General features: G+C 45.2%; 2 long non-coding RNA genes across 3 annotated transcripts; both read left to right on the top strand.

Annotated features, from left to right (window-relative positions):
- Window positions 1-33,929: 33,929 nt before the first annotated feature.
- Window positions 33,930-117,488, top strand: LOC125946181 (uncharacterized). Of its 2 annotated transcripts, XR_007467444.1 has the most exons (4): window positions 33,930-34,079; window positions 35,699-35,740; window positions 36,550-36,719; window positions 117,413-117,488. It is a non-coding gene; the product is annotated as an uncharacterized LOC125946181 (long non-coding RNA). The 2 variants fall into 2 exon arrangements; XR_007467443.1 differs by lacking the exon at window positions 117,413-117,488 and having other exon boundaries at window positions 36,550-36,937.
- LOC125946185 (uncharacterized) lies at window positions 114,644-117,284 on the top strand. The gene is made up of 3 exons (XR_007467448.1): window positions 114,644-114,775; window positions 116,395-116,436; window positions 117,244-117,284. It is a non-coding gene; the product is annotated as an uncharacterized LOC125946185 (long non-coding RNA).
- Window positions 117,489-140,411: the final 22,923 nt, after the last annotated feature.

Genomic DNA, 140,411 nt, shown 5'->3' on the forward strand with positions numbered 1-140,411 from the left:
TAAAGTCCTTTGCTCTAGTGCCGTTTCTATGATGTAAACCATACGTGAACTGAACAAAATGCACTGTTTTTCAAATGGACAAGTAGATATGATCTGTGTGTATCCACTGTGCAGTGTGGATGTGTTCGTCATTTTTATGCAGCTCGTATCATGGGGCTTGTGCCTATTCATGATGGCCCTTGCTTAATGTTTCCACTTTTAGAAGCATGTGGCATGCAAGCAGTCACAAAGTCTTGTGCATTTGGTGTGGAAGAAGGGAATACTTTTATGCGTAACTTTGTCTACTATAGTTGAACCGTTGCAACAATTAGCATTTTTTCCATGTGAACGCTTCTGCCATTTGATATAATTTGTAGCAGATCATATCTGTGGAGAAGCATAATAAACATAATTTAACATGGTGTTCATTAGAAGATATTAATTACTGCATAACCACTATACAGCTCCATACCTCACTGTATGATAAAGATGAATGTTCAGTTGAAAATGAAGGTATCTTATAGTTGCATGAACGTATACATGCGAAATGCTACAGCAGCTTTGCATCACATTAATGTCAATATTGGTGACGTATACATGCGAAATGCTACAGCAGCTTTGCATCACATTAATGTCAATATTGGTGACATCCAGCAACGTTCTGGGAACGTGCGGTTTTGTAACGTTGCTACATTGATACCATTTACACGTTAAATTGATGTTTACATGCTACGTTGACACAACGTAAGTGTCGGGACGTTGCTGTGACATTTATTTGTGACATCACTTGAACGTACAGCTGGCAACGTACATTCAACGTTCAGGTTGGCTGTTTAACGTTGCCTGACATTTGTTACAATCAGGCAACGTTTACGCTACGTTCTGTGTTACTTGGGGCAGTTATGTATGGTGCAGCGTTTCAAATGGTACTGCTTTGTATGATCCCCCGCGAGAAACACGGCACTGGCGCTGATAGTAGTTTTGGAGCACCCGCACGAAGAATACACGTATGCAGGTCATCAACTGGCTCATGCACGGAATAAGACGACAGGTCACTGCACTAGCTGGCAGTCTTCTTGACAGGACGGCCGATCTGTCTCGGTGCCACAGTAGAATTACTCCGTTGCCGAAGCGCTCCAGCGGATTGCACCGGTCCGTAAATCGATGCCCTTGAGGATGCGCAGCATCGTTAACGAAAAAAAAAAGTGCGGAGGCAGCTGGCGTCCATCTGAAAAAGCCGACGAGGCAAGTGACAGATCACAACGCCGCCATGTTTGCGCACTAACTTCACTCAAGGAGCGATTCAAGGTAGCTGCGGGGCTACCTTGAGATTCTCGAGTAAAACACTCGAGCTTTCCTTCACTCAAGGCGCGTTTCGAGTGGAGGGCGATTTGTGAAATGAAAAGCCGCCCTCAAGGAGCATTTCGAGTGGAGGGTCGAGTCGAAGTGCGTTTGTGAATACGGGGGTAAATGCTGTACCCTTCAAGGAAATCCAAGTACATTCAAGAAAAGAATCGATAATGTTGGGTGCGGCAATGAATTCTTCCTTTATCGCGATGAGCACACCGCTGTTGTCTATCACATCGAAAAAACTTGAAAGTGGATTCACTCGTAAAGATCCTGTTATCGTGAATGGTGTCGTTAAGCCAGGTCTCGGTAAGTAACACTAAAGACGCCTGGAATGAATCGATGAGCGATGAGAGTGCAATACCATTAGCGACAACACTACTAAAGTTGGTGTATAAAAAGGAAAATTTTTTATCACTGCGACAATGCAATTTTACGGGTAAGCTGGTAGATGAACCTGAGCCTAAGGAAACGAAGGAGGAACATCATTTATCCCTGCGCCGGGAAACAGGAACAGCCTGGCCTCCATTGCTGTTCCACTCGTAAACGTCATTGTTCAAATGCAGTTTGTTGAAAAGAAGACGTACTCGATCCTCGTCTTTCTTCATAGTTCGCGAAAACTGGAGAAGCTTCCGTCGCTTTTCGCGAACTGTTTCCGAGTAATCTCGCGAGATGCTCAAATTGGTGTTTTTCAACTAAAGCCGCGGCTCAGAACCAGTTCGAGTTCCTTCTCTTTGAAGAATTTGGCTATGATAGGTCGCTTCTTCTCCGACGAAAAGCGGCCCACACGATGTGCTCTCGAAATTGAGGTCGCGGTAAGCCCAAGTTTTTCGGTACAGAAATTATTTAGGAGTCGTTCTGACTCTTCCCAAGTTTCAGACTTCGCCGAATCTGTTATGCCTTAAAAGAGAACGTCAGACCGCCTACAGCGATTTTCCAGGTCGTCAATTTTTTCTTGTACACCTACGAGACTGTTGTCACGGCACGCGATGGACTGAGCACTAGGGGCTGCAGCAAATTTCTGCTCTAGATCAAGGACACGCTTTGTCAGTTTTTCTAAATCATTCTTTATATCTAAGTGAATTTGAAGCACCTTGTTAACCAATTCTTGAAGTACTGAATTGCTAGCTTCAACACGCAAGATAGAGCCAGCCACAAGGTCTAGCTTTTCCTCTTGGGCTTTGGTCATGGGTCCCGGGTTAAGCTCGACATCGCCTCCCAGAACAAGCAGGCACATCAGATACAATACAGAAGCGCGAACACTTTTCAAAACATGAGGTGGCCACGACACCGCTAAGAGACAGACATCATCGTCACGATAGGAACAAGCATCATAGTAGCTATCCTGTACAAACATCAGCGGTGAGCGTAGGATCACAGTGACGGTGCCGTGGCCCAGGGTGGCATCGGAATGCGCGCACTTTTGTACTGCCCGCCCAGCTGACTCGGTCCCACGTTGCCAGACGGAAAAAACTACGGCATCCAGAAGTGGCGGAGCATCGACGAGAGGCGAACTGGCCAAAAACGGCATTGATAGGCCGCAGTCCGTTGACGAAAATGCGCCGAGCCAGGGGGAGCTTGTATCGTTGAGCCATTCACGCATGGGTATCGTCGGGACCGGCCGCATCGAAGAAATGGACCATGGCCAGCCCAGGAAAATCAGCAACAGGACCTGTAGAAACATCAGCGATGAGCGTAGGATCACAGTGACGATGCCGTGGCCATATATTATATGGGCACCCGCACACTCCTTCCTTCCCGGGAACGAAATAGCGCACAACCTGGCTCGAGTACTGATGGACCCAGCAGGTGACACGCAAATACTGGGAACAGAGAGAGACCGGATGATCAGTTTTACCGAGATAACCAAACACTATAAATTGGGCAGGACCCGTTTCCCCCCGGCACACTCCTCGCTAAGTAGACGGCAAGCGAGAGCATGGCGCTTGTTGCAAACAGAAACATATCTGAACCCGGTGGCCTACTACCGTTACTCTCCAGAACTTTACATCGATGGATGCAGATTTTGTCAAAAAAGGGAGGACTTACAACATTTGGTGTTGGGCTTGTCCTGGGTCACCTACACAGAATAAAACGCACAAGACCAGAGAGCAGTGGGAGACCGCGCTTCTCAGCTCTGCACCGGAAGATCAACTTAAGGCAATCCAGCAGGCCGAAGATGCCGCCAGAGCCCAAGGGCTTGAGGCCGTCATCTAGGTAGAGAGGCCTAGGTCTCACAAATCTGCTGCACAAATAAAGTTTATTCCTCCTCCTCTTCCGTGTACGTACAGGATTGAACACTGGGGGTTTTGGGCCCTAGAACGTTAATTATATTTTTACTATATATATTGTTGTTTCTTATGCAAATAGGAGTAGCCGTTGCATTATATGGTGACTAAATTTCTTCATTTTGTTTTCATCTCGCATAAAAAAGAGAGACGTACCTTTGATAAAGCAAAGGCAGCTCGAAACACAAGGGCAGAGTAGTCGAACGGACCCCAAAAGCGCTTTATCACTTTATCATGCAGGCGTACCAACTCCCCCAGATGTCAACCTTGCTACAGCACCAGGGGCGTAGCCATAAATTTTTTTCGGGGGGGGGGGGGGGTCACCAATCCGACAGGGGGGGGGGGGGGGCAGGCGTCATATTTCCTCTATGTGAGGTGATCGATAATAAATATTGGTAGTTTGAGCAGACTCTATACATGTATATCAAAGACATGGGACCTCCCCCGCCCCCTCACGTGCGTGTGTGCTTGTGAAGAAATTAAGTAAAAAGTAATGTAAGCGCGGTAAAACGCAGTAAGAACTACAGGTACAGTGGGCGTTTGGAGCAACGGCCTGTCATCGCACCACTGAATGGACCAGTCTTGGAAAGCGCATCATTGACACGACCCGCCCGATCGGAGAATACATCGTTAATCACTAACCTCCCTTAAGCGTAGATGGCGTCGTCCTCGTCGGGGCGAAGTGGTTTTCACAAGTCAAGAACGGCTATACACGCGAAAATGCACGTGTGACCAGGCTATACCTGCTCACATAGCAATAGCTTGTGCGCTGCGTCTTTGCGCTAGAAAACTTAAATACGCGCAAAAACGCGTAATGCTTTTTTTTCGAAGCTTTCGTCGCCCTGCTCCTTGAAAGGAGAGCGTTGCCTTTCCTGCGGCAAGGGCATAGGCCACTGTGTCTTCCGCTGTGTGCGAGCGTGCAGCAGTCATTTGCCTTTACATCAACAGATTCAGAATTGTACAGACTATTTCACCGTACAGTATTGATATGGCATGTGTAAGCAGTTTCAAGTAGTACGTGCAACTCATTTCTCCTTCACTTACGCCGGCGCGAACAGGAAGCGGCCTCGTACCTCACAGAATCTCGACCGATCGGTGCACTAGTTAGGCAGGAATGAACTCCGGTCTTGTTCAGTGCATAGTGCACATTATCAATTTCTCAGGACGCGTGAACTCCGACGAGAACTGTCAGCGCATGCAACAAGGGTTTACTTACGCTGTACTTTGCACAGCAGTAATCCATGCTTGTCGGCTGTCGGTTTCGTACATTCTATTTCGAGTCGGTTGAATTTCACTGCTGGCATCCACCCCTTCGTGTGTACATTGCTGGTTTGGGATTCAACAACACAACAGCGACTACCAGCCGTCCGTATAGGGCACAATAGCAAACAAGAGACGTTTCACGCGCAGACTATTGCGCAAGCGTGACCCCTGAAGGGAAGCGGCGGAAATGTATACCCGCGAACCTTTCCGCCAGGGGAGAAACGAACGCTTGTGTTTAAGGCGAAACTTTACCAGCGGACATGTATAGTCGGTAAAGTTCTCTTTTCAATTTTCGCATCCAGTGTCGCCGCCCAAACTGTGCCGAGTGCGTCGCTTCCTCGCAATGCGAAGTCGCCCCCTTGAAATACGCTGCCTACACGTACTGCTGGGTAGTTCGTGTTCTGTTTTCATCAGCCCCCTTTTATAAGAATATCAAGCAAGAAAGTTAAGTGAAATTATTCCCCGGATTGAGATTTTTCGAACAGTCTTAAATACGCAGTTCTTAATTGCGTATTGTTGGGGTTTAACGTCCCAAAACCACAATATGATTATCAGAGACGCCGTCGTGGAGGGCTCCTGAAATTTAGACCACCTGGCGCCATAACGTGCGCCTAAACGGGCCTCGAGCATCTTCGCCCCCATCTAAAATGCGGCAGCCGCATTTGTTGCTTCATTTGTCGCGCATTCTCGCCCAAAACCTCACAGAGTGCCAAAGACTTGACAAACACCGCGACACGTTTTTCCGTATGCAGACATGGGGCGCTATAACGTGAAATGATTCCAAACTGTTTTGATTCCAATTTCTGCAATCAGCCTCCACGATTGGTCAAAACATTTTCGGGCCACTCCCAACTTCGCCTGTCTGTCACGCGACGTCACGAAAACCACGATAGCTCCCTATCTGATATAACGTGCACACACTGATTAGGGATGAATAAATCGCAGGAAAAAAATAATCATTCCTGATTTGACGCCTTTTCACCATTAGCCCTCTACTATTGGTCGAATGTTTCCGGGCTACGCCCACTTCCCCTGTTTGTCATGCGACATCACAAAACCGCGAAAACTCACCACGTCAAAGTGACGTGTACGCGAAAAAAATGCATTACTATGCCGAACAAAACAGAAAATTTTTCTGAATAGCTACAGACTGCCCCGTTCCGAAAGGAATAGAAGATGGCTGCCTGCCGATTGCTCAGACCCTCGCTACTCGCACCTGCCGGTGAGCATGTAATAATTTGCGTACGATAAACCTTTTTGCGTGGCAGTAAAACGTTATCGAGCCGTTTCGGCATGCATAGGATATCGCTCTGGAAACTCTTCCTTGCTGTGCATCTGTTTTAGCGACATTCTTATCCTTCCGTGGCAGGCCGCCGCGATTTTCGACCAGCCACCGCAAGCTAAGTAAGGCGAAGCGGACCAATCGGAGAAGCCGGCACCACCCTCTTCATGCAGTTATCTATTTTCACTGTGCTGGCTCAGCCCTATCGAAACTCTTTCCATTAAGCGAGATCCTCGCCTCTTGTCAGCCAATTAGATAAGAAAAACCACTGAGTGTAAACAATGTTATTGGTTTTGAAAGCGAACAAAGGTGACCTCCTATAAAAGAGTAGAGTGTCTTATTGGGTTGGTCAGACAACGCTGCGGGTCACCGCCCGATGCTTGCGTCGGTAGTTACGTAAATTTGACGTGAGGAGTTTGGAATCAAAACAGTTTGGAATCATTTTACGTTATAGCGCCCATGATTCACTGTAAATTACGAACCCAAACGGAAGCGCCCAGGAGTGAAATTGTGATAGTAAGTAGCACCGGTTTCTTGAATTATGTCCGCGCGAAGCGACGAGAAATAACGGTGGGTAAGGGGGGGGGGGGGGGTTGAACCCTTCCTGGCTAAGCCCCTGTACAACACATACCCAGTGAGAAATACGCAGTGACGCAAGTTGGTCCGGCGGTTGGTTTCGAACCCTGTTCGTTCAGCACAGCAGCCCCGATGTTGTATCCATTCGACGAAGGGCTATCCCGTGACCCGTTTTGGCGCGCAAATGGTTATAAAGACACAGACAGATTGATGGATAGTCCTCTGAAAGTGAGTGACGTTCCCAAGGTATGCTAATCACATTGTTAACAAATAGCCGTCTATAAGAAGACTGTAGATTATGTAAATTTATTTATGCGGCACTGATGCGGCTTCAGCTGCATCAGGGCCATGGTTTCACATTTCAATGCTAACGAATTGAATGCCTGGGAATAGATTTAATTTATAGGATTGTGTTGATCTTAGCCGCATATTTGATAACCAGAATATCTCTATTGAACAAGCTCATCATCTTAATTAAAAATTTGAGCTCTCGTACTTTTAAAATTTTACTCCCAGTGGTTGCAGTAGTTTGCAATACCATGCGGTAGAAACAAATTAAACCGGTTCCAGCCCCGTTAACATTAAATGAGCGTTCTCCCGTGTTCAATCGCCTCATTCCATTGATAAGTGATGTAAAATTTACAAAGGCATCATATATTCTGACTTCGTTGGTTTCATAGAATGCATTTGTTTTCCCTGGTTGTCAACTTGGATTTTAAAAAATGCAGTCATGTGCAAGACACATTGTGTGCTCTGCTAACAATTGCTTGCCGCCACTGACAATAGGTGTCACACTGGTTCTTTATTCTCAGAACTTTTGAAACAATATTACGCTGTCTGTCATGATAGACTCAACTAAACCGAACTAACATTTGTTCAAATGTGCTCTCTTAGAAGACGTTCGCAGATTTGAGTACATGGTTGCAAAGAATGTATTATATATTTATTAAGTTATTTATTTATTTACATACATACAAAATCCTGTGCAGCCCTAAATCGGCGTATACTTCAGGAGTATGTCATCTGGTTCATCGCCAGTGCCATTGTAGTTCTACAGTGGTCCGGCCATTGGAATCTAGCTTGCGTAACAGCTGATTTTTCTCACAATTACGATGCAAGCACACGGTAAGGTCAGGACGTGATTTACCTCAATAATCAGGCTACACGAAAGCGGTCGGCTCAACGACAAAAGCATTGCGAGCGCGAGCCCCAACAAAAGTCTTCGTCTATGCATTTTGCTTGCGTTTGTGTTTGTCGCTACAATTACCCCTGATGGGAAGGGGTCAACTTGGCGACCTAAGTAAACGGCGATACTGGGGGTAATAGGGCGGTTTCATATCGTTCAACGTCAACCGTTTCGCGGCCGCGGCGCCATTGGTCCGTAGATGGCTGGAGGGGCTCAAAGACGTAGTCGACAGGGGACGTCTGACGTAGAAACCGGTAAAGACCGTCATTCTTAGGCAGCAGCTTTGCAGAAAGGCCGGGAGCAGAGAAGGGAAGACGCAGCCACGCCAATGTACCAGGTGAATATGTCGGCGAAGAGGAGCTACGGCTGTCACATTCTTTCTGGCTGGTCGGGTCTTGCGAGGTAAGTAGGCGATCTGGCGACATTCCTCGGCATAGATGGCGACTTCAGATAGTTTCGTGGATTCGGAGGCATCGGGTTGATCGGCGAGGATAGTAGGAGAGGAACAAGGAGGAATATTAGCACCATATGGCTGCGGCTAAGGCCAGGCCCCGGAAACTCTCGAGTTCACCAAATGGCCACAGAGGGCGAAAAATCAACCACGGCGCGTTCCAGCCTAAGCGCGCAAGTGGAGCTACTGTAATTTGGTCGAATACTTTAGTTTGTATTTTTTCTGCTAGGGGCGCTCAACACGACTCAATATTTGAGCTATTAATGTACATATAATAACCGACAAACACAATTACAGTGTCACTTTTTTACAAAATAAGGAGTCTATTGTTTTTATTGGACTTCTGTTATTAAAGTCCGTGCTTTGTTACTTGAATAAATGTTTTGAGGCCTCACTGACATGTGATTAGCGGCAGCCGACTGGTATCGATTGCAGTCTGTGCCGTTTATCGATTCAAATTGTACGGCGGTTATATTTGCGAACGGGGTGGTCGTTTCCTTTGCGCAGCATCACGCAGGTTCATTTGAATTAGATATCAATAATACCTCAGCCAGTTTATGCGTCCAACATTCGATAGCTGCCACCAAGTGAACGTGTTTAAAGACGGTGAACTTTCTCAGCTGCGGCATTTCACTGGCGGCTGCATGCACGGCTTCCGCTGTTTGTGATCTGCCGCGTCTGGCCGCGTTGCGTCTGGTTGCTCGAAAAAAAAAAGTGCGGGCCAGCACGAAAATTCATCGCTGGAACCGAGAACAGTCTGCTTGAAGACTACCCACGAAAGCGGATTAACCTTGCACCCGGTGAGTAAAAAAGCAGTGCTTCGCATTTTCAACTTTGAATTTCTTTGCATGCGAGGCAAATAAAGCAGATTCCTGTCGTCATCTCTTAAAAGTAGAAAATAGTAATAATTCTAAGGTTATTGCCCTTCCAAAGCAATTCAAACGAGGCTCTTGCTACTTTGCCAAGTTGCTAAAATTGCTAACATGAGTACAGCATATATAATAAAGTTTTGGCTGTTTCTGCATAAATGACACATCGCGTTAAATTCACTGCACATTAGTGACAAGTGTACTTCCGGTGATACAGTTAGATTAACTACATTTGAGACATAATAAAGTGACTGTGTTTATTACTAGTATCTGGCAGAAACAATTGTCATCTAATCGAGACTTGACTAAGCACAGCCCACACAAGGACACCACTGAAAGAAATGCACACTCAAAACAGTGTTGTGTGTGTGTGTTTGTGCATTTTTCTGTCATGAAGCGTCTCGTGCACTGTTCTCTGTCATACATGAATCACAAACTCACGCACACTTCCAGCATAGTAATTGAGGCTCTTTTTTCTTTCGACTCCAGCCTCCAAGACGCTGCTCATATTTGGACTCATCCCTTTGGACTCTATTGTCTCTGGACATAGAAGTCAACTGTTAACGTGTCTTCACTGGAAGTAACATCAAGGGCCAGAATCCTCGCAGGGTATGTTTCTGAACACTTCAACTAGAACCGTGACTTTTCTTCATTTATGGGACTAACTTTTGTTTCACCATTTTTTGCTTACATGTGTGTCATGGCTTTGTCATTTCTCTTTTCAGGAAGACGGACAAAAGAGAGATTATTGGTCTGCAAGCTGCCCACGCTAAGCCTCAAGATGCTCAACTGTCACCACAATGACAACAGGTCCTCTTGAACTACGTGCCTCACTATGAAATGTTTGGAAGTTTACCAGATAGAGAGGTGTGAGCCCTATTAGGAAAACAGCAGTCTACAGTTCTGTATCATACTGAGCGGGAATGAGAAATTTGACATACAAGCTTAGTTGCTTTTAAGGGCGCTTTATGACAATCGGAGAAGTAACATGTTCAGTCCGAACTTGTTTCTTTTGCAGTCATTATAGCCATGACGATCAGAACAGAAACAATGTAGCAAGCTCCTACTTGCTAATGCACAAACTCTGTCATCTGCTCTTTGCAAATCAATTTGACGGGCATTAGTACCACGAATAATCACATGTTCCCTCACAACGATAATTTGTTACATGAAAATGCAAAGAATTTTAAAATGATCAAAAGCGCTTAATGCAATTTTAAGGAAATGACACTTCATGTTGAGTGAAACTCATTTTATTTTTTGCTTAAAGTACCCTCAGGGCCACAGGTATTAAAGAGGGGAGTGGTTACAAAGTAGTAGAGTAAAACAAACACGTGCAGTGAGTTCTTGTAACAAAATGATTCTCCTGATTATACAGTGTTAGCTAATGTTTTGCAAAAAAGTTTGTTATCTGTGATGGCTACGATACTTGGTGGTTCCATTTCTGAGATGTACGGGGCATGAAAGAAAGACTTCGTGTTCCATAAATCATTTCCTACCTTACTGCGATGATCGACGCAGTTTCAAATGCACTGAGGGCGCAGTATGAAGTCGTCATGAAGTGTGGTGCGATCGAAAATTTTATGAAATAGCAAAAGATGGCCGACTTTGCGGCGATTAGCTAGTGGAATGAGTGCTAGGCCAGTTTACATTGAAGTTATACTCGTGGTACGGTTATAATTAGAAATAAAAGTATAGTTATTTTGTACTAGTTCCAGTGAAGTAATAAGATTAACACGACTGGGATCCCATATTGCAGATGCATATTCAAGTTTCCAGCGAATTAGTCTTGTAAAGCTGTAGTTCTAAAGTAGACGGTGCTTTGGAAAGGTTGCGCCATAAGTACCCGAGCATGTGATTAGCACTGCTAATGACGTACTCTATATTATTGGTCCAATTTAAGTTATTTATATGACATGACAAAATCTAAGGGAACGTTAGCATGGCAACTGCTAGGATTAGAAATGCGCATGATTTTACATTTGTTTACTACAAGAGGCTCATATACAGTTTGCATGAAATCAATAACTAGGCTAGTACTGCACCATAAGAGATAGCTAGAAAAGGCAAGCTCACACAACCGGCCAGCCTATTTCACACTTCACAAACTTGAGAAATCACTAAAAGCAAATTTTCTGTCTCTTCAAACAGCAGATGACAAAACCTGTGCACAGTGTGCTCCCAAAAATATTTTGAAATGTACTTGCAGAATAAGTTCAGCTTAACATTCAGACAATCAACAGTGAACGAGCAAGGGAAACCTCAGCGTGGGAACTTGTCTTCGTCTCGGCCCTCACAAATATGTTTGCTTGGTGAAACGTGGGCTTCAAGCTGAGGCCTCCCTTGGTCACCTCTGTTACTCAACTGAAGTGTTCATCTCCTTGCAACCTCTTTGCTGTGTTTGAATACCTATACCTAGATTCTTTTTCAACATGAAACCACAAATTCCATTTCCCATGATCTGTGAGCATTAATTGGGCTTGCTTATATGTTGATTTAGTGTCCTTGTTTATTCACACAATATTTCTAGAAGTCCTTGTAAGCACTGCTGTCTCCATAACGTTCCTTGGTTTCCCTACGAGTACTCCACTTGTGTCAAAGCCTTTGCTGCCGCACCTGAACACTAAATGTGCAGCAGAAAAATATCAAGAGCAGAAAATGTGATGTAAATTTGGCATAACGCCCCCCTCCTACACTTCGTGCCTCTCGCCAATGTGTTATGAGAGCAATGACACATTGCAGCTCGAGCTTATCTTGCTGACAGTACATTTTTGCCGAGTAACTTTTTGTGTTCCTTTCTTTAATCTATCGGAAATCGTCGAACGCAGAGAATATAAAACGTCAAGCAGCACTGTACGCAATACAAGTACGAGGGCAGCTCGGCATAAAGATCACTGTCTGAACCTTCGTTCTCCCTGCTATACGGCACGCCGAACACGATGAGAAAACTTCGCTCGATTTCAGCTTTGGGTCCCAATAAATAGATGGTTATCTGTGTTTCTGTACGTTGTAAACTCAGTGACGGACAACATTAAGTCCACCTGAGCTGTACGAAAATTGTGATCATGTACTGCCTCATTCACCATTGACAATAAACAATGTGAGCTTACTTGTTTAAAGTGTTTTATTGCCAGTTGAGGCCTCTCGGTCACCTGGCGACATAATGAAGATATCTGTAGTCATGTTAGAGTACAGTACACACGAATACCTCCCCGAAAGCGGTAACAAAACGCCCCAAACCAGCGAGCGAGCAGCGCGACCAGCCCTACGAACCGCTACCGTAGCGGCCATATTGCTCACTACCTAATGATGATGATATTAGTTTCGATTCTGCCAGCGCCATCTCTCGGTCGCATACTTTAGTTCACAACGCCACCGCTACGCTTATTTTCGTTGCACTGTGGAAGGTACAGTTTCCCTTCTCTAAGTTTGTATGGGTGTTCTGTGCTAAGGCCACAGTGTTACCACTCAAGCTCACGGTATCGTGTGACCTAGTGCGCAGTAATTTAAAGCACTCTGTATGCATGAGGGAGGAAGGCTCACGGCCGTAAAGAAGGAAGAACGGGGAGAATCCTTTGGTAGACTCAGTGGCACTGTTATAAGCGTAGGTAACGAAGGATAGTCATCATCATCATCATCATGATCAGCCTATATTTATGTCCACTGCAGGACGAAGGCCTCTCCCTGCGATCTCCAATTACCCCTGATTTGCGCTAGCGTATTCCAACTTGCGCCTGCGAATTTCCTAACTTCATCATCCCACCTGGTTTTCTGCCGTCCTCGACTGCGCTTCCCTTCTCTTGGTATCCATTCTGTAGCCCTAATGGGCCAGTGGTTATCCATCCTACGCATTACATGGCCTGCCCAGCTGCATTTCTTCCGCTTGATGTCAACTAGAATATCATCTATTCGCGCTTGTTCTCTGATCCACACCGCTCACTTCCTGTCTCTTAACGTTACTCCTAAGATTACTCGTTCCATCGCTCTTTGTGCGGTCCTTAACTTGTTCTCGAGCTTCTTTGTTAACCTCCAAGTTTCTGCCCCATATATGAGCACCGGTAGAATGCACTGATTGTACGCGTTTCTTTTCAACGACAGTGGTAAGCTCCCGGTCAGGATTTTCCAATGCCTGCCGTATGCACTCCAACCCAATTTTATTCTTCTGTAAATTTCTTTCTCATGATCAGGGTCCCCTGTGAGTAATTGACCTAGATAGACGTATTCCTTTACAGACTCTAGAGGCTGACTGGCGATTCTGAATTCTTGTTCCCTTGCCAGGCTATTGAACATTATCTTTGTCTTCTGCATATTCATCTTCACTTACACTTTTTACTTTCTCACTTTCTTCACTTTCTTACACTTTCTCAATTAAGGTCCTCGATCAGTTGTTGTAATTCGTCTCCATTGTTGCTGAATAGGACAATGTCATTTGCAAACCGAAGGTTGCCGAGATATTCGCCGTCGATCCTCACTCCTAAGCCTTCCCAGTCTGAGAGCTTGAATACTTCTTCTCAGCATGCAGTAAATAGCATTGGATAGATTGTGTCTCCTTGCCTGACCCCTTCCTTGATAGGTAACTTTCTACTTTTCTTGTGGCGAACCAAGGTAGCTGTGGAATCCTTGTAGATATTTGCTAAGATATTCACGTACGCCTCCTGTACTCCTTGATTGCGCAATGCCTCTATGACTGCTGGTATCTCTACTGAATCAAATGCCTTTTCATAATCTATGAAAGCCATATAGAGAGGTTGATTGTACTCCGCAGATTTCTCGATTACCAGATTGATGACATGCATATAATCCATCGTAGAATATCCCTTCCTGAAGCCAGCCTGTTCTCTTGGTTGGCTGAAGTCAAGTGGTGCCCTGATTCTATTGGAAATTATCTTGGTGAATATTTTATACAATACTGAAAGCAAGCTAATGGGTCTGTAATTCTTCAATTCTTTAACGTCTCCCTTCTTATGGATAAGTCTATAGTTGGCGTTCTTCCAGCTCTCTGGTACACTTGAAGTTGTGAGGCATTGCGTATAAAGGGTCGCAAGCTTTTCAATTATATCTCCTCCATCCTTGATTAAATCGACTGTTATTCCATCTTCTCCAGCAGCTTTTCCCCTGGACATGTCTTTCACGGCCCTTCTAACTTCATCGCTAGTTATAGAAGGAGCCTCTGTATCCGGTTCATCACTATTTCGAATGAAAGTAGCTTGGCTGTTTTGGGGAACTGTACAGGTCAGTATAGAATTCTTCCGTTGCTTTTACTATGTCATCGAAATTGCTGATGATATTACCATGCTTATCTTTCAGTGCATACATCTTGCCTCGTGCTATGCCAAGCTTTCTTACTGATTTCATGCTGCGTCCATATTTTACGGCTTCCGCAATCTTTCCCATGTTATAATTTCGAATATCCCTTACTTTCTTCTTGTTGATCAGTTTTGACAGTTCAGCGAATTCTATTTGATCTCTTGAGTTCGAAACTTTCGTGTTTTCTCGTTTATTTATTAGGTCCTTTGTTTCTTGGGAGAGCTTCCCTACTGGTTGCCTTGATGACTTACCTCCAACTTCAATTGCTGCTTCTGAGATCAGCCTAGTTACGGTTTCGTTCATCACCTCTGTGTTATCTTCATCTTCTTGTTCTAAAGCTGCATATTTGTTTGCGAGCACCAGCCGCACACCGGAAAACAAAATATTGCTGAGAGCTAGTGGGGCTATACTAGTTCAGGTGCTACCAAACTAGGCAGGCCCACTAAGCTTCATCAAAGTCACTCCCTCACCAGAACAGGAATTGGCCTCCCTGGTGCAGTATTCGGCCACTACCTCCCTCATGACTCCGAAGGATAGTATCTCGTCCCAATTGGTATGGTCAGTGGAAACGTACATGGCGAGCATGTCGCCTAGTGTGCAATTAAAGCGCTCAGTCATTCCGTTGGTTTGGAGATGATACGCGCGGGTACTGCGATGAACAATGTTTTATTCACGCAGAAGAGCTTAAACGGCTTCGGAGAGGAAGGAACGTACACGATCGCTTAGTAGGTCACGAGGTGCGCCATGCCGAAGAAAGAGTTTATGGAGTATAAACATGGAGACTTCACGTGATGTGGCAGGCGAATGTGTTGAAATTACTGCGTAGAACGTGAAGTGGTCCACAACAAGGGTTTCCCAGCGGTTATCCTTTGGAGTATTCGGGAGGGGTCTGTACAAATAGATTTCGACGCGATCGAAAGGCCGGGTGGGACAGGGCAGGGGTTGGGGTGGGCCAGTCGTCGCATAAGGTTGGCTCTTGAGGCATTGGCATTCGAAGCACGAGCGGACGTACTGTCGGACAAAGCGGTACATTCCACGCCAGCAGTACCGAAGTCGCAGGCGTGTGTGCGCCTTTAATATTGCGGCATGGGCGCATTGGGGGCCGCATGAAAAGATGCACAGACATCGGAAGGAAGACGGCAAGCAATCATCAGCAACTATTTACGGCCTTCATATAAGTAATTACGGTGGCACAGAGCCATCCCGGATGGTAAAGTGACGAGATGTGCATAGAAGCGTGTGGTTGGTGGTACGCGGCAACGGCTCAGACAGGAACTATAGGAGTGAGGTTGTCCAAGGATCCTGGCGCTGCTCGGATGTCATATCGGCCTTTGTAAGAATTATTGCTGGGGACAGACGCAGTTTGAGGCTCATGGGCCAGTGGAGAGCGGGAAACAGCATCGGAATCTGCATGTTTACGGCAGGAGCTGTAGGCGACACGAATGTCACAGTCTTGGAGACGTAGTGTCCAACCAGCCAGGCGACCAGATGGATGTTGAAGGGAAGATAGTCAGCATAGGTCATGGTGATGAGTCACGACGTCGAATGGTCGGCCGTAGACATAAGGTCGAAATTTAGTGATCGCGCAAAAAATGGTTAGACATTCTTTCTACGTAACAGAATAGTTTGATTCCGCTTTGTTGAGGGTGCGGCTGGCGTAAGAGACAACGTATTCATCGAAGCCAGACTTGCGTTAGGCAGGAATCGCGCCTAGGCCGTCACCACTCGCGTTCGTGTGGATTTCTGTAGGAGCGTCCGGATCAAAATGGCACAGAATATGAGGGCAAGTTAGGAGATGGCGCAAAGTGGCGAATGCGTGATCACAAGCGGGACACCAAGCTGATAAGTCTTGGTTGTCGGCGAGAAGCTCTGTCAAAGGGGGCGATAATGGACGTAAAGCTGCGGATAAATATCCGAAAATATCAACAAAGGTCGACAAAACTGCGGAGTTGTTTCATTTTATTCGACCTGGAAAACTCGGCGATGGCTCGAAGCTTCCCAGGGTCGGGAAGAACACCATCCTTGCAAACAACATGGCTTAAGATGGTGAGGCAGCATGCAGCAAAATGGCACTTCTTCAAATTGGGCTGCAGCCCAACATCTGCAAGGCAAGTGAGAACACTAGTGAAGCGGGTGACATCAGAGTCCTTATCTGGACGTCGTCCAGATAACAGACACATGTGCCATTTGAGGCCACGGAGTATGTTGTCCATGAGGCATTCGAAAGTGGCAGGCGCATTGCAAAGGCCAAATGGCATCACGTTGAACTTATATAACCCATCGGGTGTCTCAAAGAAGTCTTGGGGTGGTCAGCTTCATCCATTGGTACTTGCCAGTACCCTGATTGAAAATCCAAGGCTGAGAAAAACTCTGCGCAATGCAGGCAGTCGAGGGCGTCGTCGATTCGGAGCAGGGGATAAACACCTTTACGTGAGATTTTACTAAGTCGCCGATAGTCCACACAAAATCTGATGCTACCGTCGTTTTTTTTAGAGCGAAGCTGTTAAGGGCTCAGTCTCCGATGGTCGTGTCCGCGTGCAGAAAAAATTAGCAGTGGCTTAGCTCGGCTATGCCAGGATATACGTAGCATGAGATGTTCGGGCACGTCGCTCAGCCTCCTAGCTGCGTCGCTTTGCTAGACGTTCCTCCATTTGCTCCAGTGTCTCCGCAGCAAGTTTAGCCTTCGTCTGTTCCTTCTTCCTACGCTCAACCGCTAATTGCCAGGCAACTACTTCGGGATCCGATGAGTTAAGCTTCTCCGATATTCTGCGCCGCTGAGCAGCAATTTCGCTCTGCTTCTCCATGGCTGTACCAGACTGGCCAACGCCTCGCTATATCTATACCCCCACTGATACCTCTGCACATGCGCACAAAATGAGAGGCGCTATCAAGTGGCTCCGGCGCAGCGTCAGACTTGGCTACTCTGCAACGGAGGCGCACAGCTGGGCACGCGCCGGCGCCAGTGTATCTGCCGCGGCTATGACGCCACTCCTCTGGAATGCGCAGACCGGCGAGGCGCCCACGGCGGCGGCGGCTCCGGCGCGCCAGCTGTGCGCCGTGTGACATCATTGCTCCTCGCGCATGCGCAGCACGGCTCTCCAGGAGCCACGCGAAATTGCTCAACCTCGGCCAGTGTAGCGCACGCTACAAAAAACTCTCATTCGCGGTATGCTGTATGTGCGAGTAAAAGCACGCGAGGGACGCGCGCTTTCACGGGCAGCGAACGCACGGCGGAGAGCAAACGCGACTTCTTCTGTAGCGCGATAGGCCGTGGGGAGACGGGGGGGGGGGGGGGGGAGGGAGGGACGGAGGCGACGTTTACCTGCGGCACCAAATACGCATCTTGCGACCGGGCGTTTTCTTTTGCACTTTTAATATTTCAGTCTGAGGAGATTTACAATAAAAAGCATGCACTGCCGATGTTTTATGTCATGACATTTGTTAATAGGCTGTGATTCTCAATATTATGATGAGCTGGATAAACTTGGACATGTAGCAGCACCAGCAACGCGCAGGACTGTTGTCGACGGCGGCGGCGTTTTCCCCGCGTTCGCACCGAACGCGCGCGGCGTTGGTGACATGTTCATGAAGAAATTTAGTGCCAACCTTTGTCATACACCCTATGGCGGGCGGTGTATTGTAGCGACCATAGGGACATGGTCCATGTGGTCACTAAATAAATCAAAACCACCGGATCATATATATTTCTCATTCTTTCGTAGTTCAAATAACCAATTACACCATCACATCCTAATAGTCATAACTGGAAATACATAATTACCACCATAGAACAGCACATAGTACAGATTCGGTGGTCTTCCATCTCCACCCAAGTGGAAGGGTTGACAGTTTTTTTTTCTCACCTGTAGAAGTGGGGAGATCTGAGGGCTGTGTGAGGGATGTATCACGCCGCTGTGAAGCATATAATTAACATTGTCGTCAATGACACGGCGTTCTGTGTGCGAGACTCGATACATGCGCTGGCGCATAGGTACGTGGGAGCCGGTGTCGATTTGTTAAATGATGGCAGATATACGGCCCAAAGTAGGTTGTTCATGGTCAAAACATGTCCGCAAACGGTTGAGGAGTTCCAAGAGCTGGGTGCGCTGTTTGTAGGAGAGTTTGGAATAAATTTATTGGTTGAAAGCATATGAAGATGACGAAGCAACTGAGGGAGCAGTAGTAATGCTTGTCACAGGAACGTTGGTCATTTCATCGGTAAAAGGATGAGATAAACGTAGTCAATGTCCTCAAGTCGAGGTAGACATTCACCACGGATTAAGGTGGCCGATGACGATAACCGATGGGTAGCATAAAACGTTTTCAATCGTGAGAACGGCAAAAGGAATGAAAAAGTTTTTCCGAGAGGCGAAAGCTTCGGAGAGAGAAAACAGAGCGGTAGAGTAGGGAGCAGAGTATCAAGAGAAAGGCACGAGAGGAAAAGAGAAAGGAGGTATATCAGTGTCCGCGGGCGACAATCACTCGGGGAAAAGGAGCCAAACACGGCTCAGATGGTGCATCACGTATCGGCGATAACGCAAGCTCGGTAAGCGCAAACACAAAAATGGCGCGGTGTGTGGAAAGGAAATAACAGCCCACAATGACATCGTGTTAACATGGTGAAAAGACGACAAATTGAACGACATATGAAACATCCTGAATAATAAGCCGAGCCGTGTACAATACAGAAGTCTGGACGTGGTGCGCAGTTGCCGTACGCAGGGAGACGTCAGAAAGCGGAATAGCAATTTTTCTAAACTTGCGACAGAGTTCCCCACTGAGCACAGAGACAGCAGCTCCGGTATCAACAAGCGCTTGTACAGCGGCACCCTCAATAAACACGTTGATCTGGTTAGTCAGAAAACATCGAGGCCTTGCAGTTTTCGACACAAGCGCAGTTCTTGCCCGCGGAACTGCGACTGTCATATTTACGCTCGTACGGGCTGCGGGCGACGGAGCATAGGGGAAGGTGAACGGCAATGTGAGGATGGCGACTGGCGCGTTCCGAATGCGCGTTGGCTCGACGAGATTTATTCACGCGCTGGTCAGACGAAACCGGGTGTGATGGTGGCTCAGGACGAGCCACCATCACGGATGTCGCGGCGATAGCAAAAGAACGCTACATGGCCAGGAATGTGGCAGAAATAACGGATTGGCCTGTTGCCCGCAGTGCGCCAAGGGTTTGGAGGCGCTGGGGCGGGATGCAAAAAAGGGAGCGGTGCCCACTGTAAAATTAATTACACCCCTGAGGGGTTTTTTGAATGTCTATAACTAACCCCCTAGCACCCTTGAAAGAGCTGGTTTTTATAGGAAATTACACCCTTACGATGGTTCTTCTAACTTGCAATAACACTCTATCCCTCGAGGGTGTTTTGAACAATTTACAACCCTTTGCCCTACGGGGTGTAAGAGTGTGATCAGCAGTATATTACCCCTTCACCTATCGGGTGTAATAAGCATTATAACATCCCTTGCTATGAGGGCATTGAAGTATGGTGTGCTGTAGCAGGTACATATGCACTTCATTGATGTTTCGTAAGTCTACTGTCAGATTAACACACTGGAATGTTATGTGTTGGTGTGCATATTATAGGTGTCTTACAAAAAAAATTCGTTGACGAAACATTGAAATACCATTGGTCAATGTGGACTGTCGTATTAGAAACTCATTGTGATTTTGTTGGGAAACGATTGGGGGAAGTGTTGAGAGCTCTCGAATATTGGCCACTGAAATTTTATTGAAAGACCATTGGGCAAGTAAATATTGGGTAATTGTTGAGTTACCATTGAAAGAACGTTGTGCTTAGACATATCGTTGGGTAGATCTTGTTGAATTACTGTTGGGTTATCTTTGATGCAGCTTTGTTATGGTGTTGCGATAGTTCTGTTGACCAGTTGTTGAGTCATTGACACAGTATTGAAATATACATTGTGCTACAATTAAGATAGCATTGAGATTTCGTAACTCGCCATTTAAATATGATTTATAGGGCGTTGGGCTACTGAATTATTGATCATTTAATTTTGAAATTGCTTTACTATCCACAGTTGCATGCCCGGGTGCCTGTTGTTCGTAACTTTCCCTAACACGAACAAAAGCAAAGGAGAAACTGACCTATTTCAGGTACCTTTATTTACACCAAAGATACATGCACATGAAACATTATTACAGTATATAAGCCACAACTGCGTGGAATCTGGAAACACAGGCTTGTGCCTACAGAACTCTTAACAGTGTAAATACATCTGAAATACTATACATTTCCACTCAATTAGAACAATCACTGTGGTCTTGTCTTGTGACGTATGTTTATGACTAGAAGGCAAAGTGTCTCAAAGGCACAGCTTAAGCATACCCTTGTAACTAACTTTGAACACATGAACTCTTGGCTTGCATGTGTAAACGCAAAAATGAAGACCACTGGATACCTTAGAGCAAAATGCTTCACACAACCAGTAAACACTCACAGAAGGATTTACGGCTGCTTGTGAGTAGGCAAAATAACAAGTGGACTGGAAACAAATGACTTCATGTATTTATATACAAAACACCCGAATCGTGTATTTCAGAGGTAAACTTATAAAACATTTGTGCTCTAAAAGCAGCTTACCTACCCGGCATAAGTCAAGAAGTGCACAGTATTGAATTTCTGTGTGTACACACAGAAATTCAATTTGTGTGTGTACGGAAGAGTTGATTGGTGGCATTTCCTGAATTTAGTGAGCTCATCAGTGAATTATTTCTGGACTCGTACAAAGCTAATGAAAGCATTTCTCTGGGCCTTTTTCACCCTACGCCGCAACTAAGTAGTACCTTGGCCAATAAAAAGCTAATGCAAGGCTAATACTTTCAATTATATAATAAAGTGACATAAAATACTTATTTAGCACAGACAACTGGAGTGACACACAGATAACACAATTCCCAACAGTGAAATAAATGGTCACCTGCACCTGAATCATCAAAGAGCCCAGAACGACTCATTATAAAGCGTGAGAAAAGGTTCCAATAAATGTACAGCCAGATTGGAGAGCTAGTGAAAAACGTAAACAAATGCACATGCAAAACACCATTTACCACACTTGGGCAGATAAATATGTCAACTTCTACCAGCATTTCGCTGCATAAAATATATAAAAGTTGCGAGAAAGTAGTAACTGAAAGACGGAGGGAGCTGCAGTACCCATGGTGAAAACAAATTCCATCGAAAGTGAGATACATGAATATTTAATCTGACAGAAAATGTCTTTCCAAGCTATATATTACAAAAACTGTACAACGTCAAGAACAAACAAGATAAGACGCTATACCATTCTTGCAGAAATGAATAGTGCAAATGACTTCATGTATCTCAATTTTACGGATACTTTGGTAATTTGGTGTGCGTACATACTTTACAAACAGCTCAAACAAATTTGAGAACGGTGAAATAAGGTAGGTACACACACTAACGCTGACTCAACTAGCAGTTTGTTCCTGACGACAAAGATATTAAGCCCACTGGCCACCTTGACAAAGAAATAGCCATGCATGCGCGGCAGACACAGCTCGGTGCGACAAAAAAAAAAAGAACCAAAGACATTTTTTGTAGAATAAATATGCAGGTAAAAAAGAAACAAAAACAAAAAAGTGAAAGATTTGCCCTATAAGTGATACCATCTAACCCCCCCCCCCCAAGGAAAGCTCCTTTTAAAAATACCAATTCTTTCCCGCTAAGGGCAAAAGATAGCATATGCATTTGTCTTCGTTGTAATCAATAAATAAGGCTTCCATAATTTCTCTGTGTTCTGGTCTTTGTGATGAAACAATTGTTCGTTCTACCCCTCACAGCAGAAAACACAATTTTGTTTTATCAGAAAGGCCACGCATACATGGTTTCTCATCTTTGTGAAGTTCCAATGTGTTTAAAACGTGTCTTCAAGAATAAACTTCTAGTTGAATCAGCGCTTGTATTTGTTGCTGCTCTTCCAAGCATGCATGTACCACTTGGTTAGGCTGATAAGCATTCTCACAAGAAAAAGGAACTACCTCCACTCAAAAGGTAGCCAATTCCTTACAACTAAAAGGCAGAGCAAATCGAAAGTAAGCCTTCACAGCGTCACAGCGTACACCACAGGGCAGCATAAAAATAGTTAAAAATCCCACTTCACGCAGATTGGCAATAGAGATGCGAGCTTCCTGGTGAATCAGCCGCAGATCTTTGGATCTCTCTTGCGAGAAACGACGCCAAGCTGTTCTTTATGAACGACAGGTTTGCACCCGGGCATTTGCTGCATGTGTAACCTGTGGAGAAGGTAATGTAGACAAAATATGAGATTATGCAAATTAAGAATCTGCCACACACTATACATAACTACGACTAAATAGTAGCACACTATACTGACAATTAAAAATTTGCGTCTCTCTTAAGAGGGCCGTCGCAAAAACGAAGAAATGGGTTGCTGCAGTAAATGTTACCAAAGATACGCACAGCGATGTTTGTTTCACATCGGTGAAATAAACTGCCGGCTCTCCTATAAAACGAAAGACCATGCTATAGTACACAGCCGATACCAAGCAGCAGTCCGAATCTTTGGGAGAAGCAGGGCAGACCTAAAAATTCGCCGAGAGCGTGCTAGTGAGAACTGGCACCGCTTCTTTGAAGCTCAGAATCTGCTGCTGCGTGGCTAAGAAGATTCCGCGCTATTTGTTTGCAGCGCGTCGCGTACCCGTCATGTGCGCATTGCACGCTTGCGTCTGTGCAGTGAGCTGCCTTCATGAACGCGCCATTCCTCGCCGCGCAAACGGTTCTCGAGTGCGGCGCTTAGCTTGAGGCGCCGATGAGCCTTCTGGTGTTCCTTTCGTTTCTGCAAGCAACGCACATTCGAATCAGCCCAGCTCAAAGAGGTATCAGAGAACGGCGGCGGGTTTGGGTTATCGCCTATTAAAAGCGTGCAGTACGCCTTAAACGACATCACGCCACGTTTGATAAAGATGATTACTGCGGTTGGGGTGGCGATGGGTGTTAAAGCGAACCCGTCGGCGGCGATGAGCTTTGCCGACATCGCCACCACGCCTCTGTTCATTTACGATGCGTATCCGTGGAATCACCGCGCCGATGCAGGACTTATCGGTAGGCCGTTCTCCGCACATACCGAAAAGACGAAATATATTTTGCAGCGCACTGCGACATTAGCCACAATGCAAATCGAGGTGCAGTTAACGACGACCCGAGAAAAGGTGCACACTAGCCGTAAGGTATACGATGAGCGACTACGAATTTTTTTTTTAATGTCGCAGTTTCGCTCCAAAAGCGAAGCATCGATTGCGATAGCAAATTAGTAGACAATATTACGAAGATTTCAATCGAAGCAGCGGCGGCAGCAAGCGCTAGCTTCGCGCGCTTTCGCTCCAGGGCGTACGGTTTGCCTGCAGAAAGTGAACGGTGTGCTTAACATCTCACGCTCGTCAAAGTCAAAATAAAAAAAGCGGCTATGTGCTCAAGAAAACAAAATCACTTACCTGTGTGCGGAAGTTAGGCTGCGGCTTTGTTCGCCTTCCTTCCATCATGAATTCTGCCGCACAACTCATCGAAACAGCCAGGTTCGAACATCAGCCGAAGACCAGTAGCTGCGTCAGCAAACGTCTTCAACGGATAAACATCCCACTTATCATCATAGAGCAATTTCACTAAAACGTGCGTCATGATGTCCAAAAAGAAAAGAAAAATGCTTCCACCAAAGGGCGCGCGGCACGAACCACCGCACAAGTTCAGACAAGTGACTGAGTCGAAAACCGTTCACAGCCTCAGTATCGTATTACATTAATGAAACCGTTCCTACTAAATATAACCACTAAAAATCCGTAAGTAAATATTGATAATCTTTTATACTAAACTTCATAAACTTTGAAGGACAACCTAATTTGTAGCGTAAACAATGATTAATACTATTAACAAAATTGCGACTATTGCGAACGGCACAATATGGGTACTGTTGCAAGGCCGTGACTTCTGCGACCGGGTCGCAGCAGGCAAAAGGTGCCCAAAATGTCTGCGTTCACCCATGACGTCACGTCCGCTATAGGCTCCGTACAGTCGAGTTTGCGGCTGCTCTGGCGCCATCTGGCGCAGCGACGCAACAGTGTTGGGAAGTGGGCGCCGCAGCTCGGCCGGCTCGATGAGTATTCTTTCCCGCGCGCTACATTTCGTCTCGGCCACGGTTGAAGCAGTTTTGCTTTGTTAACCAGCCTCCTTATTTTTTATACGTCTTGCCACGGTGCAATGGCATGCGCTTCATCGACAAGCGTCGGAGGTGAAAAAAAAAAGGCAAAGTGGAACCGGCGATACTGCTGCGTAAAGGGCTGTCACAACCACGAAGGCCAGCCCGGGATAAAGTTGTACAGGTTTCCTGGCAAGTCTTATGAGATCGAACGGCGAAAGAAATGGATCGCAGCTGTGAGGAGAGTAAAGTAAGTCAGCTTCTTTGATATTTGTGAGAAGGTTTTGTTCTGTAAAGCGTGCTACACATGCGCGTTTCACAGCTCGTTGTGTGGCGCCAGCGGCCATGGCCAGCTGCTGAACATTTAAAAGAAATTTGTCACGACTTTGCTGATTTGACGACTGCTTGCCGTTGTCTTAGCACTCGGTATGATCGGCATAGCACTGGCATGTGCGATGAGCAACATTTTATTCCAAGGAAGCCTATTTTGTGCTGGCAAGCACTAATTCGACGATCCTCGTGTTGGCCGCTGGCGCTTGAGAGGCGCGGTTTCACATGGTGCGATTTTTCTTGTGATATACATTTGCGATGTATCATTGTAAAAGCAAAGCGCGTATGCAAGGAAAGGAATTCGCAAGCGAAATCGTATCTTGTGAAAGGGGCCTAATGAGCCTCGATCATTGTACATGATGAAAAACGAACATTCGTGTCATGTAAATTAAGATCGCCTAGTTAATAAATCTCGTTTATCAGCGCAGCAGGTGGCTCCGACTGAGTCCCAAACGAGTCAACGAGGATAGCATGGTCACTGCCACACGATCCAACAATCCGAATCGTTTAGCTCACTCGACATGACTGTGCTGACGACAGCCTACGAGTGAGCGTGTAGCTGCACGCGGTCCAGATCGAGCTGTATGACAATCTAAAGTAACAGTGTGACAGGGGCATCAAATGATAGGCCGCGGCGTACAACGCGCCGGAGCGAAATGAGGCATGCATTGCCAACAGAGGCGTCGATTAAAAATCGGTCAACTACAACGTTTTCAGGGTGCCAGTTTAGTGACTTCAATTTTAGTATAACAGTAAGCTTTACTCACGTGAAGGATGACGTCGTATACTTGCTTTCCCTGTTGCGAACAGCACTTCGCGTGAACGTCCACGCCGTCCACTTCTTTCACACAAGCAACATGAGAAGCAGCGTAGAGCTTGTCTCCGCTGGTTAACGCTGCACCGTGAAAGTAATCGTCTATTCCTTTAATAGGCCTGAACCCCGCAAAAACTATTTGTGCCATCACAGAGGGCCACGCTTGTACTTTCACGTACACACACGCACAAAAAAAAAGAAGGCAGATCGCGGATATACGTGCGGCTTTCGGAGGCGTGTATACGTAGTTCCGAAATCTCGCTGTCTTCCCGCCTTCCCAGTTTCGCGCCGCCCGCCACATGCGACGCTGAGCATCGCGCCACCGCTGCTGCGCAGCAGCGCCGCCTGTTCACTGTACGGAGCCTATAACCCATGATGTCACATCCGTTTATTTTCATGCGCGGCTGTTTTTCGGGGCCGGTCGCGTTGTGACGAGGTCCGTATTCTGTGCCTTCTTACAGCGTAAGTAATCCATTTTTCCACTCTATATGCATGTAATAAAAGGTTGGGGCTGTCAGCTGCTTGATGAGTTGCCGTTGTTATCTTGCGCGCATATTTTGCCTCGTGGCCGAGTCAAATTGCAGCCGCCCCGTGGAATGGGCCGTGGCATCTCAATAAAGCTGATCCTGTGAGTATCCGTCTCGGTCACGATCGTTTGTACGTGTACAGAACCATCCAGTAGTCTGGTTTAGAGCACTGCACGGGCCGATTTTTGCGCCCCGGGCCCGGCCCGGGCCCGTTTTTACATTGGGCGGCCCGCCCGAGCCCGATCAAAACTTTTATGGCGAGACCCGGGCCCGGCCCGGGCCCGGAAATAATCTACGTTACCCGCCCGGCCCGGCCTGCCACCCCTTTACCTTAAGTCCGAGCCCGGCCCGAGCCCGACTCGAACCCGGCCCGAACCCTGCCCGAGACCAAAAAATACATGTTTTTCAGAGTTGAGAAGCCCGAGAATAACTCGCAGAAAGCCCGAGCCCAGCCCGGGCCCGCGTCAAAAAACACGAGCCCGGCCCGGGCCCGGGTCAAAAAGCACACGCCGTGCCCGAGCCCGGCCCGAGCCCGTGAAAAAACTCCTCTATCCGGCCCGGCCCGGCCCTCGGGCCGGGCCGGGCCCGGGCTTTAGGGTAAGCCCGAGCCCGTGCAGTGCTCTAGTCTGGTTCAGTGAATGATGCGTGAAAAAACGAGGACGTAAGAAAACCCTGGCATGGTGAGCTGTACCGCCAGATCGTGTTAAATCGCGTTTTCGCGTGAGATGGTCGAACAGCTTTGCTACTGCATTTCATTTAATCATCACCTGCATGCTTTTTAATAAGACAAATGGCACTACTGCGCGAAAGAGCGTCTCGAAGTTTACCAACAACAGCCAGTGCCGCCGTGCCTGTTGCATGCACGCTTACCACTACACGCTGTCCTGATGCAGTTAGAACGATTATGACGCAGTATCAGTCTGCTACTGCGAGATTCAGGATCGCTATGACAATACAATTAAAAATAACACGAGAAATGAATGCAGTAAGTGTGGTGTTCAAACGTTGCCAAGCGTGATAAGTGGACCTGCCTCATAAGATCTGAAGTGAAGGCGCGAACACGACGCGGACGAAGAGAGAGCACACACACACCCAAGGCGCCACTTCCAACAATGTTTAATCAGAAAAGAACGCCACTAATTTATACAGGGAGCGCAATCACAGTTTCTCAGTGCGCATTCGCGTTCAGGTAAAGTAGTTCTTTGCGTGATAGAGATATTGAGGCAACACTTAAGCACTTATCACCTGCCTCAATGATCCTTTTGGCCTCAATTATTAAACGAACCCATTTGTCACGGCTTCTGGCAACCACAGCGCAGGCTCAACGCGAATGCGCACTGAGAAACTGTGATTGCGCTCCCTGTATAAAGTAGTGGCATTCTTTTATGATTAAACGTTGTTGGAAGTGGCGCCCTGAGTGTGTGTGTGCTCTCTCTTCGTCCGTCGTCGTTTTCGCGCCTTCACTTCAGATCATGCTTAACGATCACGCCCAACTATCCATCCTAATGCCTCGTAAGATGCGTTGAATGAATCGGCTTCCTAATGTCAGCTTCGCCGCAGTAGACTTGTGTTACGCGGTGAAGCTTATCCAAAATTATTGCAGTGAAGAACACTTCCGTGTCCGCTTTATTTCCAGTGTCCGTTTCATCGCTGTGGCGTCTTACTATACTTAGCGCAAGAAAAAATGAATGCACACCAACTAGCCCAATTCATAGCTCTTCTAAGCATACCAAAAGTGAAAAGGGGCCGCTATCACGGGACATGTAGTATGTGTTCCTTAACTATGTACGCGCGCACTCGCCGTCTCCCATCACATTACGCGCGCCGAGGAGCGTAATGAGTACTTGCAGGTGTATTCACATATATTAAAACTGCCCAGAAAAGCTGTGCCCTGACGGTTGCTCGAGTGGGGGGGGGGGGGGGGCAAACAAATCTGACCTCTCTCTCTCTCTCTCTCTCTCTATATATATATATATATATATATATATATATACCCTTATAAAAATGACTATTGAAATGTTGGTGGCATATTGTTGAGGAATTGTTGACACAATATCCTTTCAATAATGTGTCAATAGTTATTGAGCGTACACAACAATACCTCAACATTAAAGTTGTTGAGCGCTTCACAACAGTAAAGTCATTGACTAATTGTTGTTGACATATTGTTGAGTTATGTTGAGTATTATTGAGAATTGTTGAGCAATATTGACATTGCACATATATCGGAAACAGGCACACGTAGACGTGTACGTGTTTTACACATATATATTGTTTTATTGTTCACTTCATCACCACTAAATATATATAGTGTCACATAACTTGAACCAAAGGCCTATCTCTCGAGTTGTAACTGCGGGAGCTTGTGGCAAGACGACGCTGTCGCAGGCGTTCCGCTTCGTTTGCCCTAAATTCAGGGTCGGCGGCTCTTCGCTGACGTTTCGCCTGGGCTTCGGTATCCGTCACGCTAGAATCGGGATGCTAGAATCGGACGACAATTAAGCTTCGCTTACTAGAATCGGAAGACAAGCTTCGCTTACGTAAGCGAAGCTTATCATCCGATTCTAGCATGCTGATTCTAGCGTGACGGCTTCCGAAGCCCAGGCGAAACGTAAGCGAAGAGCCGCCAACCCTGATTTAGGGCGAACGAAGCGGAACGCCTGCGACAGCGTCGTCTTGCCACAAGTTCCCCCAGTTACGACTCGAGAGATAGGCCTTTGGTTCAAGTTATGTGACACTCTATATATTTAGTGGCGATTAAGTGAACAATAAAACAATATATGTGTAAAACACACACACGTCTACGTGTGTGTGTTTCAGATATATATTCAATGTCAATATTGCTCAACAATTCTCAATAATACTCAACATTATTCAACAATATTTTTTTTTATTTTTTTATTATTTTTATTCGGGCAAAACAGGTACAAGGTTTGCCCGCGAGGTAAGGCAAAAGGAGGGCCTAAATCTCCTGACTAGGCCTTACCTCGCTGGGGCAGCAGAGATAGCGGAATTTGCAAGTTACAAAAGCAGTTTGTAAAACAGACATTTCATAACTACATACAAAACAATCTTTGAAGCACACTGCGGAACACCATTTGCTAGTAAAATAACATACAAACGAGTTAATACATGACTAACATAAAAGTAACATTTAAAGAATTTAATTATTACATCACTAATGCAACAACCAAGCACCTTTAACACTGAAGAATTCACTGTTGCTTTAACATTTGTACAGCATATCTAGATCAGAAGAGAGAAACATGTTCACTATGAAGTGTTTAAATTGGCGAAGAGTTCTACAATCTCTAGCGACATCAACAATGTTAGGGTACGTATTACATAAACGCATGGTTTCATATTCGATATGTCAACAACAATTAGTCAACGACTTTACTGTTGTGAAGCGCTCAACAACTTCATTGTTGAGGTATTGTTGTGTACGGTCAATAACTATTGAGGCATTATTGAAAGGATATTGTGTCAACAATTCCTCAACAATATGCCAACAACATATCAATAGTCATGTTTATAAGCGACCCCCATTTTCTCGACAGAGGAAGGGCTGTTGATTTTGTCTCTTCGGGTCCCACGTATGACAAGGGCAGTTCAAGGAAGCGTTACAGGTCCCCGTGCCCACAGGGGATATGTGCCATTGCGCTTGGACCCTTTCTGCACTGCCTCCAGGATCGGCCCACATGAAAAGGGTGCCATTGATCTTGGACCATTTCTGCACTGCCTCCAGGATCGGCCCACTTTATCTGCCCCTGTATCTGCCTTTGAACGTTGCTATTGGAAATGGCAAATAAAACTTCAGCGTACTATAGAAGTTACAGCTTGAGTGATATTGTCAAGAAACATTGGGAAGAACTCAGAAGCAATATTTTTTTCGTAATTTGTTTGGAGAGTAACTAGCGTATGTAGTAAAGGGTTGGTGCCAGAGACCGCATTTTTTCACGGTTTGACTGGTTGCTCGGATGATCTCGTTTTGTTCTCGCAACTTGTCATAATGGTTTTTGAAGTGTGGCAAAGCCAGTGTCAAGCAGACAACATTTACTATTTTGTTTGCTCATATGTTTTGTTTATATCAAGTACAATGTATTGCATGTACGGTACGTTATATTGCACTCTACGTTCATACCACAGTTGTACTCATGCCTACGGGTGACTAAATTTCATTTTCAACTTGCCGGCATGTTCTCGTTTTGAGTGCCCGGATAACAGCTTTGGCTTTTGGCTCAAGGTCACTTGAAGATCGCCGACAACGGGAGCTAAAAGCATTTCATGCTTAAAAGAGTAGGCAACCTTAAACTTTGACTTAGGTGTTTCTTTTTGGAACTCGCATCCCGGCATTGGTGTTCTGTGCTTTGGTAAGCAGTAATAAGTGATTTCTGATCAATTATAATTATTCCAGACACTTCAGTAACTCAACTTGAACTAAGCTTATGCTTTGATATCATGTCTATAAAAAAACCGATGAATTTTGCACTGTACTACTTTTTTTATTTTTTTTCCTGATTTATTTTTAATCTCGTCTCAGCTAATTTGTTATAAGTATCCCAGACACTTCAGCAAGTCAGCTTGCAACAAAACTTATGCTTTGATATCATATCTATAATAAAAGTCGTGAATTCTGAACTGAACCATTTTTTTTTCTACTTTTCTGATTTACTTAGATTGCATGCCCGGTCGTCTCAGCTACTTAATTCTAATTATTCCAGACACTTCAGTAACTAAACTTATAACTATAAACTTATGCTCTGATATCATATCTATAATGAAATTCGTGAATTTTGTACTGTACTATTTTTTCGATTTATTTTCACCTCCTGATCATCTCTGGAGGTGAACCGGAAGTACTGTCCAAAGAACAAATGGAACTCGACGCTCCTGCCACTAAAAACTCCCGATACAGCTTTCTGTTGCTCACTACGTGCAAAATAAATGTGATTTTTTTTCTTTTTCTATTCCGAGTGTCAAAGAAGCCCGCGAATACACGCAAAATTGCCACACAACTAGCCGCTCGAGGCACTATGCGTGTATCTGCGGGCTTTCACGCTCGGAAAAACACTTTTATGTAGCACGTATTGGGCAACAGAAAGCTGTATCGGGAGTTTTTTCTGTTGCTCTATAATTTTGTGATTGACACTTTTCATCTAAATATAATATATGAGAAGCTAATTAATTAATTAATAATTTATAATAATTATAATTATGATGATTATCTATTTATTTATCTAATGCAAAAAATTGAGTATCTGTAAGCGACTGCAAACAACATTACCTTGGTTCTGTCCAGCTACGTGGCATTTGCATATAATTAAGTGTCGGTACTAGAAAGTTGGGACGCCCTGTATATACTGGGTGTTCGAAATTAGACTTTACGAAAATTTTAAAAAATCGCTTGTAGCAGGTAGCATAATTCTTATCGCTTAGCTTGGTTATTCGAAGACACGGACATTAGTAACACAAGAAATTGAAACAAATATTCTAATAAATAACAAAAATTAACTAATGAACTTCTTAGTTAATTATTTTACGACAGATATTGCAATATATGAATTGTAGCCGGTGAGTTTGCAAGACGCATCCACCTAAAATGAATTTCCAGGATAACACCAGTTTCGAGATATTATTGCCCTTAGTGTGGGACGAAATACATGGGCGTTTTAGTTACTTTGTGCTTCAATGTATAAAACAGCATTTTCGTAACAAAGTAAGTATAACAACAGTGCATTTTTACGGCGAGTTTGATGGTGCATATCTCCAAACTGGTGTCATTCTGGAAATTCATTCCAAGTGGATACGCCTGACAAGCTCACTGGCTCCAATTCGTAAATCGCAATATGTGTTGTGAAGTAATAAAATAAGAAGATAATTAGTGATTTCTTGTTAATTAGTTCAATCTATGTTTCGACTGCTCGTGCTACTAATGTCCGCCTCATCGATTAACCCAGCGCAATGATAACAATTATGCTACCTGCCACATGCGATTTCTAAAAATTATATATATAGACACAAAATTGGAGCACAATACAAACGTCCCAACAAGCAGTGACCAATGACCGATGATTGGGCACCTCCTGGATTCCCATCGGCTTCTATTGTAAGTGGCCAGTGCCCTGTCTCTGTCAGAAAGCGGCATTGCCTCCATGTTAAATATGGGCAAGATGGTGGGAAAAGTAGTATGTAAGCATAATAAATAAATATGTTTTTTATTGCGATAGCAATTATATGGACACTCAAAAGCAGATTTCTGCTGTCGGCGTCGCCGTCGCCGTCGCCGTCGCCGTGAGGTTCCGTATGACGTCAATGGAGATGAAATCGTCGCCGCGGGCCGAACGCTATATGTGCGAGTGAAAGGGCGCGAGGGACGCGCGCTTTCACGGGGAGTGAACGCACGGCGGAGAACAAACGCGCGTTCTGCTCTGTGCTCCCTTAAGGGGGCTGCAGAAGTAGGCGTCTCTTTCCTCCTCTACAATCTCCATATATGTAGAGCAAACGTGCCTTCTTTCGACGCACGAAAGGCCGAGGGGGGGGAGGGGGAGGGAAGGGAGGCGACGTTTAGCTGCGGCACCAAGTGCCTATTTATATCAGAGGCTCCGGCAACAGTCACCAACGCCGCACGCATTTTGAGCGAACGCGAGCTAAACGCCGACGGCGTCGACAACAGTTCTGCGTGTTGCCGGTGCTGCTGCATGTCCAAGTTTATACAGCTGATAAAGCTGCTATCATTACTCCGTGTAGCTCTCTTCAAATTTGCTATCACAATTGATGCTTCACCTTTCAGGTGAAACTGCGACATCTTTTTTTTAAATAGTGCGTTTCGTTTAGTTGTTAGCCTTTAGCGCACAATAGAATGAAACAAGTTTGGGTGATATCTGCAACGTGGTGTCCATATTTTACATGAAAACCTAGGTCTATTCTGTAACACGTACAGACGCGGAGCTGGCCAGAGTGCTGGGAAACTGCTTGGCCACCACGCACAATCTACGCTGTTATACTTTGCCGGTGGCAAATCGTAGCGCAGAAGCACGGGTACAAATGTTTAATCAATGGGACGGCATACTGTCTACCGTTTGTCATGATGTCAAACTAACAAGCACGAAAAGCGACAGTTGTGTACGTTGCTGGTCCGTAGTTCATTTCGCGCCGGTTGCTTCACGTATTAAAATAAATATTTCTTTTTAATCCAAACGATGAAAACTGTGCGCGCACACAGGGGGCCACATTTGCGATGTTTGAATTTTGCACTATTTCCCGCGCGCTGCGTACGTGACCGGCCGGCGCACTGCGTTACCGCGATAAAGAAAATAGTTCCTCAAGGAAGCTAAGCAGAAAACTTTCATACTCTTGCAAACCGCAGAAATTGTTATGTTAAGAAATACCATTATATTACAAGATTTGTTAAATATTGCAATTTATGTCTATGAAAGCGTGGATTTGAATGCGTGTTTTTGTGTGAATGCGCGCTTGCGCTGTTGACGTGCGGCGTATGACGGTATGTGTGCGGGTTGCGTGATGTGTTTACTGCGTTTTCTGTGCCCTTTGCCTCGCTGTGACATCTTTGGTATATTCCAACTTGTTGCTCGCTCTTTATAGGCTACACGTTGCCTCGAAGATCACCATGATCGCCTCCGACTCAGCCACATCGAAGGTGAGTGAGTGTTTCGAATTCCACTTGCTCGTTCATTGCGACGCTATCAGCAAAAGTGCGTACGGAGCCCGTGCGTGTCTTCCACGCGCCTCTGTGCTCGTTTTCATTACTAGTACTATCCTTCCGTTGCGAGAATTGGTTGTGCAGCACTAGATTTGTGATATTGAGCATGAAGTTTTGTCCTGATTTAACTTCACAGCGCGCTTGTGGCGACGTAAAGCAGCTATGTGGAGCCAGCTAAAACAGGGCATGTTGTGCGCGCCGCGATTTTTGGTACGGTGTTCCTGCACCGATTGAAATTGGCCTTATTAATGAGCGCTCGTGCTCTGCCGTTTTGGTGGGCAGCTATGTGGAGCCAGCTAAAACAGGGCATGTTGTGCGCGCCACGATTTTTTTTACGGTGTTCCAGCACCGATTGAAATTAGCATTAATGAGCGCTCGTGCTTTGCCGTTTTGGTGGAAACAATGCGACGTGAAATAGTCCGAACTGTACTGTAATCAAGTATATTTCGTTCGCGCAACGCCGTCCATTGACGTGCATCTACTACATGGCGTGTCGGGATCGGCGAAAATATGCGCGGGGCGTTTTGCCGTTAGAATGTATTCTGCTGCGCTGCTCGCTTCAGGATCGAGTGCCCAGAGTATGCTGACACGCCGTGCGGTAGACACGCGCTGTGGCGCGATAATAATACAGAATTGCAAGGGCGTATACGTGATTCTATGTGATAGGTGAGATAAAAAAGGGGTGATGCCAGCGAATGCTGTGAAATCATCAGGTCATGTGTGGTTTGTTTTCCGCCGGTACGCGCGCGGTGAAAATTTATTTTTTTAACCATGATCTCCCTTCGACGCCATCGAGTGCTTCGCGCAAACGTCTTCGCGTAGGCGCTCTATATTCACGGAAAAGGCAGATTCTGTGGGATTCTATGTTCTGCTTTAGTGGGATGAAACATTCAAAATAATGTCATCGTGTGAAGTTTCAGCCTTTGGCCCTTCAGTAACTGATTGATTTAACTAAGTTCGAAAATCAGTAAAGGAAGGAGATGCTTGGGCATATTTGCCGTGTCGTCCCACTGTGATTCCAGTGGCATGTAGGCGTTATCGACAAATGTCGAAAATTAGCAAGGCTTTTTATGACATAGAAGTAGGCAGCTATGTCAAGAAGTTATTTTGCTTTAAATTCACACACTAAACAGGAGAGAGAGTGAAAGGGGAGCGTATCCTTGTGAACTAAATGACGCTTTGACATAAGCTTGGAACAATGGTTTGTTGGTGGAGCAGTTCTGTGGAATACTTAGAGAGTAAGCAAACTGTAGTAGCAGCAGTTAGACGGGGAGTAAAAAATACAACACTGGTTTTATATGAACGAGCTACCTTTAAGATGTGGCCGCAACAGTTCAATAGATGAGAAAAAATAATTTTAAAATTTAGGAGAGAAATTAAAAATAAATTATTTGCCCACCCCACACTGCCAGTGGCAAGAGCAGCCATGCTTTAATGTTTTCAATCAGTCATTTATATCCACCCATTTATGTCGGCCTAATCGTCCATGTAGATGTTTTGATTGTTGATTTTGACTTATCGTGGTGTCACATTTTAATACTGACATCTGTTTTCAGAATCAAAATGAGGCTGGAGACACCACAGCCGGAATGCGAAAGGTGAATTCTTTGGCCATTCATCGTGTAGCGTCACCATGATCAAATGCACTGTTGCCATGAGAATGTATTGCCGGGAGGTATTCTCCTTAAGATTTAGTAGAAATGGTAGCATTAAGTGTCTCCTCTGCGATTTTGCATAGCCTTAATTTGCGAGTCAATTAATTTATTTGATGAGGTGGGCAGTTGGCACACCCTGCCTTTGTACACATTCAGCTGAGTAGGTCTGGGACACAGCAAGTGAATCTGTTGTGTAGTGGTAATTGCATTAACGTCGACAGTTGTCTTCCTGTTTGAGCTGCTACTGCTGCTTGCCAACACAAGCAGCAGTTGCCCAAGATGGCATGAAAGAGGTTCATTGAAGAGTGGCACATACCCTGAGTCACATACCCAGAGATCCAAGCAGGTCCATCAGATGGTTATTAACCCACTTCCCTCAACATAGCAGCCCTACCCATTAGGCCACCGACCACCAAGTGACACAAATTGGCTGGAAAATAGAGACAGATACCCGAAAGTTTGTGAAGTATCCTAAAAAGGCTACTTGCATTAATGTTTTCGATACTTTGGTTTACTTACTATTTTATTTTGTACTGGGTGAATCCTTGCTTTCCTGAAGCACATGGCATCCTAACAGCATAACAAGCTATGGCATTAGTTTTAGTTGTTTTTATTAGTGACATTAGTTGACATTTTAGGTCTGGAGCAGGCACTATTTCTGTGATTTATTTGGAGTGTGGCTGTTGTGTAAATGTGCTTAAAATCCTTAAACTACCTCACTAATATTTACCTAAACGTGCCGTTTCACATAGGTTGGAGAAGTGCTCATTCAGATGATCCTGGCACAGCTTGCCATGGTGGACCAGGCAAGTTTGCAAGGGCCTTGATTCACCATGTGTTCACAAAGAAGAACCTCATGGGCCACTCACTTCTCGGAAACACCACCACCAATAGGCAAAAACAGGCTCTTGGCCTTATCAGGGTCAACACTGTTATAGGCAAGTACCATACATCCTTTTTCCCATTGCATTTTTGCATTCACATTTTGTACTTGGAATTACCAGCTTGCTATTAGCACAACAAATAACTTTCAAGTAGCCTGTGTCTGCAACTACGTGCTACAATAGCCTACTATTTCGAATGAATGTTCACTTGATCTCAAGTCTCTAACGCCTCCATACTAAAGTGCTAAATTTTAAAAGCAGCATTAACTGCCAGAAGTTATTGGTGGCTCCAACTGACAAAGTTAGGTGTATTTGCGCATTAGTTGCACTACTTGACTGTCATTCCAATGAATAGTTGCAATGAAGCAGCTACCAATCTGTGAAGCACGCTACCAATCTGGTGGTATAGAGGGTGTGCTTAAGTAGCCTGAAAGTGTTGTTATAATTGTGGAGAAGCTATGCTCAAGTGCAGTTACTGCTCAACTCGAGGGACAACACTTCCACCAAATTTCTGCAATCAAAATGGCCCTCCAGATTCTGTAATGCAAAACATAGTGGTTTCGCCTATTTCAACAGACCACATTGAATTAATGTTGCTCCTGTCTTGAAGGAGGTCCATGTGGTGGCAGACAGTAGCCTTAGGTGGCAGACAGTAGCAGACAGTAGACAGGGAGCTTAAGTTACGGGGCATAATTGTTGGGTTGTTTTGATCAAAGCAACAATAGGAACAGTTGCCAACTTCGTTGTCAACATTGCTATGTTTAGCAATGTCCATTCATTCTAGGCACTCAACCTATTAAGATCCAATTTATCACATTGTATTCTAAGATGTGGAAAAAACAAAGGTATTTATTTCACTTTTCCTCAGGTTCCCATAAAATGATCAGTACTCAATAGGCCCTTGGCAGCTACTATATAAAGCTTCTTAGAGAACATGAAGCATGTCCACAGCTCCCACTCTGAAATTGTTGGAAATGTCTCCTGCTTTCTTACTTCAAGGACGCATTTGCCTGTTTTCAGCGTTATTAGAAACCAGTGGTCAAGTACTATGGGTTTAGCTTTATTAAAGATTGAATGAGCTTTGTAGGTGTTCATGTTTAACCCTTTGAGGATCACATATTTTCTGGAAGTACATCCCCCAATTTAAGCATTATATTTTTATTCTGGATTGTTCTTCAGAGTGACGTTTCGAGAAAAAAAATGGGTAAATAATTTTTTAGGTCACAGAGTGACAAAGGTTTCTTAGTGTGCACAGTTTTACACCATGTTTATTGTAGCATGCAGGGCAAATTAGCATAATCACATTTTTAAAATGTGATGACACTCACAAAACATTAAACTAGGTGAATACTCCCAAACTACTGCAGTGATGGACACCATAGAGTAAAGAGAAAGATCAGTTTTTAAGAAGCCAAGGGGCAACAGCACAATCAGGATTTTTGTAGAAGTCGCAGAAGGTTACAGAATCTGTAATGTGATGCTTGGGGACACTTCATTCTTAAAAGGCATGCTTATTTATATGTTCTTTCGCCGCCTCATATTTATGGTCGTGACCACACGATTTGTTTCCGCCACTCTACATGCATGGCAGTGACCCTGAAAGAATTAGCAGAGTCAGTCCACTTGCATATTTCTCTTGTAAGACTGAGCATTTCTTTGTATTTCTTCGCATTTATTTATGTTAGTGTAACCAGGTTGGCGCGCAACTGCAGTAAATCCTCGTTATAAGCAGTAATTTCTTCTAAGTAGAGAGGCATAAGAATGGCTATCATAATGTGAGAAGTTCACTCCAGTAGCATATGAGCTCGTAAAACAAATTCACATATACCATACTCAATTCTGGTCACATAACCGTATTTGGAGCAACTCCTGCAAGGAAACGTGCAATAAAGTGCTGCACATTTTGATTATGAATGTTGAGAGAACTAATTTTAGTTGTCAGTAGTCTACCATTAAGTTTTTTCACCAACAGTATGAAGTCTTCTTTCCACCATTTTGTTCCTACGCAAGCAACGTTCACATCTTTCACACCAAGGATATTCATGAAGTTATTCTGCCACAGTGAGTTTTTCCTGTTTGCCTTCTGCATATTGTACTAAGTGGAGTCCTCCGGCACCACTCCACTTTGAAAGTTGGTCATTCTCTAGAATTGAACTCGTGAAAACTTTGAATAAACAAAACAAATGAAACAGTTTCATTATAACAGGGCATACTGTATGTCGCACTTTTGCATGTGGAACATTGATCTTAAACCTCATGCTGTTTTTCCTTTTTTTACAGGCTTTACCTGTCACAAGTTTCCTGGGACAAACGTGGCGTACATTAAGAACACTCTGGCCTCACTTCTCGCAAGGGACCTGAAGTGTCCAGAAGAGCTCAAGTCTGTGGACAGTTCAAGTGTTGTGCACTTGCAGCCCTCAACATATTTTTTTATTATTCTGATGTTTCTAGTCACCTGAAAAGCCCAGGTTGGATGGTTCAGCCACAAGTACTGTGTTGTGATTAATAATTAATTGCACAAGTGTTACGCTTTGTATTTTAGTACATTTTTACGTAAATTTTTAGTATATTTCTACAAAAGATAGTGTTTTTTGACTATTTTATTTCATAGGTATCTCGGGTCATTTCATGCCAAGACTGTTCCATGACGGCACACCATTTCAAGTTTGTTTGATAAAGTAAAAGTAGGCACAGTGAGAAATTTTCCAGAAAATTAAGTTTCATACATACACCGGAAAGTGGAATCTGTGCTATTGTCAGAGTGGTTCTGTTAAGAAAAACTACATATTAACATATGTTTCTGGTAATGGTTTATTTTGCTATTTCTAAACAGTAAAAATTAAGAGGTAAAAGTTTGCTTAAATTCAGAGTGCGACAACAGTTCTTGGGCAAGGCAGCGATGTGCTTTCTTTCATGTATGCATGAAATCTGATTTCTTGGAAATTCTTTCATTCTAACTTGTTTTGCGGCACTCAAAAATGAAAAAAAAAATTTTCTTCGTGCCAGTTCCATTTAAGTCTTCCAGCAGGTAACTAATGGCCACGGTCTATCAGATATAAATCTTTAGTCAAAGTGAATAAATCGCTTGGTATGTAATGACCTGCCCTAGAACCTAGTAATCATGGCAGAATATGCAACTGGATCGTGCAACAAGCAGTGCAGCACAATAAACTGCTGCCTTGGCACAACTTATTGTAATTACTGTGTCATTTCAGAGGTAGATAACGTTTAGTAAAATGGGCACACACCATTTAACCAATAAATAAGTCTCAGTGGGCTCATGCAAATTGTTCCATGATTATTATGTTACTGGCTACCAAATAGAAAAAGCAAGTACATTTTAAATCTTATTTACTCTAATGCTTGTATATTATTTATTTTCTATTTATTTCAATTTTGAGAAATGTTTTAATTTAGGGCCACGCAAACTTTACACCTCTCAGTATTCAATTTCGTTATTGTATCAAGCTGCTGGCAGTTTGTAGATTGAAATAGGAATTTTTTGATCTCAAGGCACACATGGCTGTACAGTTAACAAATGTTTGGCTTGAATAAACAATTCATTTTAAAAAATGCTTTTTGTCCACATCAATTTTGAGCTGTTTATTTCGTGGAGTATTGATTTTGTGTGTTAAGCTAATTCAAAAACTGGCATAATGGTTCTGCTAGCAGCTATACAATACGTTTTATTACAGGCTATATCTAAAAGTGTGGTTTTGATCCCTGGGTGACCCAGGTGTGCAATACAGAAGTGCCTGCATTTAAGTTTGCCCCTGCAAGGATCACATCAATATGGCATCAATGGTAATGCTATGAGACTCAACGTAGTAGTTCAGCAGTATTTAAAGTCTAGTGCAGTTTTCAACACTACTCACCAAACAGCATATTTCAGTGGGCTCTCAAGTGATTTCAATAGTGAGGATCAACACTGCTCCAATAATATTTAAATGGTGTTGCAATATTGACTAACATTGCACGTTGGGCTTGTTGGTGTAACCCTAATCGAGGCGAAAGGCGTAGCGCATCAAAAACAGGACACAAGAGGAAGAACACAGACAACACACACGTTAAGCGCCAAACGTGTGTGTTGTCTGTGTTCTTCCTCTTGTGTCTTGTTTCTGATACGTAGCGCCTTTTGCCTCCATCAAGCAATATTGACGTTTAACACATCCAATAATACTTCAATGGGGTTTCAATATTGATGTTCAACAATGCTTCAATAATATCTCAATGGGTTTTCGATATTGATGTTCAATACTGCTCCAATAATATTTCAAAGGGGTTTCAATATTGACATTCAACACAGTTCCAACATTATGTCAATGGGGTTTCAATATGGGCATTCAACGTATTTCAACAATGTCTCAACAGGTTTTCAATATTGACATTCAACACATCTTCAACAGTTCTTCAATGGGCTTTCAATATTGTCGTTCAACATATTTTCAACAATCCATCATTGACTTCTCAAATTGAAATGACCCAATGATGTTTCAACGAAATGTCGCGGGCCAATTTTCAACACCTGTCAACAATTTTCTCAATGTTTCAACAAAGCCTCAATGTGCTTTCAGTGCTATTTGTTGACATTGACCAATGACTTTTCAACAACATTTCAACAATTTTTTTTGTAAGGGATATATATTGTGAATTACTTTTACAATAGGCGAAAGAGCCTCGAAATCCGTCTGTCAGTTATTTTCACATTTAACAGACATATACCCATTTCTCAATCACAGATAGGGAACCATCGCTTCCTGAAAAATTGTTTGAATTTGCATTTATTTATTGCAACTATATAAAATTTCAAGATGATGCAGGAACAAAAGGTAATGAGTGTCTCACAGAGGTCTCGGATCCCGCCCAGTAGCAGCAGTAGAGTGCACTTAAGAAAGGTAGATTTGCTACAAACAATATCATAAGTAAACGCACTTGGTATTAAAGATTAGAGCCTAAATGTATCGCTACTTTAGGTAATACTGTTGTGGAAGTTCTACGCAACAAAGTACAATAAACATAGACTACTTGCAATATTCACTAGAAATAATGACAGCAGATGTGTGCGACAACCCGATTTCCAGCGAAGCGGTTTCTTTGGAACAGTTGCAATAAAACTTTCAATTTCTTGTAATTATAGTGCATAAATTAAAAAGTTGCTCATATATGACTGTACCATTTGAAGCTTTTCCCGCAAGTAATCCCTTGGAGCACTGCTTGTCAGGAATTTTAAGAAAGCCAGTAATTCATCAACACACATGTTACTTCGCCATAACATTTACCATGGTGCCCCCCCTCTCTCCCTCCCTGCCTCCTCCCCTCACCCTCCTTACTTAATTTCCGCTAGATTTGATATTGGTTGAGTTCACAGTTCTGCCAGAGCTACGAGATATATTCTTTGTTCGCAAAGCACATTCATAAAGCTCCAGATCACTTGCATGCGTAATTTACTGCAAATGTCGTAATTAGTCCCCTATCTTTAAAGTTTACCTATATATTGTCCATAACGCGCTCTTTAATTTCGCCAAATATAAACAAAATGTCTTTCACCGAGGACATCGCTGAAACCAAGTCTGAACGTGTTATGGCACCTGGAAATAGGGACCGAGAATAAGATGGTTCAATAATTATTCGCAACGCTTCTAGCTGCATCAGGAGCGTAAAAGTTTTTTCACACAATGCAGTTACCATGTCCCCACTCCCCTTTGCACAAAAGATAAACCTGCTGTAACCTATAGCTATGTCGGGATACTGAGACGCATAGCATATGACACGCTTTAGCACTTGAATGAGAAATCTTTTACAAAGGCTGTGTATCCAACCACATTTAACTTCGCACAGAGAGCTTCCATAGCATACCACCAATTTTGGCTAAATTTGGTCTTGGTGGCTTTGATAGTTCTGCCAGGGTAGTGGGCTCAGTTCTACCCCACTCGTTAGACACGCTCATAACATTCTAGAGTGCTTGCATGTGTAATTTATTGCGAAAGCCTCAATAACTTATCTACTCTGAACTTCACCTCATCGTCATCATCATCATCAGCCTATATTTATGTCCACTGCGAGACGAACGCCTCTCCTTGCGATTTCCAATTACCCCTGTCTTGCGCTAGCTGATTCCAGCTTGCGCCAGCGAATTTCGTAACTTCATCACTCCACCTACTTTTGCTCCATTTTCCGGCCGACCTCTCTACATTTTTCAATCATTAAACTACTTCTTCTTCGACTGCGCTTCCCTTCTCTTGTTATCCATTCTGTAACCCTAATGGTCCACCGGTTATCCATCGGACGCATTTCATTGCCTGCCCAGCTCCACTTTTTCTGCATAATGTCAACTAAAATATCGGCTATCCCCGTTTGTTCTCTGATCCACACCGCTCTCTTCCTGTCTCTTAACGTTAGGCCTAACATTTTTCGTTCCATCGCTCTTTGCGCGGCTTCTTTGTTAACCTCCAAGTTTCTTCCCCATATGTTAGCACCGGTAGAATGCAATGATTGTATACTTTTCTTTTCAACGACAGTGGTAATCTCCCAGTCAGGATATGGTAATGCCTGCCGTATGCACTCCAGCCCAATTTTATTCTTCTATAAATCACTTTCTCCTGATGAGGCTCAACTGTGAGTAATTAACCTAAATAAAAGTACTCCTTTACAGACTCTAGAGGCTGACTGGCGATCCTTAATTCTTGTTCCCTTGCCAGGCTATTGAACATTATCTTTGTCTTCTGCATATTAGTCTTCAACCCAATTCTTACACTTTCTTGGTTAAGGTCCTCAATCATTTGTTGTAATTCATTCCCATTCTTGCTGAATAGGACAATGTCATCTGCAAACCGAAGGTTGCCGAGATATTCGCCGTTGATCCTCACTCCTAAGCCTTCCCAGTCTGAGAGCTTGAATACTTCTTCTAAGCATGCAGTGAATAGCATTGGAGAGATTGTGTCTCCTTGCCTGACCTCTTTCGTGATAGGTAACTTTCTACTTTTATTGTGGAGAACCGAGGTATCTGTGGAATCCTTGTAGATATTTGCCAAGATATTCCCGTACGCCTCCTGTACTCCTTGATTATGCAATGCCTATATGACTGCTAGTATCTCTACTAAATGAAATGCGTTTTCATTATCTATGAAAGCCATATAGAGAGGTTGATTATACTCTGCAGATTTCTCGATTACCTGATTGGTGACATGGATATGATCCATCGTAGAATATTCCTTCCTGAAGTCAGCCTATTCTCTTGGTTGGCTGAAGTCAAGTGTTGCCCTGATTCTATTGGAAGTTATCTTGGTGAATATTTTATACAATACTGAAAGCAAGCTAATGCGTCTCTAATTCTTCAATTCTTTAACATCTCCCTTCTTATGGATGAGTGTAATGTTGGCATTCTTCCAGCTCTATGGTACACTTGTAGTTGTGACGCATTGCGTATAAAGGGCCGCAAGCTTTTCAAGCACTGATATCTGTTCTTTCTTTGATTAAATCGACTGTTATTTCATCTTCTCCAGCAGCTTTTACCTGGTCATGCCTATAAGGCTCTTCTAACTTCATCGCCAGTTATAGAAGGAGCCTCTGTATCCGGTTCATCACTATTTCGAATAAAAGTAGCTTGGCTGCTCTGGGCTTGTGATCGTTTGTATAGGTCAGTATAGAATCCTTCCGCTGCTTTTACTATGTCATCGAAATTGCTGATATTACCCTGCTTATCTTTCAGTGCATACATTTTGCCTTGTCGTATGCCTAGTTTTCTTCTCACTGATTTCATGCGGCGTCCACATTTTATTGCTTCCTCAATCTTTTCCACGTTATAATTTAGAATATCCCTTACTTTCTTCTTGTTGATCAGTTTTGACAGTTCAGCGAATTCTATCTGATCTCTTGAGTTTTGACACCTTCATGTTTTGTCGTTTATTATTAGTATACTGAGTCGCCCCACCTCCCTCCCATACCCCAACGGCCTTTCGCGCGACGGTCGCGTTTGCTTTCCGCCGTGCGTTCGCTCTTCGTGCCCCGCGCGCTTTCACTCGCCCATACGGCGCGCGGCGACGATTTTATCGCCCTTGGAATTTATACGAAACCTCACGGCGACGGCGACGTCGACGACGACGGCAGAAATCCGGTTGAATTGTCCATATAATTGCTATCGCGATAAAAAGGCGTCGAACATGCACACGAACATTCACACACGCGCGCTTATGCTCCAACGCGCGTGCATGCGCAGACACAGCTTGTCACAGACACCAGCCCCCCCCTTGACAAAACGTTAAGGGGCACCTAGGGCGGCCGTTTTGGAGCCACGCAACGCAATCTAGATGCACCAAGGAGCCACGCTTGCTCGCAAGAGAGACCGCGCACGCGCAGACCATGTTAATACTTTTCCACGGGCACGCTCCGCCAGCGAGCGGCCGCGTGTGTGGCATTCCGTATTATTCTGGGAGCGCCTGTACACCGATGTTTATTTCAGGCATGCAGTGATCAGAGACATGGTTAGGAGGAAGTTATGTGGTCGTGTCAGTCACTAGTTCCTCCGAAAACACCGATTTAAAATATAGATTAAAATTTTAACCTTTTCAGTGTCTGTCGTCACAGTAGTGCCGTAGGATTCTAGTGCGAGAAATGAAATGTGATCGTTTGTACATTTTTATATATTTCCAGAAAGCTTAAGGTTCTTTTTTAAGATCTGTACTTAATTAGGCAAGAAATAATCGCTTCGCTCCCTTTATTCCTAGTTTCAGCATTCGGTTCCCATCCGTTATGTGTTCGCGGTTGAGTGCAGTGCTTTTATTAGAGCATTTTTTTGTACGCGTTTCAAACTTTTAGTATCAGTCTACGCACTTCAGAATTTACTGATTTATTTATTTAGCAAAACCTCAGAGGCCTACGAAAAGGCATAGGGTCAGGGGGTCGTATATTACAATACAATACAATCAGTTAAAATATGTCGATGCTACAAGGCATCAAAAATTGGCAAAAAACGAAGAAATTCTCATATAACAAATACCAGACACATCTTCAAGAAAAAGAAGAAAAAGAAATAAACAGATAAGCATTGCCTAAAACCAGTAAAACATCACGGTCCATGGTTTTTCTTTTACCGCAGGAATTTTATAGGGACATGTTTCTCTAGTAGTTCTAATAATTTGTTGCCAAGGGTGGGCCATAAATGCTCTCCATCACTACTCTCTGACCGACGCCGGAAGGTTGGCAAGTATGATACTAATTCTGCCTGGATGGTGTCAAAACTGCCCTTCTCATATAAGAATACTCGCCGGGGTGCTGCACCCGTATTGGAACCACTGAAATGTTTAGGTTTGTAATGGCCGCGTCAGGTTGCGTTGAGACTTTGGTCACAATGTTAGGGTCGTTACAAAGGAAATCTAATGTAGCCTGTTGTCTAGTAGGAACAAGTACATATTTTGTTAAATTGTTCAATATAATTAGTCCGCGGAAAATTGTATTAATTCCTGATTTGCTAGCTATTGCGCCGTCAGCAGTCCATGTTATGTCTGGGGGGTTAAAATAGCCACCCAGAAAAACATTATCAAAGAGCACTGATAAATGTCAGCAAGGTTATGAATTGGGGTTTCATTACTATCGTGTGGGCGGCAGAAGGATCCAAATGCCAGGTTATGCACCTTTGAGAGGTGCAGTCGACACCAAACTGATTCCGCATCATTGTCAAAATAAAGTACTTTACTAGGCAAGTCATTCGCTTTTAAAATAAAGACTCCTTCGCCGTGCCGGTGTCTATCTTCACGACAGACAGTAAACCCCGGTGGGAATACTTCGCTGTTCGCGATACTCTTATCTAAACAGGAGTCGGTGCCTAGTACAACGTGCGGCTGCACAGTTGCAAACATAGAGGCAAAATCACGCCTATTATTTTGATGCTTCTACATTTAACTAAGACCACGGAAAATCTTTTAGGTCTGACCAAGCCGTTGATGTGGGTTCGAGGTGGCTTATCGTGTGCATGTCATTCGCGGCCATTCGAATGCGCAGACGCTCTCAGTAAAACAGGTTGCCGCGTATTGTAGTCCCATGTTTATGTGTTGCACCATTATCATATTATAGGCGTACACGGGATTCTTGCCTTGCCGTTTTTCTTTTGTGATTCCAGAGAAGACGGCGTTTTTCCCGGACAGCGTAACTGAAGTCTTCCAAAACGCTGATACCCGTGTCTCGAAATTAGTGCGCATTTTGTAGCACACTCACTCGTGCTTTACAGCTCGAAAAGTTTGCTACATTCGGCCGTTTTTTTTTTTCCTCCCGGTATGATCCCGCCCGATGAGCCCTGTCGATAAGTATGTTATCAAGTTTTAGTTTGACTTCACAAACGCAGAATGGTGGCTTGCTGGGCTAGTTGGTTCATTCATGAACGCCTTTGACTAGTTTTTCCGATGTTTGGCCTGTTTCCTTCGGCTCGTTGTCACAGATGCCAAAAAAGACCAGATTTAGCATCCGGCTCCTGCTTTCGAAATCGTCCAATATAGCCTCAAGCTTCCGCCCTCATACCTCGGCTTGTGTAATATGATTCTTAATCATAGTAGGCTTCGCAAACAGGCTGTCAATTTTCTTTTCGAGTTCTATTTGGTTCGTTCCAATCGCTGTTTGCTTCAACAGAACGGTCGCCTGGTCTGCCTGTCAGTACATGTGTGCTTTTTTCTATGTGTTCAGCTTCGGCTTTTGTCATGGGACCGGGGTTTGGCTCTACATCCACACACAGAATAATTGACCGTTATGAAACAAGAGACAGGAGTCAAAAGCCAAGCATTCCATCACAGACAATGTATCTGCGCCAAAGCAATGAACACGACACTCTTACAAGTAAGTTGTTATTCGACCTGCAACAAAGCGAAGAGTTCATGTAACCAACATGGTGCATAAAGCAAGGTGAGTACAGGCCGTGATGATCGTCGTGCCCCAGATGTAGCAGGCACTATGGGCCGCTTTTATAGCTGTAGTAGAACGGAAGCGGAATCGTTCCGCGACTTTTGACCACGTATTCTTTAGCGATCGGATGCAGATTTCCCGGGACCGCGCATTGCTCAGGAGGGTGATTAGAGGACTTCCGCGACAAGTGGTCCAGCTTCTACCATGGCCTGACGTCACGGACAGGTGCAGTCGCGACGAGGTTCGCCGTGACCGCAAGGAATCCGGTCAGCACCTGGTACATAGAGTGAGGTGAATACAGGCCATGAAGAGTGCATCGTGTCAGGCAGTGAAGTGTCTTCGAACTCATCAGAATGTTTCAATGACAACCACTGCCTCCTTCAGATACACTGCGGTTCATGCGCCGTGGTATAGTGTATAGAAGCAAGCAGCCACATATGGAATAAAAATCGTCGCCTAGGTCGTCATGTACGTGCTGTCGCCAATCATGCCAAGATCGTTTCGCTTTTGTCGTCGCATTCAGTTACTGTCATCGTTGTCGTCGTCATGCCTTTGCAGTAATCATGCTGCCATCAGGCGTCGTCGTCATCGTCATCATTCATTTTTCGACGTCACCGTCATCGTAAAGCCACCACCATCGTCATCGTCAACGTCGTATCGTTTTACTCACTCGCCCTCGCTTCAGACGGATTTGCTTGCTTTAGATGGACACGCTACCCGGTCGAGTAACAATGCATTGTACAATGCTACCGAGTTAAATATCCAGATGTAAGTAATGCGCTTCGTATTACATTTATTAAGGTGAAAGAAAGCCTTGTCGCTCAATGGTAGAAAAATTTACCTTCCGGCGTTTTGGCGCCACAATTCAATGGCACCAAAACTGATGGCCCCACCATTCATAGTCGAACCCACGACCTTTGGTTGGGAATCAAACCCACGACCTTTGGTAATAATTAAGGCGAGGTGAATTAAGGAACTGTTAATTCAGATATATTTAATTAAGGCACTAGAGCGCACACTCTTTGGTGGTAGAAAACAATCATTGTCATCATCAACATCTTCATCAGCCTAGATTATTATCCACTGCAGGACGAAGGCCTCTCCCTGTGACCTCCAATTACCCCTGCCTTGCGCTAGCTGATTCCAACTTGCGCCTGCGAGTTTCTTAACTTAATCACCCAACCTAGTTTTCTGCCGTCCTCGGCATTGAAGACAATGCATTGGAGTTAGAATGCCAAGTAATTTAATGAATGTCTCATGAGCGCGCAGGCTTTAGGCGAATCTGCATCATTTTAGCTGGGTGATAGCATCTATACCTGTAGTAGTAGTAGTAGTACTATTAGTGAACAACTTTATTGAGGTCGTGAGAAGCTAGGCAGGGGGCCTGCTAGCCGTTGGCTATTCCCATGACGGAACACACAGGCCTTGCCTATCCGCTCGTTCACGGGCCCTCTGGACAGCCAGGAGCTGGACGTATCGTCTGGGGTCTGTGATGGCCTTCGTCCAGTCTTCTTCTTGGTTAAAATCCTGTAACACAGGGCACTGCCAGAGCATGGGATTTAATGACCAAAATTCAGTGCCACAATCTGGGCAGAATGGATCAAGGTCGTGGTGAAGCTTGTTCAGAAAGCTCCTAGAGGGGTAGGACCCCGTCTGAAGCATGCGGATGATGATGATGATTGTTGGAGTTTTTTGGCGCAAGGGCCAGATGTGGCCAAAGAGCGCCAAGGCGATGATAATGGCTTGTCAGTGGTATGAATAGTGAATTATAAGGTGTGTAAAACAGATGTGGCATGGCTGTAGAGAGGCCTAAAAAGTAGTCGCTGTAAAGTGCGTAAAATGTAAAGGAATAAAAATGGTGAGAATAACTAATATCGTATGCTATGACGATAAATGTTCTGTTACGCGAGGGTGATGTACTAAAAGCGTGAGTGACAGTAGCACTCGTACCTCACCAGTGCGCCCTTGAAAGCAAGGGTTGGGAGGCACGTGCTTTAAAAATTTGCTATCGCAGCAGCATCCTCTAGTGAGAGGATGTGCTACGATACCTTGGACTGATAACTTGCAATGTGCTTACATCTCGTAAAAACGCTAAAACTAACTTATTGTCAAAAAGTGGTTCCATGCCGATAAACATTGCAGGGTGGAGGGGAATGTGTCGTCTGTATGCCAGGGCAAAGTACTTCTTTCTTTGAACTTCTATTCCCCTACACTCTAACAAGACGTGGAGGACCGTAAGCGTCTCACCACATTGACTACAAACAGGAGGATTGTCACCGGCCAATAGGTAGGAGTGAGTGCCATAGGTGTGGCCTATCCTGAGACGGCAGAATATAACTTCAACTTGCCGTATTTTCGTTATTGGTGGCCAGTTGCCAACGTTTGGCTTAATGACGTGAAGTTTATTTAGTGTTTCTGTGTCCCATGTACGTTGCCAATGGCCCCTCAGTTTCCTGCGCAAGAAAGGCTTTAGGTCCATGACAGGGACAGCTATGGAAGAGTTACTTTGTTTTGTATGTGCTGTTGTTGCCATGCGATCAGCGAGCGTATTACCCTCGATGCCTCTGTGGCCAGGTACCCAGCATATTATGACATGTTGATGAGATGCGTACGAAGCGCAGAGGATTGAGTAGAGTTCAGTGAAAACTGGGTTTCTGTTTCTTTGAAGAGAAATTAGGGCTTTGACGACGCTTAATGAATCTGTAAATATTATACCCTTCTTTAGTTTTATTTCCTTGATGTGACGTGCAGCCAACAAAAGTGCGTAGGCCTCTGCCGTAAAAATACTAGTTTCCGGGTGCAGGCAGCCCGATTCCGAAAAGGAGGGACCGATTGCAGCATAAGAAACGCCGGCATGCGACTTTGAAGCGTCAGTGTAAAATTCTGGACATGAGTGTTTTGACTGAAGTTCTAGGAAGTGTGACTTTATGTGTATTTCCGGGGCGTTCTTTGTTACTTCTACAAAAGACGTGTCACAATCTATCAGCTCCCACAGCCACGGTGGTACTAGCTTGGCTGGAGCCATTAAAAGGTTTTCGAGAAGTGGGACAGCCATTTCTTCGCTGAGGTTCCTAACGCGCAGTGAGAAAGGTTCTCTCATTGTTGGACGATTACGGAAAAGTGTGGCACAAGTTATGTTGTTTACGATTTCATTACACGGGTGTTCGAGGTCAGAGTGTGCTTTCAGGAAATACATGAAACTGGTCAACGACCTTTGCAGCTCGAGTGACCACTCATTGGATTCAACATAGAGACTAGGTACCGGGCTAGTTCTGAAAGCTCCCGTGGCCAGGCGTATGCCCAAATGATGTACAGGATCCAGAATTTTTAGGGCGCTCGGTGCAGCAGATTGATACACCACAGACCCGTAGTCTAAACGCGATCGTACAAGACTTTTGTAGAGATTCAATAAGCATCTTCTGTCACTGCCCCAATTGGTGTGTGAGAGAATTTTCAGTATGTTCATTGTTTTCAGGCACTTGGCCTTGAGGTGTCGGATGTGGGGGATAAAGCTTAGTTTTGTATCAAGTATGACGCCTAGGAATTTATGTTCTTTATTCACGGGGATCTTCTGTCCTTGCAGTTCGATAGTGGGATCAGGGTGCAGTCCTCTCTTTCTTGAAAAAACGACACAGGAGCTTTTATGTGGATTGACCTTGAATCCATTTTCGTCTGCCCATTTCGATACCTTCTTTAGCCCAAGCTGGACTTGCCTCTCGCAGACTGCAAGGCTACCGGATTTGAAACCTATCTGTACGTCATCTACGTACACAGAATAGAAAATGGCTGGGGGTAGTGAATAACGGAGTGTGTTCATCTTCACGATAAAGAGCGTACAGCTGAGGACGCCTCCCTGGGGGACCCCAGTTTCCTGCGTAAATGAGCGCGACAGAGTGTTGCCTATTTTTACGCGGAAAGTACGTTTCGAGAGGTAACTCTCAATAACGTTCAGCATGTTCCCTCTGATACCCATTTGTGACAAGTCTCGGAGGATTCCAAAGCGCCACGTGGTATCGTAGGCCTTTTCCATATCAAGAAAAATGGATAAAAAGAACTGTTTATGGACAAAAGCATCGCGAATATTGGCCTCAACACGCACGAGGTGGTCGGTTGTTGACCGGCCTTCTCTAAATCCGCATTGGTACGGATCAAGCATTTTGTTTGATTCGAGGTAATGTAGAAGGCGACGATTTATCATTTTTTCAAACAACTTGCAGAGGCAACTTGTTAGCGCTATCGGGCGATAGCTTGTTACTGAGGTGGGATCTTTACCTTGTTTCAACACAGGTATGACAATGGCTTCTTTCCATGAAGATGGAAGATGCCCAGCTGTCCAGATGGTATTAAAGAGTGCGAGTAGTGTAATTTGTGTGTCTCTGTGAAGGTGTTTAATCATGTCGTACATAACTCTGTCGGGACCCGGAGCAGAGTTCTGACATGCATTTAGGGAAGCTTTCAGCTCAGCAATGCAGAAAGGCAGGTTGAAAGGTTCTCTTGAGCTACATTTACGATTGAGTGGCTTCCGTTCCTCCGTTTGTTTGTATTTTAGAAAAGGCAGCGAATAGTGCACGGAGCTAGAAACGCACTCAAAGTGCTCACCAAGAGCGTCGGCCTGGTCCTTCACACTATTTCCTTGTTCATTTACCAAGGGCAATGGATGGATTTGCTGACCCTTCAGCCTTCTCAGTCCGTCCCAAACTTTAGCCTCTTGTGTGTGTGAATTAATGCCAGAGAGAAACCTCTCCCAGCTTGCCCTCCTAGCTTGCCTTCGCGTCCTCCTTCCCTGCGATTTAATTTGTTTGAATGAAATAAGGTTTTCTGCATTAGGATACCGACGGAGAATGCCCCATGCTTTATTTTGTTTCTTGCGTGCCTGTCTACAGTCATCATTCCACCAAGGGACTCGTCTTTTGCATGAGTTACCATTTGTCTGTGGGATGGATTTTTCTGCTGCGTTGAGTATAAAAGCGGTAAAATATCCTACTGCGTCGTCTATGCTAAAATCGGTAAGAAAATCTTGTGATAAATGACTTGCTTCTTTAAAATGCTCCCAGTCAGCAGATGCTAATTTCCATCGCGGAATATGAGGAGGGATGTCATGCTGTGCTATTAAATTTAAGGTTACCGGGAAGTGGTCGCTTCCAAGAGGATTTTTAATGACATTCCATTCCAAGTCAGGCAGAAGAGACGCAGAGCCAATTGCTAGATCTATGGATGAGTAGGAGTTGTGTTGGAAGTTGTAATAGGTGGGCTCCTTCTTATTAAACAGGCATGCATCAGAGGTCAAAAGAAAATTTTCAATCAGTCGTCCCCTCGTGTCACAACGGGAGCTTCCCCACATCGTGTTGTGAGCGTTAAAATCGCCCACGAGAATGTAAGGCTCGGGAAGCTGGTCAATGAGATTATAAAAGTCTGTTTTTTCGAGATGATGATTGGGGGGTATATAAATGGAACACACAGTTACCAGTCTGTTAAATAGAATGGCCCGAACTGACACCGCCTCAAGGGCCGTCTGAAGGGCCACCTGTCGACAAGCCACTGACTTCTCAGCAACTATTGCTACACCACCGGACGACGCGACAGCGTCGTCTCGGTCTTTACGATAGACGGTATACTGACGGAGAAAGTTTGTGTTTATGGGTTTCAGATGTGTCTCCTGAACACACAGCAACTTTGGGTTATGTTTGTGTAGGAGTTCTGTAATGTCGTCGAGGTTATGAAGAAGTCCTCTAACATTCCATTGTAATATTTGTGTCTCCATGATGACAAAAGTGTTTGAGCTGTGTGTTTAGGAGACTAAGATTAGCTCACGGGGCCCTTTCCAGGCGCCGTGACGCGAGTTTTGTCTTTTTTGGAGCGGTCGAGAGAATCCCGCCGCTCCTTAGGCGCTGGCTGCGCCGTCTGAGTAGGTGTTATGTCCATTGCCTCCTGTGAGGCGCTGGACACGCGCCCTTGAGAGCGCTGTGTTGGACGTGAAGGCCTCGACACGTCGGACGAGACCTTTGGGGCCACCAACCCGGAGGTTGACGGGCCCTCGTTCGCGGACGGCGAAGCAGAGCCAGCTGCTTTCGCCACGGGGGCTGGTGGCACAGCCGCAGCCACACTGTTTGTGGAACGGGCCGATGCCGGAATCTGCTGCGACGCTGCCCCCTTGCGCACCGCACCAGCATACCTTGCGGTATGAAAAACAGAAACACGTTTTCGCGCTTCCTGAAACGATATGTTTTCTTTGATTTTCAATGTAATTACTTCTTTTTCTTTTTTCCATGTTTCACAGGATCGGGAGTATGCAGGGTGCTCACCTTCGCAGTTCACACAGTGGGGTGTTCCGGAACAGTTTTCGGAAGTGTGGTCTTTGTCACCACATTTTGCACACGTGAGATGACCTCGGCAGCTTTGCGAGCCGTGGCCGTACTTCTGACACTTAAAACATCGACGAGGGTTAGGAATGTAAGGTCTTACACGGATTTTTGTATAGCCTGTCTCGAGGGTTTCTGGTAGCACACTAGAGCCAAATGTAATGATCAGATGTTTTGTGGGGAATTCTTTGTTGTCTCGCCTGATTTGTATTCTTTTTACCTCAATGACATTTTGGTCTTGCCAACCTTCTAACAGTTCTGCTTCAGTAAGTTCTAACAGGTCAGAATCTGAGATCACGCCTCGGACTGTGTTGAGGGAACGATGTGGGGTCACTGTGATTGGGATGTCTGCAAAGGTTGAGAGATTTGCGAGTTTTTCATGTTGCAGCTTGTCACGAACCTCAAGGAGGAGGTCGCCGCTTGCCATCTTGCTAGCTTTAAAGCCTGGTCCAATGGTGTCCGTCAGGGATTTAGATACAAGGAAAGGTGATATAACTCTTACTGGCTTATCAGGTTTGTCACTGTGGATAACGTGATATCGTGGAAAGGATTCTTTGCGCGGAGTGAAAAAGTTCAAGGTGACTTCGGTGCGTACGCGCTTTGCAGCGGTACGATCGGGTAACAGAGGGAATGATGCTCTATGCATACTAGATGTAGTTCCTTCGGCAGCAATGGCAGCCACCCACCACGGAGCCCAACAAGGGGACGCTACAAGTTTAACAAAGCAATGACTTGCACACGCCAGCCGTGCATCGCTGCTATAACCCAATGCGTTATACTCAAGGTTGGATATACCGCACCAGGTTAACCCAAGCCGCCTGGGAGAAACAGAAAAAATTAGGAAGAAAGGAGATGACAGGACAGAAAGGTAAGTTGATAGGAAAGTAAAAGATTTAGGAGAGGGACAGGAAAAGGCGACCACCGATTTCCCCCGGGTGGGTCAGTCCGGGGGTGCCGTCTACGTGAAGCAGAGGCCAAAGGAGTGTGTTGCCTCTGCCGAGGGGCCATAAAGGTCCAAGCACTCAGCATTGGCTCAACCCCCAGGATCCCCTTTTCCCCGGACACGGCTAAGCCACGCACGGTTAAGCGTGGGAGGGTCCGACCCCCATGTGCTCGGGTCCGTGGTGTCGCAACCCACCAAACGCCTGCTTACGCAGGCGCCCCTGCGGGGTGAAGCATGCGGAGCGTGCCAGATTGTGATCAGTTGAGCTTATGATGGGGGGAGGGAAAAGTCTGCCTATCCCCTCTGTAATGTGATGTGATTTCGTGAAAAATAACTAGAGGATCACTGTGGACGAGCTCTCCCAAACTCACCCAAGACATCATCCCGTCGCGGCATATGAAACCTCGCGCACGGTCGTGGGCTATCTCAGTGGGCTTCAGGTGACCCGGTAATACGTCTGGTCCCATTTAAGCTGGGGACCAGACTATGTGATGAATAGTGTCTGAGGGGGGTTTGCCGTTGATAATCCTGGCTGCCTGTTTGGCTATCAATCCCGCTACGAACGCCGTGTACACTGTAGTGCGTGTTGTGTCAAGTAAAGCGAGAGCTATAGCAGCCTGCTCCGCCACGTCCACCAACGAGGTCTTCAGCGAAGCTGCCGAGAGTTCTCCCGTGTCATTGACTATAGCGACTGAAAACTTGTCGGAGCTGGCGTGCCGCGCCACATCAACAAAGGTCTCCGTTCCGGATAAGTTCTTTAGGGAAAGCCCTAGCCCTCGCCAACCTTCGGCCTTTGTTATGCTGTGGGTGGACATTTCTTGGAAAAGGGTAACAATAAAGGAATTCTTTGTTTGATTATCCAGTTGCGTGGTCTCTTCCTAATTAAAACTAAGACGGAGGCCTGCCGCATCCAACAGTCTTCTGTCTCCTTTGGAGTTTCATAATCTCATAATTTGTGCTGATCTTTGTGCTTCAATTAACTCCGAAGTGGTGTTGTGTACTCCCAACTTCGTGAGTTTCTTTTAGCTAGCCTTGATTGGAACACCGAGAACCTTTTTGACACTTTTCCGCATGAGCGTGTCTAATCTATCTCTCTCTGTTTTGGTCCAATTCAGGGCCGCGACTATGTAAATGACATGGCTTATGAGGAAAGTACGGTGAGCCCTAAGGAGTATATCCTCGCCTATGCCGCCTTTCTTGTTGGACACTCTTATAATTAATCTGAGAATGTTCTCCGTTTTCATGGTGAGAAGAGCTATAGACTTAGCGTTGCAGCCCTTCGAGTCTAATAAAAGCCATAGGCTTTTGATAGGGCCTACTCTAGGGATGGTATGCCCTTCCTTGTTACGAACGCTAATGGGCACCTGATCGAGTGAGGTGACCGCCCTGCACCTCGTCTAGCCTGTCTGTGCAGCAGGAGTTCCGACTTTCGGCGTCCCGACTTTTGGTGTCCCGGCACTACGATCCTCCGGGACACCATATTGTAATGTCGTCAGCATATAATGCATGACCAACATAAGGAAATGTTGCAAGGCTATGTTGAACAGAAGTGGTGAGATAACTGGCCCTTGAGGAGTACCTCTTCTTCCGAATGTGAAAGACTCCGAGATTGGTAGACTCAACTTTATGACCGCCGTCCTGCTCTCAAGGAAGGATTCAACGAAAGAGAAGAATTTAACTCCTAAATTCAAGGCCGATATCTCCTTAAGGATATACTCATGCGTAATTGTATCGAAGGCCTTGGATAGATCTACAGTCGGGTACAACTTTAGAAGACAGGAGGAGGCCCCGCCCAGTTGACCGAAGCGCAGCAGCCAATTCCTCCGCGACTCAAGAAAGAGTCCCGCTCAAAAAATTGTGACTGCTTCTAAAACGCGTATTTGTCGGTATAAATAAGATTTGTGTATCTTGACGAGTGGTTTGGTAAAACTATCGTGATGGAAATGCTACCGCACAGGCCGGATCGCGAGAGAAAAATAACTCCGTGCCTTCTACAACGCTGTGCGTCGTCTGCTACAGAGCAAGATCGACGGCACCGGGCGTAGTAGTCGCTGGCTTAATAGCATAAGATTCATATATACTTTTTGCGTGTTTGCACAACCTTATTTTTTTAATGTGTTGGGCTTATTTTAAATAATATTTTTTTCTTTTTTTTTTCGCGGTTGCGAACCTGCGATCTCGTGAGTTCGCGCACGATCGCGCGCGGCATTCCGTGCCAGTTTTCAGCCATGGAGCCCAGCGAGGTGACATCGGAACGCGATCCTTTGTTGCCGAACGAGCCTTGTGTCGCCTCGATGACCACACCACCAAGGATCCTCGGCAAGAACAAGAGCGGCCACATCCTGAACAGCGATTCACGCAACATGATCTTCCACTGCTACACGTTTTGGCGTAACAGGCAGCCTGAACGCAGCGTGGAGGACACGAGCAAGTTTGTCGCCGATATGCTCGGTGTCAGCGAAAGGACTGTGTTCAGGGTGAGGGAGGAAGTTAAAGCTTCGGATTTTTCGGGTGGCAAACTGACGACGCCCTCGCGAAAGCGCCCACGCAATGCGGAGAAGAGAAGACGCAGCGCGAAGTTTGACAGCTTCACGTTGTGCGCGCTGAGGTCATGTGTGCACGATTTCTTTCGCCGCAACGAGATACCGACGGTCGAGAAGATAACTACCGAGTTTCCCCATCCCTAAGGCGGTGTACTGTGCGTTGCCTGCTTGCCGAGATCGGCTTCAAGCACGAAAAGAGAAGCCGCAACTCCCTGCTTATCGATCGGGATGACATCACCAATTGGGGGAATCGCTACCTCCGTGACGTGGAGCGCTACCGGGCGGAAGGCCGAAAGATCTTCTACCTTGACGAGACATGGGTGACGGCGGGACACACTCGGTCGATCGTGTGGACAGACACCGTGGTGCAGAAGCGCGGACGCCTGTTTGCTCGAGCAAATGGCCTGACGACGGGTCTAAAACAACCTTCTGGGAAAGGTCAGCGCCTGATCGTGACGCACATCGGCAGCGAGGATGGTTTCGTCGACGGCTGCTTGGATGCATTCAGAGGCCAAAAGACAGGCGACTACCTCGAATAAATGGATGGCAATCGCTTTGAGGGCTGGTTTAATGACGTTCTGCAGAAGTTGCCATCTGGTAGCGTCATTGTGTTAGACAATGCACCTTGCCATAGCCGGCGAGAAGAGAAATTGCCGATGACGGCCTGGAAGAAGGAAAAGATACAGGAGTGGCTCACAAGCAAGAACATCACCTACGGTGAAAGGATGATAAAGAATCAGCTCCTTGAGCTGGGGGCATCTGTAAAGTCACGCTTTCTGAGCTACATCGTAGACAACACAGCTATAAGGGCTGGTTGCATTGTACTCAGGCTCCCGCCGTACCACTGCGAATTTAATCCCATTGAGCTTGTGTGGGCCAAGGTCAAAAATGGCATCGCTGCGGACAACAGAGACTTCAAGCTGTCCACGGTTGACGTCATCTTGAGGGAGAAAGAAAATCAAGCAGGTAACGGCGGAAGACTGCAGGAAGAGCATTCAGCATGTGATGGACTTGGAGGCAAAGTTCAGACTTTACACGTCTGGGAGTGAGCACACTCAACCCATCATCATCCAGGTGGGTGAAGATGACACTGAAGAAAGCGACTCCGACTGCGAGCTGTCTGGCATTGAGTCACTCGACGAAGCATAAAGGCTTCTTATTAACAAAAGAACAGCCCTTATTAGGGCTATCAAAATTTTGCCGGTGGGTTCGCAACAGCCAACCATCTATTCCGTGACCTCTCAAATAAATAAGCAGTTCCATTTATGGCATATTTCTTATAATAGAAGCTCAATTCTGATAAGCAACGTCCTGCACACATTGTGCTCGATTTAAGAAGTGGCATAGAAACACATTTAAATGCTGGCATATCTGAATTGAAACACTATTGTTAACCCTGATTATCGTTGGCGGGCTCAAAATGCTCATTCGGGCAGCCACCGTCGAGTCTGACGCGCCCCATAGTGAAATAGCAGTAGTCAGAGCATGCTTTATGATTCTGTTGGCAGTCTGCACTGCAAATCACAGTCATGTCATAGTGAGTGGTGGTGAAATAGCAGCAGACAACACGAAACTGACAGCCACTGTCAGCAGCTTGAATGCCAAAGAACATTCATGTGCTTGCATTGTTTATTTTGTTATCTGGCTCACATAAGTAATGCGAATAAGAGAACAAATATAAGACATCATTAGCTAAGTGAGGCCCAAAATGCTCATTCAGGCAGCCACCGTCGAGTTTCACGCGCTCCATAGTGAAATAGCAAGAGCCGGAGCACGCTTTATCGCTCCGTTAGCAGTCTGCACTGAAAATTGAAGTGTTGTCATAGCCAATTTTAAATTTATTAATCTGACTCGAGCAAGTAATGCGAATGCAAGCACAATTATTAACGTGATTAACTTTGCTAGCATTTTTTTGTCATATTTACGTACCGGAAAATGCTCAGTAAAGTTGAACGCGTTTTAGTGAGTCACTTTGTTCATTACAAGCCGTAGGCAAAGTGACGGACAGATTCAGAGAGTGGTATTGGGGAAGTAATAAATGGTGAAAGTTGCAAAAGCTCTCACAGCACTGCTTTGCTGGACTCCATCCACTAGAGAACTGCATTTGTAATGATAAAAGCGTCAAGACAGGAAATGATACCCCACTGCACAATGTTATATATGTGTACCACCACATGTGACGGGCAGCAAAACCATCTGTTTATTAAGACTGAATGCAACAACATAGCAAGGTGCTGTTTCACAATATGGCACCTTTTCATGTGCACTTCTGGCAAGCTACCGTATGCACTGATGCATAAACACATTAACAGGGGTAAGAGACGAAGTAACTGTGCAAGCCACGTGATGCTTTTAACATTTTGTATCTGTCAATGTTTCTGTTGTCACAGATGATAGAACATTCTTTGGTGCAAGTTGGTTACATACGTTGCGGCAACAGCACAACAAGCAAGGTCAGAATAGTAGGAGAAAACAAAGCAAGGTGACAGACGGAGGAGGCAAGGTAGACAAGAGAGAATGGCGTTAATGACATCGAAGAGGCCAGCCCTGCCATCCACTGGACTTGGTGCTTTGAATGAGACGAGTTAATGGAATTGTAAAGAAAGTCGTGGCTGCAGCATGCTTACAAGAACAAAAGCAAAGATAAAAGGACAGAAATAGGAATAAATACATACACGCACGGAAGAACTCACATATTCACGCACATGAACACAAACGCGAGCACGAAAACTAAGATCTGAAATACGAAAAAGGGCAAAATAACAAATATACATAAACGCACAAGAAAACACGCGCACATATTTAACGCAGACGCGAGTAGAACTATTAGGAGTCAGTTCACAAGCAGCTGTGCCTTTGTCGTACTTTTTTTAATGTACATATTGGCTCTGTTGCCTTCACTGTCATAGGAATTTTTTAGTAGCCACATATCACGACAAAGCGCAAAGCTGTGTTGTGGGAAAGCAAGTCGAGCGCTGACAGCACAGCTTATGCGCGATTGTGTCACAGCAGGCTTTCTACAGCTGGCGCGTGCAGTGAGCGAAGAGTTCTAAGCCACACGGCGACGCGAATTCATGCCAAGCTTCCTTGCAACGGCACCAGTGTATCAGTCATAATTTTATATTAGCATTCAGGCTGACATTAAGGAAACAAACACTGCTTCCAAACGCCTGACTGTTAACAATCCAATGACATTCGCTCAAGCAGCGCGTTTTAGTCACTGATTGTTAGCATTGGTGAAAAGCAATCAATCGACGGTGCTACACAACACTCGAACGACGCTGCTAGACGCTCGGCTATCTTATCACACTGCTGCGAACGATCGGTCGTTTGCACGTTGAGCTGGCAGCAAGGAATCTTTGCGTTGGAGGTTGCTTTCACAAATTTTTTCTGTTGAGAAACTCGCAGGTTGGTTTCATCCGCGCTCGCTTTTCTCATTTATCCTGATAATGGTTTTTCTCCATCACTTCACCACGTCCGACGAGAAACGCAGGGGCACAGTACACAAACACACCCGCCGCTCACAGTAGCCACCAGACTTTGGCGAACTCCCGTCGTCGTAACTTCACTTAGGAGCAAAAGAAAACACCACGGAACAAACACGTACAATGTTTCTTTGCAGCGGTATGTCGCCGCGGGATCCTGTTTCCACACGAAGCGCAGCGCAGAGTCACCGATGTTCGCTGCAATCTTTCTTCGCCGGCTCACGGCTCAGAACAAACGCACGCGGCACAAATTGTGCATCGTAAGCTCACAATAATAATTCCGGCATGACAGACCACCACAAACAATTCGAATTCACTCTGACGAAGGGAGACGCACAGAGCTGACGCGACTCGGCCCAGTTCGAAGCGAGGGCGGCCATGTTAGGCATGTTCTCCGTCGGCGGGGACACCAGCCGTCCGGCTCATGACGTCACCTGAAGTGCGCGCCTATTGGTGCCGGCTCGTGTGCATCCGCCTTTGAGGGGCAAATGCCGCTGTCTTCTAAAGTTGTATCCGACTATAGTGCGAGTACCCCTTTTACATCTTTGATTTGAGAGTCTATGATCTGTGTTTTGAGCAGGAGCATGACACCCTGCGTGGAAAGAGACAGTCTGAAACCCACCATATTGTACAGGAATAGCTCATTCCGCTCGATATGCCTCGATATCCTGTTATGCACTGCATGTTCCGCTACTTTGCTAATGCAAAAAGTAAGTGAGATGGGATGGAGGTTCTCTAAGCTGGGTGATTTACCTGGATTGGGGATTCGGACTAATGTGGCCTTTTAGGGGCCAAGCTCCTTAGGATGTGGCTCTGTCCCTCCTCTGTAGTATGTAGTAATAGTCGTCGTAATAGGTAGCCACGTCTACTTTTATGATAAAGAAAATTCCGAAAGTTGTGTCCATAGCGCGGAATCGAACCAGGGACCCCTCACTTCCGAACGCGCGGCGCTAACCACTACGCCATGAAGCGCACATGGACACACGCACCACGATGACAATAAATACCCAACATTAACGAAAGACTGCGCATTTCTAACGCGTTTGTGCTAGCGCGTTACGGCCCGTGTAAGAAGCTGGTGTAAGACGCTGTGGCCTCTCCGCCTTACCCCCGTATTCATAAACGCTCCTCGACTTGACTTGCCACCGCCTTGGGCAGCGCGTTCGAAACGCGTTGAAGGCGGTGGGAAGTCAAGTTCAAGTCGAGAAGTGTTTATGAATACGGGGGTTATACTCTCTCAGCAGTCATGTGATGGCGTCGGCAAACGCGGTGCACGTTCCGGCATGTGTAAACGGCTGCGTAAGACGCTGTGGCCTCTCCCCCTTACTATAGAGTACTGCACGTTTCTAACGCGTTTGTGCTAGCGTCCCCTTAAGCGGGAGATGGTGCAATTATAATGAAGGGCGCTGTTATAAAATAGGAATGACGTCACATATGGCGCGTGTCATTCGTGGAAGTCAATCGTTCGATTTAGTGCGGCGAGACTGGACGAATTACACGGAAGATTCACGGTTTACCGATGATTCCCTCCGGAGCTTCGCCCACTCATCATCATTCACCCCAGTGGATATGCGTTGTTTTTTTTTTCCAACTGTCCGGTACGACAACCTCCTCCCATACCCTGTTTATCTCCTTCACAAAGGCATGAATGGCTTTGTCGTCCAAATTTCTTAGGAGCCGGTTTGTGACTCCATCGGGGCCTGGGATAGACCATCCGTTTAGATTATGTAGCACTTCCCTAATCTCAGCTTCCGAGAAGGGAGCGTCCAGCTCTGGGGCAGGCACGCCCTCATACCGAGGGTGGGAAGAACTGGAGCTGTGGTCAAGTGGAAGGTATTTGTTGGCTAGTTTCATAAATAGGGAGGCTTCTGAGATGCCCTCCATTTGCTCCTTATTAATAAGTCGGTCTATGGATAGTCTTTGATTACCTTTGGATTGTCCATCGTCTAGGAGATGTTTGAAGAGGCTCCATTTACCTCCTTTGCGCATTTTCCCGCCCGCTGCCGAGCAGGCGTCCCTTCATTGCTTGCTGTTTATTTAATTTGGAGCAATGCTCCTAAATGTGCATGTTCAGCTCGGCGATCTTTTTCCGCAGCCACCTATTGAGTCTTTGTGTAGTAGTAGCAAAACTTTATTATATTCAGAAACCGGACGGGCTCCTACCCCAGTACCTGTGGCGTAATCGATTACCTGTTTCAGCCCGTCTTCGATAAGTCAACTGAAATCCATCTTTCTCTAACGAAGGGTATCAATTCAGGCGAGCGACGTGAGCCATAGCCTGTAAGAGATTACTGTTTTTGTAATTAGGCCAAGAAAACACAAGTGTCTTGCTTACTTTTTCGTTTTCATTATACTGTTCCTTTATACTTTTTTCCTGTGTATCTCCTGCACCAAGTAGGCGTATTTTTTCGCATGGGTCCAGTGCTAAGTGTCTGTGTTGCTACAAACAGTGTGTCACTTTGAGTGCGCCTATCTATCAATCTAGCATCCTACGCCGGCGGGACTGGCGTTTCCTACCAACTTGAGCTGCTGGATATGCTCATGTTTGTGTTGCTGGCATGGTCGTGGCCTCGTCTTCATTCGAGCTCTGCAATCCGACTCTCGCCTATGATTATCGCCTGCCATCCGCGCCGAGACAAATGGCACGCGTGAGAAGATCCGGGTACGTTGGTTGTGGAACACCAGATGGTTGTTGCCTCCGCACGAACAGCGGTTCAAAAGAAAGTTCCCCACGCCATGCACGCCAACCGGCTCCTCACGCTCACAAAGAAGCTGTTGAAAGATCGCAGCTTCGTCGAGTAATGTATCAACTAGTTCATTGCATTCCACAGAAGTCTACTTGAGCAGCTCGAGGATGGAGTACTAATGCGGTACTACTTGGCGCAGAATAAAGGGAAAGTGTTCGCCACGACCGCGCAGCCAGGCACGCCCACGAAAGGATAAAAGAACCGGTCGAGTCATGCCACTGCTGGGTCGATGCCATAGCCAGCTACCCTGAAAATTCTTCGCGTAACTTCGATTCCCACAGTACGTGGGATCTGCTGATTTTTGTAACGTTTGCTGACGCATGAAATAGGTAATGAGTAGAGACCGGATTTTAGGCAAATGCCTTTTTTGTTCCTTGCCCTCCTATCACCCCACTTTGATATATGAGCATGAATTAGAGGTTAATAAAGGCTTTTATAGTGTTTTTATAGTGCCTATAAATGCCGATTTTGGCGTTTGGGCCTAAATGCCTATAAATGCCTATTTTCAATATCGGCGCCTCTATGAACACTATTTAGCCTCAAATTTTGCTTTCGAGGGCAGTTAGAGAGTGTTATTCATGTTACCGGGACATTGACTAATCGGAACTCCACGGTGTTCAACCTAGTCATCTAGTTCAACCAACTCTCGGAAAACAACCGCTAGCAGCAGTGAAATGGGACGCGCCGCGGCTGGCGAATGCGAAACGCGGAGAGCCGTCAGGGGAAAGGATAGTGAAGAGCAAAAGAAAGAAAAATGTGATGTGCACGCAGCTTTTGTTTTGTTTGTATTTTACTTTTTAAGGTGTTCACTGCCCGTCGAGCGTTCCTTCTCAGCGTACAAGATCATTCTCAGTGACAAGAGAAACAATTTGGAATCCAAAAATCTGGAGAAGATGGTGTTTTGCTATCGTTCCCACAATCTTCACAGTTATTCTTAGACTACGTTGCGCTTGCTCTCTAAACAGATTTCTTCAAACATGTGCACTTCAAATGGGCGGAAGTGGCAGACTTTGGCAGTATTGGGACCTTTTGCCTGTACAATTCCGATAATGTCATTGTATATCAGAAAGTTGCCAGAGTTGTACCTAACAGTCCTCATGTAAGAACATGTTAATTTCTTAATAGATTTTAGTCTCTCTTGCATTTATTATTTGTCTGTTTTTGTTGTGTCTTAGTTTAATTGCGTCAGGCAGACATAAAGTAGAACTTTTTTTAATCAGTATACCCAGCTTTCAAGTATTCTTTTTCATGCTTGTTTCACTTTATGCAACGCTCGAGTACAGTGGCCATTGAACATGGCTATGAGCAGTGTGCTTGTTGAATTACGCCCAATGATCGTCATTAGTCCAGCAGTTTTATGGGACAATTGCACGGCTATGTTTGCGCCATTGTGTCACCATAAACAATAACATTTCTTTTTTTCCTGTCGTAGATACAGGTTGCGCACGTCTTCGTTTGAAATTATTTGCATTTATGTAAAAATTTATTGTGCCAATATTTACGACGTTGGAGGCCTAAAACGTTGCTTTGCCTGCCTATTTTTGGCGCCTAAAAGGCGCTTTTTAATGCATAAAGATCCGGCCTCTAGTAATGAGATTCCGATAGAACTAATCTCACGATGAATGTCGACGTTAATGCGATTAACAATAAAGCAACGTTGCGGATGCCTGGATTTTATATTTTGTTATTCTGTTCCCACAGGTCACTCGCAATGACTGATCTCGGCGATAATAGAAGCTTGACAGCGTCCAAGCCACATACGAGGCACGGACGAAGGGTAATAGGCATAGAAAATAAAATGTATCATCAAAAATGCGACATCAGTTAACAGACAAAGAGCAACGGTGAGACTGCATAAACTGATGCATTTTGAACCAATGTCTTCGGCTCATGTGATCCGGTGCACGCGAATAATAATCGAAAGCGACCAACTTAGCAGCCCATGTCATATCGGACTTGCGAATTACATTCGCCCGCGAACATTCCACATAAAGTTCTAAGGCAATAACATCAATCTGCGTACAACTCACGTTCTCGTAAATTTTTTGCGGCGGCTCAAGTGACAAATGTTTCTGCTCTTGTCACGTGGGAGCTCGACAGCACTCTTCTTTCCGACGATGTACGGCAGTATAAGGAGCGTCAAGCGCATTTGTCTACCTTGCTTTGGTAGATGCTAGCGCTACAGAGAGGACGTAAACACGTTCCATTCCCTTCACTCTTCCTTCGCTGCAAGGAATTTGGGCTACGTGACAGCGCTCGCCGACGGCCGTCGGTGATGTTCTGTCACGTTCTAGGTGCATCGCACGTAACGTGTGAGACCCCGTCTCAGCGCCCCTTCTACAGGCTGCAGAAAAGATTGCAGCTGGGAATTCGCGGCTTGCACCTCCTCCATTCGTTATCCTCGCCGCTTGCGTAGACGCGCATTGAATGCGGCGGGGAACGTCCACGCTCATTTCGTGACATCTACCCGTCGTATGGGAGGGAACACAACGGAGGAGCGGGCGGCCCTCCGATACCACTCCCGCATGTTTCGCTGCTGTTTGGTATAGCAGAAAATATGGAGGGCTGACGCGCAGCGTACTCAGTCCCCTTAAGCTACACTTACTGCTCGCTGCACTCACCATCCCAGGAATCACGAAGACAGCTGACATGCCGTCATTTGCCCTGAAACAGGCCACATTAGGACTTTTACATGTGGTTCACAGTGGCCGCGTACATGTTTATGTCGATGTCTCAGTCACACCTACTAGTTCAGCTGCCACAGTGGAGATTCCAGCAAGATCTGTCAAGATACAGCTAAAGACGTCGCATGTCTCATCAACGACAGCTGCTGAACTGGTAACCCTCCGTGCGGCTGTTCATTTCATTCTGGAGGAACCACCCCATTCATGGTCAATCTTCTGTGATTCCAATGCAGCCCTCCAGAGTTTATATATTTTATTTATTTATTTATTTAAAAATACCTTACTGGCTCCTAGAGGCATTGTGCAAGGGGGAAACTACAATCAAAGGTAACTTAAACAATAGTTAAAATACACATGAGGTTACATATACAAAAATATCGGGTAAGAAATGCGTTAATATACAGTAATATAGTGTTACAGTATGTACAAGGAACAAACCGAATGCTTTTGGAAGTGACAGCTCATTAAACAACAAAATTTCACACAGAAAAACATAATAGGATTACAGGGAGAGCAAGACAAGGACTATAAGAAAACAATATTTACAGCGTAGTTGCGCATTAATAACGGAAAAGACATACACAAGAATAAGAAGTTAGGTTATATGGAGTTGTTAGAAAAATGCGTTCTAAGAAGAAGGCGGAAGTTTTCCTGGTCCCTCTCAAAAACTAAGGCGTTAGGAAGGTCGTTCCAAAGACGAATGGCTCTTGGAAGAGCGGAGTAATTAAATGAATTGGTCTTTCCATAGATGCGCATGAAATTCGACATATTATACAATCGCTGTGACCTGTATTGAGGAGTTTCAAGAGGCAGAACTGATGGTGCTGTGTTATGGACGTATTTATGAAATAAGGACAGCAGGGCTATATCACGACGATCATGCAAGGGCTGTAGTGAGAGGTCGAGTTTAATTTGTGTAATGCTTTTAGTATAGTCATAGCAACGCGAGATAAAACGCGCGGCCCTATTCTGAATCGCTTCGAGTTTTTCAATCAAATACTTTTGATGAGGAGACCAGACAGATGCAGCGTATTCAAGCTGAGGTTGAACAAATGTTAGGTAAGCTAGTTTACGAATATCTTTAGTAGAATTATGTAGCTTTCGGCGTATGTACCCTAATGATCTCGAAGAATTGGCGCGTATGCATGCAATGTGCGTTGACCACGAAAGAGTCGAAGTTAGGTTAACACCAAGATATATATTTTATTTATTTATTTCAGTACCCTCAGGGCCCGAGGGCATTACAGAGGGAGTGGGTTACATTCGAAGAAGTGGAAAAGAAGTAACAGCAGTAAATTTATATAAAGCTAAGCATAATTGGGGTTCACGGGGGAAAAGGAAAAATTAAGTTACATCAATACAATAAAGGACATTAACAATAAATAGCGCACAGTACAAGGAGAGAAAACCAGCGCAGCCAAACAAAGCATAAAGAAACATTCTGCAACAAAGAAATAAAACGAAATACACGACACTCGAAGTAGTAATATGTGCCTAAAAACACAGAACACCCGGTTTAAAAGATTGGTGTGGTAAGAAAAAAATTTCCTAAGAAAAGAATTAAAAAAGCTGACAATACTACAATCGTGTTTATGACAACAGAAAGTTTGTTAAAGCAGCTTTGAACTTAGGGTTATCAGATATTTCGACAAAGAATCGGGGAAGGTGATTCCAACTTGCTGACATACTGGGGATGAATAAATTGAGAAAGATGGTTGGAGTGGCATGAAGGAATACCAACCTTATGACGATGGTCGATGCGGGCTGAAACGTAAAACGAGGGGGTTATCAATTTATTCTTAAGAATGGGTCATGATATATATTATGGAACAGGCAAAGACGCAATATTTTCCAACGTTGTGATAGCAGTGGTAACGATAAGCTTGTTTTCATAGTAGTGACGCTGGAGTTACGGTGAAAATTAGAAATAATGAAGCGAGCCGCCCGGTTAAAATTGATAGATGAGCGTCTCTTGACTGGGGTCTCAGACAGATGCAGCATATTCCAATTTAGTACGCACTAACGATTTGTAAAGAAGTAATTTTACAGAACTAGAAGAAAGATAAAAATTGCGGCGTATGTAGCCTAGCATGCGATTAGCGTTGTTGGTTACATGGTCTACATGCATCTTCCAAGAAAGATTAGAAGAAATAAATATGCCTAGATATTTGTTACAGGACACAGATTCAAAGTTACTAGTATTGAGAAGATATTAGGGCAATGTGGTATTACAACGAGAAACACGCATGTACTTGCATTTGTTGGTGTTTAGTTCCATGTTCCACATGTTAGCCCAGTCGAGAGCAAGGTTGATATCGGATAGAAGACCTACATCAGAGTCACTGTTAATTTCGCGGTATATATGACGCAGTCGTCTGCAAAAAGGTTAATTGATGAACGTAATCTATTGGGTAAGTCGTTGATATAGATGAGAAAAAGCAATGGTCTCAGCACAGAGCCTTGTGGCACGCCCGATTCAACTGCAGAAATGAAGGAGGAAGTGTTATTAGCTGTGACAAATTGTGAAAGATCGGCGAGGACAGAGAGCAGCCATTGAAAAACGTTAGAAACAACGTTCAGCTTACTTAGTTTAAAAAAAAAAGCAGTTGATGAGAAAGCTTGTAAAACGCTTTTGAAAAATCTAGGAATATACAGTCAACAATGGAACCCCTCTCAAGGATAGAATTTGGGTCACGTGTAAATGATGTAAGTTGAGTTTCACAGGAAAATGACTTGCGAAATCCATGCTGGTGATCTGTAAAAAAGGCGTTTGACTGTAGGAATGATGCAAGGTGAGAGTAAATGAGATGTTCCATAATTTTACGTGGAATGCACGTAAGTAAAATGGGTCGATAATTCAGTGGCGAATGGCTATCCCCAGACTTCTGCAAAGGAATCACCTTCCCGACCTTCGAGTCATCCGGAATGCAGGCTGTCTGAAGAGATTGCTGGAATAGATTAGAAAATATTATAGCACTGTATACTTTGGTCGTGATTAAAAACTTGGAATTTATATTATCAGCACCACATGATGAAGAAACTTTTAGTTCATCTAATATTTTTTTCTATACCAGCAATATCAAATACAATAGGGTCCATTGGTAAAAAGTCAGTACCGGCATAGGTAGGGGTTACGGAACACACATTTTTGGAAAAAGCAGAAACAAATACAGACTTAAGAAGACCTGCGCACTGATCAAGTGGGATTAGTTGATCGCTTGAGTCTTTAAGGGTGAATTATCTCTTTTGTTAACTGCGCTCCAAAATTGCCTAGGGTTACTAATTGAAAGAGATTGTAATGTAGTATTGAAAAAATGAATCCTTGGCGGGCTTAAGTGCTTTTTTGTATTTGGTAACCACAGCCTCATAAGCCGTCCAACGTTCTTGAGTACCGGTTAGTTTTGCAGAGCGTTCGTTTTTTCTTATTACACAGCCTCTTTAACGACTGACTGAACCATGGCGGTTGCCAGTTTGTCGAGATGACTTTACGTGGAACGTATTTCTCGATGAGCGATGAAACTTTTTCTTTGAATAAATTCCAGTTAGTATTCACGGAGCGATCATGAAAGTTGGGCAAGTAAACATCTAAAAATGCAGAAAGCTCTGGTTAATAGAATCATAATCAGCGTGTTTATAGCCACGGATATATTTTTTGTGGTTACTCTGGTGAGGCACGGTGCATATCAAAGAAAAATGAAGGAGTAAATGATCTCTTAGCCCCGGTAGGTACGATATTGAATGGAAAAATCTGGCGTAGCGGTGAGCCCTAAATCCATGATGTTAGAAATCTTAGACGTAATTCGAGTGGCCTGCATTACAAGCTGGGACAAGTTGAAATCATTGCACAAATTCAGAAAACTGTCGCCTTCACTGGAAAAAAGATGGCAATAGGGACGCACATTGGACCATACTATATACGGGAAATTAGAGCCACCTAGTAAGAGGAAAGGGCTATTCGGGTACCGCAATGTAATCGTATGGATGACATCATGAAGGTCGTCAGCAAAGGTGGGTGAACAGGACGGCGGACGATAACAAACGCCCAATATCAATTTCTTAGAGCACGTTTGTATTTCAACCAAAACAAGTTCTAAAGCGTTAGTAAGATGGATAGGAAAAGGCAAAGCAGCATCACAGACTGCTATAAGTAAACGCCTACGCCACACCGAGCACCCCTGTCACACCGATAAATGTTGAAGTGTTTTTTTTTTTACAATCGAACAATTCGCTGCTATCAATCTTCGCAGATAACCAGGTTTCAGTAAGACACATTATGTCGGCGTCAGAAGCATCGATAGCCGAGCAAAGATCGTCACGTTTTGGAAGAATGCTTCAAATATTTGTGAATAACAGCGAAAGTTGGTTATTGACCGGTAACTTTCGTCCACTGCCCCTCGCGCAGTGCTATTCAGTGGCGGCTGGCGTGGAGGCATTGTGCACGGAATCAGTAGAATCAACCGATGGCGCGAAGGCGCTAGAAATTTCGCGTACGCATTCATCTGAGAGATTGTAGGTTTAGCACTTTTTATTTATGTGCAGCTTATTGAAGCGAAACTTGAAGGTTAGGGGTTGCTTTTCCCGAATTCGACCAGTTTCTTCCTAGCAAGGCGAGTAGCGGGTGAATAGTCATCACTAACGGAAATATTTTTTTCCTTCAGCTTAGTGTTATTGAGGAGTATTTGCTGTTGCAGTTTGCAAGAAGAGAATTTCGCGATTATTGGCCTGCATTTATTCGAACTACACCCACCGATCCTGTGTGCTCTCTCGATCAGTGTTTCAGAGGGAGACATTTCCGAACAGCATGAAAGCACATTGGCATACTTTCCCTCTGACTGAGACCAGGACTCTGACTGGGTGTCGGATAAGCCGTAGAATAGAAGGTTGTCTAGCCGCTGCATATCTTCAAGCTCAGCTTGCTCAGCTTGCAGTTGACAGTTTTCACCATTCATTTGATTAATCGACTGGCGAAGGCGCTGTGCCTGCTCCTCGAATTCCTGAAGAGTGACCGTTTTACATTCAACCTCCTTTAATCTTTTGTCTATATCTGTCAGATGTTCCTGAAAATGCGCCTGTGTTTTTTATGATCATCAACAGACTTGATAAAATCCGTCTGGTCCTTTTCCATTTTCTTTTGTTCGCGTGTTTACAGTTTGTACCATCGAGAACTTATCATCAAATTGCTTAGACTGGGAATCAAGCAAAGAGCTCTTCACTTGGGTTTGGGTTCTCATGCTAGGCCCAGGGTTGAGTTCAACATCCCCGGACAGCATAAGCAGTTCGATTGCAACGTCAAAGCACTCATGGAATTCTCAAGTGATACAGCGTTTTCAGAGCGCATAGCCGCGTCAGTATGTTACACCTCGCCACCCAAGAACAGATAATAGTTAAGCCATGAAACATTCATGAGATCTCTCCAGGAAGCATGCACTGCTGTCTAGAAATATGTCCTAGATCGCAATGTGGCCGTGTTTCGCACCAAGTGCCCCTCAAGCAATCAAATAAAGATTGCTACAGAAAGCCTAATGTTTCACTAGTATGCACGGGATCCGGGTCGATAGCTGAGGGCGCGTTTAGAAGTCGACAAAGACATACAACAAGGTTTTCCCGCGTTATTGTGTTTTGAAGTGTCGATGAATGTTTGGATTGTCTCATAGCCCAAGCATCTGCGAGCGACAATAGGGATAGGCGAAAACTTTTCTTGATTTGCATGCTTGAATCCTCGGCGTGACAATTAGGTTATCCATATTGTTACGCGAAGGACCAGTCAGTAAGACTACCAACTATTTACAGGTTGTATTTACAACAGCGGTTGCAGCGCTGACCAGTTAGACTCACAGCGCGAACCCAGCTCCTTCTTCCTCTTCTTTTCTCGAGTGATGGCGCCCGCGCGCATCGTTCAAACAACCAAATACCACACGCGTGTAGCACAATCCCCCGGCGGCAGAAGCGACGTCCCGGAGCGTCTAAATGTCATCACTGGGAGGGTGATACTGCTTCAGTCGTGTAACGTGCACGATATCACTGGACTGGGAAGCAGTTGGGGCGTCAGGGGCGATCTCGTAGGTGACGGGAGTCACGGCACGAAGCACTCGGTAGGTGCCTGTGTAACGAGACAGCAGTTTTTCTGACAGGCCGACCTGACACGACGGAGACCATAGAAGCACCAAAGAACCAGGTGGGAAGTGCACGTCTCGGTGTCGCTGGTCGTACAAACGCCTTTGACTCTCTTGGGAGTGCAGAAGGCGGTCACGTGCAATTTCCCTTGCGTGGGCAGCGTGGGCGACGGCATCAAGTGCATATTCATTGGTGGGCGCTGCGTGAACAGGGAGGGTTGTGTCGAGGGGCAGTGCTGGTTCTCGTCCGAACAGAAGGAAAAATGGGGAATAACCGGCTGTGTCGTGGCGCGAGGTATTATACGCAAAGTGACAAACGGTAGAGCGAGGTCCCAGTCAGTGTGGTCGGAAGAGACATACTTCGCGAGCATGTCTGTGAGAGTGCGATTAAGACGCTCCGTGAGGCCATTTGTTTGCGGATGGTATGACGTGGCTAGCTTGTGCCTCGTGGCACAGGACTGCAGGATGTCCGCGATAACTTTGACAGGAATGTCCGGCCACGGTGTGTGAGAAGTTGTCGCGGAGCTCCATGTAATAAAATCACGTCGTGTAGAAGAAAATCGGCAACGTCTGTGGCGCAGCTTGTAGGGAGCGCTCGGGTGATGGCGTAGCGCGTGGCGTAATCTGTGGCCACAGCGACCCACCTGTTCCCAGAGGTAGGAAGAGGAAAAGGACCAAGTAAATCTAAACCAACCTGAAAGAATAGTTCCGCGGGAATGTCAATTGGTTGAAGGTACCCAGCAGGGAGCGTCGACGGTGTCTTGCGTCGCTGGCATTTCTCACACGCAGCTACGTATCTTCGAACGGAGCGAGCAAGCCCTGGCCAAAACAAGCGTCGGCGGAGCCGGTCGTAGGTACGTAACACACCGAGGTGACCGGCACTGGGGAGGTCGTGAAGTTCGTGGAGAACAGCCGAGCGAAGGTGTTGAGGGATCACAAGGAGTAATGCGGGGCCGTCGGGCTGAACGTTGTGGCGGTAGAGTACGCCATCTTGAAGTGTGAATAAGCGAAGGGAGCTGTCGGCAAGTGACGATTCCAGGCGGTCAATGATGATACGCAAGGACGGGTCACAGCGCTGCTCATCGGCGACATGGACCCGTGGAAAAACAGAGAGAACGCAGGCGTCGCTGTCAGGTTCAGACGTAGAGGTCGGGTCTTGGACTGGGTAGCGAGAGAGACAATCTGCGTCCTGGTGTTGACGTCCCGACTTGTACGTCACTGTGTAGGGATATTCCTGTAGTCGGAGAGCCCAACGACCGAGCCTGCCAGTAGGATCCTTGAGCGACGAAAGCCAACACAGCGCATGATGGTCTGTGATTACTGAGAAGGGCTTGCCATATAAATATTGGCGGAACTTTGAAACAGCCCAGACGAGGGCAAGACATTCGCGCTCGGTAATCGAATAGTTGCTCTTTCTGGTCGAATAGTTGGTCTTTTCTTGGTCTTGCTCATCGACGAAAATCTGCCAATAACCAGATCGAAGGTCAATGGACGAAAAGTATTTGGCACCGTAAAGACAATCAAGAGCGTCGTCAATTCGTTGTAAAGGGTAAACGTCCTTTTTAGTGATTCGGTTTAGGTGGCGGTAATCAACGCAGAAACGCCACGTGCCATCTTTATTTTTGACGAGCACGACCGGCGACGCCCAAGGGCTTGAAGAGGGCTCAACAATGCCTTTGGCGAGCATCTTGTTGACTTCCTGCTGAATAACTTGCCGCTCTGCCGTGGACACGCGATACGATCTGCGATGAATGGGAACAGCATCACCAGTGTTTATCCGATGCTTAACAAGGGACGTCTGACCAAGTGGGCGATTGTCAGTGTCAAATATGTCGCAAAAGGCGATATAGGGCGGCTGCTTGGCCAGGAGCTAGGTCCGGAGCGACCATGGGACGTAATGGGCCGTCGAGGTTCAAGGCATCCAGCGGGTAATCAGGAGGATCTGGAGACGCGTCGGCTGCAAAAGCAGTGACGTGGTCGTCTGTCACTGACCGGAGCGTGGCCACCACTATGCCTTCAGGTAACACTTGCTTCGTCAAGCCGAAATTGATGACGGGGAGACACATCCGATTAGCGGCAAGGGTAACAACGGAGTGTGGCACAGAGATTTCGCGAGCCAGGAGGACATCACGAATAGGGGCAACGACATAGTCGCCATCAGGCACGGTTGTCCGTTGAGGCTAATTCGACGAAGGTTAGGGCTTTTGGAGGTAACCGAACAAACGCTGTAGTGCATGGGGTGTTCGGTTGTTCGGGGCGAACGTCGGAAACGAGAGGAACCTCGAGGCACAGCGTACCGGTGGAACAGTCGATAAGGGCAGAATGCGTCGCCAAAGGTCGAGCCCCAAGATTAGATCATGAGGGCAACTGGTCAGCACGGAGAACAGGACGGGAACTTGGCGGCCAGCAATTCCGACGCGAGCAGTGCACATACCACAGACGGCAACAGTGGCGCCATTGGCGACGCGTACGGATCGAGTGACGGCAGGCGTAAAAACTTTTTTGAGGCGACGACAGAGGGTAGCGCTCATTATGGACACATAGGCTCCAGGATGAATCAATGCCGTGAACGGGACACCATCTACGTCTACTTCAATTAGGTTAGTGAGGAGCGTCAACGGAGGATTTGAACAGGACGAACGGGATGCAGCACTACCTCCAAGAGTTGCATGGCCTAGTTTTCCGTCCGGCGGTTTGGCGAGGAAAAGCGGCGAGGTTGGGGTGACGGGGAGCGACGGCGTTGAGGCGACGGCGATCGCCCGGAGGAGCGGCTGTCAGGGTCATCAGAAGTAGGGTACGGACGGCGAGGTGAGTAACGGCGAGCGTCGGCGTATGGGCGAGGAGCAGGGAATGAGCTCCAGTACGGCGGCATCCAGGTGCTGTGGCAGTGGCGGGATACGTGACCAACTCAGTGGCAGCGGTAGCAGATCGGTTTGTCGTCAGGTGTTCTCCATTCAGCAGGATTGCGTGGTCTGGGAGCGAAATACTGGCCATTAAAGGTTTAGGACATAAGAATGGGTGCCGAATCAGGTCGGGAGACAGAGCAGGTGGTAGGGGTGCCAAGGTTGGCAATTTCTTGCCGCACAACTGCTTGTATAACGGAAACCTTGGAAAATCTAAAATATTGCGTCAACTTGAAACCCAGCGTCATATCAGTGCATGTATGTCGTTAATAATCCGGCTAGTTGGGTTTCGCATGAGTAGCCCTTGCGAAAACCGTGCTGATACTTGAAACTAATGTTATGGTCTTCAAGGAAGTTGATTACTTTAGTGTGTATTATATGTTTCGAGTAATTTACAAATAGTACTGGTTAAGGAGATGGGCACGAGAATTGAGCGGACAAGCCCGATCACCTGATTGAAAATGGGTATTATTTTAGCTATGCGCCAGTCATTAGGAATACAGCCTGTTGATAGTGACTGGGAAAATAGAGCGGTTAACATAGGACAAATACTATGCGATGTATTCTTTAAAAATTCATTATTGAAGCCTAGATGGTCGGCGCTAGACGACGTTTTAAGATTGCTTAGTAGAGCTAAAACATCAGACTCACTCATGACTACCTCGTGCATTGCGATTCCTACTAACGCCTTTAAAGTTGGCAATGAGTTAACGTTTTAATGAGGGAAAATTGTTACAAATGCATCATGAAGAAGTTGAGCACAATCTGAATCGGGGATAGGAACTCCATAAGAATCAGTAAGACTGATGTCAGCGCGAGTTACAGGATTGACAACACGCCAGAAGCGACGAGTATTATTTTTTAGCATGGATGATAAATCACGAGAAAAAAGTTATGGCGAGTAGATTTTAGTAATGCCTTATAAGCCTTTCCGCACGCTTTGTGTTTGTCATGGGAACTCGCGAGACCAGTCAGTTTTGCCTGGCTGTACAATCTCTTTTTGTTATTAAGCCGCCAAAGTTTGTTGGTAAACCAAGGAGAACTATTTTTGCAGGAAATGGCTAACATAGGAATGAACGTGTCAATGAGAGAACTGAAGTTGGCTTTAAAGAGGGCCCAGTTCTGTTCAATGGGGCGTGAATGAAAATCATGCAGAAATTGATCTGAAAATGTTGTTAATTCATTGTTAATTGCTTCGAAATTGGATTTACCGTAACATCTTTTCTTTTTGGTAATTGTTCTTTTGCTTACACAAATGTTAATGCATCCAGTTATAACATCATGATCTGCGATGCCTTCTTCATGAGTTATGTCGGAAAATATATCAGGATTGTTCGTTAAATCTAGTATATTGGCAGCAGTTTCAGTGGATCGTGTTGGCTGACTAATAAGTTGGGTTAATGAAAAGTCAAGACAAGTGCTCAGAAAAGAATGTGCGGCCGCATCCGTGGCCGATGTGGAGAGTGACGACCAATTGATATTTGGAAAAATGAAATCGCCAAAAATGATAATTAGCGACCACGGAAAAAGCGCGAACACCTCGCTCAGCACCCGATGATACTCATCGGAAAACGCGCCAGACATGTCGGGTGGACGGTAAAAAACGCCAATGATCACACTAACCCCCGTATTCTTAAACACGCCTTCACTCAACGCTTCTCCTCGACTCAGCCAAGTCGAGGCCTCGAGCGTTCTTCACTCAAGGCGCCGTTGCGTTTCATGAACACTACTTCACTTTTCCTCCGCCAAGGAACGCCTTGAAAATGCGCCCTTGACTCGAGTGAAGTGCACCGACTGATAAAAGCGCCTGATATCGAGGCTATTCTTAAATGCGCTTAGCAAAAGCCCAATTATTTATAACAGATAAGTGTTTCCGTTAATTTGGCTTCGTTATGAAATGCCAACACGGCGCAATGCACAAATTTAGCTCGGCAGCGCTGCCACTGTTAGCTTTCGACTGATAGATCAAGCGGGAGCTATGTTTGAGGTCTGGCAACGATCGCACCCCAGCAGCTGAGCATAGCGCATAGCTGAGAAATAAGAAAATTTGCGCCCGCATTTGTCTGCTGCTCATTGTTTCCTTGTGCTTAATTTGCGGTTCACGTTGCAGTTGGTAATCGTGGTTATTATGGATGATATTGTCCGTGTGTGTACTCGGATCGAGCCGGATTGACTTCGAAGGAGGCAACGCATGGAACGGCCGATGGGCAGCGTTGGTTAACTTCAAAATCATGTGCTGCTAAAGCTTTCTGAAAGCAACAGGACAAAAAATAAGGGTGAGTGAGCAGTTTATGCATGGAAGCACATTACGCTGTTGCGGTTCTCGTGAAGCTGCCGCCGCGTTATCAATAAAACGTGTCCGATGTATCCAAGCATGACTGGCTCCCGTTGCTCATCCTGCGGGCATTTGCACCCGAAGCATACTATTCGAGGCAGCATGAGATTTCGCGAGACGTTCCTTTTTTTTTCTTTTTTTGCATTGGAGCTTGTGGGAGATTCGGCGCGACAATCTGTTATCGGTTCAGTTGTTTAAACATAAATGCACAAGACACCGCTCCGCGACTGTGTCCGATGATCCTTCCACTATCGCGTAAGAAACCTTTCAGTAGAGAAGAAGCAGTTGTAGTATGCATGTGGCAGAATGCACATGATTCAGTGTGTAGCTCCGGCAGTTTTAAGGAAACAAAACGTTTTTGAGTCCTGTATCTTTCTTTTAGAAGCCGTGGTAGTTAGTCGGTTTGTTCCAATTGTAGCACATATCGTCAATGAACCAGCACGGGTGCCTGCATTTCGGGTGCTGCTTCACTTCACATATACGCTACGCAATCTTTTATTCTTCCGAAAATTCACTTCTGAGTAGTTCATTACCAGCATTAGTGTTTTTTCGTCTTACCTTTTTTAATGTGCTATGTCGTAGCATCTCCTGCACTTTCCATAAACTGTGCTTTCAAGTTCACGCAACACCCAGATTTTTTTTTAGTTGTGCTATGTCTTTTCATTTCAGTTGCTTAGCTGCACTGAACTTAGCGTGCGACCGCCCTATGTACATACCATTTTTGGCATTCTGTTGCAGGATGCGGGCCTTGGAGAGACCAGCTGATGGGAAAAAATCAACGTCTGTGTTGCACGGTAAGACATGTGACTGGTTGGAAAGCATCGATAGATACGGTGTCTGCCTGTTGGAAATGCACCATCTCGCTTCCCTGAAAGAACTTAGGTGCTGCGTAAGTACTTGACCGATCAGCCCGGTAGTTAGTCTGTGCATATTTTTCATACTTATCATTAATAATATTGGTGTTATGTCTGGCCACATTGACAAAATGGTGAAATGCACGCCATGTTATTAAACCGCAAACATGAAACAGCTATGCCGTAATGAAATCCAACTCATATTTCATTCCTCTTTAACAGTCATATATAATTGTTTTGAAGAGCATAGTCATGATTATGATCTGCGAAGTCATGAGTTTCCCATAATGTGTTACGGTTGAGACGTGAGCTTTTTACTGCCCACAATTTGTAATGCAGCACTTAACTATTTAGTGGAATGTTGAAGCTACTTTTGCATGAGCAAGTGTACATCAAGAAATATACCATAATTTTAATGGTTGATCTCAGCTTTGCTGAACTCATGGTAGTAATGCGCTCTATACTGTATTTTTCAGCAGCCTGCTGTGGGATCCCACAAGACACGCTCTGTTCCTCGGTCAATTATTGAACTTCTGCAAGCACCATGGAAGCCAACTGTGATCCGCATCGAATGGAACAAATTCATTGTTCCGGCCTTCAGAGTTAATCTTAAGCTGAAGTTAGCAATGGAGCTGAAACAGCGTATATTCTGTAAAGATTTACCACTGCATACCGTCGGGTGGCCACACCCGACGGTATGCTACTGTCTAGAACACTGTTAGCCTACTGTCTAGAACACGGATGGTGTTTTATTCTAGAATAGCTTTGTCAGTAGTACTACTGCTTGTGTTTGTAGGATCAGAGTCCACGCTCTTTTTGCAACCCTATCAGAACACAAAAAGACGAGGATAATTTTAATTTATTGTTTCAGAAATTGACACTTGGACTGACAAGAAATAATTCAGTGTTACAGACTGCTTTGTTAAATATGGCTTAAGAAAAGAAACCTGGATGAAAAATACAGATTTAAGCTGCAAGGTGCCTATGAAGGCAGATTTATGCAAAATGCCTTTAGTGGTGTTGTTTGAGCTGTTAGGATCTCAGAAAGAAGATAGAGGTTTTAGCCAAAATAGTGCCACAACGACTACAGTGCAGCAGTACACATTAACTGGAGCTCCACTCTTCTCCGCTTGCACACCAACGCAAGCGCAGCACCCTTGAAAAGGCAGTTGCTCTGCGTGGTTGCGTTGGCAGCCTGGTTCCTGCATAAGAGGAGGGGTTGGTTATAAACATACAATGTTGTTAACGCACATAAAAACTAGCTTAGGTACAGTGTTCGTTTTCATCAGTTTACTTTTCGAAGTAAACACATTCGTTAAAGATTTTCATTGTGTTCAGGAAGCCGATTTTTTTTTACATTGATAATTATTAAGCTCGGACTGTTTTCGTTCATATTTGCAAAGATACAGCTTTAAGCTGGTCTGGAGTTTGCACAGCCAGACCGACATACAGCAATCTAACACATACATAATGCACTCACTAATGGCTGGAATGTGCGCAACAAATATATGTGACATATATCTGCTACCACTTGCTAGCGTTTTCTGTATTAGGAGCTGGGTCAACTGCTACAGCTTTTTTTATCACAATAAAGATAATGTGATGTACAAAAACTATCCTCTCTTCGATTGTTATTCAATGTTTTGTATTGGAATAAAACATTACATCCCCTCTGTATACGTGCAGGTATAATTATGAAAACCATTTCATGGTCGATCACTTCCTCGTTGGGCTTGGATATTCATAAGCATAAGGTAAACTTAACATTTTGAAGCAAGGCTCACGTAATTATTGCTAACGACTGTAAATAGCAGCTACTGTCACACGTCCCACGCAAAATTACAGTATACTTTTTGTTTTCCCTAGAGCAAACTAACTGCATGAAATCAAATCAATCAAAATCACTTTATTTCAGGGAATTTCCTGCGGAGACAGAGACTAAAGGCTGAAACAGCCTGACAAGGCCCCTGCCCCCGTTCAGTTCATACAGCATTTACTCGTACAATAACGTACACAATGAGGTGCACATTATATAAAAATTGCAGTTGCACTCAATGTACAGCCGAAGGAAAAAAAAGTGAATTATAGTACATCTAATAACAAGTATGAGATGCATACATATGCACACAGATCACGCAGATAGTTATATACATATACACAATGTCCACACAGGATTCATGTGTTAGATAGCTAGTAGGCCTTTTTATGGTGTTACAAATATCTAAAGAATGATTATGCACCAGTACACTGTGCGTACAAAAGAGAAAAAGGAGAAAAAAAAATCCTATGAATAAAGTAGAGACTAATGTAAAACAGTCTACAGTACACATGCTGTTGTGACAAGAAACATTTTATACATCCTTTTAAGTTTACCGGGGCTATCTGTCCAATTTATTATGTCTTTCTGTTTATTTAGAATCTGTGTAGCTTGATATGTTAACGATTGTTTCCCGTAATTTGTCCTAATCTTCGGAAGCCTCCTCCTATACTGCCTAAACCCGTACTGATGTTCAACTACAATATCAATGTTTTTGTATATGTTTGTGGCGTGTATATGCTGCACTAATTTATAAAGATAAACTTGATTGGCCATGAGCAGGTTGTTTCACAAATAACTCGCTGGTACGTAAGTCACGAATATCTCCTGCATAATTTTCAAAAATACGTAGTACGCGCTTTTGTAGTACCATTAATCTATTATAGTTGCGCTGAGTGGTGGTACCCCATACTAGCGAACAATAGGCAATCTTAGAATATACTAAAGTGTAATAAAGAGTTTTTTTGAGCCGAAGAGGTATTAGTGTAGAAATTTTTCTAATGCATCCTATTGATCAAGCTATATCGACTGCCAAATGGTCCACATGACATGACCATGACAAAGACTCTTGAAACCAAACGCCTAGGAATTTTTGCTCAGTTGTTTGCTGAATACTCTCGGTTCCATACATAATATGCATGACATGTTGGTCGCGTTTATTTGGAGGAGAAAAAATGATGTACTTGGTTTTAGAGGCATTTAATCGTAGACAATTATCATTTAGCCATTCGGATAGGTTTTGTAAATAATGATTAGTCTTTTCTTGTAGTTCATGTTTCGTCCGTGAAGTAAAAAATATGCTTGTATCGTCCGCAAACATTACTATATCAAGGGTGTTGTCAATCTGAGTTATGTCATTGATGTATAACAAAAACAGGGTAGGACCTAATACTGATCCTTGGGGTACTCCATTTGTTACATTTAACGATGTAGAGGAATAATTATTAACATCTGTAAATTGGAAGCCGAATTTGTCGAGATAGCTGGCTATTAATTTCAATGACATGGCACGTATTCCATAACATTGCAGTTTTAGCAGTAGTGTACTATGATTAACCGAATCAAACGCTTTTCGCAAATCTAGAAAGAGCCCTAATGTATAATCCTTATTTTCAATACCTTGAATGATTTTCTCCTTTGCACGAAGTAGCGCTAGTTCAGTTGACTTGTGTTTTTGAAATCCAAATTGCGAACTAGATATGATATTATATTTCTCTAAGAACTTTGCTATGCGATCATTAATTGCCCATTCAAAGACTTTTGATAAAACAGGTAATACCGATATTGGCCGATAATTTGTAAAGGCGCTCTTATCTCCGGCTTTGTGTATCGGAACAACCCTTTACAAATTATAGAGAAACAGAAAAGTGAACGCACCTGGTCGCCTTGCTGTGGTGCGCTTCGCCGTCCTTCGAATAGCGTAGTAAGTGATGCACCCGAATACAAACCGCTCAGGCGGAGCGAATTCCAGCGCTCGCGCAGCCAGACCCGCATCCAGCAATCGAGCACACAGGCAATACACCCACTAACGGCAGGAATCTTCGCAGTTGTTTTCTTTTCATAGGTTCGAAGTGCGCCGCGCGCGCAGTTATGTATGGTGCAGCGTTTCAAATGGTACTGCTTTGTATGATCCCCCGCGAGAAACACGGCACTGGCGCTGATAGTAGTTTCGGAGCACTCGCACGAAGAATACACGTATGCAGGTCATCAACTGGCTCATGCACAGAATAAGACGACAGGTCACTGCACTAGCTGGCAGTCTTCTTGACAGGACGGCCGATCTGTCTCGGTGCCACAGTAGAATTACTCCGTTGCCGAAGCGCTCCAGCGGATTGCACCGGTCCGTAAATCGATGCCCTTGAGGATGCGCAGCATCGTTAACGAAAAAAAAAGTGCGGAGGCAACTGGCGTCCATCTGAAAAAGCCGACGAGGCAAGTGACAGATCACAACGCCGCCATGTTTGCGCACTAACTTCACTCAAGGAGCGATTCAAGGTAGCTGCGGGGCTACCTTGAGATTCTCGAGTAAAACACTCGAGCTTTCCTTCACTCAAGGCGCGTTTCGAGTGGAGGGCGATTTGTGAAATGAAAAGCCGCCCTCAAGGAGCATTTCGAGTGGAGGGCCGAGTCGAAGTGCGTTTGTGAATACGGGGGTAAATGCTGTACCCTTCAAGGAAATCCAAGTACATTCAAGAAAAGAATCGATAATGATGGGTGCGGCAATGAATTCTTCCTTTATCGCGATGAGCACACCGCCCCCTCTACGCTGTTGTCTATCACATCGAAAAAAACTTGAAAGTGGATTCACTCGTAAAGATGCTGTTATCGTGAATGGTGTCGTTAAGCCAGGTCTCGGTAAGTAACACTAAAGACGCCTGGAATGAATCGATGAGCGATGAGAGTGCAATACCATTAGCGACAACACTTCTAGAGTTGGTGTATAAAAAGGAAAATTTTTTATCACTGCGACAATGCAATTTTACGGGTAAGCTGGTAGATGAACCTGAGCCTAAGGAAACGAAGGAGGAACATCATTTATCCCTGCGCCGGGAAACAGGAACAGCCTGGCCTTCATTGCTGTTCCACTCGTAAACGTCATTGTTCAAATGCAGTTTGTTGAAAAGAAGACGTACTCGATCCTCGTCTTTCTTCATAGTTCGCGAAAACTGGAGAAGCTTCCGTCGCTTTTCGCGAACTGTTTCCGAGTAATCTCGCGAGATGCTCAAATTGGTGTTTTTCAACTAAAGCCGCGGCTCAGAACCAGTTCGACTTCCTTCTCTTTGAAGAATTTGGCTATGATAGGTCGCTTCTTCTCCGGCGAAAAGCGGCCCACACGATGTGCTCTCGAAATTGACGTCGCGGTAAGCCCAAGTTTTTCGGTACAGAAATTATTTAGGAGTCGTTGTGACTCTTCCCAAGTTTCAGACTTCGCCGAATCTGTTATGCCTTAAAAGAGAACGTCAGACCGCCTACAGCGATTTTCCAGGTCGTCAATTTTTTCTTGTACACCTACGAGACTGTTGTCACGGCACGCGATGGACTGAGCACTAGGGGCTGCAGCAAATTTCTGCTCTAGATCAAGGACACGCTTTGTCAGTTTTCTAAATCATTCTTTATATCTAAGTGAATTTGAAGCACCTTGTTAACCAATTCTTGAAGTACTGAATTGCTAGCTTCAACACGCAAGATAGAGCCAGCCACAAGGTCTAGCTTTTCCTCTTGGGCTTTGGTCATGGGTCCCGGATAAGCTCGACATCGCCTCCCAGAACAAGCAGGCACATCAGATACAATACAGAAGCGCGAACACTTTTCAAAACATGAGGTGGCCACGACACCGCTAAGAGACAGACATCATCGTCACGATAGGAACAAGCATCATAGTAGCTATCCTGTACAAACATCAGCGGTGAGCGTAGGATCACAGTGACGGTGCCGTGGCACAGGGTGGCGTCGGAATGCGCGCACTTTTGTACTGCCCGCCCAGCTGACTCGGTCCCACGTTGCCAGACGGAAAAAACTACGGCATCCAGAAGTGGCGGAGCATCGACGAGAGGCGAACTGGCCAAAAACGGCATTGATAGGCCGCAGTCCATTGACGAAAATGCGCCGAGCCAGGGGGAGCTTGTATCGTTGAGCCATTCACGCATGGGTATCGTCGGAACCGGCCGCATCGAAGAAATGGACCATGGCCAGCCCAGGAAAATCAGCAACAGGACCTGTAGAAACATCAGCGATGAGCGTAGGATCACAGTGACGATGCCGTGGCCATATATTATATGGGCACCCGCACACTCCTCCCTTCCCGGGAACGAAATAGCGCACAACCTGGCTCGAGTACTGATGGACCCAGCAGGTGACACGCAAATACTGGGAACAGAGAGAGACCGGATGATCAGTTTTACCGAGATAACCAAACACTATAAATTGGGCAGGACCCGTTTCCCCCCGGCACACTCCTCGCTAAGTAGACGGCAAGCGAGAGCATGGCGCTTGTTGCAAACAGAAACATATCTGAAAGCGGTGGCCTACTACCGTTACTCTCCAGAACTTTACATCGATGGATGCAGATTTTGTCAAAAAAGGGAGGACTTACAACATTTGGTGTTGGGCTTGTCCTGGGTCACCTACACAGAATAAAACGCACAAGACCAGAGAGCAGTGGGAGACCGCGCTTCTCAGCTCTGCACCGGAAGATCAACTTAAGGCAATCCAGCAGGCCGAAGATGCCGCCAGAGCCCAAGGGCTTGAGGCCGTCATCTAGGTAGAGAGGCCTAGGTCTCACAAATCTGCTGCACAAATAAAGTTTATTCCTCCTCCTCTTCCGTGTACGTACAGGATTGAACACTGGGGGTTTTGGGCCCTAGAACGTTAATTATATTTTTACTATATATATTGTTGTTTCTTATGCAAATAGGAGTAGCCGTTGCATTATATGGTGACTAAATTTCTTCATTTTGTTTTCATCTCGCATAAAAAAGAGAGACGTACCTTTGATAAAGCGAAGGCAGCTCGAAACACAAGGGCAGAGTAGTCGAACGGACCCCAAAAGCGCTTTATCACTTTATCATGCAGGCGTACCAACTCCCCCAGATGTCAACCTTGCTACAGCACCAGGGGCGTAGCCATAAATTTTTTTCGGGGGGGGGGGGGGTCACCAACCCGACAGGGGGGGGGGGGGGGGGGGCAGGCGTCATATTTCCTCTATGTGAGGTGATCGATAATAAATATTGGTAGTTTGAGCAGACTCTATACATGTATATCAAAGACGTGGGACCTCCCCCGCCCCCTCACGTGCGTACGTGTGTGCTTGTGAAGAAATTAAGTAAAAAGTAATGTAAGCGCGGTAAAACACAGTAAGAACTACAGGTACAGTGGGCGTTTGGAGCAACGGCCTGTCATCGCACCACTGAATGGACCAGTCTTGGAAAGCGCATCATTGACACGACCCGCCCGATCGGAGAATACATCGTTAATCACTAACCTCCCTTAAGCGTAGATGGCGTCGTCCTCGTCGGGGCGAAGTGGGTTTCACAAGTCAAGAACGGCTATACACGCGAAAATGCACGTGTGACCAGGCTATACCTGCTCACATAGCAATAGCTTGTGCGCTGCGTCTTTGCGCTAGAAAACTTAAATACGCGCAAAAACGCGTAATGCTTTTTTTTCGAAGCTTTCGTCGCCCTGCTCCTTGAAAGGAGAGCGTTGCCTTTCCTGTGGCAAGGGCATAGGTCACTGTGTCTTCCGCTGTGTGCGAGCGTGCAGCAGTCATTTGCCTTTACATCAACAGATTCAGAATTGTACAGACTATTTCACCGTACAGTATTAATATGGCATGTGTAAGCAGTTTCAAGTAGTACGTGCAACTCATTTCTCTTTCACTTACGCCGGCGCGAACAGGAAGCGGCCTCGTACCTCACAGAATCTCGACCGATCGGTGCACTAGTGAGGCAGGAATGAACTCCAGTCTTGTTCAGTGCATAGTGCACATTATCAATTTCTCAGGACGCGTGAACTCCGACGAGAACTGTCAGCGCATGCAACAAGGGTTTACTTACGCTGTACTTTGCACAGCAGTAATCCATGCTTGTCGGCTGTCGGTTTCGTACATTCTATTTCGAGTCGGTTGAATTTCACTGCTGGCATCCACCCCTTCGTGTGTACATTGCTGGTTTGGGATTCAACAACACAACAGCGACTACCAGCCGTCCGTATAGGGCGCAATAGCAAACAAGAGACGTTTCACGCGCAGACTATTGCGCAAGCGTGACCCCTGAAGGGAAGCGGCGGAAATGTATACCCGCGAACCTTTCCGCCAGGGGAGAAACGAACGCTTGTGTTTAAGGCGAAACTTTACCAGCGGACATGTATAGTCGGTAAAGTTCTCTTTTCAATTTTCGCATCCAGTGTCACCGCCCAAACTGTGCCGAGTGCGTCGCTTCCTCGCAATGCGAAGTCGCCCCCTTGAAATACGCTGCCTACACGTACTGCTGGGTAGTTCGTGTTCTGTTTTCATCAGCCCCCTTTTATAAGAATATCAAGCAAGAAAGTTAAGTGAAATTATTCCCCGGATTGAGATTTTTCGAACAGTCTTAAATACGCAGTTCTTAATTGCGTATTGTTGGGGTTTAACGTCCCAAAACCACAATATGATTATCAGAGACGCCGTCGTGGAGGGCTCCTGAAATTTAGACCACCTGGTGCCATAATGTGCGCCTAAACGGGCCTCGAGCATCTTCGCCCCCATCTAAAATGCGGCAGCCGCATTTGTTGCTTCATTTGTCGCGCATTCTCGCCCAAAACCTCACAGAGTGCCAAAGACTTGATAAACACCGCGACACGTTTTTCCGTATGCAGACATGGGGCGCTATAACGTGAAATGATTCCAAACTGTTTTGATTCCAATTTCTGCAATCAGCCTCCACGATTGGTCAAAACATTTTCGGGCCACTCCCAACTTGGCCTGTCTGTCACGCGACGTCACGAAAACCACGATAGCTCCCTATCTGATATAACGTGCACACACTGATTAGGGATGAATAAATCGCAGGAAAAAAATAATCATTCCTGATTTGACGCCTTTTCACCATTAGCCCTCTACTATTGGTCGAATGTTTCCGGGCTACGCCCACTTCCCCTGTTTGTCATGCGACATCACAAAACCGCGAAAGCTCACCACGTCAAAGTGACGTGTACGCGAAAAAAATGCATTACTATGCCGAACAAAACAGAAAATTTTTCTGAATAGCTACAGACTGCCCCGTTCCGAAAGGAATAGAAGATGGCTGCCTGCCGATTGCTCAGACCCTCGCTACTCGCACCTGCCGGTAAGCATGTAATAATTTGCGTACGATAAACCTTTTTGCGTGGCAGTAAAACGTTATCGAGCCGTTTCGGCATGCATAGGATATCGCTCTGGAAACTCTTCCTTGCTGAGCATCTGTTTTAGCGACATTCTTATCCTTCCGTGGCAGGCCGCCGCGATTTTCGACCAGCCACCGCAAGCTAAGTAAGGCGAAGCGGACCAATCGGAGAAGCCGGCACCACCCTCTTCATGCAGTTATCTATTTTCACTGTGCTGGCTCAGCCCTATCGAAACTCTTTCCATTAAGCGAGATCCTCGCCTCTTGTCAGCCAATTAGATAAGAAAAACCACTGAGTGTAAACAATGTTATTGGTTTTGAAAGCGAACAAAGGTGACCTCCTATAAAAGAGTATAGTGTCTTATTGGGTTGGTCAGACAACGCTGCGGGTCACCGCCCGATGCTTACGTCGGTAGTTACGTAAATTTGACGTGAGGAGTTTGGAATCAAAACAGTTTGGAATCATTTTACGTTATAGCGCCCATGATTCACTGTAAATTACGAACCCAAACGGAAGCGCCCAGGAGTAAAATTGTGATAGTAAGTAGCACCGGTTTCTTGAATTATGTCCGCGCGAAGCGACGAGAAATAACGGTGGGTAAGGGGGGGGGGGGGGGGGGGTTGAACCCTTCCTGGCTACGCCCCTGTACAACACATACCCAGTGAGAAATACGCAGTGACGCAAGTTGGTCCGGCGGTTGGTTTCGAACCCTGTTCGTTCAGCACAGCAGCCCCGATGTTGTATCCATTCGACGAAGGGCTATCCCGTGACCCGTTTTGGCGCGCAAATGGTTATAAAGACACAGACAGATTGATGGATAGTCCTCTGAAAGTGAGTGACGTTCCCAAGGTATGCTAATCACATTGTTAACAAATAGCCGTCTATAAGAAGACTGTAGATTATGTAAATTTATTTATGCGGCACTGATGCGGCTTCAGCTGCATTAGGGCCATGGTTTCACATTTCAATGCTAACGAATTGAATGCCTGGGAATAGATTTAATTTATAGGATTGTGTTGATCTTAGCCGCATATTTGATAACCAGAATATCTCTATTGAACAAGCTCATCATCTTAATTAAAAATTTGAGCTCTCGTACTTTTAAAATTTTACTCCCAGTGGTTGCAGTAGTTTGCAATACCATGCGGTAGAAACAAAGTAAACCGGTTCCAGCCCCGTTAACATTAAATGAGCGTTCTCCCGTGTTCAATCGCCTCATTCCATTGATAAGTGATGTAAAATTTACAAAGGCATCATATATTCTGACTTCGTTGGTTTCATAGAATGCATTTGTTTTCCCTGGTTGTCAACTTGGATTTTAAAAAATGCAGTCATGTGCAAGACACATTGTGTGCTCTGCTAACAATTGCTTGCCGCCACTGACAATAGGTGTCACACTGGTTCTTTATTCTCAGAACTTTTGAAACAATATTACGCTGTCTGTCATGATAGACTCAACTAAACCGAACTAACATTTGTTCAAATGTGCTCTCTTAGAAGACGTTCGCAGATTTGAGTACATGGTTGCAAAGAATGTATTATATATTTATTAAGTTATTTATTTATTTACATACATACAAAATCCTGTGCAGCCCCAAATCGGCGTATACTTCAGGAGTATGTCATCTGGTTCATCGCCAGTGCCATTGTAGTTCTACAGTGGTCCGGCCATTGGAATCTAGTTTGCGTAACAGCTGATTTTTCTCACAATTACGATGCAAGCACACGGTAAGGTCAGGACGTGATTTATCTCAATAATCAGGCTACACGAAAGCGGTCGGCTCAACGACAAAAGCATTGCGAGCGCGAGCCCCAACAAAAGTCTTCGTCTATGCATTTTGCTTGCGTTTGTGTTTGTCGCTACAATTACCCCTGATGGGAAGGGGTCAACTTGGCGACCTAAGTAAACGGCGATACTGGGGGTAATAGGGCGGTTTCATATCGTTCAACGTCAACCGTTTCGCGGCCGCGGCGCCATTGGTCCGTAGATGGCTGGAGGGGCTCAAAGACGTAGCCGACAGGGGACGTCTGACGTAGAAACCGGTAAAGACCGTCATTCTTAGGCAGCAGCTTTGCAGAAAGGCCGGGAGCAGAGAAGGGAAGACGCAGCCACGCCAATGTACCAGGTGAATATGTCGGCGAAGAGGAGCTACGGCTGTCACATTCTTTCTGGCTGGTCGGGTCTTGCGAGGTGAGTAAGCGATCTGGCGACATTCCTCGGCATAGATGGCGACTTCAGATAGTTTCGTGGATTCGGAGGCATCGGGTTGATCGACGAGGATAGTAGGAGAGGAACAAGGAGGAATATTAGCACCATATGGCTGCGGCTAAGGCCAGGCCCCGGAAACTCTCGAGTTCACCAAATGGCCACAGAGGGCGAAAAATCAACCACGGCGCGTTCCAGCCTAAGCGCGCAAGTGGAGCTACTGTAATTTGGTCGAATACTTTAGTTTGTATTTTTTCTGCTAGGGGCGCTCAACACGACTCAATATTTGAGCTATTAATGTACATATAATAACCGACAAACACAATTACAGTGTCACTTTTTTACAAAATAAGGAGTCTATTGTTTTTATTGGACTTCTGTTATTAAAGTCCGTGCTTTGTTACTTGAATAAAGGTTTTGAGGCCTCACTGACATGTGATTAGCGGCAGCCGACTGGTATCGATTGCAGTCTGTGCCGTTTATCGATTCAAATTGTACGGCGGTTATATTTGCGAACGGGGTGGTCGTTTCCTTTGCGCAGCATCACGCAGGTTCATTTGAATTAGATATCAATAATACCTCAGCCAGTTTATGCGTCCAACATTCGATAGCTGCCACCAAGCGAACGTGTTTAAAGACGGTGAACTTTCTCAGCTGCGGCATTTCACTGGCGGCTGCATGCACGGCTTCCGCTGTTTGTGATCTGCCGCCTCTGGCCGCGTTGCGTCTGGTTGCTCGAAAAAAAAAGTGCGGGCCAGCACGAAAATTCATCGCTGGAACCGAGAACAGTCTGCTTGAAGACTACCCACGAAAGCGGATTAACCTTGCACCCGGTGAGTAAAAAAGCAGTGCTTCGCATTTTCAACTTTGAATTTCTTTGCATGCGAGACAAATAAAGCAGATTCCTGTCGTCATCTCTTAAAAGTAGAAAATAGTAATAATTCTAAGGTTATTGCCCTTCCAAAGCAATTCAAACGAGGCTCTTGCTACTTTGCCAAGTTGCTAAAATTGCTAACATGAGTACAGCATAAATAATAAAGTTTGGCTGTTTCTGCATAAATGACACATCGCTTTAAATTCACTGCACATTAGTGACAAGTGTACTTCCGGTGATACAGTTAGATTAACTACATTTGAGACATAATAAAGTGACTGTGTTTATTACTAGTATCTGGCAGAAACAATTGTCATCTAATCGAGACTTGACTAAGCACAGCCCACACAAGGACACCACTGAAAGAAATGCACACTCAAAACAGTGTTGTGTGTGTGTGTTTGTGCATTTTTCTGTCATGAAGCGTCTCGTGCACTGTTCTCTGTCATACATGAATCACAAACTCACGCACACTTCCAGCATAGTAATTGAGGCTCTTTTTTCTTTCGACTCCAGCCTCCAAGACGCTGCTCATATTTGGACTCATCCCTTTGGACTCTATTGTCTCTGGACATAGAAGTCAACTGTTAACGTGTCTCCACTGGAAATAACATCAAGGGCCAGAATCCTCGCAGGGTATGTTTCTGAACACTTCAACTAGAACCGTGACTTTTCTTCATTTATGGGACTAACTTTTGTTTCACCATTTTTTGCTTACATGTGTGTCATGGCTTTGTCATTTCTCTTTTCAGGAAGACGGACAAAAGAGAGATTATTGGTCTGCAAGCTGCCCACGCTAAGCCACAAGATGCTCAACTGTCACCACAATGACAACAGGTCCTCTTGAACTACGTGCCTCACTATGAAATGTTTGGAAGTTTACCAGATAGAGAGGTGTGAGCCCTATTAGGAAAACAGCAGTCTACAGTTCTGTATCATACTGAGCGGGAATGAGAAATTTGACATACAAGCTTAGTTGCTTTTAAGGGCGCTTTATGACAATAGGAGAAGTAACATGTTCAGTCCGAACTTGTTTCTTTTGCAGTCATTATAGCCATGACGATCAGAACAGAAACAATGTAGCAAGCTCCTACTTGCTAATGCACAAACTCTGTCATCTGCTCTTTGCAAATCAATTTGACGGGCATTAGTACCACGAATTATCACATGTTCCCTCACAACGATAATTTGTTACATGAAAATGCAAAGAATTTTAAAATGATCAAAAGCGCTTAATGCAATTTTAAGGAAATGACACTTCATGTTGAGTGAAACTCATTTTATTTTTTGCTTAAAGTACCCTCAGGGCCACAGGTATTAAAGAGGGGAGTGGTTACAAAGTAGTAGAGTAAAACAAACACGTGCAGTGAGTTCTTGTAACAAAATGATTCTCCTGATTATACAGTGTTAGCTAATGTTTTGCAAAAAAGTTTGTTATCTGTGATGGCTACGATACTTGGTGGTTCCATTTCTGAGATGTACGGGGCATGAAAGAAAGACTTCGTGTTCCATAAATCATTTCCTACCTTACTGCGATGATCGACGCAGTTTCAAATGCACTGAGGGCGCAGTATGAAGTCGTCATGAAGTGTGGTGCGATCGAAAATTTTATGAAATAGCAAAAGATGGCCGACTTTGCGGCGATTAGTTAGTGGAATGAGTGCTAGGCCAGTTTACATTGAAATTATACTCGTGGTACGGTTATAATTAGAAATAAAAGTATAGTTATTTTGTACTAGTTCCAGTGAAGTAATAAGATTAACACGACTGGGATCCCATATTGCAGATGCATATTCAAGTTTCCAGCGAATTAGTCTTGTAAAGCTGTAGTTCTAAAGTAGACGGTGCTTTGGAAAGGTTGCGCCATAAGTACCGGAGCATGTGATTAGCACTGCTAATGACGTACTCTATATTATTGGTCCAATTTAAGTTATTTATATGACATGACAAAATCTAAGGGAACGTTAGCATGGCAACTGCTAGGATTAGAAATGCGCATGATTTTACATTTGTTTACTACAAGAGGCTCATATACAGTTTGCATGAAATCAATAACTAGGCTAGTACTGCACCATAAGAGATAGCTAGAAAAGGCAAGCTCACACAACCGGCCAGCCTATTTCACACTTCACAAACTTGAGAAATCACTAAAAGCAAATTTTCTGTCTCTTCAAACAGCAGATGACAAAACCTGTGCACAGTGTGCTCCCAAAAATATTTTGAAATGTACTTGCAGAATAAGTTCAGCTTAACATTCAGACAATCAACAGTGAACGAGCAAGGGAAACCTCAGCGTGGGAACTTGTCTTCGTCTCGGCCCTCACAAATATGTTTGCTTGGTGAAACGTTGGCTTCAAGCTGAGGCCTCCCTTGGTCACCTCTGTTACTCAACTGAAGTGTTCATCTCCTTGCAACCTCTTTGCTGTGTTTGAATACCTATACCGAGATTCTTTTTCAACATGAAACCACAAATTCCATTTCCCAAGGATCTGTGAGCATTAATTGGGCTTGCTTATATGTTGATTTAGTGTCCTTGTTTATTCACACAATATTTCTAGAAGTCCTTGTAAGCACTGCTGTCTCCATAACGTTCCTTGGTTTCCCTACGAGTACTCCACTTGTGTCAAAGCCTTTGCTGCCGCACCTGAACACTAAATGTGCAGCAGAAAAATATCAAGAGCAGAAAATGTGATGTAAATTTGGCATAACGCCCCCCTCCTACACTTCGTGCCTCTCGCCAATGTGTTATGAGAGCAATGAGACATTGCAGCTCGAGCTTATCTTGCTGACAGTACATTTTTGCCGAGTAACTTTTTGTGTTCCTTTCTTTAATCTATCGGAAATCGTCGAACGCAGAGAATATAAAACGTCAAGCAGCACTGTACGCAATACAAGTACGAGGGCAGCTCGGCATAAAGATCACTGTCTGAACCTTCGTTCTCCCTGCTATACGGCACGCCGAACACGATGAGAAAACTTTGCTCGATTTCAGCTTTGGGTCCGAATAAATAGATGGTTATCTGTGTTTCTGTACGTTGTAAACTCAGTGACGGACAACATTAAGTCCACCTGAGCTGTACGAAAATTGTGATCATGTACTGCCTCATTCACCATTGACAATAAACAATGTGAGCTTACTTGTTTGAAGTGTTTTATTGCCAGTTGAGGCCTCTCGGTCACCTGGCGACATAATGAAGATATCTGTAGTCATGTTAGAGTACAGTACACACGAATACCTCCCCGAAAGCGGTAACAAAACGCCCCAAACCAGCGAGCGAGCAGCGCGACCAGCCCTACGAACCGCTACCGTAGCGGCCATATTGCTCACTACCTAATGATGATGATATTAGTTTTGATTCTGCCAGCGCCATCTCTCGGTCGCATACTTTAGTTCACAACGCCACCGCTACGCTTATTTTCGTTGCACTGTGGAAGGTACAGTTTCCCTTCTCTAAGTTTGTATGGGTGTTCTGTGCTAAGGCCACAGTGTTACCACTCAAGCTCACGGTATCGTGTGACCTAGTGCGCAGTAATTTAAAGCACTCTGTATGCATGAGGGAGGAAGGCTCACGGCCGTAAAGAAGGAAGAACGGGGAGAATCCTTTGGTAGACTCAGTGGCACTGTTATAAGCGTAGGTAACGAAGGATAGTCATCATCATCATAATCATGATCAGCCTATATTTATGTCCACTGCAGGACGAAGGCCTCTCCCTGCGATCTCCAATTACCCCAGATTTGCGTTAGCGTATTCCAACTTGCGCCTGCGAATTTCCTAACTTCATCATCCCACCTGGTTTTCTGCCGTCCTCGACTGCGCTTCCCTTCTCTTGGTATCCATTCTGTAGCCCTAATGGGCCAGTGGTTATCCATCCTACGCATTACATGGCCTGCCCAGCTGCATTTCTTCCGCTTGATGTCAACTAGAATATCATCTATTCGCGCTTGTTCTCTGATCCACATCGCTCACTTCCTGTCTCTTAACGTTACTCCTAAGATTACTCGTTCCAACGCTCTTTGTGCGGTCCTTAACTTGTTCTCGAGCTTCTTTGTTAACCTCCAAGTTTCTGCCCCATATGTGAGCACCGGTAGAATGCACTGATTGTACGCGTTTATTTTCAACGACAGTGGTAAGCTCCCGGTCAGGATTTTCCAATGCCTGCCGTATGCACTCCAACCCAATTTTATTCTTCTGTAAATTTCTTTCTCATGATCAGGGTCCCCTGTGAGTAATTGACCTAGATAGACGTATTCCTTTACAGACTCTAGAGGCTGACTGGCGATTCTGAATTCTTGTTCCCTTGCCAGGCTATTGAACATTATCTTTGTCTTCTGCATATTCATCTTCACTTAAACTTTTTACTTTCTCACTTTCTTCACTTTCTTACACTTTCTCAATTAAGGTCCTCGATCATGAAGGCTGTATTTCAGCGCTTAGTAAGGACGAGGACAAAGAAGGAGACGTACGGACACACTCTTTGTCCTCGTCCTTACTAAGCGCTGAAATACAGCCTTCATGATGAACCAACAAGCCCATCTTGCCACTCTGGTCCTCGATCAGTTGTTGTAATTCGTCTCCATTGTTGCTGAATAGGACAATGTCATTTGCAAACCGAAGGTTGCCGAGATATTCGCCGTCGATCCTCACTCCTAAGCCTTCCCAGTCTGAGAGCTTGAATACTTCTTCTAAGCATGCAGTGAATAGCATTGGATAGATTGTGTCTCCTTGCCTGACCCCTTCCTTGATAGGTAACTTTCTACTTTTCTTGTGGCGAACCAAGGTAGCTGTGGAATCCTCGTAGATATTTGCTAAGATATTCACGTACGCCTCCTGTACTCCTTGATTGCGCAATGCCTCTATGACTGCTGGTATCTCTACTGAATCAAATGCCTTTTCATAATCTATGAAAGCCATATAGAGAGGTTGATTGTACTCCGCAGATTTCTCGATTACCAGATTGATGACATGCATATAATCCATCGTAGAATATCCCTTCCTGAAGCCAGCCTGTTCTCTTGGTTGGCTGAAGTCAAGTGGTGCCCTGATTCTATTGGAAATTATCTTGGTGAATATTTTATACAATACTGAAAGCAAGCTAATGGGTCTGTAATTCTTCAATTCTTTAACGTCTCCCTTCTTATGGATAAGTCTATAGTTGCGTTCTTCCAGCTCTCTGGTACACTTGAAGTTGTGAGGCATTGCGTATAAAGGGTCGCAAGCTTTTCAATTATATCTCCTCCATCCTTGATTAAATCGACTGTTATTCCATCTTCTCCAGCAGCTTTTCCCCTGGACATGTCTTTCACGGCCCTTCTAACTTCATCGCTAGTTATAGAAGGAGCCTCTGTATCCGGTTCATCACTATTTCGAATGAAAGTAGCTTGGCTGTTTTGGGGAACTGTACAGGTCAGTATAGAATTCTTCCGTTGCTTTTACTATGTCATCGAAATTGCTGATGATATTACCATGCTTATCTTTCAGTGCATACATCTTGCCTCGTGCTATGCCAAGCTTTCTTATTGATTTCATGCTGCGTCCATATTTTACGGCTTCCTCAATCTTTCCCATGTTATAATTTCGAATATCCCTTACTTTCTTCTTGTTGATCAGTTTTGACAGTTCAGCGAATTCTATTTGATCTCTTGAGTTCGAAACTTTCGTGTTTTCTCGTTTATTTATTAGGTCCTTTGTTTCTTGGGAGAGCTTCCCTACTGGTTGCCTTGATGACTTACCTCCAACTTCAATTGCTGCTTCTGAGATCAGCCTAGTTACGGTTTCGTTCATCACCTCTGTGTTATCTTCATCTTCTTGTTCTAAAGCTGCATATTTGTTTGCGAGCACCAGCCGCACACCGGAAAACAAAATATTGCTGAGAGCTAGTGGGGCTATACTAGTTCAGGTGCAACCAAACTATGCAGGCCCACTAAGCTTCATCAAAGTCACTCCCTCACCAGAACAGGAATTGGCCTCCCTGGTGCAGTATTCGGCCACTACCTCCCTCATGACTCCGAAGGATAGTATCTCGTCCCAATTGGTATGGTCAGTGGAAACGTACATGGCGAGCATGTCGCCTAGTGTGCAATTAAAGCGCTCAGTCATTCCGTTGGTTTGGAGATGATACGCGCGGGTACTGCGATGAACAATGTTGCATTCACGCAGAAGAGCTTAAACGGCTTCGGAGAGGAAGGAACGTACACGATCGCTTAGTAGGTCACGAGGTGCGCCATGCCGAAGAAAGAGTTTATGGAGGATAAACATGGAGACTTCACGTGATGTGGCAGGCGAAAGTGTTGAAATTACTGCGTAGAACGTGAAGTGGTCCACAACAAGGGTTTCCCAGCGGTTATCCTTTGGAGTATTCGGGAGGGGTCTGTACAAATAGATTTCGACGCGATCGAAAGGCCGGGTGGGACAGGGCAGGGGTTGGGGTGGGCCAGTCGTCGCATAAGGTTGGCTCTTGAGGCATTGGCATTCGAAGCATGAGCGGACGTACTGTCGGACAAAGCGGTACATTCCACGCCAGCAGTACCGAAGTCGCAGGCGTGCGTGCGTCTTTAATATTGCGGCATGGGCGCATTGTGGGTCCGCATGAAAAGATGCACAGACATCGGAAGGAAGACGGCAAGCAATCATCAGCAACTATTTACGGCCTTCATATAAGTAATTACGGTGGCACAGAGCCATCCCGGATGGTAAAGTGACGAGATGTGCATAGAAGCGTGTGGTTGGTGGTACGCGGCAACGGCTCAGACAGGAACTATAGGAGTGAGGTTGTCCAAGGATCCTGGCGCTGCTCGTATGTCATATCGGCCTTTGTAAGAATTATTGCTGGGGACAGACGCAGTTTGAGGCTCATGGGCCAGTGGAGAGCGGGAAACAGCATCGGAATCTGCATGTTTACGGCAGGAGCTGTAGGCGACACGAATGTCACAGTCTTGGAGACGTAGTGTCCAACCAGCCAGGCGACCAGATGGATCTTGAAGGGAAGATAGTCAGCATAGGTCATGGTGATGAGTCACGACGTCGAATGGTCGGCCGTAGACATAAGGTCGAAATTTAGTGATCGCGCAAAAAATGGTTAGACATTCTTTCTACGTAACAGAATAGTTTGATTCCGCTTTGTTGAGGGTGCGGCTGGCGTAAGAGACAACGTATTCATCGAAGCCAGACTTGCGTTAGGCAAGAATCGCGCCTAGGCCGTCACCACTCGCGTTCGTGTGGATTTCTGTAGGAGCGTCCGGATCAAAATGGCACAGAATATGAGGGCAAGTTAGGAGATGGCGCAAAGTGGCGAATGCGTGATCACAAGCGGGACACCAAGCTGATACGTCTTGGTTGTCGGCGAGAAGCTCTGTCAAAGGGGGCGATAATGGACGTAAAGCTGCGGATAAATATTCGAAAATATCAACAAAGGTCGACAAAACTGCGGAGTTGTTTCATTTTATTCGACCTGGGAAACTCGGCGATGGCTCGAAGCTTCCCAGGGTCGGGAAGAACACCATCCTTGCAAACAACATGGCTTAAGATGGTGAGGCAGCATGCAGCAAAATGGCACTTCTTCAAATTGGGCTGCAGCCCAACATCTGCAAGGCAAGTGAGAACACTAGTGAAGCGGGTGACATCGGAGTCCTTATCTGGACGTCGTCCAGATAACAGACACATGTGCCATTTGAGGCCACGGAGTATGTTGTCCATGAGGCATTCGAAAGTGGCAGGCGCATTGCAAAGGCCAAATGGCATCACGTTGAACTTATATAACCCATCGGGTGTCTCAAAGAAGTCTTGGGGTGGTCAGCTTCATCCATTGGTACTTGCCAGTACCCTGATTGAAAATCCAAGGCAGAGAAAAACTCTGCGCAATGCAGGCAGTCGAGGGCGTCGTCGATTCGGAGCAGGGGATAAACACCTTTACGTGAGATTTTACTAAGTCGCCGATAGTCCACACAGAATCTGATGCTACCGTCCTTTTTTTTAGAGCGAAGCTGTTAAGGGCTCAGTCTCCGATGGTCGTGTCCGCGTGCAGAAAAAATTAGCAGTGGCTTAGCTCGGCTATGCCAGGATATACGTAGCATGAGATGTTCGGGCACGTCGCTCAGCCTCCTAGCTGCGTCGCTTTGCTAGACGTTCCTCCATTTGCTCCAGTGTCTCCGCAGCAAGTTTAGCCTTCGTCTGTTCCTTCTTCCTACGCTCAACCGCTAATTGCCAGGCAACTACTTCGGGATCCGATGAGTTAAGCTTCTCCGATATTCTGCGCCGCTGTGCTAGCAGCAATTTCGCTCTGCTTCTCCATGGCTGTACCAGACTGGCCAACGCCTCGCTATATCTATACCCCCACTGATACCTCTGCACATGCGCACAAAATGAGAGGCGCTATCAAGTGGCTCCGGCGCAGCGTCAGACTTGGCTACTCTGCAACGGAGGCGCACAGCTGGGCACGCGCCGGCGCCAGTGTATCTGCCGCGGCTATGACGCCACTCCTCTGGAATGCGCAGACCGGCGAGGCGCCCACGGCGGCGGCGGCTCCGGCGCGCCAGCTGTGCGCCGTGTGACATCATTGCTCCTCGCGCATGCGCAGCACGGCTCTCCAGGAGCCACGCGAAATTGCTCAACCTCGGCCAGTGTAGCGCACGCTACAAAAAACTCTCATTCGCGGTATGCTGTATGTGCGAGTAAAAGCACGCGAGGGACGCGCGCTTTCACGGGCAGCGAACGCACGGCGGAGAGCAAACGCGACTTCTTCTGTAGCGCGATAGGCCGTGGGGAGACGGGGGGGGGGGGGGGGGGAGGGAGGGACGGAGGCGACGTTTACCTGCGGCACCAAATACGTATTTGCGACCGGGCGTTTTCTTTTGCACTTTTAATATTTCAGTCTGAGGAGATTTACAATAAAAAGCATGCACTGCCGATGTTTTATTTCATGACATTTGTTAATAGGCTGTGATTCTCAATATTATGATGAGCTGGATAAACTTGGACATGTAGCAGCACCAGCAACGCGCAGGACTGTTGTCGACGGCGGCGGCGTTTTCCCCGCGTTCGCACCGAACGCGCGCGGCGTTGGTGACATGTTCATGAAGAAAGTGCCAACCTTTGTCATACACCCTATGGCGGGCGGTGTATTGTAGCGACCATAGGGACATGGTCCATGTGGTCACTAAATAAATCAAAACCACCAGATCATATATATTTCTCATTCTTTCGTAGTTCAAATAACCAATTACACCATCACATCCTAATAGTCATAACTGGAAATACATAATTACCACCATAGAACAGCACATAGTACAGATTCGGTGGTCTTCCATCTCCACCCAAGTGGAAGGGTTGACAGTTTTTTTTTCTCACCTGTAGAAGTGGGGAGATCTGAGGGCTGTGTGAGGGATGTATCACGCCGCTGTGAAGCATATAATTAACTTTGTCGTCAATGACACGGCGTTCTGTGTGCGAGACTCGATACATGCGCTGGCGCATAGGTACGTGGGAGCCGGTGTCGATTTGTTAAATGATGGCAGATATACGGCCCAAAGTAGGTTGTTCATGGTCAAAACATGTCCGCAAACGGTTGAGGAGTTCCAAGAGCTGGGTGCGCTGTTTGTAGGAGAGTTTGGAATAAATTTATTGGTTGAAAGCATATGAAGATGACGAAGCAACTGAGGGAGCAGTAGTAATGCTTGTCACAGGAACGTTGGTCATTTCATCGGTAAAAGGATGAGATAAACGTAGTCAATGTCCTCAAGTCGAGGTAGACATTCACCACGGATTAAGGTGGCCGATGACGATAACCGATGGGTAGCATAAAACGTTTTCAATCGTGAGAACGGCAAAAGGAAGGAAAAAGTTTTTCCGAGAGACGAAAGCTTCGGAGAGAGAAAACAGAGCGGTAGAGTAGGGAGCAGAGTATCAAAAGAAAGGTACGAGAGGAAAAGAGAAAGGAGGTATATCAGTGTCCGCGGGCGACAATCACTCGGGGAAAAGGAGCCAAACACGGCTCAGATGGTGCATCACGTATCGGCGATAACGCAAGCTCGGTAAGCGCAAACACAAAAATGGCGCGGTGTGTGGAAAGGAAATAACAGCCCATAATGACATCGTGTTAACATGGTGAAAAGACGACAAATTGAACGACATATGAAACATCCTGAATAATAAGCCGAGCCGTGTACAATACAGAAGTCTGGACGTGGTGCGCAGTTGCCGTACGCAGGGAGACGTCAGAAAGCGGAATAGCAATTTTTCTAAACTTGCGACAGAGTTCCCCACTGAGCACAGAGACAGCAGCTCCGGTATCAACAAGCGCTTGTACAGCGGCACCCTCAATAAAAACGTTGATCTGGTTAGTCAGAAAACATCGAGGCCTTGCAGTTTTCGACACAAGCGCAGTTCTTGCCCGCGGAACTGCGACTGTCATATTTCCGCTCGTACGGGCTGCGGGCGACGGAGCATAGGGGAAGGTGAACGGCAATGTGAGGATGGCGACTGGCGCGTTCCGAATGCGCGTTGGCTCGACGAGATTTATTCACGCGCTGGTCAGACGAAACCGGGTGTGATGGTGGCTCAGGACGAGCCACCATCACGGATGTCGCGGCGATAGCAAAAGAACGCTACATGGCCAGGAATGTGGCAGAAATAACGGATTGGCCTGTTGCCCGCAGTGTGCCAAGGGTTTGGAGGTGCTGGGGCGGGATGCAAAAAAGGGAGCGGTGCCCACTGTAAAATAAATTACACCCCTGAGGGGTTTTTTGAATGTCTATAACTAATCCCCTAGCACCCTTGAAAGAGCTGGTTTTTATAGGAAATTACACCCTTACGATGGTTCTTCTAACTTGCAATAACGCTCTATCCCTCGAGAGTGTTTTGAACAATTTACAACCCTTTGCCCTACGGGGTGTAAGAGTGTGATCAGCAGTATATTACCCCTTCACCTATCGGGTGTAATAAGCATTATAACATCCCTTGCTATGAGGGAATTGAAGTATGGTGTGCTGTAGCAGGTACATATGCACTTCATTGATGTTTCGTTAGTCTACTGTCAGATTAACACACAGGAATGTTATGTGTTGGTGTGCATATTATAGGTGTCTTACAAAAAAAATTCGTTGACGAAACATTGAAATACCATTGGTCAATGTGGACTGTCGTATTAGAAACTCATTGTGATTTTGTTGGGAAACGATTGGGGGAAGTGTTGAGAGCTCTCGAATATTGGCCACTGAAATTTTATTGAAAGACCATTGGGCAAGTAAATATTGGGTAATTGTTGAATTACCATTGAAAGAACGTTGTGCTTAGACATATCGTTAGGTAGATCTTGTTGAATTACTGTTGGGTTATCTTTGATGCAGCTTTGTTATGGTGTTGCGATAGTTCTGTTGACCAGTTGTTGAGTCATTGACACAGCATTGAAATATACATTGTGCCACAATTAAGATAGCATTGAGATTTCGTAACTCGCCATTTAAATATGATTTATAGGGCGTTGGGCTACTGAGTTATTGATCATTTAATTTTGAAATTGCTTTACTATCCACAGTTGCATGCCCGGGTGCCTGTTGTTCGTAACTTTCCCTAACACGAACAAAAGCAAAGGAGAAACTGACCTATTTCAGGTACCTTTATTTACACCAAAGATACATGCACATGAAACATTATTACAGTATATAAGCCACAACTGCGTGGAATCTGGAAACACAGGCTTGTGCCTACAGAACTCTTAACAGTGTAAATACATCTGAAATACTATACATTTCAACTCAATTAGAACAATAACTGTGGTCTTGTCTTGTGACGTATGTTTATGACTAGAAGGCAAAGTGTCTCAAAGGCACAGCTTAAGCATACCCTTGTAACTAACTTTGAACCCATGAACTCTTGGCTTGCATGTGTAAACGCAAAAATGAAGACCACTGGATACCTTAGAGCAAAATGTTTCACACAACCAGTAAACACTCACAGAAGGATTTACGGCTGCTTGTGAGTAGGCAAAATAACAAGTGGACTGGAAACAAATGACTTCATGTATTTATATACAAAACACCCGAATCGTGTATTTCAGAGGTAAACTTATAAAACATTTGTGCTCTAAAAGCAGCTTACCTACCCGGCATAAGTCAAGAAGTGCACAGTATTGAATTTCTGTGTGTACACACAGAAATTCAATTTGTGTGTGTACGGAAGAGTTGATTGGTGGCATTTCCTGAATTTAGTGAGCTCATCAGTGAATTATTTCTGGACTCGTACAAAGCTAATGAAAGCATTTCTCTGGGCCTTTTTCACCCTACGCCGCAACTAAGTAGTACCTTGGCCAATAAAAAGCTAATGCAAGGCTAATACTTTCAATTATATAACAAAGTGACATAAAATACTTATTTAGCACAGACAACTGGAGTGACACACAGATAACACAATTCCCAACAGTGAAATAAATGGTCACCTGCACCTGAATCATCAAAGAGCCCAGAACGACTCATTATAAAGCGTGAGAAAAGGTTTCAATAAATGTACAGCCAGATTGGAGAGCTAGTGAAAAACGTAAACAAATGCACATGCAAAACACCATTTACCACACTTGGGCACATAAATATGTCAACTTCTACCAGCATTTCGCTGCATAAAATATATAAAAGTTGCGAGAAAGTAGTAACTGAAAGACGGAGGGAGCTGCAGTACCCATGGTGAAAACAAATTCCATCGAAAGTGAGATACATGAATATTTAATCTGACAGAAAATGTCTTTCCAAGCTATATATTACAAAACTGTACAACGTCAAGAACAAACAAGATAAGACGCTATACCATTCTTGCAGAAATGAATAGTGCAAATGACTTCATGTATCTCAATTTTACGGATACTTTGGTAATTTGGTGTGCGTACATACTTTACAAACAGCTCAAACAGATTTGAGAACGGTGAAATAAGGTAGGTACACACACTAACGCTGACTCAACTAGCAGTTTGTTCCTGACGACAAAGATATTAAGCCCACTGGCCAACTTGACAAAGAAATAGCCATGCATGCGCGGCAGACACAGCTCGGTGCGACAAAAAAAAAAGAACCAAAGACATGTTTTGTAGAATAAAAATGCAGGTAAAAAAGAAACAAAAACAAAAAAGTGAAAGACTTGCCCTATAAGTGATACCGTCCAACCCCCCCCCCAAGGAAAGCTCCTTTTAAAAATACCAATTCTTTCCCACTAAGGGCAAAAGATAGCATATGCATTTGTCTTCGTTGTAATCAATAAATAAGGCTTCCATAATTTCTCTGTGTTCTGGTCTTTGTGATGAAACAATTGTTCGTTCTACCCCTCACAGCAGCAAACACAATTTTGTTTTATCAGAAAGGCCACGCATACATGGTTTCTCATCTTTGTGAAGTTCCAATGTGTTTAAAACGTGTCTTCAAGAATAAACTTCTAGTTGAATCAGCGCTTGTATTTGTTGCTACTTATTTCCTTATCCTCGTCTGTTTGTGCTGCTCTTCCAAGTATGCATGTACCACTTGGTTAGGCTGATAAGCATTCTCACAAGAAAAAGGAACTACCTCCACTCAAAAGGTAGCCAATTCCTTACAACTAAAAGGCAGAGCAAATCGAAAGTAAGCCTTCCCAGCGTCACAGCGTACACCACAGGGCAGCATAAAAATAGTTAAAAATCCCACTTCACGCAGATTGGCAATAGAGATGCGAGCTTCCTGGTGAATCAGCCGCAGATCTTTGGATCTCTCTTGCGAGAAACGACGCCAAGCTGTTCTTGATGAACGACAGGTTTGCACCCGGGCATTTGCTGCATGTGTAACCTGTGGAGAAGGTAATGTAGACAAAATATGAGATTATGCAAATTAAGAATCTGCCACACACTATACATAACTACGACTAAATAGTAGCACACTATACTGACAATTAAAAATTTGCGTCTCTTTTAAGAGGGCCGTCGCAAAAACGAAGAAATGGGTTGCTGCAGTAAATGTTACCAAAGATACGCACAGCGATGTTTGTTTCACATCGGTGAAATAAATTGCCGGCTCTCCTATAAAACGAAAGACCATGCTATAGTACACAGCCGATACCAAGCAGCAGTCCGAATCTTTGGGAGAAGCAGGGCAGACCTAAAAATTCGCCGAGAGCGTGCTAGTGAGAACTGGCACCGCTTCTTTGAAGCTCAGAATCCGCTGCTGCGTGGCTAAGAAGATTCCGCGCTATTTGTTTGCAGCGCGTCGCGTACCCGTCATGTGCGCATTGCACGCTTGCGTCTGTGCAGTGAGCTGCCTTCATGAACGCGCCATTCCTCGCCGCGCAAACGGTTCTCGAGTGCGGCGCTTAGCTTGAGGCGCCGATGAGCCTTCTGGTGTTCCTTTCATTTCTGCAAGCAACGCACATTCGAATCAGCCCAGCTCAAAGAGGTATCAGAGAACGGCGGCGGGTTTGGGTTATCGCCTATTAAAAGCGTGCAGTACGCCTTAAACGGCAACCCGCCACGTTTGATAAAGATGATTACTGCGGTTGGGGTGGCGATGGGTGTTAAAGCGAACCCGTCGGCGGCTATGAGCTTTGCCGACATCGCCACCACGCCTCTGTTCATTTACGATGCGTATCCGTGGAATCACCGCGCCGATGCAGGACTTATCGGTAGGCCGTTCTCCGCACATACCGAAAAGACGAAATATATTTTGCAGCGCACTGCGACATTAGCCACAATGCAAATCGAGGTGCAGTTAACGACGACCCGAGAAAAGGTGCACACTAGCCGTAAGGTATACGATGAGCGACTACGAATTTTTTTTAAATGTCGCAGTTTCGCTCCAAAAGCGAAGCATCGATTGCGATAGCAAATTAGTAGACAATATTACGAAGATTTCAATCGAAGCAGCGGCGGCAGCAAGCGCTAGCTTCGCGCGCTTTCGCTCCAGGGCGTACGGTTTGCCTGCAGAAAGTGAACGGTGTGCTTAACATCTCACGCTCGTCAAAGTCAAAATAAAAAAAGCGGCTATGTGCTCAAGAAAACAAAATCACTTACCTGTGTGCGGAAGTTAGGCTGCGGCTTTGTTCGCCTTCCTTCCATCATGAATTCTGCCGCACAACTCATCGAAACAGCCAGGTTCGAACATCAGCCGAAGACCAGTAGCTGCGTCAGCAAACGTCTTCAATGGATAAACATCCCACTTATCATCATAGAGCAATTTCACTAAAACGTGCGTCATGATGTCCAAAAAGAAAAGAAAAATGCTTCCACCAAAGAGCGCGCGGCACGAACCACCGCACAAGTTCAGACAAGTGACTGAGTCGAAAACCGTTCACAGCCTCAGTATATTACATTAATGAAACCGTTCCTACTAAATATAACCACTAAATATCCGTAAGTAAATATTGATAATCTTTTATACTAAACTTCATAAACTTTGAAGGACAACCTAATTTGTAGCGTAAACAATGATTAATACTATTAACAAAATTGCGACTATTGCGAACGGCACAATATGGGTACTGTTGCAAGGCCGTGACTTCTGCGACCGGGTCGCAGCAGGCAAAAGGTGCCCAAAATGTCTGCGTTCACCCATGACGTCACGTCCACTATAGGCTCCGTACAGTCGAGTTTGCGGCTGCTCTGGCGCCATCTGGCGCAGCGACGCAACAGTGTTGGGAAGTGGGCGCCGCAGCTCGGCCGGCTCGATGAGTATTCTTTCCCGCGCGCTACATTTCGTCTCGGCCACGGTTGAAGCAGTTTTGCTTTGTTCACCAGCCTCCTTATTTTTTATACGTCTTGCGACGGTGCAATGGCATGCGCTTCATCGACAAGCGTCGGAGGTGAAAAAAAAAAAGGCAAAGTGGAACCGGCGATACTGCTGCGTAAAGGGCTGTCACAACCACGAAGGCCAGCCCGGGATAAAGTTGTACAGGTTTCCTGGCAAGTCTTATGAGATCGAACGGCGAAAGAAATGGATCGCAGCTGTGAGGAGAGTAATGTAAGTCAGCTTCTTTGATATTTGTGAGAAGGTTTTGTTCTGTAAAGCGTGCTACACATGCGCGTTTCACAGCTCGTTGTGCGGCGCCAGCGGCCATGGCCAGCTGCTGAACATTTAAAAGAAATTTGTCACGACTTTGCTGATTTGACGACTGCTTGCCGTTGTCTTAGCACTCGGTATGATCGGCATAGCACTGGCATGTGCGATGAGCAACATTTTATTCCAAGGAAGCCTATTTTGTGCTGGCAAGCACTAATTCGACGATCCTCGTGTTGGCCGCTGGCGCTTGAGAGGCGCGGTTTCACATGGTGCGATTTTTCTTGTGATATACATTTGCGATGTATCATTGTAAAAGCAAAGCGCGTATGCAAGGAAAGGAATTCGCAAGCGAAATCGTATCTTGTGAAAGGGGCCTAATGAGCCTCGATCATTGTACATGATGAAAAACGAACATTCGTGTCATGTAAATTAAGATCGCCTAGTTAATAAATCTCGTTTATCAGCGCAGCAGGTGGCTCCGACTGAGTCCCAAACGAGTCAACGAGGATAGCATGGTCACTGCCACACGATCCAACAATCCGAATCGTTTAGCTCACTCGACATGACTGTGCTGACGACAGCCTACGAGTGAGCGTGTAGCTGCACGCGGTCCAGATCGAGCTGTATGATAATCTAAAGTAACAGTGTGACAGGGGCATCAAATGATAGGCCGCGGCGTACAACGCGCCGGAGCGAAATGAGGCATGCATTGCCAACAGAGGCGTCGATTAAAAATCGGTCAACTACAACGTTTTCAGGGTGCCAGTTTAGTGACTTCAATTTTAGTATAACAGTAAGCTTTACTCACGTGAAGGATGACGTCGTATACTTGCTTTCCCTGTTGCGAACAGCACTTCGCGTGAACGTCCACGCCGTCCACTTCTTTCACACAAGCAACATGAGAAGCAGCGTAGAGCTTGTCTCCGCTGGTTAACGCTGCACCGTGAAAGTAATCGTCTATTCCTTTAATAGGCCTGAACCCCGCAAAAACTATTTGTGCCATCACAGAGGGCCACGCTTGTACTTTCACGTACACACACGCACAAAAAAAAAAGAAGGCAGATCGCGGATATACGTGCGGCTTTCGGAGGCGTGTATACGTAGTTCCGAAATCTCGCTGTCTTCCCGCCTTCCCAGTTTCGCGCCGCCCGCCACATGCGACGCTGAGCATCGCGCCACCGCTGCTGCGCAGCAGCGCCGCCTGTTCACTGTACGGAGCCTATAACCCATGATGTCACATCCGTTTATTTTCATGGCGGCTGTTTTTCGGGGCCGGTCGCGTTGTGACGAGGTCCGTATTCTGTGCCTTCTTACAGCGCAAGTAATCCATTTTTCCACTCTATATGCATGTAATAAAAGGTTGGGGCTGTCAGCTGCTTGATGAGTTGCCGTTGTTATCTTGCGCGCATATTTTGCCTCGTGGCCGAGTCAAATTGCAGCCGCCCCGTGGAATGGGCCGTGGCATCTCAATAAAGCTGATCCTGTGAGTATCCGTCTCGGTCACGATCGTTTGTACGTGTACAGAACCATCCAGTAGTCTGGTTTAGAGCACTGCACGGGCCGATTCTTGCGCCCCGGGCCCGGCCCGGGCCCGTTTTTCCATTGGGCGGCCCGCCCGAGCCCGATCAAAACTTTTATGGCGAGACCCGGGCCCGGCCCGGGCCCGGAAATAATCTACGTTACCCGCCCGGCCCGGCCTGCCACCCCTTTACCTTAAGTCCGAGCCCGGCCCGAGCCCGACTCGAACCCGGCCCGAACCCTGCCCGAGACCAAAAAATACATGTTTTTCAGAGTTGAGAAGCCCGAGAATAACTCGCAGAAAGCCCGAGCCCAGCCCTAGCCCGCGTCAAAAAACACGAGCCCGGCCCGGGCCCGGGTCAAAAAGCACACGCCGTGCCCGAGCCCGGCCCGAGCCCGTGAAAAAACTCCTCTATCCGGCCCGGCCCGGCCCTCGGGCCGGGCCGGGCCCGGGCTTTCGGGTAAGCCCGAGCCCGTGCAATGCTCTAGTCTGGTTCAGTGAATGATGCGTGAAAAAACGAGGACGTAAGAAAACCCTGGCATGGTGAGCTGTACCGCCAGATCGTGTTAAATCGCGTTTTCGCGTGAGATGGTCGAACAGCTTTGCTACTGCATTTCATTTAATCATCACCTGCATGCTTTTTAATAAGACAAATGGCATTACTGCGCGAAAGAGCGTCTCGAAGTTTACCAACAACAGCCAGTGCCGCCGTGCCTGTTGCATGCACGCTTACCACTACACGCTGTCCTGATGCAGTTAGAACGATTATGACGCAGTATCAGTCTGCTACTGCGAGATTCAGGATCGCTATGACAATACAATTAAAAATAACAAGAGAAATGAATGCAGTAAGTGTGGTGTTCAAACGTTGCCAAGCGTGATAAGTGGACCTGCCTCATAAGATCTGAAGTGAGGGCGCGAACACGACGCGGACGAAGAGAGAGCACACACACACCCAAGGCGCCACTTCCAACAATGTTTAATCAGAAAAGAACGCCACTAATTTATACAGGGAGCGCAATCACAGTTTCTCAGTGCGCATTCGCGTTCAGGTAAAGTAGTTCTTTGCGTGATAGAGATATTGAGGCAACACTTAAGCACTTATCACCTGCCTCAATGATCCTTTTGGCCTCAATTATTAAACGAACCCATTTGTCACGGCTTCTGGCAACCACAGCGCAGGTTCAACGCGAACGCGCACTGAGAAACTGTGATTGCGCTCCCTGTATAAAGTAGTGGCATTCTTTTATGATTAAACGTTGTTGGAAGTGGCGCCCTGTGTGTGTGTGTGCTCTCTCTTCGTCCGTCGTCGTTTTCGCGCCTTCACTTCAGATCATGCTTAACGATCACGCCCAACTATCCATCCTAATGCCTCGTAAGATGCGTTGAATGAATCGGCTTCCTAATGTCAGCTTCGCCGCAGTAGACTTGTGTTACGCGGTGAAGCTTATCCAAAATTATTGCAGTGAAGAACACTTCCGTGTCCGCTTTATTTCCAGTGTCCGTTTCATCGCTGTGGCGTCTTACTATACTTAGCGCAAGAAAAAATGAATGCACACCAACTAGCCCAATTCATAGCTCTTCTAAGCATAGCAAAAGTGAAAAGGGGCCGCTATCACGGGACATGTAGTATGTGTTCCTTAACTATGTACGCGCGCACTCGCCGTCTCCCATCACATTACGCGCGCCGAGGAGCGTAATGAGTACTTGCAGGTGTATTCACATATATTAAAACTGCCCAGAAAAGCTGTGCCCTGACGGTGGCGTACCAAACATTGCTCGAGTGGGGGGGGGGAGGGGGGGGGGCAAACAAATCTGACCTCTCTCCGTATATATATATATATATATATATATATATATATACCCTTATAAAAATGACTATTGAAATGTTGTTGGCATATTGTTGAGGAATTGTTGACAAAATATCCTTTCAATAATGTGTCAATAGTTATTGAGCGTACACAACAATACCTCAACATTAAAGTTGTTGAGCGCTTCACAACAGTAAAGTCATTGACTAATTGTTGTTGACATATTGTTGAGTTATGTTGAGTATTATTGAGAATTGTTGAGCAATATTGACATTGCACATATTCGGAAACAGGCACACGTAGACGTGTACGTGTTTTACACATATATATTGTTTTATTGTTCACTTCATCACCACTAAATATATATATAGTGTCACATAACTTGAACCAAAGGCCTATCTCTCGAGTTGTAACTGCGGGAGCTTGTGGCAAGACGACGCTGTCGCAGGCGTTCCGCTTCGTTTGCCCTAAATTCAGGGTCGGCGGCTCTTCGCTGACGTTTCGCCTGGGCTTCGATATCCGTCACGCTAGAATCGGGATGCTAGAATCGGACGACAATTAAGCTTCGCTTACTAGAATCGGAAGACAAGCTTTGCTTACGTAAGCGAAGCTTATCGTCCGATTCTAGCATGCTGATTCTAGCGTGACGGCTTCCGAAGCCCAGGCGAAACGTAAGCGAAGAGCCACCAACCCTGAATTTAGGGCGAACGAAGCGGAACGCCCGCGACAGCGTCGTCTTGCCACAAGTTCCCCCAGTTACGACTCGAGAGATAGGCCTTTGGTTCAAGTTATGTGACACTCTATATATTTAGTGGCGATTAAGTGAACAATAAAACAATATATGTGTAAAACACACACACGTCTACGTGTGTGTGTTTCAGATATATATGCAATGTCAATATTGCTCAACAATTCTCAATAATACTCAACATTATTCAACAATATGTCAACAACAATTAGTCAACGACTTTACTGTTGTGAAGCGCTCAACAACTTCATTGTTAAGGTATTGTTGTGTACGGTCAATAACTATTGAGGCATTATTGAAAGGATATTGTGTCAACAATTCCTCAACAATATGCCAACAACATATCAATAGTCATGTTTATAAGCGACCCCCATTTTCTCGACAGAGGAAGGGCTGTTGATTTTGTCTCTTCGGGTCCCACGTATGACAAGGGCAGTTCAAGGAAGCGTTACAGGTCCCCGTGCCCACAGGGGATATGTGCCATTGCGCTTGGACCCTTTCTGCACTGCCTCCAGGATCGGCCCACATGAAAAGGGTGCCATTGATCTTGGACCATTTCTGCACTGCCTCCAGGATCGGCCCACTTTATCTGCCCCTGTATCTGCCTTTGAACGTTGCTATTGGAAATGGCAAATAAAACTTCAGCGTGCTATAGAAGTTACAGCTTGAGTGATATTGTCAAGAAACATTGGGAAGAACTCAGAAGCAATATTTTTTTCGTAATTTGTTTGGAGAGTAACTAGCATATGTAGTAAAGGGTTGGTGCCAGAGACCGCATTTTTTCAAGTTTGACTGGTTGCTCGGATGATCTCGTTTTGTTCTCGCAACTTGTCATAATGGTTTTTGAAGTGTGGCAAAGCCAGTGTCAAGCAGACAACAATTACTATTTTGTTTGCTCATATGTTTTGTTTATATCAAGTACAATGTATTGCATGTACGGTACGTTATATTGCACTCTACGTTCATACCACAGTTGTACTCATGCCTACGGGTGACTAAATTTCATTTTCAACTTGCCGGCATGTTCTCGTTTTGAGTGCCCGGATAACAGCTTTGGCTTTTGGCTCAAGGTCACTTGAAGATCGCCGACAACGGAGCTACAAGCATTTCATGCTTAAAAGAGTAGGCAACCTTAAACTTTGACTTAGGTGTTTCTTTTTGGAACTCGCATCCAGGCATTGGTGTTCTGTGCTTTGGTAAGCAGTAATAAGTGATTTCTGATCAATTATAATTATTCCAGACACTTCAGTAACTCAACTTGAACTAAGCTTATGCTTTGATATCATGTCTATAAAGAAACCGATGAATTTTGCACTGTACTACTTTTTTTATTTTTTTCCTGATTTATTTTTAATCTCGTCTCAGCTAATTTGTTATAAGTATCCCAGACACTTCAGCAAGTCAGCTTGCAACAAAACTTATGCTTTGATATCATATCTATAATAAAAGTCGTGAATTCTGAACTGAACCATTTTTTTTCTACTTTTCTGATTTACTTAGATTGCATCCCCGGTCGTCTCAGCTACTTAATTCTAATTATTCGAGACACTTCAGTAACTAAACTTATAACTATAAACTTATGCTCTGATATCATATCTATAATGAAATTCGTGAATTTTGTACTGTACTATTTTTTCGATTTATTTTCACCTCCTGATCATCTCTGGAGGTGAACCGGAAGTACTGTCCAAAGAACAAATGGCACTCGACGCTCCTGCCACTAAAAACTCCCGATACAGCTTTCTGTTGCTCACTACGTGCAAAATAAATGTGATTTTTTTTCTTTTTCTTTTCCGAGTGTCAAAGAAGCCCGCGAATACACGCAAAATTGCCACACAACTAGCCGCTCGAGGCACTATGCGTGTATCTGCAGGCTTTCACGCTCGGAAAAACACTTTTATGTAGCACGTATTGGGCAACAGAAAGCTGTAACGGGAGTTTTTTCTGTTGCTCTATAATTTTGTGATTGACACTTTTCATCTAAATATAATATATGAGAAACTAATTAATTAATTAATAATTTATAATAATTATAATTATGATGATTATCTATTTATTTATCTAATGCAAAAAATTGAGTATCTGTAAGCGACTGCAAACAACATTACCTTGGTTCTGTCCAGCTACGTGGCATTTGCATATAATTAAGTGTCGGTACTAGAAAGTTGGGACGCCCTGTATATACTGGGTGTTCGAAATTAGGTTTTACGAAAATTTTTAAAAATCGCTTGTAGCAGGTAGCATAATTCTTATCGCTTAGCTTGGTTATTCGAAGAAACGGACATTAGTAACACAAGAAATTGAAACAAATATTTTAATAAATAACAAAAATTAACTAATGAACTTCTTAGTTAATTATTTTACGACAGATATTGCAATATATGAATTGTAGCCGGTGAGTTTGCAAGACGCATCCACCTAAAATGAATTTCCAGGATAACACCAGTTTCGAGATATTATTGCCCTTAGTGTGGGACGAAATACATGGGCGTTTTAGTTACTTTGTGCTTCAATGTATAAAACAGCATTTTCGTAACAAAGTAAGTATAACAACAGTGCATTTTTACGGAGAGTTTGATGGTGCATATCTCCAAACTGGTGTCATTCTGGAAATTCATTCCAAGTGGATACGCCTGACAAGCTCACTGGCTCCAATTCGTAAATCGCAATATGTGTTGTGAAGTAATAAAATAAGAAGATAATTAGTGATTTCTTGTTAATTAGTTCAATCTATGTTTCGACTGCTCGTGCTACTAATGTCCGCCTCATCGATTAACCCAGCGCAATGATAACAATTATGCTACCTGCCACAGGCGATTTCTAAAAATTATATATATAGACACAAAATTGGAGCACAATACAAACGTCCCAACAAGCAGTGACCAATGACCGATGATTGGGCACCTCCTGGATTCCCATCGGCTTCTATTGTAAGTGGCCAGTGCCCTGTCTCTGTCAGAAAACGGCATTGCCTCCATGTTAAATATGGGCAAGATGGTGGGAAAAGTAGTATGTAAGCATAATAAATAAATATGTTTTTTAAATAGTGCGTTTCGTTTAGTTGTTAGCCTTTAGCGCACAATAGAATGAAACAAGTTTGGGTGATATCTGCGACGTGGTGTCCATATTTTACATGAAAACCTAGGTCTATTCTGTAACACGTACAGACGCGGAGCTGGCCAGTGTGCTGGGAAACTGCTTGGCCACCACGCACAATCTACGCTGTTATACTTTGCCGGTGGCAAATCGTAGCGCAGAAGCACGGGTACAAATGTTTAATCAATGGGACGGCATACTGTCTACCGTTTGTCATGATGTCAAACTAACAAACACGAAAAGCCACAGTTGTGTACGTTGCTGGTCCGTAGTTCATTTCGCGCCGGTTGCTTCACGTATTAAAATAAATATTTCTTTTTAATCCAAACGATGAAAACTGTGCGCGCACACAGGGGGCCACATTTGCGATGTTTGAATTTTGCACTATTTCCCGCGCGCTGCGTACGTGACCGGCCGGCGCACTGCGTTACCGCGATAAAGAAAATAGTTCTTCAAGGAAGCTAAGCAGAAAACTTTCATACTCTTGCAAAGCGCAGAAATTGTTATGTTAAGAAATACGATTATATTACAAGATTTGTTAAATATTGCAATTTGTGTCTATAAAAGCGTGGATTTGAATGCGTGTTTTTGTGTGAATGCGCGCTTGCGCTGTTGACTCCTTGGCGCATTCCGGAACTTTGTGCGTGCGGCGTATGACGGTATGTGTGCGGGTTGCGTGATGTGTTTACTGCGTTTTCTGTGCCCTTTGCCTCGCTGTGACATCTTTGGTATATTCCAACTTGTTGCTCGCTCTTTATAGGCTACACGTTGCCTCGAAGATCACCATGATCGCCTCCGACTCAGCCACATCGAAGGTGAGTGAGTGTTTCGAATTCCACTTGCTCGTTCATTGCGACGCTATCAGCAAAAGTGCGTACGGAGCCCGTGCGTGTCTTCCACGCGCCTCTGTGCTCGTTTTCATTACTAGTACTATCCTTCCGTTGCGAGAATTGGTTGTGCAGCACTAGATTTGTGATATTGAGCATGAAGTTTTGTCCTGATTTAACTTCACAGCGCGCTTGTGGCGACGTAAAGCAGCTATGTGGAGCCAGCTAAAACAGGGCATGTTGTGCGCGCCGCGATTTTTGGTACGGTGTTCCTGCACCGATTGAAATTGGCCTTATTAATGAGCGCTCGTGCTCTGCCGTTTTGGTGGGCAGCTATGTGGAGCCAGCTAAAACAGGGCATGTTGTGCGCGCCACGATTTTTTGTACGGTGTTCCAGCACCGATTGAAATTAGCATTAATGAGCGCTCGTGCTTTGCCGTTTTGGTGGAAACAATGCGACGTGAAATAGTCCGAACTGTACTGTAATCAAGTATATTTCGTTCGCGCAACACCGTCCATTGACGTGCATCTACTACATGGCGTGTCGGGATCGGCGAAAATATGCGCGGGGCGTTTTGCCGTTAGAATGTATTCTGCTGCGCTGCTCGCTTCAGGATCGAGTGCCCAGAGTATGCTGACACGCCGTGCGGTAGACACGCGCTGTGGCGCGATAATAATACAGAATTGCAAGGGCGTATACGTGATTCTATGTGATAGGTGAGATAAAAAAGGGGTGATGCCAGCGAATGCTGTGAAATCATCAGGTCATGTGTGGTTTGTTTTCCGCCGGTACGCGCGCGGTGAAAATTTATTTTTTTAACCATGATCTCCCTTCGACGCCATCGAGTGCTTCGCGCAAACGTCTTCGCGTAGGCGCTCTATATTCACGGAAAAGGCAGATTCTGTGGTATTCTATGTTCTGCTTTAGTGGGATGAAACATTCAAAATAATGTCATCATGTGAAGTTTCAGCCTTTGGCCCTTCAGTAACTGATTGATTTAACTAAGTTCGAAAATCAGTAAAGGAAGGAGATGCTTGGGCATATTTGCCGTGTCGTCCCACTGTGATTCCAGTGGCATGTAGGCGTTATCGACAAATGTCGAAAATTAGCAAGGCTTTTTATGACATAGAAGTAGGCAGCTATGTCAAGAAGTTATTTTGCTTTAAATTCACACACTAAACAGGAGAGAGAGTGAAAGGGGAGCGTATCCTTGTGAACTAAATGACGCTTTGACATAAGCTTGGAACAATGGTTTGTTGGTGGAGCAGTTCTGTGGAATACTTAGAGAGTAAGCAAACTGTAGTAGCAGCAGTTAGACGGGGAGTAAAAAATACAACACTGGTTTTATATGAACGAGCTACCTTTAAGATGTGGCCGCAACAGTTCAATAAATGAGAAAAAATAATTTTAAAATTTAGGAGAGAAATTAAAAATAAATTATTTGCCCACCCCACACTGCCAGTGGCAAGAGCAGCCATGCTTTAATGTTTTCAATCAGTCATTTATATCCACCCATTTATGTCGGCCTAATCGTCCATGTAGATGTTTTGATTGTTGATTTTGACTTATCGTGGTGTCACATTTTAATACTGACATCTGTTTTCAGAATCAAAATGAGGCTGGAGACACCACAGCCGGAATGCGAAAGGTGAATTCTTTGGCCATTCATCGTGTAGCGTCACCATGATCAAATGCACTGTTGCCATGAGAATGTATTGCCGGGAGGTATTCTCCTTAAGATTTAGTAAAAATGGCAGCATTGTCTCCTCTGCGATTTTGCATAGCCTTTAATTTGCGAGTCGATTAATTTATTTGATGAGGTGGGCAGTTGGCACACCCTGCCTTTGTACACATTCAGCTGAGTAGGTCTGGGACACAGCAAGTGAATCTGTTGTGTAGTGGTAATTGCATTAACGTCGACAGTTGTCTTCCTGTTTGAGCTGCTACTGCTGCTTGCCAACACAAGCAGCAGTTGCCCAAGATGGCATGAAAGAGGTTCATTGAAGAGTTGGCACATACCCTGAGTCACATATCCAGAGATCCAAGCAGGTCCATCAGATGGTTATTAACCCACTTCCCTCAACATAGCAGCCCTACCCATTAGGCCACCGACCACCAAGTGACACAAATTGGCTGGAAAATAGAGACAGATACCCGAAAGCTTGTGAAGTATCCTAAAAAGGCTACTTGCATTAATGTTTTCGATGCTTTGGTTTACTTACTATTTTATTTTGTACTGGGTGAATCCTTGTTTTCCTGAAGCACATGGCATCCTAACAGCATAACAAGCTATGGCATTAGTTTTAGTTGTTTTTGTTAGTGACATTAGTTGACATTTTAGGTCTGGAGCAGGCACTATTTCTGTGATTTATTTGGAGTGTGGCTGTTGTGTAAATGTGCTTAAAATCCTTAAACTACCTCACTAATATTTACCTAAACGTGCCGTTTCACATAGGTTGGAGAAGTGCTCATTCAGATGATCCTGGCACAGCTTGCTTAGGTGGACCAGGCAAGTTTGCAAGGGCCTTGATTCACCATGTGTTCACAAAGAAGAACCTCATGGGCCACTCACTTCTCGGAAACACCACCACCAATAGGCAAAAACAGGCTCTTGGCCTTATCAGGGTCAACACTGTTATAGGCAAGTACCATACATCCTTTTTCCCATTGCATTTTTGCATTCACATTTTGTACTTGGAATTACCAGCGTGCTATTAGCACAACAAATAACTTTCAAGTAGCCTGTGTCTGCAACTACGTGCTACAATAGCCTACTATTTGGAATGAATGTTCACTTGATCTCAAGTCTCTAACGCCTCCATACTAAAGTGCTAAATTTTAAAAGCAGCATTAACTGCCAGAAGTTATTGGTGGCTCCAACTGACAAAGTTAGGTGTATTTGCGCATTAGTTGCACTACTTGACTGTCATTCCAATGAATTGTTGCAATGAAGCAGCTACCAATCTGTGAAGCACGCTACCAATCTGGTGGTATAGAGGGTGTGCTTAAGTAGCCTGAAAGTGTTGTTATAATTGTGGAGAAGCTATGCTCAAGTGCAGTTACTACTCAACTCGAGGGACAACACTTCCACCAAATTTCTGCAATCAAAATGGCCCTCCAGATTCTTTAATGCAAAACATAGTGGTTTCGCCTATTTCAACAGACCACATTGAATTAATGTTGCTCCTGTCTTGAAGGAGGTCCATGTGGTGGCAGACAGTAGCCTTAGGTGGCAGACAGTAGCAGACAGTAGACAGGGAGCTTAAGTTACGGGGCATAATTGTTGGGTTGTTTTGATCAAAGCAACAATAGGAACAGTTGCCAACTTCGTTGTCAACATTGCTATGTTTAGCAATGTCCATTCATTCTAGGCACTCAACCTATTAAGATCCAATTTATCACATTGTATTCTAAGATGTGGAAAAAACAAAGGTATTTATTTCACTTTTCCTCAGGTTCCCATAAAATGATCAGTACTCAATAGGCCCTTGGCAGCTACTATATAAAGCTTCTTACAGAACATGAAGCATGTCCACAGCTCCCACTCTGAAATTGTTGGAAATGTCTCCTGCTTTCTTACTTCAAGGACGCATTTGCCTGTTTTCAGCGTTATTAGAAACCAGTGGTCAAGTACTATGGGTTTAGCTTTATTAAAGATTGAATGAGCTTTGTAGGTGTTCATGTTTAACCCTTTGAGGATCACATATTTTCTGGAAGTACATCCCCCAATTTAGGCATTATATTTTTATTCTGGATTGTTCTTCAGAGTGACGTTTCGAGAAAAAATATGGGTAAATAATTTTTTAGGTCACAGAGTGACAAAGGTTTCTTAGTGTGCACAGTTTTACACCATGTTTATTGTAGCATGCAGGGCAAATTAGCATAATCACATTTTTAAAATGTGATGACACTCACAAAACATTAAACTAGGTGAATACTCCCAAACTACTGCAGTGATGGGCACCATAGAGTAAAGAGAAAGATCAGTTTTGTAAGAAGCCAAGGGGCAACAGCACAATCAGGATTTTTGTAGAAGTCGCAGAAGGTTACAGAATCTGTAATGTGATGCTTGGGGACACTTCATTCTTAAAAGGCATGCTTATTTATATGTTCTTTCGCCGCCTCATATTTATGGTCGTGACCACACGATTTGTTTCCGCCACTCTACATGCATGGCAGTGACCCTCAAAGAATTAGCAGAGTCAGTCCACTTGCATATTTCTCTTGTAAGACTGAGCATTTCTTCGTATTTCTTCGCATTTATTTGTGTTAGTGTAACCAGGTTGGCGCGCAACTGCAGTAAATCCTCGTTATAAGCAGTAATTTCTTCTAAGTAGAGAGGCATAAGAATGGCTATCATAATGTGAGAAGTTCACTCCAGTAGCATATGAGCTCGTAAAACAAATTCACATATACCATACTCAATTCTGGTCACATAACCGTATTTGGAGCAACTCCTGCAAGGAAACGTGCAATAAAGTGCTGCACATTTTGATTATGAATGTTGAGAGAACTAATTTTAGTTGTCAGTAGTCTACCATTAAGTTTTTTCACCAACAGTATGAAGTCTTCTTTCCACCATTTTGTTCCTACGCAAGCAACGTTCACATCTTTCACACCAAGGATATTCATGAAGTTATTCTGCCACAGTGAGTTTTTCCTGTTTGCCTTCTGCATATTGTACTAAGTGGAGTCCTCCGGCACCACTCCACTTTGAAAGTTGGTCATTCTCTAGAATTGAACTCGTGAAAACTTTGAATAAACAAAACAAATGAAACAGTTTCATTATAACAGGGCATACTGTATGTCGCACTTTTGCATGTGGAACATTGATCTTAAACCTCATGCTGTTTTTCCTTTTTTTACAGGCTTTACCTGTCACAAGTTTCCTGGGACAAACGTGGCGTACATTAAGAACACTCTGGCCTCACTTCTCGCAAGGGACCTGAAGTGTCCAGAAGAGCTCAAGTCTGTGGACAGTTCAAGTGTTGTGCACTTGCAGCCCTCAACATTTTTTTTATTATTCTGATGTTTCTAGTCACCTGAAAAGCCCAGGTTGGATGGTTCAGGCACAAGTACTGTGTTGTGATTAATAATTAATTGCACAAGTGTTACGCTTTGTATTTTAGTACATTTTTACGTAAATTTTTAGTATATTTCTACAAAAGATAGTGTTTTTTGACTATTTTATTTCATAGGTATCTCGGGTCATTTCATGCCAAGACTGTTCCATGACGGCACACCATTTCAAGTTTGTTTGATAAAGTAAAAGTAGGCACAGTGAGAAATTTTCCAGAAAATTAGGTTTCATACATACACCGGAAAGTGGAATCTGTGCTATTGTCAGAGTGGTTCTGTTAAGAAAAACTACATATTAACATATGTTTCTGGTAATGGTTTATTTTGCTATTTCAAAACAGTAAAAATTAAGAGGTAAAAGTTTGCTTAAATTCAGAGTGCGACAACAGTTCTTGGGCAAGGCAGCGATGTGCTTTCTTTCATGTATGCATGAAATCTGATTTCTTGGAAATTCTTTCATTCTAACTTGTTTTGCGGCACTCAAAAATGAAAAAAAAATTTTCTTCATGCCAGTTCCATTTAAGTCTTCCAGCAGGTAACTAATGGCCACGGTCTATGAGATATAAATCTTTAGTCAAAGTGAATAAATCGCTTGGTATGTAATGACCTGCCCTGGGACCTAGTAATCATGGCAGAAAATGCAACTGGATCGTGCAACAAGCAGTGCAGCACAATAAACTGCTGCCTTGGCACAACTTATTGTAATTACTGTGTCATTTCAGAGGTAGATAACGTTTAGTAAAATGGGCACACACCATTTAACCAATAAATAAGTCTCAGTGGGCTCATGCAAATTGTTCCATGATTATTATGTTACTGGCTACCAAATAGAAAAAGCAAGTACATTTTAAATCTTATTTACTGTAATGCTTGTATATTATTTATTATTATATTATTTAGCCACATCAACAAAGGTCTCCGTTCCGGATAAGTTCTTTAGGGAAAGCCCTAGCCCTCGCCAACCTTCGGCCTTTGTTATGCTGTGGGTGGACATTTCTTGGAAAAGGGTAACAATAAAGGAATTCTTTGATTATCCAGTTGCGTGGTCTCTTCCTAATTAAAACTAAGACGGAGGCCTGCCGCATCCAACAGTCTTCTGTCTCCTTTGGAGTTTCATAATCTCATAATTTGTGCTGATCTTTGTGCTTCAATTAACTCCGAAGTGGTGTTGTGTACTCCCAACTTCGTGAGTTTCTTTTAGCTAGCCTTGATTGGAACACCGAGAACCTTTTTGACACTTTTCCGCATGAGCGTGTCTAATCTATCTCTCTCTGTTTTGGTCCAATTCAGGGCCGCGACTATGTAAATGACATGGCTTATGAGGAAAGTACGGTGAGCCCTAAGGAGTATATCCTCGCCTATGCCGCCTTTCTTGTTGGACACTCTTATAATTAATCTGAGAATGTTCTCCGTTTTCATGGTGAGAAGAGCTATAGACTTAGCGTTGCAGCCCTTCGAGTCTAATAAATGCCATAGGCTTTTGATACGGCCTACTCTAGGGATGGTATGCCCATCCTTGTTACGAACGCTAATGGGCACCTGATCGAGTGAGGTGACCGCCCTGCACCTCGTCTAGCCTGTCTGTGCAGCAGGAGTTCCGACTTTCGGCGTCCCGACTTTTGGTGTCCCGGCACTACGGTCCTCCGGGACACCATATTGTAATGTCGTCAGCATATAATGCATGACCAACATAAGGAAATGTTGCAAGGCTTTTCGACAATTTGTGCATTGCTATGTTGAACAGAAGTGGTGAGATAACTGGCCCTTGAGGAGTACCTCTTCTTCCGAATGTGAAAGACTCCGAGATTGGTAGCCTCAACTTTATGACCGCCGTCCTGCTCTCAAGGAAGGATTCAACGAAGGAGAAGAATTTAACTCCTAAATTCAAGGCCGATATCTCCTTAAGGATATACTCATGCGTAATTGTATCGAAGGCCTTGGATAGATCTACAGTCGGGTACAACTTTAGAAGACAGGAGGAGGCCCCGCCCAGTTGACCGAAGCGCAGCAGCCAATTCCTCCGCGACTCAAGAAAGAGTCCCGCTCAAAAAATTGTGACTGCTTCTAAAACGCGTATTTGTCGGTATAAATAAGATTTGTGTATCTTGACGAGTGGTTTGGTAAAACTATCGTGATGGAAATGCTACCGCACAGGCCGGATCGCGAGAGAAAAATAACTCCGTGCCTTCTACAACGCTGTGCGTCGTCTGCTACAGAGCAAGATCGACGGCACCGGGCGTAGTAGTCGCTGGCTTAATAGCATAAGATTCATATATAATTTTTGCGTGTTTGCACAACCTTATTTTTTTAATGTGTTGGGCTTATTTTAAATAATATTTTTTTCTTTTTTTTCGCGGTTGCGAACCTGCGATCTCGTGAGTTCGCGCACGATCGCACGCGGCATTCCGTGCCAGTTTTCAGCCATGGAGCCCAGCGAGGTGACATCGGAACGCGATCCTTTGTTGCCGAACGAGCCTTGTGTCGCCTCGATGACCACACCACCAAGGATCCTCGGCAAGAACAAGAGCGGCCACATCCTGAACAGCGATTCACGCAACATGACCTTCCACTGCTACACGTTTTGGCGTAACAGGCAGCCTGAACGCAGCGTGGAGGACACGAGCAAGTTTGTCGCCGATATGCGCGGTGTCAGCGAAAGGACTGTGTTCAGGGTGAGGGAGGAAGTTAAAGCTTCGGATTTTTCGGGTGGCAAACTGACGACGCCCTCGCGAAAGCGCCCACGCAATGCGGAGAAGAGAAGACGCAGCGCGAAGTTTGACAGCTTCACGTTGTGCGCGCTGAGGTCATGTGTGCACGATTTCTTTCGCCGCAACGAGATACCGACGGTCGAGAAGATAACTACCGAGTTTCCCCATCCCTAAGGCGGTGTACTGTGCGTTGCCTGCTTGCCGAGATCGGCTTCAAGCACGAAAAGAGAAGCCGCAACTCCCTGCTTATCGATCGGGATGACATCACCAATTGGGGGAATCGCTACCTCCGTGACGTGGAGCGCTACCGGGCGGAAGGCCGAAAGATCTTCTACCTTGACGAGACATGGGTGACGGCGGGACACACTCGGTCGATCGTGTGGACAGACACCGTGGTGCAGAAGCGCGGACGCCTGTTTGCTCGAGCAAATGGCCTGACGACGGGTCTAAAACAACCTTCTGGGAAAGGTCAGCGCCTGATCGTGACACACATCGGCAGCGAGGATGGTTTCGTCGACGGCTGCTTGGATGCATTCAGAGGCCAAAAGACAGGCGACTATCTCGAAGAAATGGATGGCAATCGCTTTGAGGGCTGGTTTAATGACGTTCTGCAGAAGTTGCCATCTGGTAGCGTCATTGTGTTAGACAATGCACCTTACCATAGCCGGCGAGAAGAGAAATTGCCGACGACGGCCTGAAAGAAGGAAAAGATACAGGAGTGGCTCACAAGCAAGAACATCACCTACGGTGAAAGGATGATAAAGAATCAGCTCCTTGAGCTGGGGGCATCTGTAAAGTCACGCTTTCTGAGCTACATCGTAGACAACACAGCTATAAGGGCTGGTTGCATTGTACTCAGGCTCCCGCCGTACCACTGCGAATTTAATCCCATTGAGCTTGTGTGGGCCAAGGTCAAAAATGGCATCGCTGCGGACAACAGCGACTTCAAGCTGTCCACGGTTGACGTCATCTTGAGGGAGAAAGAAAATCAAGCAGGTAACGGCGGAAGACTGCAGGAAGAGCATTCAGCATGTGATGGACTTGGAGGCAAAGTTCAGACTTTACACGTCTGGGAGTGAGCACACTCAACCCATCATCATCCAGCTGGGTGAAGATGACACTGAAGAAAGCGACTCCGACTGCGTGCTGTCTGGCATTGAGCCACTCGACGAAGCATAAAGGCTTCTTATTAACAAAAGAACAGCCCTTATTAGGGCTATCAAAATTTTGCCGGTGGGTTCGCAACAGCCAACCATCTATTCCGTGACCTCTCAAATAAATAAGCAGTTCCATTTATGGCATATTCCTTATAATAGAAGCTCAATTCTGATAAGCAACGTCCTGCACACATTGTGCTCGATTTAAGAAGTGGCATAGAAACACATTTAAATGCTTGCATATCTGAATTGAAACACTATTGTTAACCCTGATTATCGTTGGCGGGCTCAAAATGCTCATTCGGGCAGCCACCGTCGAGTTTGACGCGCCCCTTAGTGAAATAGCAGTAGTCAGATCACGCTTTATGATTCTGTTGGCAGTCTGCACTGCAAATCACAGTCATGTCATAGTGAGTGGTGGTGAAATAGCAGCAGACAACACGAAACTGACAGCCACTGTCAGCAGCTTGAATGCCAAAGAACATTCATGTGCTTGCATTGTTTATTTTGTTATCTGGCTCACATAAGTAATGCGAATAAGAGAACAAATATGAGACATCATTAGCTAAGTGAGGCCCAAAATGCTCATTCAGGCAGCCACCGTCGAGTTTCACGTGCTCCATAGTGAAATAGCAAGAGCCGGAGCACGCTTTATCGCTCCGTTAGCAGTCTGCACTGAAAATTGAAGTGTTGTCATAGCCAATTTTAAATTTATTAATCTGACTCGAGCAAGTAATGCGAATGCAAGCACAATTATTAACGTGATTAACTTTGCTAGCATTTTTTGTCATATTTACGTACCGGAAAATGCTCAGTAAAGTTGAACGCGTTTTAGTGAGTCACTTTGTTCATTACAAGCCGTAGGCAAAGTGACGGAGAGATTCAGACAGTGGTATTGGGGAAGTAATAAATGGTGAAAGTTGCAAAAGCTCTCACAGCACTGCTTTGCTGGACTCCATCCACTAGAGAACTGCATTTGTAATGATAAAAGCGTCAAGACAGGAAATGATACCCCACTGCACAATGTTATATATGTGTGCCACCACATGTGACGGGCAGCAAAACCATCTGTTTATTAAGACTGAATGCAACAACATAGCAAGGTGCTGTTTCACAATATGGCACCTTTTCATGTGCACTTCTGGCAAGCTACCATATGCACTGATGCATAAACACATTAACAGGGGTAAGAGACGAAGTAACTGTGCAAGCCACGTGATGCTTTTAACATTTTGTATCTGTCAATGTTTCTGTTGTCACAGATGATAGAACATTCTTTGGTGCAAGTTGGTTAATTACGTTGCGGCAACAGCACAACAAGCAAGGTCAGAATAGTAGGAGAAAACAAAGCAAGGTTACAGACGGAGGAGGCAAGGTAGACAAGAGAGAATGGCGTTAATGACATCGAAGAGGCCAGCCCTGCCATCCACTGGACTTGGTGCTTTGAATGAGACGAGTTAATGGAATTGTAAAGAAAGTCGTGGCTGCAGCATGCTTACAAGAACAAAAGCAAAGATAAAAGGATAGAAATAGGAATAAATACATACACGCACGGAAGAACTCACATATTCACGCACATGAACACAAATGCGAGCACGAAAACTAAGATCTAAAATACGAAAAAGGGCAAAATAACAAATATACATAAACGCACAAGAAAACACGCACACACATTTAACGCAGACGCGAGTAGAACTATTAGGAGTCAGTTCACAAGCAGCTGTGCCTTTGTCGTACTTTTTTTAATGTACATATTGGCTCTGTTGCCTTCACTGTCATAGGAATTTTTTAGTAGCCACATATCACGACAAATCGCAAAGCTGTGTTGTGGGAAAGCAAGTCGAGCGCTGACAGCACAGCTTATGCGCGATTGTGTCACAGCAGGCTTTCTACAGCTGGCGCGTGCAGTGAGCGAAGAGTTCTAAGCCACACAGCGACGCGAATTCATGCCAAGCTTCCTTGCAACGGCACCAGTGTATCAGTCATAATTTTATATTAGCATTCAGGCTGACATTAAGGAAACAAACACTGCTTCCAAACGCCTGACTGTTAACAATCCAATGACATTCGCTCAAGCAGCGCGTTTTAGTCACTGATTGTTAGCATTGGTGAAAAGCAATCAATCGACGGTGCTACACAACACTCGAACGACGCTGCTAGACGCTCGGCTATCTTATCACACTGCTGCGAACGATCGGTCGTTTGCACGTTGAGCTGGCAGCAACGAATCTTTGCGTTGGAGGTTGCTTTCACAAATTTTTTCTGTTGAGAAACTCGCAGGTTGGTTTCATCCGCGCTCGCTTTTCTCATTTATCCTGATAATGGTTTTGCTCCATCACTTCACCACGTCCGACGAGAAACGCAGGGGCACAGTACACAAACACACCCGCCGCTCACAGTAGCCACCAGACTTTGGCGAACTCCCGTCGTCGTAACTTCACTTAGGAGCAAAAGAAAACACCACGGAACAAACACGTACGATGTTTCTTTGCAGCGGTATGTCGCCGCGGGATCCTGTTTCCACACGAAGCGCAGCGCAGAGTCACCGATGTTCGCTGCAATCTTTCTTCGCCGGCTCACGGCTCAGAACAAACGCACGCGGCACAAATTGTGCATCGTAAGCTCACAATAATAATTCCGGCATGACAGACCACCACAAACAATTCGAATTCACTCTGACGAAGGGAGACGCACAGAGCTGACGCGACTCGGCCCAGTTCGAAGCGAGGGCGGCCATGTTAGGCATGTTCTCCGTCGGCGGGGACACCAGCCGTCCGGCTCATGACGTCACCTGAAGTGCGCGCCTATTGGTGCCGGCTTGTGTGCATCCGCCTTTGAGGGGCAAATGCCGCTGTCTTCTAAAGTTGTATCCGACTATAGTGCGAGTACCCCTTTTACATCTTTGATTTGAGAGTCTATGATCTGTGTTTTGGGCAGGAGCATGACACCCTGCGTGGAAAGAGACAGTCTGAAACCCACCATATTGTACAGGAATAGCTCATTCTGCTCGATATGCCTCGATATCCTGTTATGCACTGCATGTTCCGCTACTTTGCTAATGCAAAAAGTAAGTGAGATGGGATGGAGGTTCTCTAAGCTGGGTGATTTACCTGGATTGGGGATTCGGACTAATGTGGCCTTTTAGGGGCCAAGCTCCTTAGGATGTGGCTCTGTCCCTCCTCTGTAGTATGTAGTAATAGTCGTCGTAATAGGTAGCCACGTCTACTTTTATGATAAAGAAAATTCCGAAAGTTGTGTCCGTAGCGCGGAATCGAACCAGGGACCCCTCACTTCCGAACGCGCGGCGCTAACCACTACGCCATGAAGCGCACATGGACACACGCACCACGATGACAATAAATACCCAACATTAACGAAAGACTGCGCATTTCTAACGCGTTTGTGCTAGCGCGTTACGGCCCGTGTAAGAAGCTGGTGTAAGACGCTGTGGCCTCTCCGCCTTACCCCCGTATTCATAAACGCTCCTCGACTTGACTTGCCACCGCCTTGGGCAGCGCGTTCGAAACGCGTTGAAGGCGGTGGCAAGTCAAGTTCAAGTCGAGAAGTGTTTATGAATACGGGGGTTATACTCTCTCAGCAGTCATGTGATGGCGTCGGCAAACGCGGTGCACGTTCCGGCATGTGTAAACGGCTGCGTAAGACGCTGTGGCCTCTCCCCCTTACTATAGAGTACTGCACGTTTCTAACGCGTTTGTGCTAGCGTCCCCTTAAGCGGGAGATGGTGCAATTATAATGAAGGGCGCTGTTATAAAATAGGAATGACGTCACATATGGCGCGTGTCATTCGTGGAAGTCAATCGTTCGATTTAGTGCGGCGAGACTGGACGAATTACACGGAAGATTCACGGTTTACCGATGATTCCCTCCGGAGCTTCGCCCACTCATCATCATTCACCCCGTGGATATGCGTTGTTTTTTTTCCAACTGTCCGGTACGACAACCTCCTCCCATACCCTGTTTATCTCCTTCACAAAGGCATGAATGGCTTTGTCGTCCAAATTTCTTAGGAGCCGGTTTGTGACTCCATCGGGGCCTGGGATAGACCTTCCGTTTAGATTATGTAGCACTTCCCTAATCTCAGCTTCCGAGTAGGGAGCGTCCAGCTCTGGGGCAGGCACGCCCTCATACCGAGGGTGGGAAGAACTGGAGCTGTGGTCAAGTGGAAGGTATTTGTTGGCTAGTTTCATAAATAGGGAGGCTTCTGAGATGCCCTCCATTTGCTCCTTATTAATAAGTCGGTCTATGGATAGTCTTTGATTACCTTTGGATTGTCCATCGTCTAGGAGATGTTTGAAGAGGCTCCATTTACCTCCTTTGCGCATTTTCCCGCCCGCTGCCGAGCAGGCGTCCCTTCATTTCTTGCTGTTTATTTAATTTGGAGCAATGCTCCTAAATGTGCATGTTCAGCTCGGCGATCTTTTTCCGCAGCCACCGATTGAGTCTTTGTGTAGTAGTAGCAAAACTTCATTATATTCAGAAACCGGACGGGCTCCTACCCCAGTACCTGTGGCGTAATCGATTACCTGTTTCAGCCCGTCTTCGATAAGTCAACTGAAATCCATCTTTCTCTAACGAAGGGTATCAATTCAGGCGAGCGACGTGAGCCATAGCCTGTAAGAGATTAGTGTTTTTGTAATTAGGTCAAGAAAACACAAGTGTCTTGCTTACTTTTTCGTTTTCATTATACTGTTCCTTTATACTTTTTTCCTGTGTATCTCCTGCACCAAGTAGGCGTATTTTTTCGCATGGGTCCAGTGCTAAGTGTCTGTGTTGCTACAAACAGTGTGTCACTTTGAGTGCGCCTATATATCAATCTAGCATCCTACGCCGGCGGGACTGGCGTTTCCTACCAACTTGAGCTGCTGGATATGCTCATGTTTGTGTTGCTGGCATGGTCGTGGCCTCGTCTTCATTCGAGCTCTGCAATCCGACTCTCACCTATGATTATCGCCTGCCATCCGCGCCGAGACAAATGGCACGCGTGAGAAGATCCGGGTACGTTGGTTGTGGAACACCAGATGGTTGTTGCCTCCGCACGAACAGCGGTTCAAAAGAAAGTTCCCCACGCCATGCACGCCAACCGGCTCCTGACGCTCACAAAGAAGCTGTTGAAAGATCGCAGCTTCGTCGAGTAATGTATCAACTAGTTCATTGCATTCCACAGAAGTCTACTTGAGCAGCTCGAGGATGGAGTACTAATGCGGTACTACTTGGCGCAGAATAAAGGGAAAGTGTTCGCCACGACCGCGCAGCCAGGCACGCCCACGAAAGGATAAAAGAACCGGTCGAGTCATGCCACTGCTGGGTCGATGCCATAGCCAGCTACCCTGAAAATTCTTCGCGTAACTTCGATTCCCACAGTACGTGGGATCTGCTGATTTTTGTAACGTTTGCTGACGCATGAAATAGGTAATGAGTAGAGACCGGATTTTAGGCAAATGCCTTTTTTGTTCCTTGCCCTCCTATCACCCCACTTTGATATATGAGCATGAATTAGAGGTTAATAAAGGCTTTTATAGTGTTTTTATAGTGCCTATAAATGCCGATTTTGGCGTTTGGGCCTAAATGCCTATAAATGCCTATTTTCAATATCGGCGCCTCTATGAACACTATTTAGCCTCAAATTTTGCTTTCGAGGGCAGTTAGAGAGTGTTATTCATGTTACCGGGACATTGACTAATCGGAACTCCATGGTGTTCAACCTAGTCATCTAGTTCAACCAACTCTCGGAAAACAACCGCTAGCAGCAGTGAAATGGGACGCGCCGCGGCTGGCGAATGCGAAACGCGGAGAGCCGTCAGGGGAAAGGATAGTAAAGAGCAAAAGAAAAATGTGATGTGCACGCAGCTTTTGTTTTGTTTGTATTTTACTTTTTAAGGTGTTCACTGCCCGTCGAGCGTTCCTTCTCAGCGTACAAGATCATTCTCAGTGACAAGAGAAACAATTTGGAATCCAAAAATCTGGAGAAGATGGTGTTTTGCTATCGTTCCCACAATCTTCACAGTTATTCTTAGACTACGTTGCGCGTGCTCTCTAAACAGATTTCTTCAAACATGTGCACTTCAAATGGGCGGAAGTGGCAGACTTTGGCAGTATTGGGACCTTTTGCCTGTACAATTCCGATAATGTCATTGTATATCAGAAAGTTGCCAGAGTTGTACCTAACAGTCCTCATGTAAGAACATGTTAATTTCTTAATAGATTTTAGTCTCTCTTGCATTTATTATTTGTCTGTTTTTGTTGTGTCTTAGTTTAATTGCGTCAGGCAGACATAAAGTAGAACTTTTTTAATCAGTATACCCAGCTTTCAAGTATTCTTTTTCATGCTTGTTTCACTTTATGCAACGCTCGAGTACAGTGGCCATTGAACATGACTATGAGCAGTGTGCTTGTTGAATTACGCCCAATGATCGTCATTAGTCCAGCAGTTTTATGGGACAATTGCACGGCTATGTTTGCGCCATTGTGTCACCATAAACAATAACATTTCTTTTTTTCCTGTTGTAGATACAGGTTGCGCACATCTTCGTTTGAAATTATTTGCATTTATGTAAAAATTTATTGTGCCAATATTTACGACGTTTGAGGCCTAAAACGTTGCTTTGCCTGCCTATTTTTGGCGCCTAAAAGGCGCTTTTTAATGCATAAAGATCCGGCCTCTAGTAATGAGATTCCGATAGAACTAATCTCACGATGAATGTCGACGTTAATGCGATTAACAATAAAGCAACGTTGCGGATGTCTGGATTTTATATTTTGTTATTCTGTTCCCACAGGTCACTCGCAATGACTGATCTCGGCGATAATAGAAGCTTGACAGCGTCCAAGCCACATACGAGGCACGGACGAAGGGTAATAGGCATAGAAAATAAAATGTATCATCAAAAATGCGACATCAGTTAACAGACAAAGAGCAACGGTGAGACTGCATAAACTGATGCATTTTGAACCAATGTCTTCGGCTCATGTGATCCGGTGCACGCGAATAATAATCGAAAGCGACCAACTTAGCAGCCCATGTCATATCGGACTTGCGAATTACATTCGCCCGCGAACATTCCACATAAAGTTCTAAGGCAATAACATCAATTTGCGTACAACTCACGTTCTCGTAAATTTTTTGCGGCGGCTCAAGTGACAAATGTTTCTGCTCTTGTCACGTGGGAGCTCGACAGCACTCTTCTTTCCGACGATGTACGGCAGTATAAGGAGCGTCAAGCGCATTTGTCTACCTTGCTTTGGTAGATGCTAGCGCTACAGAGAGGACGTAAACACGTTCCATTCCCTTCACTCTTCCTTCGCTGCAAGGAATTTGGGCTACGTGACAGCGCTCGCCGACGGCCGTCGGTGATGTTCTGTCACGTTCTAGGTGCATCGCACGTAACGTGTGAGACCCCGTCTCAGCGCCCCTTCTACAGGCTGCAGAAAAGATTGCAGCTGGGAATTCGCGGCTTGCACCTCCTCCATTCGTTATCCTCGCCGCTTGCGTAGACGCGCATTGAATGCGGCGGGGAACGTCCACGCTCATTTCGTGACATCTACCCGTCGTATGGGAGGGAACACAACGAAGGAGCGGGCGGCCCTCCGATACCACTCCCGCATGTTTCGCTGCTGTTTGGTATAGCAGAAAATATGGAGGGCTGACGCGCAGCGTACTCAGTCCCCTTAAGCTACACTTACTGCTCGCGGCACTCACCATCCCAGGAATCACGAAGACAGCTGACATGCCGTCATTTGCCCTGAAACAGGCCACATTAGGACTTTTACATGTGGTTCACAGTGGCCGCGTACATGTTTATGTCGATGTCTCAGTCACACCTACTAGTTCAGCTGCCACAGTGCAGATTCCAGCAAGATCTGTCAAGATACAGCTAAAGACGTCGCATGTCTCATCCACGACAGCTGCTGAACTGGTAACCCTCCGTGCGGCTGTTCATTTCATTCTGGAGGAACCACCCCATTCATGGTCAATCTTCTGTGATTCCAATGCAGCCCTCCAGAGTTTATATATTTTATTTATTTATTTATTTAAAAATACTTTACTGGCTCCTAGAGGCATTGTGTAAGGGGGAAACTACAATCAAAGGTAACTTAAACAATAGTTAAAATACACATGAGGTTACATATACAAAAATATCGGGTAAGAAATGCGTTAATATACAGTAATATAGTGTTACAGTATGTACAAGGAACAAACCGAATGCATTTGGAAGTGACAGATCATTAAACAACAAAATTTCACACAGAAAAACATAATAGGATTACAGGGAGAGCAAGACAAAGACTATAAGAAAACAATATTTACAGCGTAGTTGCGCATTAATAACGGAAAAGGCATACACAAGAATAAGAAGTTAGGTTATATGGAGTTGTTAGAAAAATGCGTTCTAAGAAGAAGGCGGAAGTTTTCCTGGTCCCTCTCAAAAACTAAGGCGTTAGGAAGGTCGTTCCAAAGACGAATGGCTCTTGGAAGAGCGGAGTAATTAAATGAATTGGTCTTTCCATAGATGTGCATGAAATTCGACATATTATACAATCGCTGTGACCTGTATTGAGGAGTTTCAAGAGGCAGAACTGATGGTGCTGTGTTATGGACGTATTTATGAAATAAGGACAGCAGGGCTATATCACGACGATCATGCAAGGGGTGTAGTGAGAGGTCGAGTTTAATTTGTGTAATGCTTTTAGTATAGTCATAGCAACGCGAGATAAAACGCGCGGCCCTATTCTGAATCGCTTCGAGTTTTTCAATCAAATACTTTTGATGAGGAGACCAGACGGATGCAGCGTATTCAAGCTGAGGTTGAACAAATGTTAGGTAAGCTAGTTTACGAATATCTTTAGTAGAATTATGTAGCTTTCGGCGTATGTACCCTAATGATCTCGAAGAATTGCCGCGTATGCATGCAATGTGCGTTGACCACGAAAGAGTCGAAGTTAGGTTAACACCAAGATATTTATTTTATTTATTTATTTCAGTACCCTCAGGGCCCGAGGGCATTACAGAGGGAGTGGGTTACATTCGAAGAAGTGGAAAAGAAGAAACAGCAGTAAATTTATATAAAGCTAAGCATAATTGGGGTTCACGGGGGAAAAGGAAAAATTAAGTTACATCAATACAATAAAGGACATTAACAATAAATAGCGCACAGTACAAGGAGAGAAAACCAGCGCACCAAACAAAGCATAAAGAAACATTCTGCAACAAAGAAATAAAACGAAATACACGACACTCGAAGTAGTAATATGTGCCTAAATAACACAGAACACCCGGTTTAAAAAGATTGGTGTGGTAAGAAAAAAATTTCCTAAGAAAAGAATTACAAAAGCTGACAATACTACAATTGTGTTTATGACAACAGAAAGTTTGTTAAAGCAGCTTTGAACTTAGGGTTATCAGATATTTCGACAAAGAATCGGGGAAGGTGATTCCAACTTGCTGACATACTGGGGATGAATAAATTGAGAAAGATGGTTGGAGTGGCATGAAGGAATACCAACCTTATGACGATGGTCGATGCGGGCTGAAACGTAAAACGAGGGGGTTATCAATTTATTCTTAAGAATGGGTCATGATATATATTATGGAACAGGCAAAGACGCAATATTTTCCAACGTTGTGATAGCAGTGGTAACGATAAGCTTGTTTTCATAGTAGTGACGCTGGAGTTACGGTGAAAATTAGAAATAATGAAGCGAGCCGCCCGGTTAAAATTGATAGATGAGCGTCTCTTGACTGGGGTCTCAGACAGATGCAGCATATTCCAATTTAGTACGCACTAACGATTTGTAAAGAAGTAATTTTACAGAACTAGAAGAAAGATAAAAATTGCGGCGTATGTAGCCTAGCATGCGATTAGCGTTGTTGGTTACATGGTCTACATGCATCTTCCAAGAAAGATTAGAAGAAATAAATATGCCTAGATATTTGTTACAGGACACAGATTCAAGTTACTAGTATTGAGAAGATATTAGGGCAATGTGGTATTACAACGAGAAACACGCATGTACTTGCATTTGTTGGTGTTTAGTTCCATGTTCCACATGTTAGCCCAGTCGAGAGCAAGGTTGATATCGGATAGAAGACCTACATCAGAGTCACTGTTAATTTCGCGGTATATATGACGCAGTCGTCTGCAAAAGGTTAATTGATGAACGTAATCTATTGGGTAAGTCGTTGATATAGATGAGAAAAAGCAATGGTCTCAGCACAGAGCCCGCCCGATTCAACTGCAGAAATGAAGGAGGAAGTGTTATTAGCTGTGACAAATTGTGAAAGATCGGCGAGGACAGAGAGCAGCCATTGAAAAACGTTAGAAACAAGGTTCAGCTTACTTAGTTTAAAAAAAAAGCAGTTGATGAGAAAGCTTGTAAAACGCTTTTGAAAAATCTAGGAATATACAGTCAACAATGGAACCCCTGTCAAGGATAGAATTTGGGTCACGTGTAAATGATGTAAGTTGAGTTTCACAGGAAAATGACTTGCGAAATCCATGCTGGTGATCTGTAAAAAAGGCGTTTGACTGTAGGAATGATGCAAGGTGAGAGTAAATGAGATGTTCCATAATTTTACGTGGAATGCACGTAAGTAAAATGGGTCGATAATTCAGTGGCGAATGGCTATTCCCAGACTTGTGCAAAGGAATCACCTTCCCGACCTTCGAGTCATCCGGAATGCAGGCTGTCTGAAGAGATTGCTGGAATAGATTAGAAAATATTATAGCACTGTATACTTTGGTCGTGATTAAAAACTTGGAATTTATATTATCAGCACCACATGATGAAGAAACTTTTAGTTCATCTAATATTTTTTCTATACCAGCAATATCAAATACAATAGGGTCCATTGGTAAAAAGTCAGTACCGGCATAGGTAGGGGTTACGGAACACACATTTTTTTTAAAAAAAGCAGAAACAAATACAGACTTAAGAAGACCTGCGCACTGATCAAGTGGGATTAGTTGATCGCTTGAGTCTTAAAGGGTGAATTATCTCTTTTGTTAACTGCGCTCCAAAATTGCCTAGGGTTACTAATTGAAAGAGATTGTAATGTAGTATTGAAAAAATGAATCCTTGGCGGGCTTAAGTGCTTTTTTGTATTTGGTAACCACAGCCTCATAAGCCGTCCAACGTTCTTGAGTACCGGTTAGTTTTGCAGAGCGTTCGTTTTTTCTTATTACACAGCCTCTTTAACGACTGACTGAACCATGGCGGTTGCCAGTTTGTCGAGATGACGTGGAACGTATTTCCCGATGAGCGATGAAACTTTTTCTTTGAATAAATTCCAGTTAGTATTCACGGAGCGATCATGAAAGTTGGGCAAGTAAACATCTAAAAATGCAGAAAGCTCTGGTTAATAGAATCATAATCAGCGTGTTTATAGCCACGGATATATTTTTTGTGGTTACTCGGGTGAGGCACGGTGCAGATCAAAGAAAAATGAAGGAGTAAATGATCTCTTAGCCCCGGTAGGTACGATATTGAATGGAAAAATCTGGCGTAGCGGTGAGCCCTAAATCCATGATGTTAGAAATCTTAGACGTAATTCGAGTGGCCTGCATTACAAGCTGGGACAAGTTGAAATCATTGCACAAATTCAGAAAACTGTCGCCTTCACTGGAAAAAAGATGGCAATAGGGACGCACATTGGACCATACTATATACGGGAAATTAGAGCCACCTAGTAAGAGGAAAGGGCTATTCGGGTACCGCAATGTAATCGTATGGATGACATCATGAAGGTCGTCAGCAAAGGTGGGTGAACAGGACGGCGGACGATAACAAACGCCCAATATCAATTTCTTAGAGCACGTTTGTATTTCAACCAAAACAAGTTCTAAAGCGTTAGTAAGATGGATAGGAAAAGACAAAACAGTATCAGAGACTGCTATAAGAACGCCTACGCCACACCGAGCACCCCTGTCACACCGATAAATGTTGAAGTGTTTTTTTTTTTACAATCGAACAATTCGCTGCTATCAATCTTCGCAGATAACCAGGTTTCAGTAAGACACATTATGTCGGCGTCAGAAGCATCGATAGCCGAGCAATGATCGTCACGTTTTGGAAGAATGCTTCAAATATTTGTGAATAACAGCGAAAGTTGGTTATTGACCGGTAACTTTCGTCCACTGCCCCTCGCGCAGTGCTATTCAGTGGCGGCTGGCGTGGAGGCATTGTGCACGGAATCAGTAGAATCAACCGATGGCGCGAAGGCGCTAGAAATTTCGCGTACGCATTCATCTGAGAGATTGTAGGTGTAGCACTTTTTATTTATGTGCAGCTTATTGAAGCGAAGCTTGAAGGTTAGGGGTTGCTTTTCCCGAATTCGACCAGTTTCTTCCTAGCAAGGCGAGTAGCGGGTGAATAGTCATCACTAACGGAAATATTTTTTTCCTTCAGCTTAGAGTTATTGAGGAGTATTTGCTGTTGCAGTTTGCAAGAAGAGAATTTCGCGATTATTGGCCTGCATTTATTCGAACTACACCCACCGATCCTGTGTGCTCTCTCGATCAGTGTTTCAGAGGGTGACATTTCCGAACAGCATGAAAGCACATTGGCAAGCTTTCCCTCTGACTGAGACCAGGACTCTGACTGGGTGTCGGATAAGCCGTAGAATAGAAGGTTGTCTAGCCGCTGCATATCTTCAAGCTCAGCTTGCTCAGCTTGCAGTTGACAGTTTTCACCATTCATTTGATTAATCGACTGGCGAAGGCGCTGTGCCTGCTCCTCGAATTCCTGAAGAGTGACCGTTTTACATTCAACCTCCTTTAATCTTTTGTCTATATCTGTCAGATGTTCCTGAAAATGCGCCTGTGTTTTTTATGATCATCAACAGACTTGATAAAATCCGTCTGGTCCTTTTCCATTTTCTTTTGTTCGCGTGTTTACAGTTTGTACCATCGAGAACTTATCATCAAATGCTTAGACTGGGAATCAAGCAAAGAGCTCTTCACTTGGGTTTGGGTTCTCATGCTAGGCCCAGGGTTGAGCTCAACATCCCCGGAAAGCATAAGCAGTTCGATTGCAACGTCAAAGCACTCATGGAATTCTCAAGTGATACAGCGTTTTCAGAGCGCATAGCCGCGCTCAGTATGTTACACCTCGCCACCCAAGAACAGATAATAGTTAAGCATGAAACATTCATGAGATCTCTCCAGGAAGCATGCACTGCTGTCTAGAGATATGTCCTAGATCGCAATGTGGCCGTGTTTCGCACCAAGTGCCCCTCAAGCAATCAAATAAAGATTGCTACAGAAAGCCTAATGTTTCACTAGTATGCACGGGATCCGGGTCGATAGCTGAGGGCGCGTTTAGAAGTCGACAAAGACATACAACAAGGTTTTCCCGCGTTATTGTGTTTTGAAGGTCGATGAATGTTTGGATTGTCTCATAGCCTAAGCATCTGCGAGCGACAATAGGGACTAGGCGAAAACTTTTCTTGATTTGCATGCTTGAATCATCGGCGTGACAATTAGGTTATCCATATTGTTACGCGAAAGACCAGTCAGTAAGACTACAACTATTTACAGGTTGTATTTACAACAGCGGTTGCAGCGCTGACCGGTTAGACTCACAGCGCGAACCCAGCTCCTTCTTCCTCTTCTTTTCTCGAGTGATGGCGCCCGCGCGCATCGTTCAAACAACCAAATACCACACGCGTGTAGCACAATCCCCCGGCGGCAGAAGCGACGTCCCGGAGCGTCTAAATGTCATCACTGGGAGGGTGATACTGCTTCAGTCGTGTAACGTGCACGATATCACTGGACTGGGAAGCAGTTGGGGCGTCAGGGGCGATCTCGTAGGTGACGGGAGTCACGGCACGAAGCACTCGGTAGGTGCCTGTGTAACGAGACAGCAGTTTTTCTGACAGGCCGACCTGACACGACGGAGACCATAGAAGCACCAAAGAACCAGGTGGGAAGTGCACGTCTCGGTGTCGCTGGTCGTACAAACGCCTTTGACTCTCTTGGGAGTGCAGAAGGCGGTCACGTGCAATTTCCCTTGCGTGGGCAGCGCGGGCGACGGCATCAAGTGCATATTCATTGGTGGGCGCTGCGTGAACAGGGAGGGTTGTGTCGAGGGGCAGTGCTGGTTCTCGTCCGAACAGAAGGAGAAATGGGGAATAACCGGCTGTGTCGTGGCGCGAGGTATTATACGCAAAGTGACAAACGGTAGAGCGAGGTCCCAGTCAGTGTGGTCGGAAGAGACATACTTCGCGAGCATGTCTGTGAGGAGTGCGATTAAGACGCTCCGTGAGGCCATTTGTTTGCGGATGGTATGACGTGGCCTAGCTTGTGCCTCGTGGCACAGGACTGCAGGATGTCCGCGATAACTTTGACAGGAATGTCCGGCCACGGTGTGTGAGAAGTTGTCGCGGAGCTCCATGTAATAAAATCACGTCGTGAGAAGAAAATCGGCAACGTCTGTGGCGCAGCTTGTAGGGAGCGCTCGGGTGATGGCGTAGCGCGTGGCGTAATCTGTGGCCACACGACCACCTGTTCCCAGAGGTAGGAAGAGAAAAAGGACCAAGTAAATCTAAACCAACCTGAAAGAATAGTTCCGCGGGAATGTCAATTGGTTGAAGGTACCCAGCAGGGAGCGTCGACGGTGTCTTGCGTCGCTGGCATTTCTCACACGCCTACGTATCTCGAACGGAGCGAGCAAGCCCTGGCCAAACAAGCGTCGGCGGGAGCCGGTCGTAGGTACGTAACACACCGAGGTGACCAGCACTGGGAGGTCGTGAAGTTCGTGGAGAACAGCCGAGCGAAGGTGTTGAGGGATCACAAGGAGTAATGCGGGGCCGTCGGGCTGAACGTTGTGGCGGTAGAGTACGCCATCTTGAAGTGTGAATAAGAGAAGGGAGCTGTCGGCAAGTGACGATTCCAGGCGGTCAATGATGATACGCAAGGACGGGTCACAGCGCTGCTCGTCGGCGACATGGACCAGTGGAAAAACAGAGAGAACGCAGGCGTCGCTGTCAGGTTCAGACGTAGAGGTCGGGTCTTGGACTGGGTAGCGAGAGAGACAATCTGCGTCCTGGTGTTGACGTCCCGACTTGTACGTCACTGTGTAGGGATATTCCTGTAGTCGGAGAGCCCAACGACCGAGCCTGCCAGTAGGATCCTTGAGCGACGAAAGCCAACACAGCGCATGATGGTCTGTGATTACTGAGAAGGGCTTGCCATATAAATATTGGCGGAACTTTGAAACAGCCCAGACGAGGGCAAGACATTCGCGCTCGGTAATCGAATAGTTGCTCTTTTCTGGTCGAATAGTTGGTCTTTTCTTGGTCTTGCTCATCGACGGAAATCTGCCAATAACCAGATCGAAGGTCAATGGACGAAAAGTATTTGGCACCGTAAAGACAATCAAGAGCGTCGTCAATTCGTTGTAAAGGGTAAACGTCCTTTTAGTGATTCGGTTTAGGTGGCGGTAATCAACGCAGAAACGCCACGTGCCATCTTATTTTTGACGAGCACGACCGGCGACGCCCAAGGGCTTGAAGAGGGCTCAACAATGCCTTTGGCGAGCATCTTGTTGACTTCCTGCTGAATAACTTGCCGCTCTGCCGTGGACACGCGATACGGTCTGCGATGAATGGGAACAGCATCACCAGTGTTTATCCGATGCTTAACAAGGGACGTCTGACCAAGTGGGCGATTGTCAGTGTCAAATATGTCGCAAAAGGCGATATAGGGCGGCTGCTTGGCCAGGGGCTAGGTCCGGAGCGACCATGGGACGTAATGGGCCGTCGAGGTTCAAGGCATCCAGCGGGTAATCAGGAGGATCTGGAGACGCGTCGGCTGCAAAAGCAGTGACGTGGTCGTCTGTCACTGACCGGAGCGTGGCCACCACTATGCCTTCAGGTAACACTTGCTTCGTCAAGCCAAAATTGATGACGGGGAGACACATCCGATTAGCGGCAAGGGTAACAACGGAGTGTGGCACAGAGATGTCGCGAGCCAGGAGGACATCACGAATAGGGGCAACGACATAGTCGCCATCAGGCACGGTTGCCGTTGAGGCTAATTCGACGAAGGTTAGGGCTTTTGGAGGTAACCGAACAAACGCTGTAGTGCATGGGGTGTTCGGTTGTTCGGGGCGAACGTCGGAAACGAGAGGAACCTCGAGGCACAGCGTACCGGTGGAACAGTCGATAAGGGCGAATGCGTCGCCAAAGGTCGAGCCCCAAGATTAGATCATGAGGGCAACTGGTCAGCACGGAGAACAGGACGGGAACTTGGCGGCCAGCAATTCCGACGCGAGCAGTGCACATACCACAGACGGCAACAGTGGCGCCATTGGCGACGCGTACGGATCGAGTGACGGCAGGCGTAAAAACTTTTTTGAGGCGACGACAGAGGGTAGCGCTCATTATGGACACATAGGCTCCAGGATGAATCAATGCCGTGAACGGGACACCATCTACGTCTACTTCAATTAGGTTAGTGAGGAGCGTCAACGGAGGATTTGAACAGGACGAACGGGATGCAGCACTACCTCCAAGAGCTGCATGGCCTAGTTTTCCGTCCGGCGGTTTGGCGAGGAAAAGCGGCGAGGTTGGGGTGACGGGGAGCGACGGCGTTGAGGCGACGGCGATCGCCCGGAGGAGCGGCTGTCAGGGTCATCAGAAGTAGGGTACGGACGGCGAGGTG

Source organism: Dermacentor silvarum, chromosome 6 (genome assembly GCF_013339745.2).
Source record: "Dermacentor silvarum isolate Dsil-2018 chromosome 6, BIME_Dsil_1.4, whole genome shotgun sequence".
NCBI classification, from domain to species: Eukaryota; Metazoa; Arthropoda; class Arachnida; order Ixodida; family Ixodidae; genus Dermacentor; species Dermacentor silvarum.